Below are 116,963 nucleotides of genomic sequence, written 5' to 3' on the forward strand. Positions count from 1 at the left end.
AACTTCGCTACACATGCTCTTTACTATTGAGTTATACCCCTAGCCCAAGCCCACTTTTTAAAAATTTGTGTAAGAACAATAATGTTATGTATTCTTTTATACCTCAGTTCCTTTTGCCCAACACTGTTTATGAGATTCATCCATCTTATGTACAAGAAATTAGTTTGTTCATTTCCTCTTTTTTTTTCCAAGTGAAAGGAGTAGGATTTATTCAAGTATGAAGAACAGAAACAAAACTCTTGTTGGTGCAAAAGGGGGACCCCCACTAGGGCTTGATCATTTATTTGCACTGTAAGTCAAAACTGAAAGAGCTGAGATTCCACCCTACTTGGAAGCTAATAAGTAAGCCTGCCACAGTTTTTTAATTAATTTTTGCATTGTTCAAAATTGAACCCAGGTCCTCACACATGCTAGTCAAAGCACTCTACCACTGAACTGTAACTCCCAATCTATAATACATTTTGGCACACGAGTGCATGCACACAGATACACACACACTTAAAACCACAAAACCATTGGACATGGCGGTGTGCACCTGTCATTCCAGCAATTCAGGAAGCTGAGGAAGGAGGATCACAAGTTCAAGGCCAGCCTCGGCAACTTAGTAAGGCCATAAGAAACTTATGTTGACCTTGTTTCAAAATAAAAAATAAAAAGGGCTGGGGATGTGGTTTAGTGATAAAATGCATTTGGGTTCAATCTCAACTATGAAAACAAAAACGAAAAAAAAAAAAAAACAAGACCCATGGATCACAACAGACCATTTATTACTTGTACCAAAAATAAGCAACCAGAGCAACATAACATTCTGCATTGATATTTCATGCCCCATTTTGTATAGGGCTGGATGTTTCCTGCGGGTGCCCAATTGCACCACGGGAGAAGAACCTAAAATGAGGATACTTGAAGATGTTAAGAAGTTATTAACATACTTGTCTGAGCTCCTCTCCATACAACAGATTCCTCATTACACTGGAATGTGAGCAATCTCTTGGTTGGAGGTGAGGGTAGAATTTCTAGATTATCCTGAACTGTCTGAATCTTTCTGGAGTTATGTACTCTAGTTTCCCAGGCTACTGTTCAAACATGCCCTTTGCTCAGATCAGGACTACCACAGGAACTTGAGCAATCCATGAAGACCTGTCCCCCAACAATGTGAATATGCCACACTTTATCATCCACTCTTGGGTGGATGTGCATTTGAGTGATTTCTAGGTTGGGATGATTATGAATAAACCTGTTTATATAAGCATTCTGTTCTGTCTTTGGTTAACACTGGTTCGTGTTTCCTCTTTTTCTTCTTCTTCTTCTTCTTTTTTTTTTTTTGTGGTGCTGGGGATTAAACCCAGGGCCTTGTGCTTGCAAGGCAAGCACTCTACCAACTGAGCTATCTCCCCAGCCCTCTGTTTTTTATATTGGGGATTGAACCCAGAGCACTCTTTCCATCTCCATCTTCTCAGACTCTCTCTACCCATCTGTTCTCATTTTTCTTTTTACTTGTCTTCAACTTTTGACTCAATTTATCTCCATCTCCTTTCTATTTATCTTTTCTCTCTTTTGCTTGTTGTACCATTTTTTATCTCTCCTGGTATGATTCTGCATCTGTCTCTCCTTTGAGTTCTCTGTAAACTCTGGTGCCCCTATGTTGCCCAGTCTGGCCTTGAACTCCTGGGCTCAAGAGATCTTTCTCCCTAACTCTCTCCAGTATCTGGGATTACAGGTGCACACCATGGTGTTCGCCTCTCAGGATCTCTTCCTGATCAAGTGGATGGGGTGACCCTATCCCACTGTCAGGGCTTGGGCCCTTTTACTCTTCCCTGATTAAGTCCAGCTCCTTAGAACACCTTGCCCAGCCATTATTTTCCCTTCACCCCATGCAGACAGGTGGATGGCAAATCCAGGGGCTATAGGGAGTGTGAGAACCACCAACCAAGGAGACCAAAACAGAAGAATAGGGGAGGAGGTTTGAGTGACAAATCAAGGCAGATGGAGGCAGAGATGCGGCTGAGAGGAAGTGTGGAAGAAGACTGGGATAAGCTGAAGGAGAGCCACTGAAATCCTTGGTGGAAGTAATGTTAGTAAATAGAATTAAATTAGAGATGAAGGTCTAGTGGTAGAGCCAGCGATTAGCATGAGGCCCTGTGAGTTCCATTCCCAGCACAGTGGGGGCGGGGGGGTGGAGCTGAGAAAGAGGATGCAGGTAAAGCACCTGTCTCTTTGAGGACCCCAGTTACCCAGTTAGAAGGTAAGGGGGTGGAGGCCTGAGGCAGGTTGGCCTGACAGTTTGCTGTGGGTTCAGAGACTGAGTGCAACAGGCACCTCCATGTTGCCACCATGAGAACCACTGACACCTTCCTTGCTCTCCTGCATTTATCACTGCATATATTGTCCTCTCCCTACCTGTATTTCTGACCCTTACACAGCTTCCTGTTACTCCCCTGCCTCTATTCTTTCTTCCCCCCTTTTATTGGTACTGGGGATTAAACCCAGAGGTGCTTAACCACTGAGCCACATCCCCAGCCCTTTTTTAAAATTGTATTTTATTTAGAGACAGGGTCTCACTGAGTTGCTTAGGGCCTCACTAAATTGCTGAGGCTCACTCTAAATTCATGATCCTCCTGCCTCAGCCTCCTGAGCAGCTGGGATTATAGGCATGTATCACTCTCCCTCCTTTTTCATTCATCTCTTGAATATTTCTCTCTGCCTCCTTCTGTCTCTCCCTATGTGCATCTCTCTGTTTCTACTTCTCTTCATCTCTCTCCAACTGTTGTCTCTTTCTCTCCTTCTCTCCATCTCTCCTCTTCTCTCAGTCTTTGTAGTCCCTCCCTGAGTTTGACCCTATATTCTCTTAGGAAGCTGCCCTACAACTCTTTCCCTCCTTCCTTCTCATTTCAAGTTTATTAAAACTTTAGCAGTACAAATTACCCAGGTTGCAGATTATTTTATTTTAAATTTTATTTCCGAGCTTCAATTTCTAACCTCCATCCTTCACGTTTCAAATCTGGTATCAGCCTGCCCTATCCCAGCTAGAAGCTGGAGGAACCAAAGCAGGAAGGGGCCCTGAATGTTACTGGTGAGCAGTCAAGCCACCTATAGGGGCCCAGACCGCATGGGGTCCAGTCGCCCCCCAGTGGTGAACTTGAATGAATTCCCAGGCACAGGAGAGGAGGGCTGAGCGCCACAGCATTTGGAGGTGCCTTAAGAGGTGGGGCCTTAAAGTTGGACTAGGTAGAGTTCAGAGGCTACAGAGGATGGGGAACCTGTGGATAGTAAGGGGTCTGTGGGGCCTGGGTCTATTTAAAGGGGACCAGGGAGATAGTGTGGGGTTGTGTAGAGGTGGTAGGTTCTGCAGTTGCCTTAGAGGGCAGTATGGAAAGATGGGCAAGGGGTAAGGCCTGTGGACTCATGGAAGGGAAAGGCCTGGTAGAGGTAGTGGGCAAGATGAGGGCTAGCAGTCTAGAGCAAAAGGGTCACTAGAATAAATCCTGAGGCCTAGGAGTGCAGAAAGGGTCTAGAAGGTGCTGCTGCTCTAAGTGCCTGTGGTACCAAAGGTTAGGGGCCACACCCCTGCTATGATGCCTCCAGCCATGTTCCTGATGCAAGCTAAGCCCACCCTGCCCTACTTTTCTCAGGGTCCGTGGTGGGATGGTAGTGCACTGCCTGGCACTATCATTCAAGCAGGAGGCACAGTGGCCCTGTTACCTTTGCATCCCTAGGAACCAATATTGTACCAAGGAAAGAGCATTTCCATCAAGTTGCAATGCCTTGCAGATAGGAACAGGTTTTGTTTCCCATGATGTCATGGGTATTGGTACAGTCTGTGCAAAGGAAACCCTTGATTTCTCAGGAAGCTTTCGTGCCTCCCTGTGGCATCTGCACCCTAGAGGAGAGTGTCTGCCTCATCCACATAGGGTTTACACAGAAGTGACATCACCTGGGGGTGATGTCCATCCAGAAAAATCTCTTTCCCATACATCCCCTATCCCCAAAGGAAAATTAATTTCTAGTTATTTTATGGGTGCCAGTCATGGTGATGCACACCTGTAATCCCAGCTACTCTGGAGGCGGAGGTGGGCCGAGACAGTGATCTAAACAACTAACAACACTGCATGGTCTACTATGTAGAAAAGTGTCCCTGTGATAGAAGGGGACACTGACACAGGACACCTTCTTTGAAGAAACCAGGTCTCCCTGACATCAACTTCCATTCCAGGGCCACAGTGAGGCCACATTGGATGGGGATAATTTTTGCAAATGGAATGACTGGTATCTAGAAAGCAAGGACTTCTTGTAAGGTCAATTTCCCAGCCTTGGCCATGGGAGCTTGTGGAGGAGGGGTCAGGGTGGCAGTATGTATAGTGTACCGTGTCAACCACCCCCACCCCCAACAATCCTTGTGTTCATGCACTTCTTTCCAAATCTGTTCCTGTCTGCTTACTCATTGCTTGGCCCCCACACATCCTTATGCATGTACCCACTTCTTATCTTCATGCACTTCCCCCTTCCTGCTCATTCATCCCACAAATGTTTACTACAGCCCACTCATGGTGGGACTCTAAGTCCCAGGGCTTCTGAGTCCTGGGAAGGGCTCTGCCATTGTCTTGAGAAGGAGGTCCTGGGGATGGCTCAAGGAGTGCATAAACAGGCATTTTGAAACTGACTTTAAAATATTCATCATGGTGCCACACGAACGAGCTAGGGTGAAAACTTATTACATATGAATGTGAGGCGAGGGTGCCCTGAGAGAGAAAAAGGGACCCATCTGTCAGGTGATGGGACACCCCACCCCCACCCTGGGACAAGGGAGCAGAACAGAGGCCCTCTCTGGAGAGTCCCAGGGCTAACTGGAAGTCAGCCCTCCCTTAGAGGTAGATCACTGGTGAGAGAACCAAGGAGCAGCTCCCATGGTGGTGCTGTCAGGCGGTGGCTGCCTCAATGATGTTGCTGAGAGCTGGGAAAGCCTGTGGCTGGGGTATCCTCCTTAGGAGGTAGCTGGCTGGGGTCCTCTAGCAATGGGGGTACTAGGAAAGGGAGAATGATGTTAGGACAATTGGAGGAGCATTTTCTGCCTCTCTTCCTAACAATCATCCACTAGGTACTCACCATTGCGGAACTGTTGGGCAGTATAGTGAGTGAGGAGGATGCTAACACCCTCAATGAGGGCCAGTAGAACTCCCCCCATCATCGCTGAGCCCATCATTGCCAATGGGCCACCTGAGGGAGTGAAGAGAGAAAGAGGTGAGCGTAGGCAGAACAGTGCTGGAGGGGCCAGGGCTAGGGGCACTCACTGCGGGCAGCCAGCACAGCTCCAGTCACTGCACCACTGGTGATGGAGTTCCAGGGATCCTCCCTGCCTCGAATCTGCACCAGGCCACAGTCCACAGTTGAGAACAGGCACCCCCACACCGCGAAGCTACCTGTATGGTGACAGAAGCTTAATTAGTGTTCCTGGGAAATCCCAAGAACTCATATCTTCAGGTCTGGGGACTTCTAAGGCTTGAATGCTCTGGTCACAATTGGGAAGAAAGAGTCTGGAGGTGTAGTTCAGTTGAGGACTGCTTGCTTAGCATGCATGAGGCCCTGGCTTCCATCCCCTGCACTATAAAAAAAGAATGGGAAGAAAATCTCACGCAAAGGCAGATAGCAAACTCCCAAGGAATATTCTGTCTGTTCATATGCTTTGTAACTTCCATTTCAGGCTGTTGATAATTGTCATTCCCTTCACCTTTATATTAGGTGACAAATGTCACAAGCAGATTCATCTTTTATATGGTTTTTTTTTTTTTGTGGTGCTGGGGATCGAACCCAGAGTCTTGTGCTTGCAAGACAAACACTCTACCAACTGAGCTATCTTCCCAGCCTTTATATGGCTTTTAATAGGCAAATTTGATTATTTTTTTGGCACTGGGGAGTCACATCCCCAGCCCTTTTTATTTATTTATTTTTTAATTTTGAGACAGGATCTCACTAAGATGCTTAGGGCCTTGCTAAGTTTCTGAGGCTAGCCTTGAACTTGTAATCCTCCTGCCTCAGCCTCCCGAGTTGCTGGGATTACAGGCATGTGCCACCAGGCCCAGACCAATTTTAATAAGCACATACAGCTTGAATTCAGGCTTTGATTTTAGGGAGAAGGAAACAGATCAGAAAAGTTAGTTACTAACATAATATACAGGGGCTGGGGAGATAGCTCAGTTGATAGAGTGCTTGCCTTGCAAGTACAAGGTCCTGAGTTCAATCCCCGGCACCACAAAAAAAAAAAAAAAAAAAAAACATAATATACAGCAAGGTATGGTGGTGCACACCTGTAATCTCAGCAACTTGGGAGGTGGAAGCATGAGAGTCACCAGTTCAAGGTCAGCTTGAGCAACTTAGCAAGACCTTTTCTGAAAATAAAATTTTAAAAAATGAACTGGAGGCGGGTAAGGGAAGAATAGAGAAACTCTGGATTGTGTAGAGGGAAATGAAGGGAGGGGAGGGGGCGGGGGAAGGAAAGATGGTGGACTGAAACAGACATCATTACCCTATGTACATGTATGATTACAGCAATGGCGTGAATCTACATCGTGCACAACCATAGAAACAAAAAGTTGTACGCCATTTGTATACAATGAATCAAAAGGTAGTCTATACAAATAATAATAAATAAAATTTTAAAAAATGAGCTAGAGCTCATTAGATTTCGGTGGTGGAGAGCTTGTACAGCATGCATGAGGCCCTGGAGTCAATTCCTAGTACTATCACCTGGGTGGGGGGCAGAATGTCTATATAGGTTAAGCATCTCTAATCCAGAAATACAAAATGCTCCCAAATCCAAAACTTTTTGAGTATAGACATAACACCACAAGTGGAAAATTCCACATCTGCCATCATGTGATGGGTCACAGTAAAAAAATTAGCAAAAATTAGCTGGGTGTGGTGGCAAGCACCTAGGCTAGGGCAGGTGTATTGCTTGAGCCCAAGAATTTGAGACCAAGGCTGGGGTTGTGGCTCCATGGCAGAGCGCTTGCCTAGCATGTATGAGGCACTGTTCAATTCTTAGCACCACAGTTAAATAATGAAGTAAAGGTCCATCAACAACTAAAAAAAATACATGTTTAAAAAGAAAAGAATTTGAGACCAGCCTGGACAATACAGTGAGACCCTATCTTTTAGAGTGTGTGTGTGTGTGTACTGGGAATCAAACCCACGGCCCTGCACATGCTAGGCAAGCACTGTACCACTGAAATAGATTCCCCAGTCCCAAGACCCCATCTCTTAAAAAATAAGTCTATAGGGCTGGGGATATAGCTCAGTGGTAGAGTACTTGCTTAGAAGGCTCAAGGCCTTGGTTTGATCCTTAGCACTTCACAAAAAGAAAAAAATATATATATATAGTTATGGGTTGTATAAAGTTACCTTTGGGCGATGTGTATAAGGTAGTATGTAAAACACAAATGAATTTCCCATTTATATTTGGATTTATTCTTTTTTCTTGTGTGGTATTGGGGATTGAACCCAGGGCCTTCTGCATGGGAGGCAAGAACTCTACCAACTGAGCTATATCCCCAGCCCTGGGTCCATTCTTAAGATAGCTCATTAAGGGGCTAGGAATATAACTCTGTTGGGAGAGTTCTTGCCTTGCATGCAGAAGGCCCTGGGTTCAATCCCCAACGCCACAAAAGAAAAAAAAAAAGAAAGAAAAGATAGCTCATTAGGCATCTGCAAATATTCTGAAATCTGAAAATCTCTGAAATCTAAAATACTTCTTGTCTCAAGCATTTTGGATAAAGGATATTCAATCTGTAGTTAATATCTTTGAGGGTTTACTGTGTTTTAGGACCTATATGAGATACTGTTAGTTGACATAGGCAATTTTCAATTACTTAATATTATTTAAGGGTTTGCTTAGCATAGCAGCTAGCACTTAGTAAATACAATGTAAATCATGTAAATTGCAAAACAACTGATAAGATGGTTAATGTAATCATCACCATGATATAGATAAGGTTCAGAGAGGGCATGATACTAGCCCAATGCCATAAAAGAGAGAAGTGATGTGGGCTATATTTAAACTTCAGAATCCACATTCTTGCTCTTCCATGTTAAATTGTTAGGAAATGTCACTTCCATTGGAAGAACTCAGGTACAGTCTGAGCCAAAATCTGGACCTCCAACTTGCATCTATCCCCAAAGGATCAACTTCCTTCAACATGGACATGGTTATCTAAGACTCTCACCTCCAGTCTGGGGTGCCTGGATCCTCACAGCATTGATACTACTTCTTAACCGATGTCGAATTCCCTGGGAAAAGTAAAAGAGTGAGTCAGGGCAGGGTTGAGGCCACTGGCAGGATTTCTAGCCTTTAAGAAAAGAAAGGTGGGTTTGTGATGTAGCTCAGTGGTAGAGCACTTACCTAGCATTTCTGAGCCCCTGTGTTCAATCCTGAGTACCACAACAAACAAAAAACAGGGAAGGACACAGGTGACCTATTAGATGTGGAGAAGCAACCAAGGACAAGGGGTCTTGGGGGGCACTCCAGCATAGGTGGTCCCAGAGTTGGGTTGGTAAGTTCTAATTTATTCATTTGTTCACTCATTCATTCAAGAAATGGCTAATGAGCACCTATTGTGTACCAGGCACCACACTATATGCAGGGATATAGCAGTGAACAAGGTAGATTTGGTCCCTGTCCTCTCAGAGCTCACATTGTAGTGGGACAGACAGATCCTGAGCAAATAAATGAGACAGTGTCAGACAGTAACATGAACTTCAGAAGAAATAGGATGAAGAGATATGATAGTGGCTGAAGAGTCAAGAAAGGCCTCAGGATCCAAAAAACTCCACCAGAAAACTTTTTTTTTTTTTCCACCAGAAAACTTCTAAACCTAATAAATGAGTTCAGCAAAATAGCAGGATATAAAATCAACACACATAATTCTAAAGCATTTTTATTCAAAAGCGATGAAACATCTGAAAGGGAAATGAGGAAAACAACTCCATTCACAATAGCCTCAAAAAAAAAAAATTCTTGGGAATCAATCTAACCAAAGAGGTGAAAGATCTCTACAATGAAAACTACATAACATTAAAGAAAGGAATTGAAGAAGATCTTAGAAGATGGAAAGATCTCCCATGTTCTTGGACAGGGAGAATAAATACTGTCAAAATGGCCATACTTCCAAAGGTGCTATACAGATTTAATGCAATTCTAATTAAAATCCCAATGACATTTCTCATAGAAATAGAGAAAGCAATCATGAAACTCATCTGGAAGTACAAAAGACCCAGAACAGCCAAAGCAATCCTGGGCAGGAAGAGTGAGGCAGGAGGTAGCACAATACCAGACCTTCAACTCTACTATAGAGCAATAGTAACAAAATAGGTAGACCAATGGTACAGGATAGAAGACACGGAGACATAGCCACATAAGTATAGTTATCTCATACTAGACAAAGGTGACAAAGATAGCCTCTTCAACAAACGGTGCTGGGAAAACTGGAAACCCATATGCAGTAAAATGAAATTAAACCCCAATCTCTCACCCTGTACAAAACTCAACTCAAAATGGATCAAGGATCTAGGAATCAGACCTGAGACCCTTCACTAAATAGAAGAAAAAGTAGGCATGAATCTCCATCATGTTGGCTTAGGACCAGATTTCTTTAACAAGACTCCCATAGAACAAAAAATAAAAGCAAGAATCAATAAATGGGCTAGATTCAAACAAAAAAGATTTTCTCAGCAAAGGAAACAATCAATAATGTGAAAAGAGAGCCTACAGAGTGGGAGAAAATCTTTTCTGCACACACTTCAGACAGAGCACTAATCTCCAAAGTTTATAAAGAACTTAAAACACTTTACACCAAAAGTACAAAGAACCCAATCAATAAATGAATTAAGGAACTGGGCAGACCCTTCACAAAAGAAGATATACAGGTGATCAACAAGATTATGAAAAAGTGCTCATTATCCCTAGTAATTAGAGAAATGCAAATCAAAACTACACTAAGATTCCATCTCACCCCAATTAGAATGGCGATTATCAAGAACACAAGCAACAATAGGTGTTGGCGAGGATGTGGTGAAAAAGGAACACTCATACATTGCTGGTGGGGTTGCAAATTAGTGCAGCCACTCTGGAAAGCAGTGTGGAGATTCCTCAGAAAGCTTGGAATGGAAACACCATTTGACCCAGCTATCCCACTCCTTGGTCTATACCCAAAGGACTTAAAATCAGCATACTACAGAGATACAGCCACATCAATGTTAATAGCTGCTCAATTTACAATAGCTAGATTGTGGAACCAACCTAGATGCCCTTCAATAGATAAATGGATAAACAAACTGTGGTATATATACACAATGGAATATTACTCAACCATAAAGAAGAATAAAATTATGGCATTTGCTGGTAAATGGATGAAGTTGGAAAATATCATACTAAGTGAAATAGGCCAAGTCCAAAAAACCAAAAGTCAAATGTTTTCTCTGATAACTGGGTAAGGATACATAACAAGGAGGGGTGGCAGCACAGGGAAGAGAAGAATGAAGGAACTTTGAATGATGTAAAGGAAAATGGGGTGGGAGGGGGTGGGGAAAGGAAAGATAGTCGAATGAAACAGTATTACCCTATGTATAAGCACGATTACATGAATGGTATGAATCTACATCGTGTACAACCATAGAAATGAAAAATTATACCCCATTTATATACAATGAATCAAAATGCAGTCTGTAAAAATAAAAAAAAAAATTAAAAATTAAATTTAATTAAATTTTAAAAAAAAGAAAGGCCTTGGTAACAAGGGAGTGCATGTGGGGGAATGGGAGTGTAGCTCCGTGGGAGAGCACATGCTTAGCATGCTTTCAGGATACCCTGGGTTCCATGCCCAGAACCAAAAAAAGAAAAAAAAATAAGGAGGGGGGGCAGTCTTGCTATTATGCTGAGGATGAGAATAGTGGGCAAAGATCCAGGAAAGAGAGTTCCCAGAGTTGAGTGAAGAGACCTCAACTCTGTAAAAATTTCAGAAATCTTGGCAAATGAATGGCATTTAAAATCATGACATTTGATGAGATATTCTGGGCAGGTGAGAGAAAGAGACAAATTGATTATGTTAAATCAAAAGGATTTTCTTTTCCCAAAGACTTTAGAAGACTGAGGCAGAAGGATTCAAAGTTGGAGGCTAGCCCTGGCAACTTAGCAAAATCCTGTCTCAAAAGAAAAAGTAAAAAGGGCTGGGGATGCAGCTCAGTGGTACAGTGTCCCTGGGTTCAATCTTCAGTATTGGGGGAGAATAGGATTTTCAACTGTAAGCCTTTATTCTCTCTGCCAATTAAACTCCTGTCACTTATCTATGTCTAGGTTTCTAACCCAGAATCTGTCTTTATTTTATTTACTTTTTTTTTTAAGTGGTGCTGAGGCTCTAACCCAGTGCCTCACCCGTGCTAGGCAAGTGCTCTACCACTGACAGAATCTGTCTTTAGGTAAAATCTTTCTGGCTTTGCATACACATTTAGGATTTGGTGACTTTTTTTTTTTTCAGTGCTGGGGATCGAACCCAGGCTCAGGCATGCTAGTAGGTGCTTTACCACTGAGTAATACCCCAAACCCTAACTACTGTTTTGACAGTATACCATTTCCACAGAGCAGCTCCAGATGGGTGGAGGGAAGACAGGGGCCTGTGTGTGGTTCTTCCAAAACCCCAGGTCCAGAAGCCAAGCCTGGCACACAGTAGGTGAACAGGTGCCAGAATGAATAACTGCACATGGAATGGCTGCTCCCAGCAGTTTTCAGAGCAGCATTCTGTATAAGAATGTCTTCTGATCCCCAACACCACTGAAAGCCAGGACTCACAACAGGGGCATTGCGGAAGCCCTTGATAGCCTGGAAGACTCCACCTCCAATGATACCCATAGTGAAGGCTCCACCGCAATCATCCACAATTCGCCATGGGCTGCAAGCAAAAAGGGAAAGATGGGGTTTATGTGAGCTCCCCACTTTCAGGCCCCAGCACCTGGACTCTTTCCAACTGGGAGAAACCATACCACCAGAATGGGAAATTCAGGCATAGGAAAAAGCACTTCAGATAGCAACAAGACAATCAGGTTGGGTGGCACATGCCTGTAATCCGAGTTACTTGGGAGGCTAAAGATGATCTCAAATTCAAGGCCAGACTGGGCAATTTAGTAAGATCCTATCTCAAAATTAAAAAAAACAAAACAAAACAAAAACAAAAACAAAAAACTGGTATGGTGGTGCATGCCTGTAATCCCAGCAATTTGGAGGCGAGGCAGGAGGATCGCAAGTTCAAGGCAGCCTCAGCAACTTAGTGAGACCCAGTCTCAAAATAAAAAAAGGGCTGAAGATGTAGCTCAAGAGTAAAGTGCCCCTGGATTCAATCCCAAGTACCCCGCTTCAAAAAAAAGCAACAAGATAGTCTTATCACCTTTCTTTCCCCTCACAAGAGTGAGAAACCGGTCAAAAGGGGAAAATTATTACTCTAATCAGCCAACTGTTTTACCACTATCAAAGATCGAGTTGGGGGGCTGGGGAGATAGCTTAGTCGGTAGAGTGCTTGCCTTGTAAGCACAAGGCCCTGGGTTCGATCCCCAGCACCGCCCCCCCCCCAAAAAAAAAAAAAGATCGAGTTGGCACATTTCAATAAGGGTTATAGAAGTTTTAGCTAGGTGGGCACGGTGGTGCATGCCTGTAATTCCTGCCGTTCCGAAGGCTGAGGCAGAAGGGTCGCAAAATCGAGGTCAGCCAGGACAATTTAGCGTGACCCTGCCTCAAAAAAATAAAAAGGGCTGGGAAAGTGGCTCCAGTGCTAGAGCGCCCCTGAGTGCATTCCACAGTATCGCAAGCAAAACCCAGTGTTAACTAGTTACTACCGTTACGAAAGCAGGACTGGGTGGCACACCCTTTTCCGACGATCAGTCGGTCCAACCAAACGCTACTCCCTTTAAACCTAACACGGGGGAAAATCCAAAAACACCACGAGGAGGATCCTAGCGCCCCCGCCTTGCCCACAAATAGGCTCATCCACGCTCCGCCCCTATTTACGAAAGCGACCTGGGAAAAACCATGCTTCGTAACGCTAGGGGTTTCCACTCGACACCGCAACCCCCCTCCGCTGGAGTGGATTGGACCAGCGTGTCTCATTTCGTTAACAAGGAGTGACTAGGAGATATGAAGTCAGGGGAAATGTGGAGTAGTTGGTCCTGCACCACACCTTCTCAGGCACACAACTGTGTCCCCTCTTAACAGAGCCTGAGTGGGAGGAGCCAGGGGAGAGAGCGGAACGAGCTGAGTTTCTGAGAGTCTTCCGAGTTCGGTACGTGACACTGTGGGGCCTGTGTGTCTCCCGCCCGCCTCCCATGGCTGGCCTGGGCGCCACAATCACAGTCCCAGTGCCTTTTGTCGTACCAAGGCTCCTCCATGACGCCCGCGTCTGGCGGCGCAGTCCGGTGGGACACTAGTCTGGCCACGCCCCCAGTGTAAACGCACCTAGGCGCGCGAGCTTTTCATCTTGTCCAGGGAAACGATTGGGTCGTTTCGCTATTCGTCAAGCTAAAGGAGCACTTTAATTGGCTAGCTAGGTTTGCGTCATCAGTTCACTGCAGCCTTTGCGTCCCCCAGTTACCTCAACGCTCTGTGGAAGAAGACCTCATTTTGTGCTTTGAGGGGGAAAAAATAGAGTCGTGTGGTATTGGTAATCATAGTGGCAACGAAGGAGCCGTCGGCCGGTCTGACAACCTTCCCACTACCCGCAAGATTGTATTGGTAATGCTGGGGTGGGCACATATTTTTAGATTTGAAGGAGGTGTTGCATTCCGCTCCCCCATCCCAGCGTCTTAGTTCCTCCCACCCAGCGGCCTTTGAGGGAGAGTGGGTGAGCCCACTTTTGGGGCGCAGGGGTGCTGCACGTGGCACCCTCGGCAGTGGGCGGAGCCTGGGCCTGGAAGAGGAACTGGGTCTTGCAGCATCCGGTCTCGAGAGCAGGGTTGGTGAGAATTTTGGTGATACTGCCACTTCTCTCTCCCATTTCTTAGCTCGTAGGTTCCGTTTGTCCTGCCACTGGTGCAGTTAGGTAGGTGGGGATCGGAACAGTAGCACAGGCTGCGGGGAGGCTCTTGGTTATTAGATCCAGATTAGATTCTTCATTTGAGCTGGTTTTCAGTCTGTCTCTCCATCGCTAGGTCTGTCACCTGCCCACTATGCCGCTGCCTGTTGCACTACAGACCCGCTTGGCCAAGAGAGGGATCCTGAAACATCTGGAGCCTGGTGAGAAAGCTAAGAGTAGATGGGTCTATGATTTGCCAGTCTTGACAGTTACTTATGTTTATATTGGCACTTGGTAACTAGCAAGGGCCTACTGTGCACCAAGTAGTGGCGTGGCAGCCTATTGTTAACAGTACGATTTCCTAATGTGTGCTAGGCACTGTATGTGGGGAGGGTTGAACGTTAATTATTTAATCCTTAGCAATAGCGATATCAGATGCCATGTTCAATCTATGAATCCAGGTAGTTGCAATGATGTGCACCTTCACACCAAGCTATTCAGGAGACTGAGGCAGGGTGGGGGGAATTACTGTAGCTCAGAAGTTCTGGGCAGTCTGGGCAACAATCAGGAGACACAATTTCAAAAAATAATTAAAATAAATCCGTGAATCAATCCATAGAGTTTGACTACATAGTATCTAATAGGAAGGATAGTTGACATCTCCTGCAGTCTCCTATTGTCAAATATAGTGACAGGGTGATGTTTTGTTGTTTATCATAGCATGTGTCTCACAGGTCCTTTGGTGATTGACAAAATAGTGGTGACATATACTTTATTGCTAACCATATCAACAGCTGACGTATTTGGGAACTCCTAAGAACGTGGCATACACATCATAACTAACAGTCTAAAATGATAGTTAGGATCTATTATTTAGGCCTATTGTGTTGCTAGTTGCTAATTGTATCTTATGGTCAATGATATTAAAACCTGGCCTGTTTTAGGCTTTGGTGTGCCAGGCACTAAAAAATGCATCATACTATCTCCTTATTGATAACTGGCATCTATTACAAGACCACTGTGTGCCAGGCATAGAACTTGTGGTTAATAATATTAATGGTATTGTTTTTTGGTGGTGCTAGGGATTGAACCCAGGTTTCTTATTGTACTGGGCAAGTGCTTTACCACTAAGCTACACCCCCAACTCCATATCATTGGCTTTTCTTTTAAGCTTATTAAGTACCAGGCCCGCTGCTGATGTAGTAATACATCTTATTAGCAATATTGATGATTATATCTAACGTCTGTTTTCAGGCCTACTGTATGACAGGCATTATGCCATTGCTGGCATCTGCATTTCATTGTTAATTATATCCACAACTAAAATCTATAGGATCTACTGAGAGTCAGCTCTGAGGTAATAGTAGACACTTTTTATTCTACTGATATTAACTGCCATCTGTTGCAAGCTTACTAAGACCTCAGGAACTTAATAGATTCAGACCAATGTCTGGATAAGTCCCTTGCTATCCAAACTCTTACCACACAATATAGAGGACTGAGGAACCCTGTGCTTACCAAACATGCAAGCTGAATAGATTGGACATTATTTTTAGCTAACTTCCTTGCTGATCAATCTCACTTCATCTACATAGGTTGGGATAACAATGTCGCATAATATGTGAACTCAGGAACTGAATGGATGTGGATAAATTGTTTTCTTGGGGGTACTGGGGATTGAACCTAGGGCCTTGTATGTGCTAGACAAGTACTCTACCACTGAGCTACACCCCCAACATGATGTGGATAACTTTTATGAATTCTTATCAACTCCGAAAACAGATAGGTTTGGATAACACCATAAACTCATTGTCTAGACCCAGAAACAAAGATTTAGGTACATTTTCTGACAAATTCCCTAAAACAGATGGGTTTGAAATGCAAGAAGTACTTCATTTGCTTCCTGGCTCACACATACACCCAAATATGTCTTCCACATATGGTTTATGTGGATGTGAGTGTGCCTATCCAGGCCCTGACTGCAGGATGAGAACTCCCCTGTTCTTTACTGCCCTCCTCTTCCCCCTCTCCCTTCCTCCCCCTTGTTCTGCTAGAACCTGAGGAAGAGATCATTGCTGAGGACTATGATGATGATCCTGTGGACTATGAGGCCACCCGGTTGGAGGGCCTGCCACCGAGCTGGTACAAGGTGTTCGACCCTTCCTGGTGAGCCTGGGGACCTGGGGGGGAAGGGCAACTGACTTCTAAGTTTGCCCTTCCTGTATTGTCCCTAACCGTGGGGCATACAGGGGACTGGGGAAGAGATCTGGGGTCCTAACATGGGGCAGAGAGGCAGAGATTGGGGAAACGAGTTCTTACCAGTAGAAGACATCTATGCTGACACTCCTTCCCTCCCACTGCCCCACAGCGGGCTCCCTTACTACTGGAATGTGGACACAGACCTCGTGTCCTGGCTCTCCCCACATGACCCCAACTCCGTGGTTACCAAATCTGCCAAGAAGCTCAGGAGCAGTAATGCAGGTGAGTTGGCAGATCCAATGGTGCCTCAAGACTTGTAGTTCTGAGAGGGGCCAAGTAAATTATATTGGATCAAGGAGGGGCAGATGAGACCAAGCATGCCCAGCCCCAGGGTAGTGAAGTTGTTGAAGGCAGAGACTGCTGGGTCCTGGGATGGAAAAAAGTCACTTCAGGACTTTCATGTTTCCCTAGATGCTGAGGAGAAGTCGGATCGGAGCCATGAGAAGTCAGACAGGGGCCATGAGAAGTCGGACAGGGGCCATGAAAAGCTGGACCGGGGCCATGACAAGTCAGACCGGAATCATGACAAGTCTGACAGAGATCGAGAGCGTAGTAGCTATGACAAAGTAGACAGAGAGAGAGAGCGGGACAGGGAACGGGATCGGGACCGTGGGTATGACAAGGCAGACCGGGAAGAGGGCAAAGAACGACGCCACCATCGCCGGGAGGAACTGGCTCCCTACCCCAAGAGCAAGAAGGGTAAGCAAAGCAGGCTGGGACTTGGGTGAAACAATCAGGGTGCCAGGGCATACAATGTGAGGAAGTTCTCTCTCAGGCGGGTGCCTGAACCTGGTATCCAGGAGAAGGGTGCTGTGGTTCATTGCAGCTGCAGGCTCCATTCCTGGGATAGGGGGCTGTGTGATCAGGGACTCCTTTTGACTCAGTTGAAGAACTTGTCCTGCCACTTACTTCCCCAGTGGCAAGCCGAAAGGATGATGAGTTAGACCCCATGGACCCCAGCTCATATTCAGATGCACCCCGGTAAGTGACAACCTCTTGGGAGCCCTTCTCTTTCTTAATGACTCACTGCACCTGTGAATACCATCCTCCTCACACCTTCCTCACCTTCTTCCCCACTTCCTCAGTCTTGGCTGGTTGGGGGGTGACTGTTATACCCCTTTCCCACCCGCTGACCCTCTGTCACTTCCAGGGGCACATGGTCAACAGGACTTCCCAAGCGGAATGAGGCTAAAACGGGTGCTGATACGACAGCAGCGGGGCCCCTCTTCCAGCAGCGTCCTTACCCATCCCCAGGGGCTGTGCTCCGGGCCAATGCTGAGGCTTCCAGAACCAAGCAGCAGGACTAAACCTTTGTTCTCTTTGGAGTCCTGGCAGTTTTCTTTTCTTTTTGTGATATTGGATATCGAACCCAGGGCCTTGTACATTCTAGGCAAGCATTCTACCACTGAGCTATCCCCCCAGTCCCCCTGGTGTTTTTAATAAAAGCTTTACTGTGACTCGTGTTCATGAGACTTAAGTGCTTCCTCTTCGTACTCTTTTCAGGCTCCCCAACCCAAACTGGCAAGATCCAAAACACATTTTATTTGCAAACTCACCTAAGAAATAATACTGGGGTGGCAGGGGCTGATGGCTGAGGTGGGACATTAACAAAGGAAGCTTAGTCATGTCTGCTCTGCATGGGGGCAGAGGCAGTGTGGATAGGGAGTTCAGTGTCTACCTCACCCTACCCCTAATACTGATCAGAGTTTGGTCCCAGCTGGGCCAGGGCAAGAAGGGAGAACGACGCCAAGCCAACGTCTTCAATCCCGGCGGCTACGAACCCTTCACCTTGGTGAGCAACCTGTGGTGGGAATGGGGAGGAAAGAGAAACACAGAAAGCTGGGGTGGGCTGGCTGGCTGGCAGTTTTCCTGAGCAAGCGAGGGTGGTGGTAAGGCTGGTAGTCCTGGGGTTAGTAACAGTGCGTATGTGGAGAAAGGGCCCATTGGGTCAGAAAGCTACACATGGACTAAATAAATACAACGTCTTTATTTGGCATTGGGTATCCTGACATTTGTTCATTACAGTTCCTTAGAAAACAAACCAAAAAAATCAGACAAATTAATAAAATAAAGATCCAGTGGCCCTATTTACATATAGCAAAGACAGCCCAGGCATCTCCTGTGAGTGTGCGTGTGCACACGCACACGCACATACACGCACACCCACACGCACACACACACACACATACATCCCCTGGGATACAGTTAAGGGGTTAATAAGCTTTGGGGAGTGCAGGGAGTAGGTTTCACGACTCATCCATTCTAAGACACCCACCATGAAGGGTGCCTCATAATACAACCAATGGGGTAGCAAAAGTGAGATTGGCAGCTTTAATTTTCTTTTCTGTATGTCTCAGAAAATAACCCTGCATCTGGCAACTGCCAGTGTCTTAAGTTCAATGAGATTCAGTCAACTTCAAGGACCTCCCCTCCCCACTTCCCACACTCTGAATCATTAATGATCTGATTACACCACAAATCCCCAAATGACTAAATGGCCCCTACTGCACCCTCCCCCAGATACAAACTCTCACTTTATGCCTCTTTCTTGACCTGGGTGTTTGCAGCAGGCCCATCTTCAAGGGCCTCAGTGCCAGGGAAGCTGCCCCAAGGCCACGAAAGAGACCAAGCTAACATGACTCAGGGTGGTGGTAATGGAGGAGCGAAGGCCTCAAAGGATGGGAAACAGAACCCCACAGGTAGGCATTAGTCATTACTGAAGAGCTGCAGGACTTTTGTCCAGTCTGTCCTTACAAAACTGGAGGGATAGCTGGAAGGGACTGTCCCAGGCATGAGAGACAAGATAAATCCAGCCAACGGGTGGGCAGACAAGACAAAATGCCTTGAAAGACCATTCTCCCAACCTTGTCCCCAAAGAGGTTAGACTGGGGCAGAGGAAGCAGCTGTAAAAACCCCCTTGTTGCAGGGGGTGTCAGTCTACCAGGAAGGATTCATGTTGACACCCAGCCCTAGTCCCATACCCCTCCAGAAGTCTCAGTGTCCTAGTAGAGAAGACCATCTTCCAACCCTAGAGGAGCCAGGCCCTGGCGATGACTCAGGTCCTGCAGATGCCCGACAACCTCCACCCCGTCCCCCTCCCTGTTACCCCCCCCAACACCAGCCCTCACTTCACCAGCACTGACTTTGGCAGAAAGGGCTCCGTGATGAGGTCTCCTCGGTGGGAGGACAGCTGCGGTGGTGGTGGCTGCCCTGGAGGCTGCTGGTGAATGCAGGGCCCAGAGGCAGAGGCAGAGGCAGAAGTGGAAGCTATGGCTTTGACCGCACCTCGGGGAAGGCTGTAGAGGTAGACTGCACCAATGACGAGCCCAGCGCCAAGGGCAAATAATGGGTCCAAGTGGAAGCCAAAGAGGCGGATGGAGGCAACAGTGGACAGCACAATGGACAGGGAGGTGGCAAAGCCCTTGAGGATGTTGTCAGCATACTTGACAACAACAGCCACCAGCAGCCCGCCAAAGGCCTGATTAAGTACCACGCCCCAGACAGCAGGCGTGTACCCAAAGAAAAAGCCACGGCGGGCCACAGCAGTACCCTCAGCCCACCAGAGCCCTACCAGGCCCAATGCTGTGCCAAAGAGGCCCAGTTGCAGGTTGCGAAGCCATACGGACCCTGAGCTGCCTTTGAGGATCTTCTCAAAGTAGACACCTGCAAAGCCGGAGGAAAGACAGGAGGCCACAACAGCTGCTAGGCCTGCCCCTGGGTTCTGATCCAGTGGCCGTGGGCCACCCCCACCTGCTTGCTGTGCCTGGACAATGGCGACACCAGTGAAGAGGAGCAGCAGGGAGGCCCACTGCAGCCGGGAGAGGCTGCGATTCAGCATGAGCACGGAGAACAGTGCTGTGGTCAAGATCTTCAGTTGGTACGTCACCTGTGAGTGACATGTGGAAGGTACTGAGGGCTCATCCTGACTCCCAATAGGTGGTGGGGGGGGACAGCACCCACTGTGGCACAATGGAGGGACACTGGATGTCAGTGGATGAAAATAAAAATAGCAAAAAAGCTAGTCACTGGCCATTGGTTGAGTTGTGGTTCAAGGATACAAGGACCCTCCCAGCGTGCACAGAAGGGTGGCAGTGCCAGGAATTCCCAAGCCATATGTAAGTTCACATCCCAATCCTATATCCTGGCTGTATGACCAGGGACAAAGCACTTGCCCTGTCTAAACTCTGGCAATCTCATCTGTAAAATAAAGCTGAAGTATATAAACCACCTTGCATCAGGTAGGCTTTCTGATTAGGGAGATCTTGATACAAATGAGTCAACCACAACAAAAACAGCCAGCAAATATTTACATAGTACATTCCAGTTGCCAGTGTGGGTCTAAACACTATATGTAAATAAGTTCATTTAATCCTCATGAAACCACCATAGGAAGTGGGCATCATTGTAACCTCCAATTCCAAGGTGCATAAACAAAGAAACTCAGGCATAGAGATATTAGGTGACTTGTCCCCAAATCACAGAGCTGGAAAGTAGCAGAACTGAGATTTGAAACCAGGAAATTCAGTCCTAGAATCCAGGCTCTTAACTATTTAACACTGTTGCCCATGAATAGCCTCAAGCTTATCCATGACCAACCAACCAAGGGCTCTTTCCAGGTATTTGTTTCAATCATCCCAGCATCCCCATGTGCATCCCCATGAGCATCCCCTATTCCCAGTTCTCACAGATGAGGACACTGTGATTGAGGGAGTTCCAAATGATACAGCCCCTACTCTCAGCAGCTCATTCCTTTCCCTATCCTCTGTCCCCCAACCCAGCCAGTTCCCTTGGGGCCACACTGGGTTCAGGGCTCACCTGGAAAGTGGCAGCTGGTAAATTGGAGATGGCAACATACTGAAGGTTATTTTGCAATGTGTAGATGAGAGAGGGCACTGCAAGTTTTAGTGTGTCCACATACTGCACCAAGACAGCCTCGTGGAGGAAGAGAACCAGGTGTTTCACGTTACCTAGGTGGGAGAAGGAGAGTCCCTTTTAACAAAGGCTACCAAAGATAGGGATCCCCTAAAAGTGAGACCAGGCCTGGTTCCTGCCCTCTCCAGTCTGCCCAGTTCCCTGGGGGCTAAAATGAGTTCTGGGGCTTTTTTTTTTCAGTGCTAGAGACTGAATCCAGGTCCTTGTGCATGTTAACCATGTACTCTACTACTGAGCTACATCCCAAGCCCTTGTGCTCAGTTTCTCCCTATGGCACAACTATGTCTCCAGGAAGTGTTTTTGGTACTAAGTTTATTGGCTGCAAAAGGAGCTGGGTTGTAGTTCAGTAGCAAGACACCTGTCTAGCTGGCAGAGTCCCAAGTTTCTATCCCCAGCACTGCCAAAAAAGAAAAAGAAAAAAAAATGTGCCCAGAAGAATCATCCAAACAGAATATGGTGTTGCATGCTTCTAATCCCAGCTATTTAAAAGGCTTTGGCAGGAGGATCCCAAGTTCAAGGTCAGCCTTGTCAACTTAGCAAGACTCTGTCTCACAATAAAATAGAAAAAAGGTCTGAGGATGTAGGTAGAGTGCTTGCCTAGCATGTACAAGACTCTGTATCCAATATCCAGCACCACGCACACACAAAGTATCCATCACACTGTGTCTGATAATCACAGACCACACTTCATATATCTGAGAGCCCACCTCCCTGGCATAGAACCCCATTCAGGGTAAGCACTCAATACATGTTTGTACAATGAAAAAAAAATCATCATTAGCCAGGAACTTATGAAGTAGAAGTCCTGGAGTTTGGGTGGAAAGTCATATTCCAAACATAGGGGAAGTTTCAGAGTAGATATTTTATTTATTTTTGGTGCTGGAGATGGAACCCAGGCTCTCATGCATGCTACTACTGAGAAAAACTCTGGCCCAAGACTACATTTTTAGACTTATCCTATCCTAGCTCCTTAGTGGCCCATGAGCCACCTGTGAGCAGGAGCCAGCACTAGACACACCAAGGAGTTTCCCTGACCCATGGATGAGTGCAGTCTTGATTATTAAGCAGAAATCTGACCAGAACCTGCTCCAATGAACAACTGAGAATCATTTCCTATGCAACAACACAGACTTTGCAAAGCTCACCTCAATTTTTTCTTTCTTTTTTTTTTTTTTTTTCGGTACTGGGGATTAAACCCAGGGTCTCATACATCCTAGACAGGAGCTTGACCACTGATGTACATAGCAGTCTCCCTTTTTTATGTACTGGGGATAACCCAGGGACATTCCACCTCTAAGCTATATCCCCAGCCCCTTTTTATTTTTATTTATTTTTTGGTACTAGGGATTGAACCCAGGGGCACTTAATCACTGAGCCACATACCCAGGCCTTTTTACTTTTTGAAATAGGGTCTCACTAAGTTACTTAGGGCCTTGCTAAGTTGTTGAGGCTGGCCTCAAAATTGCAATCCTTCTGTCTAAGCCTCCCGAGTTGCTGGATTACAGGTGGGTAATATCACAGTAGCTCCAGTCACTTAAAAAAAAAGAAACTTTGAGACAGCATATTGCTAAATTGCCAAGGTTGGTCTCCAATGTGCTATCCTCCTGCCGCAGCTTTCCAAGTCACTGGATTACATGTGTGCATCACTGTACCAAGCCTCTGGTCCTTGTTTTTTGCTTTATTTTTAGACAGAGTCTCACAAAGTTGTCCAGGCTGGCCTAGGAATTGTGATCCTTCTGCCTAAACCTCCCAAACAGCTGGGATTACTGGTATGCAAACCCCAGTACTGCAAATAAAAAATAAAGATAACAAGGTATATATCATATATCATATCATAAATCCCAAAGAGTTAGAATTGCATGCTATAAGCAAATATAAATATGCACATTCATGTTACTATGGGCAACTGTGTGAATATTCACACCAAATGGGAAAAATAAAAAACACAATCTAGTAAGAGTTCCACATCAGGTCAGGCTAGTTTTTCTTTCTTTCTTCCTTTTTCTTTTTCTTTTTTTGCAGTGTTGGAATGGGATCCTACCCTCACCTACTCAGGAGGCTGAGGTAGAAGGATGGCTTGAGTCTACAGTTTTAGTAGATCAGGCTTGGAAACACAGCATAGAGACTCAGTCTCAAATAAAAGAAAAACAAATTATAATTGTGGATAAGAGCCAAAAGCCTGGTTGTGCATGCCTGTAATCCCAGCCATGCGGGAGGCTGAAGCAGAAAGATCCAAAGTTTGAGGCTAGCCTGGGCAACTTAGCAAGACCATCTCAATGTATTTTTTTAAAAAGAGCTGGGGAAAACATACCCCTGCCCCTGTGTTAAATCCCCAGCACTGGGGAAAAAAAGCTGAAGGCCTGAGATGCAGTCTTTAAATATCTGTCCCTTCCCATCTCAAATACCAGTCCTATGAGGGTATGGCTTTGAACTAGCATCCTCCTGCCTCAGTTTCCCAAGCCACTGGGATTATAGGCATGCACCACCATGTTTGGCATTTTGAAAACTTTTATGACACTTAGGAAATCATTATAAATTTGAATAGATTGAATATTTGAATATTAATTTATGATTTTTTTGTTTGGTACTGGTAATTGAACCCAGGCATGCTTAACCACTGAACCACATCCCTAGCCCTTTTTATTTTTTCTTTTGAGACAGGTTTTCACTAATTTGCTTAGGGTCTCACTAAGTTGCTGAGGCTGGTTTTGAACTTGCAATCCTCCTACCTCAGCCTCCCAAATTGCTGGGATTATGAGTGTGTGTCACTGTTCCTGACTCTTAATTATTTTTTGATGTATGATTTTTAGGTATGATTTATTTATTTATTTATTTATTTATTTATTTATTTATTTATTTATAGATGAGGTCTTGCTGTTTTGTGAAGGCTGGTCTCAAATTCCTGGACTCAAAAAATACTCCTGCCTCAACCTCCTGAGTAGCTGGTACTATAGGTATGTGCCACCAAATCTGACTGGTATTATCTTAAAAATATGTATCAAATAATTTATTCAAGATAATAAGAGGGAGTTGGAATGTAGCTCAGGGTTAGAGCACTTGCCTAGCATGTGAGAGACCCTGGGTTCAATCCACAGTACCACAAAAACAACAACAGCAAAAAGATAATAAGGATTTACTTTGAAATAATATAAGGAAAAGTACACAGACAGACATATAAACTAGACCAGTGAGTGGATAATCACTGATGCTGTTTCATGGCAAAGTGGCCATGAGTTGATAATTGTAAATCTGGGGGATGGATAATGAATATTTTATTATTCTCTCTGATTTTGTCTAAGTTTGGAATTCTCCATTATACAAAGTTAAAGCTAAATCAATAAATATGTGAGTCCCCTGCTCTCTTATGGGAAGACTATCTCATTTCTAGAACTCTAAGGTATTAGGGATGTAAAAGTATAGATGCAGTTACTCACAGCTGTGGGAGGGGAAGAATCTTAGGTGCACTTACATAATCCCCAGGCAGGTTCACAGACATGGGAATACTCACACAGCAAACCCTCCATATGAGCACACGCACATATGTGGGGAGTTCTTCCCAACAACCCCTCCCTGGCTCGTACCCCTCTTCTGTGCGAAGAGCAGCAGGAGACAGGTGAAACCTTTGAGCACTTCGGCCATGACCACAGCAGTTGTGGCAAAGAAGCGATCCCCAGGCAGTGTGCGGGCGTAGCGGATGCTGAGGATGAGGGATGCATTCTGGACCACCAGCACAGCTAGGGATATGTACTTGAGGCGCCGGTGAGCTGTGGGGAACGGAAGGGGCAGAGGGAAAGGAGGGGTCAGAAGCTGCTGGGGCATAGCCACACCACCACCCAACCCCTCTCCTTTCTCAAACAGGATTGTCTGAGCCACTGCAACTTCCTACCTCTGCTTGTTCACCCTGACCCAATGAGGGTCTGACCCCTACCTGCTTCCATTCCTTCAAGCACAGACAGGAGAGCTAAAAAGGGACAAGTGGGTCCATTGTCTCCAGCTCATATAGGGAATCCTTGCTGAGATATCAGGAAATGGCTAGGGCAGGCCCTAGACATCCACCCCATCTATCTCCCAGACAAAATACCAACTACATTCTCAACATTTATTGAGTGCTCACTGGGTGCCTATCACCAGGTTAAGAAATTTTACAGATTTCCTCAATGGACTCTTACGTCACCCTGATCTCTTAAGGAACTATGAAGATTCCCATTTTATGGATGAACAAATTGGGAATTTATATGAAATGATGATCCTGTTTAATGAGGGTCTGTCTCATTTAAAGAAAAATAGCACAAATACTGGGAATAGGACCATTGTTTAAAGTATGTTCACCCCCTAAGAAATGGTATTTCTCTCATCTTCCCCATTGTCCCAAGGACTGAACCTCATAAAATGAACAGTTACCCCACTAAGAATGGTCTGGTTCCCTCAACCATATAAGGAAATACTTCCCTATATTCCACATGGTCTGTCCTCCAACACTGCACACCCTCCTTCCCCAGCCAAAGAATAATTCCTTGTTCTACCCACACAATGAACTCTTTCTGCTACAAGGAAGGACCTGGCACCCTCAGAATGTTCTTTCTATGATCTATAAGGAAAGACCCTCCCACTTCAACATACTACCTCCATTAGGAAGGGAACTCCACAGAAAGGCCTTTTCCCCATATAATGAAGGGCAACATCGTCTTCAAAATGGACCCAATAGTCATAAGGAAGGACCTGCCCCACCCTAGCTGACAAATTTATAAGGTCCCTTTATAAGGAAGGAACCACCACCCTCAGAACAGTTTCTTCCTTCTTCAAGGAAGAACTCCCACACCGTCAGAATGGTCTCTTCCTTCCATAGGGATAGACCTACAAGCACTCAGAATGGTCTCCATGGTCTTATCCTCTCCAAAAGGAAATTCTTTCCACGTTGAGTGGTCTTTACCCTCCAAATGAGGAAGGACCCTCCCCACAACCACCTTCAGAATGGTATCTTTCCCGCCCCAATACACTCACAATGCTCGGTTCCGTTCTCCCTTCACACACTCACACACTCTCTCTCTCTCACACACACATGTCGATGCAAAAGTGATGTTCCCTGTCACTTCAGTGAGGAATCTTTCCGACCCTCAGTAATCCCGACCTCCGCCCTGCCGCCGACTGCTCGGCCGCTGGGTGTCTCACCCGCACTCGTGGTTCCAGGCTCCAAAGTCCCCGCGGAGACCGCCCCTGGTCCGGCCGCCGCGGTGGAACCACCAACCCCAACCGCTGCCATGTTGGCATCTGCCCGGCCCGTCCCCTCGGCAACAGCAGGCCACTTCCGTGTCAATCACTTCCGCTTCCGGGCCTCTGAAGTGAGGGTGGAGCCGAGTGCCTGCCTGGCCAAAGTGGTGGCTTTTCTCCGCCCCTTGTAAAGGCTGGCTGAGATGCTGACCGGGGAAATTTCCAAGTTCTTTGAGAAAGGGAGAACCAGGACAAGGGTGATTGTCTAAGGCCGTCATTACAGGTCCTCACTGGCCACACCTCTTACTAGACCTGCCCCAGTGTCTCCTCAGTCAGACCCTGATGCAGCTCTCCATACTACCCGCCCAGCCTTTCTCCTCGTCTCATTGGTTTAACCACACCTCGACCTCGGCTCTTTATTGGCGCTTTCTTCACATGGTACAACCCTTTCCGCATCAGAAACTGAGGTCCTCTCTAAGGAACTGAAGTTTCTCCCGACTCCTTCTCGTCGAGGACCCGCCCCCAGGGGTCTGGGAGGGCAGTGTGTGTGTGTGGGGGGACGTTCACTGACTTGTGTAGGACTAGCAAGGGAGAAGACAGGAGTGTTGATGGAATTGAGGGCAAACGTGTGTCACCTTAAGAAATGAGAGAATCTGAGGCGCTCAGGGGAAGCAGATGGGAAGCAGACCAGGGTACAGCTGAGGTCAAGGGAAACCAGGACAGAAGAAATTGGGGAAGACCAGTTGAAAATGTCATCACATCCTTGACGTTAGTAAAATACCAAGGAGAAAGTAAACATTCCATTCAGTGCTCAAACCTGATCCCACTAAAAGGGCTCTTAGGGGTTTCTTTTAGGAAAAGTACAAGTCTTTTTGCTTCTGAGTTGGCATCTTTGGTGATGTGTCCCCTCGATGTTTATAGCATTTCTAAGAATCCTTTTGTACACACTGGGCAGTACAAAAACTGAGAGAACCAACATTTTTGTGGTCCAGCTAATATAAACCCATAAAACAGCTCTATGACACAGAAGACTGAGGCTTACTGAGGTCATCTCCCTCTCAGCATTCATTAGATGCTCTACAAATAGCCAGTCAATTCTGATTCTATTACTTTTATTAAATAGTGGGTTTCCACACATGGCTTTTTAAATAATCCAGGCAGGGGAGAAGGGACAGGAGGGCACACTTTGTAGCTCCACTCCCTCCAATACACAAGTATTTACATTGTAGCAATTGGACAATCCTGGCTCAGGAGGAGGCAGCAAGAATCGCAAAAGTTGGAGAGGGGGGCCCCAGGAGAACAAACAGCAAGACTTATTTCCCCCAGCCCATCCCCCAAAAACCATCCATCCCATCCTAATCTCTGGTGGTGTCCGGTGGTGTCCATCTCCCATTCCTTCCCCAAGCTGTGGAAGTAAGGTTCTTCTCACCAGAATAAGAGCACTTGGGATAACAGAGTAGGGTCCCCTCACCAAAAAAAAAAAAAAAAGAAAAGAAAAGAAAAAAGAAAAAAGAAAAAAAAATAAAGAAGAAGAACAAATGAGCCCTGGGATAACAATAGGGCAATACCTTCCCCAGAATAAGCAATCCTGGGCTAAGGTTAGCAAGCAGCTTGATGAATCTGGGACCCTAGGCTAGGGGAAAGGGAAAGGGTCCTTTTGCTAAAGTAAGAGCTGCTGGGGTATTTTAAGGAAAGCACCCTTGCCCCAAGTGAGAGCATTTTAACTAAGTTTGTGTGGTGGTAGTAAGAGGTGCCAGTGTAGGGATTACGACTTGTCAGAACAAGAGTCCTGGGGCTCAGAGGGGAAATAAATTCAACCAAATAACCATCCTTAGCAAAACAAGAAACAAGGAATTCCCTCCTCCAGAATAAGGGACCACAGGCTCTAGGAGGAAGGCTCCTTCACAAAATTGGAATGGGGAGTGGGCAGACTTGGCTCGTCTTCTAGGCCCTGATCCCCAATCACAGACCTTAGTAATACTGGATTTTAACAACCTGTAAAACCAGGTCAACAGATGTCCATCTATCCCTGCGGCATAGCCATGGGATTCCAACCAGTGGGAGCCTGGCTAAGCCTAGGGAAGCGCAGACCAGGCTGGGGGGGCAGGCTTTCCTTTGGGGGGGCTGAGGGGTGCTTCCTCTGCTGGTATTTGCATCCAAGGGTCCAGCAGGATCTCCTCCAGTGAGGGTCGGGAAGAGGGTTTTGGGTCCAGGCACCGGCGGATTAGGGCACAGCAGTCTGTGGGTCAAGAAACACATGGGAGATTTGCAATTAGTAGGAGTACCTGGCAAGGATGGAATCTGCTGGGTTGGGGTCTATGAGGGCCTCACCTGGGGAAACATGGGCAGGAAAATGGAGCTCAGCCTCCAGAATCTCCTGGTCTCTCTCGAAGGGTATGTCCCCACACACCATGTCATAGAGAAGGATACCCAATGACCAAACAGTGGCTGGGAGGGCATGGTACTGGTGTCGAGAGATCCACTCCGGAGGGCTATACACCCTTGTACCTGCACACAAAGCAAAGAGTCACCGATGCTGCCCTTCCTCTATCCCCAGAACCCCTTTACTAGGTCAGTAGCTCTTTAAATATATTAGGGTTCCATCACCAAAAAAAAGCAGCTAAAACAGCAGAGCTCCCTTGACAATAAAAGCACTTTAAAGAGTAACAGTAGAGTATGGCATGTTGGTGCAAGCCCGTAATCCCAGCTACTAAGGAGGCTGAGGCAGGAGGATAGCAAGGCCAACCTGTGCAACTTAATGAGATGTTGGTGCAACATATAAACAGAAAGGGCTGGGGATGCAGCTCAGGTGTACAGCACCACTGGGTTCAATCCCCAGTACCACAAATGAAACAAAACCCCCCTTACCAAAAAATAAACTAAAATAACTCACAATAATAACAAAATTCCCTCACCAGATTAAAAGCCCTGGATGATTTTGGATCAATGTAAGATGGAGTTTTTATGAGATGGCCACGGATGAGAATCCTCAGTATTAAGAAATCAAGAACTTTATAAAGGTGCATTAGGTCGAGTGTTACAAGAAAACCCACTGGAGATCAAGGTGAGGAAGCCAGAAGCACAAAGTTCAAAAAAAAAAATCTGTGAGATTTAGAGAAGTCTTACCATCAAAATCAGTGTAGGGTTCATCATGAAGCAGGGCACCAGAACCAAAATCAATGAGTTTGGCACAGCCCCGGCGGAGGTCTATCAGGATGTTCTCATCCTTGATGTCACGATGGACAACTCCACGGGTATGGCAGTGCTGGACAGCTGCCACTACCTGACCAAAAAAGCAGCGACTTCGGTTTTCACCAAGTGGCCCCTTCTCTGTGATGTAGTCAAAGAGATCCTGGGCAGGCAGAGGCCTCTCAAGGACCAGCATGAAGCCCTCTGGTGTCTCGAACCAGTCAAGCAGGCGGATCACACCAGGGTGCCCACTGCCTTCACCCACCTTCCATAGCAGTGCCACTTCCAGTGGGCATGTGACCGAGTCTGACTGGGGGTGGAAAGGAGAGAAAGTATTTGTTAAACAGGGGAAACAGGCTAGTAGAAAGGAACCTAGCAGAAAATGGGCTCTGAATCTAAAACCCTAACTGGCATATAAGTATCCAATTTTCATTTTAGATAGTTTATAATGATTAATTGCAAGAGACCTGCCAAAGAATATATACTCCATATTATTGTGATAACTGTCACCAAGTACCTACAACCACTCAACCCTCCCAAGCCCTGTCAGGCTGTGACTGCCAGAAAGAGAGCCTTCCTGCCTGAGTGGGGCCCTCTACCGTCCATGCCATTGACTTGCACAACCGCAGACGTTTTCTCACGGAGATGCACATTCCCGCTACTGCGCAGGTGCACCCTCTCCTTCTGGGTCTCACGGCATGCGCAGGCGCAGTCTCCTGAAAGCCCGCCAGAGGGCGCTTTCGCCTCTACAGCTTGCACAGACCCGCCCTTATGTCCGTTGGAGCGCTAACGGCGGCAGGAGAGAAGCAGCCAGCATCACCATGGCAACCGGTGACCTCTGCCCTTCTTTCCCCTCCAGCATGCCCTGTGGGCAGCCCCCATAGCAGCTTTTAAAAGGAGGATGAAAAGAGAGTTGGAGGGGAGAATCTACAGCTCTGGGGAAATTGAGGCGAATCAGAACTGTATGTCACTCCAAGGTAGTAAACATGGGCTGGTGGAGCGTTCTCACGGTTACAGGGCCCAGGGAACACATATCCTCTAGAAAAAAAAAGGGGGGGGGGGCGATTTCATCGTTAGTGATGGAGTCAATTAAATCAAGAAAACCAAGGATACTTACCAAAGAAGACCAGCCCAGCACACGATTCCGAGGAATCACTTTGATGGCCACCTGAAGAAGTGGGCTGAGGTAAGGGGGCCAGCAGGTGACTCCCAAAGCAAACCTCCAACGACTCCTCAATCGGCCAACACCCCAGTATTTCTGTCCCCAGCCATACCATAGCCCATGAGCCAGGGTTAATACCATGCCCCACGAGGCCCCCCGCACCAAGTTCACCTCTCCCACCATTCCTAGCTCTGGGATCTCTCTTCTCAGAAATCAGGACCCCTCACAGCTTCCAAGGATTTCGTTGTACATTTTCTCCCTATTTTATATTTGTTTTCCGCACTGAAGACTGAACCCAATCATGCAAGCACTCTACCAAAAAGGTATAGCCAAGCCCTGAGGTGGAAATTTCTTGACTCCCAAGCCCTCAAATTTCCTTCCTACCTCCAGGGTACCAACTCTGCACCGGGGTTCTGGTCCTCGGGGCTTCACATCTACCTTCAAGATCCAAATCTGTCTAGGCCCCCATCTTCCCATACATGCACAAATTCTCTAGGTCCTGGGGTCTACTGTCTTCAAGTCGCACACTCCCCAGTCAAACTCCCTGGACCTCCTGAAATCTGCCCCCCCACATATCCACCTGGACCGCCACAGATGCGCACGCGCGCTCACACCCCCAGCAACCCGGATCCTGGTCTTCATGACCCTACTATACACATTGCAGGCTCCCTCTGGGTCAACTAACATCCTATACCCCAGGATCCTCGCCCCGCCAAATACACCTGACCCTCCCAAGACCCTCGTGGTAGATACCTGGAGTCGATCTGTGATGCGGTGTCCCGCGAAGACGGTGCCAAATCCCCCCTTCCCTAGAAGGGGGCCGAGTCGATACTCGGCCTCGAACGCTTCCCGATCCTTGCCTCCTACGCAGGCGGAGGCGAGGGAGTCAGGGTGGCGGCGTGCTAAGCTCACCCGTGATTCCCTCCCCCACGCATCGCCACCCACCATTCCAGCCCACCCCACAAGGACGAGGTAGGGGAGGCTGCGCTTACCTGGCGGCTGCGTGGGGGTCACAGGGGGCGCAGGGAGCCCCTGCAGAGGTTTGTTCAACATGGAGGAGGTGCTGCGCAGATTGAGTCCGCTGAATCCGCTAAGCCCGCAGGGCGTAGAAGCCCGGGGCAGCGGGGCCGGGGAGCCAGGGCTGGGGGGCGCCAGGGTGGAAGGCAGGGAAAGTGGTGGCTCAGAAGCGTCCGCAGACAGCGCAGCGTTAAGATTCGCCGCGCGCGCCAGCCCCAACGCTACTGAGCTGGGGCACGCGCCTCCCGGGAGAGTCGCCCTGCGCGACAGCTCCGCCCACCTGGCTTTGATCAATCCGGACGCGGCACCTGCTGTATCCCAGCCAATCGGAGCCAGTCCTTATTTGCATACCACCCTCAATGTTTCAAGTGCCCCCTTATGCAAATAAATGCCTGGTTCTTCCGTGGAGGCGGGGCTTGCATGCAAATGATGGGGGCGCACACGGAGAGGAAACCGGTTCTGGGAATCCCTTTGCAGCAACCGCGTTTGTTTTGGTTGTTGCGCGGGGTTGTTGTTGGTGGGGGTGTGTGTATGTGTGTACACTTAAAAAACTGCGCAGCCTCCTTTCCTAGGAAGCTGGTTTGCCGCCGCCGCAGCCTCGAGATTAGTACACAGATAACGCCAGACTGGCTTTTAAGAATCTGAGCCTGGGGCTAACCAGGATCCAGTCTTGAAGGGTGCTTCTCACCCAGGACCATTCCTCCAGGCGACCGTTGGCCCTTGCTTCGAAACAAATGAGGCCCCTAGAAGAATCTGTCCAGTTTCCAAGGACGGGGTAACACTTGACCACCGCTACGTTCTGGTGCCCAGAGGCGGCAAACTACCAGGTTTTTGCAGCCTTGAACCTAATCAGACCTGAAACTTAGCCATGGGCCCAGTCAGGAATCCTGCAATCTAGAATGGCAGGGAGTGGTTATTGGGGGGGGGGGGGGCTGTGCTTCCCAATGAGAGAGAGAGGAGCTAAAAGACCTGGGAAAAGGCTGCTGTAGAGAAAAGGTTAGACAGCCTTTGGCACAAATCTGTGAAAATGGTTAGAGAAGGCCTCACATACCCCAGGAAGACAGACATGCACTCCAAGGATACACAGAATCACCATGAGACATCAATAGTCACATTCGTGTGAAATTTGTCTTAGGCACACATGCAGACACATGTCAAAATAATGTCCAGAAATGAGTTACCAAAAGAGGCACTCCAAGAGACTCACATGGACCTACAATGCCATGTAATAACACAAATGTCCTGCCAGACACTAACAAAACCTGTCATATACTGGTACCTGGCACCATCAGACATCAAAGACTTTAAAGTCCCAGAAATGAGGGACCCAGAGTCTGTCACAAGAAGGTACACAGATGCTCCACACACACACATACTGTTCAAAGGGAGGCATGTGATCTGAGAGCCACATAATGTCACAAAAGCGAACATAGACTTGATCACAGATACATAGCATCAGACACCCAGTCTTGTCACTGAAACAAAGTATCCAGAAATAGCTACCTAGAATCTGTCATAGGAATATAAACGGACATCTACCCCAGACAGAAAGCACAGATGCACTGTTATAGACCCACGCAGACATGCATGTCTCTGATACAGACACAAACTGTCAGAGATAGAGTCCTACACAGTCACCATCTGATACACCTGGAAACAAGCCCTCATCACAACACACATTGGAAATACTGAGATACACGTGAAGACGTGGGACTTACAGTCACATAGGCAACACCCAAAAAGCAATTGCATGTACACTCCCTTATTGATCCAACAATACTAGGGGTTCACTATAAGCCTACCAGGTTTTGATGGGGGTGCACACACAGACACATAGACACACAGACAAGTCAAGCATCACAGTGCCTGCCTAGGAAGTTTACTTATAGTACAGTTATTGGGGATATTTGTAGACAGAAATGAGAATGTGAATGGGGTCATACAGGGTTTCTCAGAAGGTGATCCTTTGTCTTTAAAGACAAGTAAAGTTGGTGGCTGAGGACAAGGGAAAGGCAAATTGCAGGCAGAAGTCAAGGAAACTGGACAGAGTGGCAAGAAGTAGGCAGAGGCCAAGTGGTGCTGTAACTTCCACAATGGGATAATTAATGTGCACTAATATTTGTGCTCTCAGAATGTGCCAGGAACTGTGCACAGTAGTAAATATCGTTGACCATACACATTCTCTGTTGATGTTCACAATCCACGTGTGAGGTAGTAGATGCCAGTAGCCCTTGTAGATGGGACACCTGAAACTCTAGAGACCAAAGCTACACAGCTAGAAAACTCTGAGGTAGATTTCAAATCAACCCTCTTAACATACTCATACTTGATCACTGTATTCCATTCACCCACAGCCAGTCACTCAGTCAGCTATGCCATCACCTGCAGGGCCAGATACAAACAGGAATCCCATTATTTATTTACTTATTTATTTTTATGTGGTGCTGAGGATTGAACCCAGTGCCTCACACGTGCTAGGCAAGCACTCAACCACTGAGCTACAACCCAGGCCAGGAACCCCATTATTGAGACAGCAGAAAAGATGCTGTTTTGAGAAAACTTGGGGGCTTGGGGGCCAGTCAATCTTCTCTGCCTTGGCTTTACCTCCAGGAGGGGCAGGGACAGAGGCGTTAAGAGGATTGCAGAATAAGAACAAAAATGTATTTAGCCATTTTATCCCCCAGCTTCTAAAACCCAGTGGGAAAGGCTCCTCTGGTCACTTCCACCCAAACTCATGTTGTTAATGAAGTGTCAGTCGTGCATTTCCAAAGAATTTCCTCATCAGATTACCACAAGAAAGAGCAAACACTGATGGTGAGAGATGGGGGCAGGGTAGTTGGAATTCGGACAGGAAATTCAATCTCTGCTCTTCAGCTCACAGTCCCCTGCTCCCATCCCCCCAGCCCCCCAGGAAATAAGGCAAGCAGGGGCCAGGTCAGCAAACAAAGAGGGAGATTTTTTATGGTAACAAGCCCAGGAAGAGGCTTGTTTTTGAGACAGGGTCTCCCTATGTTGGTCAGACTGGCCTCGGGGGATCCTCCTGCTTCAGCTTCCTGGGTAGGTGAGACTAAGGGCCCATGCCTGGGCAGAAGGAAATTTTATAAGCAGCAAATCAAATGTGAAACCTGGGCTCTCAGACTGACCCTAGTGGAGGGCCAACTCAAGCCCTGTGCCATCACCACTTTTTCCCCGAGTCCCCACCACCCCCTTCCCCACACAGAACAGAGCCGCTCAGGGAAACTGACATTTGGTTTTATTGTGCCAAGGACATTACAGATGGCAGATCTTGTCAACACCTGCAGGGCACGGGTGCCCCATCTGCTGAGGCTGCTCCCACTCCCTACACTCAAATCCTGGGTGGTGGCCACAGATGCCCCCACCTCAAGATTCCAAAGAGACTAGTGGTGGTGGTGGAAGCAAAAGGAATGCAGCAAGGTCAGGGTCTCATTGTCCAAAGCCAGTCTGCCACCTGCCACCCCCCACCCCCACCCCCAGCCCTGTCTCATTCTAGATTTTCTGTCCACCTCCATGGAGCTGGAGACCAGAAGACAGTGGCAACCCACATTTTTTTGCCCCTTCCATGCCCCATGGCCAGTCTGCCTGCCCCCAAACCAGAGAGATGCCGTCTTCACAGAGCCAATGCTGTTGTCTACATCATTTTTGATTGGTTGATTTTATAAGATAAAAGTACATTTTAACAAAGAAAAAATTCGACATTGAAGGCTCAGACATTCTTGGGGTACTGGGAAATTTCCCACTTCTTCCTCCCACCTCCCTGGCATCACTGTGGGGGCAAGGATAACAATTTAATCTGATCTCAGAAGGAAAGAAGGGTGGCAGGCAGGAGACTTCTCTTGAGTCTCTCTCTCTCTTCTGGGGCTGCCTGGCTGCCAGGTCTGTTTTCTGTGTGCCTCTCGCCTACCTTCGGCACCCTTGCCCAAGTCCCCTGTGGAATGCAGGGATGGTGCTGTGCAGGGGGCAACAGGGCACATCAGCTGGTGGAGACAGGTGGTGGTGGCAGCAATGAGGAGCGCAGGGATGGGCCAGCCAGAGGGAAGTGGGGAGTAGGGAAGAGGGGAGGAGGGAAGAATGGAAGGAGGCAAGAGGGAAGAAAGCCAAAGAAGGTGGGGTGGCACCAGAGGGCAGGAGTGGGGAATTGGGAGATGGTATCCAGTCCCTGGGTCTCCATCAACTCTTGTCTGGGGGTGGGTCTCTGTGCACTTTGTTTTTCTTCATACTGTCTAGGTATTCCTGTTGGGACACTGCCAGCACCGATGCTAGGATCTCATCGTCATCCCAGTCATTCAGACCTGCTGGGCAAGAGGAAGAGGAAAGGATGATGGGGCACCTCAGCCAGCCTTCCCTCACCCTTGGTTGATCCTTGGCTCTGGAGAAATCCCACTCAGGTCCCTCTCACTCCCAGGCCTTGGCTATGATACAGAATGCTTCCCCCGGTCTGTGAAACTCTACTAGATCCCTTCTGAGGAAACCCTCCTGGACCTGAAAATCTCCCCTAGTGTCTTCTAACTTCTTCTTCCTCTTTTTTTTTTTTTAAATCAGGGATTGAACTCAGGGATGCTCAACCACTGAGCTACATCCCCAGCCCTTTTTATTTTTTATTTTGAGACAGGGTCTTGCTAAGTTGCTTAGGGCTTCACTAAGTTGCTGAGGCTGGCTTTGAACTTGCAATCCTCCTGCCTCGACCTCCCAAGCCCCTGGGGTTACAGGCCTGTGCCACCATGTCCAGCTTCTGACTTCTTTTCTTGAGAGGGTCAGCAATTCCAGAAACCCTCTCTTAGGACTTGCTGCTGCTTCCATTCTCTCCCCAACTCCCAACTGGCCCCTATTCCCAGAGAAGGCTTACCAAAGGCAGAAGGGGACATCTGCTGAATGAGGGCCCGGCACTCCAGAGCAGGGTAGAGGGACACGAGGGGGGAGGTGGCCCGGTCGGCCCCTGCTGAGAACTGACTGCTTGTACCTGGGGCAGATGGACAGTCTGAGGTAGGGCCCAAGACCCAGACAAGGCCTCCTGAACCTAGTGTACATTCTGTAGCAAGTCACTGACCTGGTGCACAGGGTGAAGGAGGTTTGGCAAGAGCTAAGACAGTGCCTGGGGAAGGGGGCTTGATGCCCAGCTCAGCATGCAGCTCAGGGTGCTCGGGTGAAGAGGCTGAACTCCGCTGCCGTGGGGACCGACTGGTCCATTCCTCTAGGCCACTGGAGGCTGCCGCTGTGGCCGAACTGCATGTGGCACTGGCTTTCCGGGGCTGCAGTGGGGAAGGAAAAAGCAGTGAGGACCAACACTTTCAAAGTCCATTCTGTGCCCAAGCATTCAGTACTCACTTACTTCCCCAGATCTTGGCTGGCACAATCATTCCACTCACAGTGGATCACAGGATATCTTACAGGATACAGGCTGAATCCTGAACCCCTGCTCTCTCATACCCTTGCAGTCAACTGACAGGAAATTCTATTCCCTCTCCTCTAAAACAGATCCTGAATCTAATCCCTTCTTGCCACATCCACTGCCAGCATTTCCACCAGTCACCTGGACTACTGCAGTAGATTATTCCTTGCTGGTTCCCTGCTTCCCCCTCTCCAGATTCCAGTTTTGCACTCGCCAGCAGTCAGGGGGAATCCTGTTATGCCCTAACTCAGATCCGCTCCCATTGTTACCCTCCCATTGTTCCTGCCTCATTCAAAGTAAAAGCTGAAGTCCTCAGCACAGTGCACAAGCCCCTATACAACTTAACCCCACCACCTCCCTGACTTTATCCTTCACTACATTCCATTCAGCTACACTGGCCTCCCTCTGGGCTGTCTAAATCACAACAGGTGTGCTAGCCCCCTGCCTTCTCCTGCATGTGTGCTCAGCAGACTAGCTCATCTTCTGCAAACTCTTGCTCAAATCTCAGCAGCTCTAAGCCCACCCTGACCACAGCGTTTAATATTGTGAAATCCCACCTATCCCCACTCAGCCCTACTCATCCCTTTTACCCTGGCTCTACATTTTTCATCAACTAATCTATGTTTATTAATTTAACTCCCAACTAATTTATTAAGATTATTTTGTTTCACTACAAACATGTGAGCATCACACCAACAGAGATCTTGGTCTGCTGGGTTCACCAACATATCCTCATTCACTGACAATAGTACCTCCTTGGCACAGACCTGCAATAAATATTTGTTCAACAAATTATTCAGGTCTTGCTGACATCTACCATCACTCTGAACTCCTTGTAATTCCTCAGATGACTGTCTGCCCTGCCTTCTCCCTGCCCTAACATTCAGCCATCTACCATGAAGACTAGAGCCCCCACCTCCACTGGTCTCAGTAAGGGTCACAGGCCACACCAATAGGGTCTTCTTCCTTAACAGATGGAATCACTGAAAGCAGAGCAGGCAGGATCTAATTTTGCATTCCTCAGCACAGAGCCTGGCACACAAGGGCATTCAACAAAATTTGTCTCTCTGCAGTTATCCATTACTCCTTCATGTTATCAGCAGTAATGGCTGTTTTCCCTCGCTCCTTAAGAGCTTCTTCTGCACAAGTGTTTAGAGTTAAGGCACAATGCCAAAACTAGGGCCCAAGACAAGTTACAGATGCCCCTGGATGTTGCTCTTCCTCACAGATGTCAAAACTGCTTAATTTTTTCTTGTCCATTTGGAGGCAAAGCATGTGAGTAATGGGTTCTTAGCCAGACCAGTGACAGAATTCACGACTCACCTGACTGGGGCCGCGAACCTGGCGGGCCTGTTTCTCCTGATCCCTCAGCCACTGCAGATAGGATTCCCGAGCCACCTGTTCCTCTATGGCCTCATTTGTTGCCTCCCAGTCTGTGGCCCGTTTCTTGTCTTCCAACATTTGCTGTTCAATCCATGATTCCTCTGATGTTTTTATGGCATTCTTCATCAGGGACTGCTCTGCAAACTGCCAAGCGCAAAGAAGTAGAGACATGGGGTGATACGCTGGCCACTAACCAGAACAGGTTCAGGGAAGTAGGCCCACAGGTCCCAGTAAAAAGAAGACAGGAAGAGAGGTACCCCTCGGCAGACTTATCAGAGAGTGGGAGAAAGCAGGCTTGGGTTAAGACCTGTTATTCCAAACACCTATGCTCAGAAGTCTTGGCCCCACCCTGAGACACCTCAATTGAGGTACTAATAAGTCTGGGGCTATAGGTGCCCTCCAGCCTAAGCCTTAACATAAAGTTTAAGTCCCATCCAATAAGGACTCTTTCACAAAGTCAAATCCTTCCTCATTTATGCCTAGATGGATCAAAAAGATGACCTGAGAAATGAGCTGTGTGAACACAGGGTGGAGGGAGTAGTCAAGCATGTAAGGGGCTAGGGAAGCCTTGTGATTGTGTGAGGGGATGAGGACAGTACTGGCATGGTATGGGTACTATGAGTGATAGGACACTGAATGAAGGGTGTTACAGGTCAAGCTAAGAGATATGATAATATTTTAAAAACTAATCTAAAATAACAGAGTATATTCCAGGGAACAACCATAAATATTGCTTCATGAAACATTATTTTAATGCACGTATACTTACCACACACAAAGTTATGTTTGCAAAGCAATGATATAAAATGTAATATTCTGTGGATAACAGTAGGGGAAATTTTATGCAAATCTGTTAGAACATGCCAATTAAAAAGTAGGCAACCTTAGCTACTCGAAAGGCTGAGGCAGAAAAATTGCAAGTCTAAGGCCAGCCTGGCCAGTCTGATACCCTACCTCAAAATAAAATATAAAAAAGACTGGGGATGTAGCTCAGACGTAGAGTGTTTTACCTAGCATGTGTGAGGCTCTGAGTTTAATCCTGAGCACTGCACCCCACCAAAAAAAGGGCAAGACAAACAAGGGCTTTGTGTGTAGCTCAGTGGTAGAATGTTTGCATAGCATGTGCAAGGCCCTGGATTAGATTCCCAGCACCACAAATAAAAACAATAAATAATTTAAAAAATAGGCAAACAATAGAAACAATTCAATGAAGACAATACATATGGCAAATAAATGTTGCAAAGAGCATCTTTACATACAGGGAATATAACTCAGAGGTAGAATGCTAAAAAAAAAGATGCTCAATATTCTCTGTCATTATGTAATTATAAATTAAAACAAACTACTGCTATACACCTCCCAGAATGGCTAAATTCCAAAATAATATAAGATCAATCTCTTGACACAACAGGAATTTTCATTCATTATGGTGGAGATGCAAAACTGTGCAGTCATTTTGGTAGATAGTTCTGGCAGTTTCTTGTAAATCAAAACATGCTCTTATAATCTAGCAATCTCACTCCTAGATATTTACACAACTGATCTAAAAACTTATGTCCACACAAAAACCTGCGCACAGCATTTTACTGCAGCTTTATTCATAATCATCAAAAGCTGGAAACAACCAAGACTGTCTTTCAATAGATGAATGATTAAAACAAACTGTCATGCCTCCATAAATGGAATAGTGATAAGAAAGAAACGACCTAACAAGCCATGAAAAAACATGGAGGAACCTTAATACATGCTGCTAACTGAAAGAAAGCAAGGTTTTTAAAATATTTTTTTGTTTTACATGAACACGATACCTTTATTTTATTTATTTATTTTTATGAGGTGCTGATGATCAAACCCAGTGCCTCACACATGCTAGGCAAGCGCTCCACCACTGTGCTACAACCCCAGCCCTAAATAAGCAGTTTTAAAAGGCTATGTATGTATGATTCCAGTTACATGACATTCTGAAATGGGCAATACCAGCCAATAAGCAGATCAATGGTTGCAGGAAGAGGAGGAAGGGAGAAGCAAACATGAGGAGCACAGGAAATTTTAAGGGTGGTAAAACTATTCTAAATGATCCTGTAATGGGGTGGATACATGATGTTGTTGTGCATTTGTCAAAACCCCTAGAAATTTACAAAACAAAGACTAAAGCTTAATGTATGCTGATTTAAAAAAAAGATCAATTAGGAGGTGGGGAAATGCAGAATGTGACAAAAGAATTCAAATGAATTACAAATGTATGCAAGGACCTGGGGAAGAGGTTGGAGGCCTAAGTCACTTTGGAAATGAATGGAATCTGTAAAACCAAAGACAAAAGGAACTGTGCATAACACTGTGCTCTATTCAAGTAGCAGATTAGTAAATGGTTGGAGAGGGGAGCCAGGTTTTCTCACCCTTGGAGTTAGAATTTACTGATGAACAATGGTAGAAGGCTAAAATGATACACATGTAAATATATGAGTGGGAGACACCAGTAAAAATTCATGTTTAAGCTTACTGTTCATTCAGATGATTACATACAGAAATTTATAGATTATATGTGTACATACCCAGATTAGTATACATACATATATCTCCCCTTGCTCCTTTAGCTGGCAGAGACTAAAAGCAAGGACAAGCTAGTACCAAAGAGCACATTCAGCACCTAGATTTTGGTTTCTTTTCTTTTCTTTTTTTAGATTTTGGTTTCTAATAGCATTTTCTAATAAGTTTCCAGGGCTCCTTGGAAACTTCTAGGATTACACAGGAAAATATAAAAGATGAACCTGAAATACTTCACAGCACCAAAAAGTAAGGAAGTGCTTTTTAAAAAATTTCAATAGGGGCTGGGGGATGTAGCTCTGTAGTAGAGCTCTTGCTTAGCATGCAAGGCCCTGGTTCCAACCCTAGCACCACACACACAAAAATTATGAAACAATTTGAGCAACAAGAAAAATGAAATTGAACTGGATTATAACTCTTAAGTGCATACTGATATAAACGGATTATTGAATAAATTAATAAATGAGAATAAACGATCTCCCAATCAAAAGAATTCCAAATAGTTTATATAGATACTCTGCCCCAAGGAAGACAGAAGGTAATCCTTATTCCTTAAATGTGACTTCCTTCTATACAATACAGTATGAAAAAGATGGGAAAGAGCAATTTTATAGTGTAGAAACCTGACAAACACTACTTCTGCCAGGTGATCAAGGGCAACATCCACAGTTATAGTCACATTCCTAGTATATGTCCTTGACATAACAAGAATGACATTTTACCTCTATGAGCTTCCTCCCAAAGACACGACTCCAGTCTAAATATAATAACATCATCAGAGAAATTCCAAAGGTGAAGCTTCTTACAATACACTGGACCTGTACTCCTTAAAACTGGCAAGGTCATCAAAACAAGGAAAGTGTGAGAAACTGTCACAAAGGAACTGAAGGAGACATAGTGACTTCAGTTAATAATAATGTATTAGTTCACACATTGTAACAAATGTGCCAGAGTCATCTGAGATGTTAATAAAAGAAAACCGCAGTGGGTGGGGTTAAATGCCAACTGTCCTCTTCAATTGTTCTGTAAATCTAAAACTGTTCTAAACACTTAAAATATTTTAAATAAATTTTGTAGTACTGGGGACTGAACTCAGGACCTCCTGCATGCTAGGCAAGTGCTCTACCTCTGCACTACATCCTCAGCTCAAAACACTCCAATTTTTAAAGAAAGAAAAAACAATGAGCAGTGAAACCATAAGTCATAGATCAATCTTTTTTTTTTTTTGCGGTACTGGGGATTGAACCCAGGGCCTGTGCTTGCAAGGCAAGCACTCTACTGACTGAGCTATCTCCCCAGCCCCATAGATCAATCTTAAATGCATAGTGTGAAGTGGAAAAAGGCAGTCTGAAAAAGCCTCATACCTACTGTATGATTCCAATTTTATGACAGCCTAGAAGAGGCAATACTTACAGGATTGATAAACAGATCAAAAACAAAAACAAGGAAATTCTGAGAAACTGTCATAGCCACAAGGAACCAAAGGGATATGACAACTAAATAAGTAAGGTGGTATGATGGATAGGATCCCAGAACAGAAAAAAGGTCATCAGAGGAAAACTGAGGTAATCAGAATAGTCTGATCTTTAATTAACAATACATCAATATGGGTCACTAATTATGACAAATGTACTATGCTAATATGCTAAGCATAGTGGGGCATATGAAAACTCTGTAATAGCCTTACGATGGTTATGTAAGTTTATTTAATAACTAAACAAAAAAAATCCCCTATACTGGAGGGTGTATTGATGTTAAGGTATTTCCTAAAATGAGGCAGGAGCACTTTGCTTGTAGGAAGTGAAACCTGAATAAAAGATCTCAAAATCCCCAGTTGATGACGATTGATGAGAGAAGGAAAGAATATGAATGAACATGAGTATCTATCAGCATGTGCTGAAAAGAATGTAAAGTGACCTTCTGACACCTACTAGGTCCCAGGCCCAATGGGAAGTGTTTTCTGTATATCAATCAGGCTTCTGCCATAGGAGCCAGTCAGTAAGTGGTGGGCCAGGACAACACTCCAAGTTTCCGTGACCCCTGCTATCTGTAACTTCTGAGCCAGTGTGAAAAATTCATGGGGACATCAAGCATGTCCTGGCTTACTGTTTCCAAACAGGAGTCCACATCCTAAAATGCCAGCCCTCAACAGGCATGTAAGATGGGTAAGCCAGCTCATGGGAGGGGCAAATGGAGACCACAGAATGAACCCTGAGAAATGTTGAGACCTCAGGAAAGAATCGAGAGAGGACAGGGCACTTTTGTGGGCTAGAGGCAGAACCAAGACTCCATATTCACAGCAATCCTGGGCACAGGGAACCACTTACCCCTGGTTTGAATGATGGCAGGCCCAGCCCTACACCAATGGTGGCCTTGTTAGGATTCACTACTGAATTATAGTGGATGTTCCGATGGTAGCTGACACGGATGGGTTCATCCTCATTTTGATGTATCCCATGGAATGTGTTGATAGGTTCTGCAGAGAAAGACAAAGAGGGAGCATCCACAGGGTGCCAGGTATGGCAGGTTCAGATGAGTCACCATTAGTCCCTCACCTACCCACTACAGAAGTACCTGTGCTGTACTGATACACCTCCACGGGACGGTTGTACATCTCCGCCATGGCCTGCATCTCAATGTGGTTGCCATGGCAGTTATTTTTCCGCTTCCGGTTGATATAGGTGGTAAAGTCTTCTGTGACGTAGTTGGAGAAGTAGTCGGCATTCTTCATCTGCAGAACAGATGCAAGGTGAATGTCTGCTTGCAGAGATCCTATTGCCCTGCCCCTACCCCCAAGACATCCCCATTGTCTCACCAGATAGTCCATGCAGTGCTTTCTTACAACTTCATGCATGTCCTGGTCTCCATATACCTGGTCAGCTGGTGGGGGGACAAAAGAAAGGCTGGGATCAGATCTGCCACTGGTGAAGAGTTCCAAGTCATAGAACATCTTTGGGGGAGGGCAGGCTGCAGGATGAGGGAAACTCCCTTTCCTACCCCAAGGCCTGTAGAATTCTTGCCCTTGGCTGGAATGGAATCATGGAAAAGGAGGCAGGCAGGGACAATCTTGAAGAACAAGAGAGTACAGGTAAGAGGGATACAACAAGTCTCTCGGGCCAATGATTGTTTTAAGACATGCCTGACTGCTCAAACAAATCAACAACATTCTAAGTCTAACCAGTGGCCTCAGGCACCATCCATTCCACACTCTCACCCACATGAGGACACTGAGGCTTAGGGTCAGTCTGTGACTTGCTCTAGGTCACAGAGACAGTCTGTGACAGTCAACTCTGGAATTCAGTTTTCCTCACTCCCAGTAGTGAGCAAGGCCATTGTAGGTTAAAAACAAATAGGTGGGGGGTGCAGCTTAGAGACAGACTGTGCTAATAAGCATAATGTCCCAGGTTCAAAAAAAAAAAGGACAAAGAGAGAAAATGAAAAAGAAAAGGGCTCTAAGCCCATCTCTTTCAGATACTAGTGAACTTAAAGGCAAGAGAGAGTCAAGTGACCTAGGTGTTCTTCTGAGATTCTGTATGCCTCACCTGTAAAATGTAAACAAGATGGATGATGACCTAGTAGGCCTCCCATGGGGATTAAATGAGACAATAGGTATAAAGTGACTAGCAGTGGGTTTGGGACAGAGAAGTTGCCCAGTGAATCAGGGACTCTTTACAGTGAGGCCTGAATGTGAGGTACTGTGAAGGTGACTGGAATGAATAAAATCCTCCCTCTGCCTCGTAGGAACACACAGCCTATTAAGAAATTTAAGACACACATGCACCTAAATTCAGATTAATTCAGGAAGGGCAGTTTGTGGCCCAAATGATCCAGGTGCCACAGAATTTGTTCAAACAAAGGGGAGAAGAAACCAGGTTCCTTCTGCCCAATTGAGGATCTTCACACATGCTATTCCCTCTCTTTAGGACACTCTTCCCATCCTCTTCAGCGACTACTTCTCAAACACCAATAAGTTCTTACATTTTCTTCTTCATTTTTTGTGGTGCAGGGCCATATGCACATGCTAGGTAAGCCCTTTAACATGGAGCTACACACCTGGCCCCCAACGTGTTCTTTAGCACAATCCCCCCACACACATGCAGGGCACCTCTATCACCACATTCTGAAAAAGAGTGAACAAGACTTCTGCCTAATCACAGTCCTGAAGGCAGAGGGTAGTTCACACTTAAGCCCACCCCCAGCCCTGTGCCAATAGAGCAAATGAAACCAGAAACAGTTTGCTGAGCACATAGTCTGGGTAGACAGGCAGGGAGTGCTCCTCCCTAGGAAATTAAAGTGGGCTTGAAGATTAGGTAAGCCTCATATTCACTGGCTGCCACAAAGAGGGAATTTCCCTTTGTTTCCCCAGAGGGGCCATTGCTCTGATGGGATCTCCCTGGGGCACAGGGTCAGGGCACAAAGGGAACACTGCAGAGCTCTTCCATGCCCAGCAGTCTACCTCTCTGAAGACCTGCCAGAAGAAATCCTTTGTTGCCCTCACAGGAGGGTTCTGTGTGATAAAGACACAAAGGATGCTTTGAGATAGAACCCGGCCCATGCCTGTCAAGTCCTCCAGGAGGTGAAGAGAACTGAGGAGTGGGAGCTATAAAGGCGGGAAGGGGTAGCCCCTTCACTGATGTAAACAAGGATGTGGCTTCTGTGGCCACACTCTCCCCGCCCCCCCAGTGGCACTTCCAGCAAGTCACATGTCCTGCACACAGGCTGGGGGCCCCCTGCTGCTGCCTTTCTTAGAAGCCAGGACCACAGAGCCCGCTGTGGCTGCCCTAGGTTGCTAGAGGAACTATTTCTGTAGGTTGAGCTTGGGGTGCCTGGAGACAGTGCTATCTGCAGCTGCAGTAAACAGGAACTGAAATGGGAGTGAAGAGTTACACAGGGGTCTACCACCAGGCTCAAGGAGATAGGCTGAGGTAATAGAGAACATGTAACTCCTATGGAAGGAACAACAATCACTTGCAGGCCTGGGAGCTCTGTCTGCCAGAGCTGGATGCCAGATGAAGGAAAATGGGTGACAGTGGGACAGGAAAGGGAGCTAGAGGAGAATCCCATGAGGGTCTCCCCCTTTCCCTGCCACTGATCCCTTTGCCTGGCAGAAAGGCCCTGACGCATCCTATGTGTGTGGTACTGGACAAGGCCTTTAGCCTCTCTGGGCTGAAATGTTATCATTCATACAGCAGAGACGGTAACTCTTCTTCTACCCACAAGGTGTTTTAAGGGGAAGGTCTGCCAAGTACCTGAGGCATGGGAGATGGTCAAGAAACAGGAGCTCTACTTGTCATGATGATAATGACTTCATAATATTGCTAGCCACCCACGAGTCAGCCAGAATGCTGCCGGAAATGCTTATTAAGCCCTTCCTCATTTCTCTTGCACTTCCTCCACCAGAGGAAAGCCCCAAATGTACAGCCCTCTTGCATGCAAGACTGATTCTCTTCCTTTACTGAATCCAAAGTTCTACAAGTCTACCTTCTGTATACTTCATTCAAAACAGAAACCAAGCCAAGCATGGTGGCACAAGCCTGTAATGACAGCGGCTCAGGAGGATGAGGTAGGGGGATCACAAGTTCAAAGCCAGCCTCAGCAACTCAGCGAGACCATAAGCAACTCAGTGAGGCCCTAAGCAACTCAGAAAGACCCTGTCTCTGAATAAAATATAAAAAAGGGCTGGGAATGTGGCTCAGTGGTTAAGCACCCCTGGCTTCAATCCCTGGTACTAAAAAAAAAAAAAAAAAAGAAAAAAGTCAAACAAAATACTTTAGAAACATGCAGTGAAAAAATAAGCTCAGTGGTAGAACACTTTGCCTAGCATGTGTGAAGCCCTGGACTCAATCCCCAACACCCCCACCCCGCAAAAAAAAGGAAGAAAAAAATTTAGTAACCAAATTCACATCAAACTAGTAATACAAGCTTCCCATAGAGACTCCTAAAGTATGGGCAAATTACAATACTTCCACACTTATCACAGCTTTGGGGAAGAACCCCTCCACACTGATTACAAGCTAATATCCTAATTTTGGAATCATTAATGTGGAAAAATGTGCATCTCTGAACCAAGGAAAGAAACAGCAACAGTGCCTGCCCAACAAAGGAGAGCAGGATTTCTTCAATGATAAAAGCAGGAAAAGCATCCATCTGTCACAAGGCGAGAAAACTGCAAACACTTAACATGGATTAGCTTTTCTGACTTTCCCAGCCCCGCCTCCATACTATGGAAAGCCCTCCTCCTCCCAGCAGGTTGGTCCATGGGGCTGGGGGCCAGGCTGGACTTCCCTGCAGGGGATCCAAGGTGGGGGAAGAGTGGCCCAATGGACCTGCAGGGGCAGGGGAATTCAGAGAGCTTGTTTTGATAGAAACTGAAACTCCTCCTCTTGCTGACGCTGCACTTGGCCATCTGCACCTGCTCTCCCCTCCCAGGGTCCAGCTGGAAGGGTCCCCCACCACCCCACCTCTGTTCCCATCCAAAACAGGGCTCAGAAATCCTCAGCACAATACAATTGGTTCCGCCGAAGACTTTTCACACTCCAACTCATTCGATCCTCGCCAAAAAAATCCTCCTTTACCCATGAGGGACAATGACACAGAAACATGGCACAGCTGGGCCAAGATTACACATTTGCAAGGGGCGGGTGAAGATGAGGCCAGGCTGTTAAGGGATAACTTCTGGCTCCAAGTGATATTACCACCCCCTACCCAAGCCAGTCAGTTGACTTCTTAGCCACTTTACTTTCAAGGGCCAGACCTGATGCTACCTCAATTTCCCCACCAGCAAAAGAAATCAGCTGGAACCAAGAAAGGTCTGGGAATGGGCAGAGATTACAGGTAGCAGAGGCTGTATCCTCCTCTAGGATCAGAGGTCTGTATTAATTTTACCCCCCGCCTTCACACACTTCTCTCCCTTCTCTGAGCATACAGCAGTATCAGGGTAGAAATATATTCGAATGCCCAAATACAGCCAGCAGGGCCTGCCAAAGGTAACCCCTGAGACTAAATACAAACACTATAAACCCCACAAGAACAGAAAACTATCACATGTAGCAAGTAGATGACCTTGCCACCAACCAGGGAAGACAGAAGGGTGGACACAATGTGAGGCTGTGCAAACACTCAGGAACTGCCACCCCCACTTCCTTCTCAGTCTTTGCAAGGGGTAGGTGGGAGAGGGAATGACTAATAGCTCTAACAGATTTGCCTCAACCTCTCACTCTTGCTGGCTGGGGGGAAGCCTCAGGTTCCTTAAAATGTAACCAATATTTGCCCAGACTTATATGGAGATGCAAGACACAAGACCTGGGATTACCTTTCTAAAGGGCTTTAAGTATATGGCCCTCCCATTTGCTTTAGAGGTGCCTGGGAATCGCCTACTCCCCAGGTTGCTGCCTGCCTGCCAGAAGAGCCTCAGCAAGTTCCGCTAAGGACAGAAAAGGAAGCTTGGTGTCTGCAGGGAACCTAAAAACAAACCACACAAACGTGGGTACACACAGCAGCAGTGGGAGACAGCTGCCTTGTCTGTTCCCCGCTGCCATTCGCTACAGTGAGAACCCTGGCCCGACAGTGGAAAAAATCAGCCAGGGAAAAGTTCCCACCAGCCTATCAAGCAGCTGTGATATAATCTGGGCTATAGCCCCTCTATCCCAATCAACACACCCTGGCAGGGGAAGACAGGAATTCAGCTACCACAGTAGCTGGGTTTCTGAGGAATCTGCTCCTCTGCTCAAAGATTCCCGTGGCAAAGATGAAAATATGAAAGGATACAGGACAGGAAAAGGTCAAAGGAAGCTGTTTACAGGAAGTGGTCCTTGGGAATCTTCTGTGGCCTGAATTCAACCTGAAACACTGATGATCTACCACTGGCTTTATCAACTAGATACAACAGGTTCTGGCTTTCTCTTGAGGTCTGTTTCCTCATTGATAATACAATCAAAAGTGATCTAAGAGATGGACACAGTGGCACACTCCTGTAACCCCAGTGGCTCAGGAGGCTGAGGCAGGAGGATTGCTAGTTCAAAGTCAGCCTCAGCAACTTAGCAAGGTGCTAAGCAACTCAGTGAGATCCTGTCTCTAAATAAAATACAAAAAACGGCAGAGGATGTGGCTCAGTGGTTAAGTGTCCCTGAGTTCAATCCCTGGAACCAAAAACAAAACAAAACAAAACAAAACAACAACAACAAAAAAACTGAACTCCTTCTAGTATTGATGGTCCATGTTCAAAGACCAAAATGGCCCAGAGGAGTGACCTGACTAATGTTTTTGGGACCCACTGTCATAATACACAGAGTCTAGGCTGCTCTTTACTGGCCCTCACAGACACATCTGTGTGGTCTCTACTTGGTTAGAGGCTAGCACCAGAGCCATGCCCAGAGACAGAGGTTTTTGCTGAGTCAAAGCCACATGGAAAAAGGGAGGGAGGGAGAGAGATGCAGACTCACGTTTCTAGGAGGAGGTTATCTGAGCATAGCAGGGGCAAGGTGCGCCACAGGATACATCTGAGACTCAGGCTCCCACTTCCACTCCACCCAAGCCTTTGCTGATGCTCATGAATACCCAGGAGGTATTGGTAGAGGTAGAAGAGAGCTTGGTGCAAGTGATGGGTACTGGCTCCCACAGGGTACACCCAGACCTCAGAGGCAAAACAGAAGGCAGAAAGCTACTTGCCTCAGGATTCCCATCTGTAGAGCGCTACATGCTCCTAGCTGGAAGAGCTAAAGTCGAGAAAGTCAAGGAACATAGCCCTTTGATGGCATATGCCTGTAGTCCCAGGTACTCAGGAGGCTGAGGCAGGAGGACTGCTTGAGCCCAGGAGTTTAAGATCACCTGGGTGGCATAGTGGGACTCATCTCACAAAGAACAGTCACTCAGTTGGATAACAACCAAGCTAAGAAGTTATGATTCCTAAGATCATAGAAAGAACGTGTCTTTTGGACACCTCTGGATTCCCATACCAGCTCTTCTACTAAGAATGCTTCCCCGGGGCTGGGAATATAGCTCAGTTGGTAGAGTGCCGGCCTCGCAAGCACAAGGCCCTGGGTTCAATCCCTAGCACCACGAAAAAGAAAAAAAAAAAAAAAGAATGCTTCCCCTTTTTTTGGCAGTGGTAGGGATCAAACCTAGGGCATTGTACACAGTAGGCAAGTATTCTACTGCTGCACCCCGAACCCTCCCAGTATTCCTTTACTGAACCTCAATCTTCTCACCTGTCTCATGGGATAATAATCCAAATTTTGAAGGTAAGCATAAAGCACCCAGCTGAATGCCTGATACACAATAGGGGTCAAGAAACAACACATGACCTACCCAACTCCAATTCTCAGTTATATACTCCTTCCAACTATTCAGTGCATGGCAGGAAGTCAGAGTCTGCTGTCCTTCACACTAGAGCCTAAGATGACTGCCATCTGTCCTTGCACGGGCTAAACTAAATCTGGGGGGGGGACAGAAGGCTTGGGGACAAAGTCCCCTTCCCAGGCACATGTATTGTGTACTTTGCACCAGGGAAACCTCTAAATGAGGCCTAGAGACCAGGGCCTACGTACTTCTGGGAGAGGCCCTGGGACTTGTGAGGTTTTACAGAGAAAAGCTGAGGGCAGCCCAGTCGGGGGAAATGTGTAGCTATAGTGCTGATAAGGAAAGGCCTTCAACCTGCTGTGGTCAGCTCTTCCTGTAAGCTCGGGCCCCTTACTGGAAGGCCCCAGTCGGGGGGAGGGTGTTTGGGGAGAATAGCTAGCTAGATAGATACATATGCAGGAACACTGTTTTGGGGAGGGGTTACTAGGGAGTGAATTCAAGAGCCCTCTACATCCCTCACCCTTTTTACTTTTTGAGACAGGGTTTCACTTAGTTGCTAAGGCTGGCCTTGAACTTGCTATCCTCTTGCCTTAGCCTCCCAAGCAGCTGAGATCATTGGCAGGCACCGCCACACCTGGACAAATATTGCTTTTGATAATGGGTTACTGCACATACTAGATCTTCACTAGCTCCAAGGACTACTTCATTACCCAAAACTCAGAAGTCCAACTCCACCAGCCACCCTGTTTCTTCTACACCCAGCCTGAGTTCCCTTCTAAGTTGCTGAGGCTGGCTTTGAACTTGTGATTCTCCTGCCTTGGCCTCCTGTGTTGCTGGGATTACAGATGTGCACCATGCCACCTAGCCGGCCAGAGTTCTTGACACAAGGCCTAGACCCTAACAGCCTACCATCTATTCTTTCTCTATCTTTTTTCCCCAAGATGCCCCCAAACCCGCAGATCTTTCTCTAGGAAACATCCTAGGGAAAACATGAACTTGGGCCAGAGGGATAGCAAGATTGGGATTTTCCTCAATCCAACAGAATATATTGCCTGAACTGCTTCTGCTTGGTATAGAGGGGAGGCAACCACTAACCCCACCTTTTCAAATATTTTGACTGTGAGGCACCACTGAGAACAGCATCTGGGCTTTATCAATGCTACTGTCCCATGAGGGTCTGCTATGTGTCAGGTACTAAAGAGATTTACCAAAGTAACACCATTAAACCATTACAACTGTGGGGTCTTTTAACCCCATTTTACAGCTAAGGAATGAGGCTCAGGAAAGAAGAGCTGCGTTCCCAAGGTCACACCCAAGAATCAGTGGCACAGTCAAGAGTGGTGCCTGATCCAGTCCAACCCACCAGTAGATACAGATGGTCCCCAGAGACTGAGAAAAATAGCATATACAGAAGGAACTCAAGGAGCCTTTAAAAATACCACCATTTCACAGATTGGGAAACAGAGGCTGAGGGCCAGAGAGATGTTATGAGTCAGGGCTAGAACTAGAACCCAGGGTTTCTAACTCCTATCAGGAGGTACTCCTTGGGAGATATCAGAGCCCCAAAGGGAGGAAAAGGTCACAATATTTCTGGTTTCCCCCTCATAGTGACATGGGGTCTCATGACTCCTTAATGGGTTCACACCCACAGCTAGAAGGGCCTCAAAGATTTAGCTCAGGCTAGCTGGCAGATGATATTAAATTATTAATTGTGTTAGGTACAATAATGGCATTTTGATTATGTTAATAGAGAAAGCCTATATCTGTCAGAGAAACATACAGAAATATTTACAAATAAAATGATCCGATGTCAGGGTTTGCTTTAAAAATACTCTTGTTTCAGGAGAGTGAGAAAGAGTGGTGAAGATGAAACAAGGCTAGCCATGTGTTGATGACTACTTTGAAGCTGGAAGATCTATACATAAGGATTCACTATTTTACTTTTGATTAAGTTAAATCTGTAAATATCTAGTTTGATACACACACACACACACACACACACACACACACACACACACACAGGAATGGAGACCCCAAACATATCAGAAATAGGGTCTGAGTGAAAACTCAGGTGTCCTATATCTCAGAGTGACAGCAACATGCTGTGGTTAAGAGTATGGGCCTCAGACCAATCTAATCCAGAATCCAAATTCTGGGTCTACCACATACTATACGTGTGACCCTGAGCAAGTTACTCAGATCTCTGAGCTACTTTTCTCATCTGACGAATAGAAACAATGATAGTTCCTATACTCACCTAGCTTGGGGGAGTATTAAAAGGGTTTCCTATAGTGTCAGCAGAGCTATCTGTCCCTAATCGATATTATTGTTCTTTATCACTGCTATCAATCACTGCTGTTATTATTACTCTCGCACCACCAGACTCTCTCATGACCCAGGGATAGAGGCAGGATACTAAAATGAAGCTGTGGCCTAGAGACCCTAATAAATTAGCCTACTCTGCCTCAGCCCTGTCTCGGTGTCTACTCCTGACAACTGGGACACAACTCAGGGGCAGCCCTAGGCCCTTTAAGGGCTGAGGCACAGACTCACCTACAGCCCGAAATAGACAGGCGCCGTCCTCCTTCATCTGCTTGATGATGAAGCCTTTCTTGTCCCGTAGGGCCTTTTCAAACCAGTGCTCCTGCTGGAGGGAAGAGGTGGGGGTCAGCAACAGGGAATTCCTGCACCACCTCCCGAGGGCCCTTCCCTCAAGCTCCAGAGGGGCCCAGATGACTGGCAGAGGGACACTGGGCAAGGTAAAAGTTCTTGGCCCTTCTTGGACACTCCATAGAGCAAGAGACCCTTTATTTCAGGGAATCAGTTGCTGGGTGAGAATAAGACTTGCTCCCAGAGAGGTCCCAGGTGCCCTGACAGCAGAAACCCCATCTGCCTTCTGACCCTTGCTGACCTTGTAGGCAGCCAGAAGCCCAGATCCAGTAAGTGCCTGGGTGGAGAATCTGACTCGACTTCAAGGATTTTCACCCAGGAGACATGTTGAAGAGGGAGTGACTGTCAAGAGCCTAGATCCTGAGCCCCACATATAGCTGGGTAATTCTAAGGTGTGTAAGGCAGAAAGCATGCAAAGTATGACCTTGTCTGTGATTGAACACATTTAAAAGATATACATACACACATGTTTACGCACATCTATACGTATGTACGTATACAGACATATGCACACAAAACTGGGAAGGCTAGACAACAAAATATTATCCCTAAGTGGTGGTATTACAGGTGATTTTCCTTCATCTTCCTTCTTTATAAAGGTATACAATCCCTTTTACATCCCTTTTACAATCCAAATTTCCATCAAGTCTTAGAGGGAAAAAAATCCGAAGTTTTTAATCAAACATATTTTGCATTATAACCTAACCAAAATTGATATGCACCCAGGTATCCCACTTGGGCGTGAACATTCCAACATTTCAATGCAAAAACATTCAGGCATTTGATCATGAGGTGCTATACCAGACACTGCTGGAGCATTACATAATACAAAGTACATACATGAGGCAACTTTTCTAAATTCTGAAATTTTTTCCAAGTTCCAAAGCACATCTGGTCCCAAAGGTTCAGGTTAAGTGAATCTGTACAAATGCATATTTTTGGTTTAAAAAAAAAACAAACCCACTGTGTACCCCTTAAAAGACATTTCCACTTCAAAACAAAACAAAGCAGAAACAGCAGACCTTTCCCAGGCCACTTGCGCCCTCTGCTGGCTTTCAGAAGCAGCCAGCCAGATGCACAAACAGGGCTGCAAATGATAGGATCCCAGGCTTGCCCCTTGGGGACTCTTCCCCAACCAGGACCTGAGCTAATGGTGATCAGACAGGGGTTCCACCTATCTTCAAGGCTATTTATCCCCAGCTTATGCAAGGGGTAGAACCCATTCCCCAGGAAAATCAGGAGAAAAGAATCTCTGGCAAAGTAGTAAGCATAAGGTTTGGAGGTCAAGAATTTTGGGTTCCAACCCCAGCTGTTACTCCCTTACTACCCAATTTCAGGTAGGCTGCCCGAAATCACCAAGCCTCAGTTTCCTATCAGTTGGGGGATATGTGGTCTTCCTGACAGAGCTACCAAGAAGCTCAGGGGAGCTTTAGTACCTGAAGAGGCTTTGTCAATTACATACCACATATTAGTGAGATGGTCGCCAACCAAAGAAGGGGAAAGAAAATGACACAGAGATGATGTTCAACTGAGAAGCCCACAGAAAGCCCTAAGTGAGTAGCTGGACAGAAGGGGTGAAGAGGGTCGAGGGAATACCTAGCGAATCCCACAATCAGGGCCACACCCCAAGAAGGTGAGGCTAGATTTCCAGATGACAAAGGCACCTGGAACCTGGAAGTCCTTAATGGGCTTCCATGGGCAGCACAAAGAATCCTGTTTATATACAACATTCTGGCGTCCAGGTACCCCTCCTGCCCTGGAGGCTATAGACTAGCACACTATAGCCATGTACCCCCAATCCATTCCTGCCCCACAGGGTCAGCCATCTCCAAGATCCACAGGAGCCTACCACAGTCAGGAGTGTCCAATAGGAAAGCTACAACTATAACTAAAGCTCCAGACCTGAAAGAAGTTCACAAACTGCTAGGGGAGGAGCAGAGAAAAAAATCAATGACCATATGGTATACACAGGACTGCAAAAGAGGTAAACAAGGGGTGTTGTGAAACAGAGGAAGAGACCTGACCCTGCCATTAAGGCTGGCATTTGAGCAAAGGATTAAGTCACCAATTAAGACACCAAGACCTCCAGAACCACTGGTTAAATGGGTGAGAATGAAGTCACTTCTACCATATAGTACAAGGGATGCCCAGGACCCAGCAATGAGTTCAGTAGAGCAAAGGCCCGAGTAAGACTAGGCAGGTAAGCAGCGAGAGCCAGAAAGAAATAACTCATATCAGTAGAGTGGCACCCCATGCCAGGTGCCAGATGCAAAGGATGACCTCATTTAGGTGTCTGGACCATAGCCCAAATGGTAGGAAGCATTATCCTCATTTTACAAAGAGAGAAAGGTGCTGGGGTTGGGACACCAGCAAAGTCTGGTGTAGAGGCAACATAGAAAACCCAATGAGCCACAGCAAAGACATACCTGACAGCCCATCCTGGTAAAATGCTGGTTTGTTCCTAAAAGTGAAGTAGGCCTGAGGAGAAGACCCCTTGTCTGGGTAGGATCTGGGTCCAATGCAGTCAGATTGGCATCTAGGCCTGGATCTAAAGACTGGACCACCAGTCATCCACTGTCCCTTCTCTCTTTCCCTTTAGGATGAAAATGTTGTTTGCAAAATGCTGCTGTGAGTAGGGGCTGGAAGATAGTCCAGCCATAGGCAAGTTTAAGCTACGTAATGCCCTGAGATGAGGTCAAGTCCAAGCCCTGAACTTTTCAAGTTCACCACTGAGCCTGTGGGGGAGTCCCTCAATAAAGGGCTGAACAAAGATCTCTGACAACAGGGTATCCTAGGAGCCAAGGGAAGACTCTGCAATCTACTGGTCTAAAGACCCAAGTGAAGCTGAAGCAGGATATGGAACCCAAATGACAGGTTCCAATCTAGCTCCACCAACTATTAACCATGCGATGAACTGCTCTGAACCACAGTTTTCCTATCTGTGAAATGGGGATAACAAGCCTTCCAACAATGAGGATAATAGGCAGACCCAAATATTAGAGAACTTTCATCAGAAAGAGACCACACTTCGCAAATTTCCTTTCTATCCCTCATCTGTACTAAGCTGAACAGTGGCCACCCAAAGATAGCAGATGCTAATCCCTGGAACCTGTAAATGTTTACCTTTTAATGAAAAACTTTGCAGACATGAATAAAGACCTTGAGATGGGGTGGTTACCTCGGATTACCAGGTGAGACTTAAATGCAATCACAGTGTCCTTAAAAGAGAAACAGAGGGAAATTTGATAGAAGGGGAAACCACACATACACAAAAGAGAAGGCAACATAAGGATAGACAGAAATTGGAGCAATACAGCCACAAATCAAGGAATGGTGGCAAACACTAGAAGCTGGAAAAGGACTAGATTTTTTCCCCCTAGAGCCTCTGGAGGAACCCTGGTCATACCAACACGTAGCTTTTGGTCTGGTGAAACAAATTTTTTACTTCTGGGCGCCAGAACTGTGAAAGAATACATATCTGCTGTTTTATAATACCCAGTTCATGATAATTTGCCACAGAAATAACAGAAAACTAATACAACCCCCCTTATAGCACTCCTTGGTGTCTTGAGTTCTAAAGCCACATGGCTGCAAACAACACAGTACAGCTTCCATTCTGCATGATTCACCTCCCAAGCATCTGCCCAGGAAAGGGGTTAGAATTAAGGAGATAGAGGCCTGGAATCACACTTCCCAGTAGGGGAAACTGCTGAAACAGCCTATGGATGAATGAACTGCCACTGGAGGGGAAAGAAGGCAGGAGAAGGTAAAAGCAGCAGTGGACAGATGTCTTCCCAGAGCCTATGGTCAAGAGACGTTTAGTATTCTGGGCTTTGCAGCTTTGTCCCAGCAACCCTTGTGCCAAGACCACCCCTCCCCCAAAACACCCAGGAACACTGGCTCAGTTCCATAAGCAAAATAGGCAACCCATCTAATGAGAAATACTGCTCTCTAAGGACCAATGTAAGTCCCCAAGGGCAGAAGAGAGAAAAGTAGACCCCATCTTCTTGCTGGGCTGCTGGGGAGGGATTACAAACCCAAATATACTACTATGGAGAAATAAAAAGGAATGAAGTACTGATACATGCTACACCATGGATGAGGCTTAAGCACGTTATAACTGAAAGAAGCCATGTCACAGAGGGCTGCATATATATGATTCCAATTGTATCCAAAACAGACAAATCAAGACAAAAAGTAAATTAGTGATTTTCAGGGGGTGCAAGGGGATGAGAAGATTGGGGAATAGTGGCTAAGGGGTTTCTTTCTGAAGTGATGAAAATGTCCTAAAATTGACTGTGGTAATGGAGCACAATTCTATGGCTATAGTAAAAGCCACTGAATTGTATAACTTAAATCAGTTAATTGTATTGTATGTGAATTACAGCTCAATAAAGTTATTAACCACCACAAAAACACCCAAGGGCCTATGGCACTGACCAGGGAGAAGGAAGCTGAACACCAGCTGAAATGCCATAGAAACCCCTGCTAAAAGTAACACATTCCCCAAAACCAAGGAATCCCACTTAAAATTTTCATGCAAGGTGTGAGGTATGAGGAGCAGGGGATTGAAAAATAGAATGCAACTTGCTTCAGAGCAAGTTCAGAGTAATGATCTCCCTGCTCACCATTACCCATTTCATGAACAGAGAACCAAGGTCCAGACAAGAGAAAGGCCCCCAAACCACACAAACTTAGTTTAGAAACAGTACTCAAATCCATGTTTCCTGGGAAGGGACCATCTTCTATTTCCTTACCTGCTAGCTACCCAGTCTCAGGAAATGCCAAGGAATCAGCAGGTTCCTAGATGGATACTTGGGGTGGACAAGTAAAACCCAGATGGTCTTGGGGCAAACATCCCATCCTAAGCAAAAGGAAGAACCAGCCAAGGTCCAAGGTAGGCAAAGTCAAAAACTTAACACTCAAAAATCGTAGGCAGGGCTGGGGTTGTAGCTCAATGGTAGAGCACTTGCCTAGCACATGTAAGGGACTGAGTTTGATCCTCAGCACCATAAAAAAATAAATAAATAAAATAAAGGTATTGGGTCCATCTACACTAAAAAATATATTTAAAAAACAAATTCTAGGCAGGGATGGATTTTTACAAAAACGGCAATTGAGGGGGGAATAGTTTGACTACAGCCATAAAGCAAAGCAGGTCAAGGTGTGCATGGTAGTGCATTTTTGTAATCCCAGCAACTCCAGAGGCTGAGGCAGAAGGATCTCAAGTTTGAAGCCAGCCTCAGTAACTCAGGAAGACTCTAGGAAACTTAAGGAGACCCTGTCTCAAAATAAAGGGGGGGGGGCTGGGGATGCTGCTCAGTAGTAAATCCCCTGCATAACCAGCAATAACCAGTATCAAAAATAAATCATACATACACACACACACACACAAAAAAAAAAAAAAAAAAAAAAAAAAACAAGTCAGCAGGAGATACTGGGGTTCAAACTCAAGTCTGCCCAGCTTTCAGCACATATTATTTCCTCACACAACTCTACCTTTCCATGCTATTCAACAGGTCCCCAATAAGCAATCCCACTGAGCTTATTCACTACAGCACAGCTGGCCACAAAATTTGCCACCCATTAAATGGAACCCTCATGTGGAACAGGCCACTTGTTCTGCCCACCAAGTTGGGATGGAAAAGAGAGGCAGGGAGGAGAGGAAAGTAGCCAAGTTCCTTCTCAGAAGACACTAACTATTAACTGGCACTTCCAGGTCAAGAGCTCTGGAATGAATTTCCTAAAATCTCAAGGCTAAGCAACACTTTGCCAGCACCTTATTTGACCAATGAGGAAACTCAGGCACAGAGAACACAGGCAGAACCTATTCTGGTTCATCCAATAAAACCCAACAGACCCAGAGGTAGCACCCAAACACCCTAATTACAGTACCAGGCCCAAATTCTTCCATCACTTCAGCATTCAGGCCCCCTTATCGAAGAGATCCGTGGTATCCCCAAGCTCAGGATGCTTACAAACCATCCTTTTCAGAGGGGAGACTCCCAGCAAGGCAGCCATGGCTGGGAAAGGACCACCTCCCCAGCAAATGGACCCCAGAGTGCCAGAAATAGTCCTAAAGGGAGCAGGGGTACATTCACAGAACTGGGACCGGATTTACTATCCAGACTCCCTCTCAACATTCCCCTCTGCCCAAAAGATCCAACTAGTCTCCAGGCTACAAACACTTGTGATAACAGTTTCAGACCAAATTGACGTGGCAGAAAGAATCTCCTCTCTTCTCATCCCCAAAAGGTCTCAAATTTGGCCAGGTGAGGCAGTGAGAAATCGAGTATCTTCTTCCTCCCTTTGTCTTGGCTGGAGGACAGAAAGCCTCTCCCTGTCATTGGGAAGGGGAGATATCAAGAGCCCACAGAGCTTTACTTCCATGTTCTCATGGGGACAAGTGTAAGGGTGGGATTGCAAGGGGGTGTAAGGAGGTGGCTTTTTGCATTACCATGGCAGCACAGTACCTTCTTCATCTCTGTCCCTGAAATAAGGGATGTATGGCTCCCTATTTCTGTGAGGGGAAAAGAGACTTTACCCCAACCAGGGAGAGAAGAAATGACTCCTGGTCCTGACCCCGTGAGTCCAGATGATTTATCCTGCCAGAAATAATGATGGGTGAGAAGGGAACAAGAACAGGGAGCTCAAGGCCAGGCCATGGCCCCTGTGAAGTACAGAGAAGATTTACCTGAGTAAAGGGGGAAGGGATATGGGAAAAGAATTTCCCAGGAGTGAGGATGCCCCATGCCCCTTCCCTATCTCTGGGAAGAAATGTGCTTATAGAGAGCAGTTCAGAACCTAGACTATTGCCCTGACCACTGAAGTAGAAAGTGAGTTCATCTGAATAGGGTCAAAATCTCTCCTAACGTCAGAGGGGAGGTCTTAGACTTTATTGTCCCAGGATCTAACAACCTTCCCAAAAATAAGGGGCTCAGGTTAAGGGGATCTATTGACCTGTAGGGCACCCAGGTCCTTCTGTCCAATGGGGTAAGTCTCCAACCACACTGAAGATGACCTCATGTCCTCTCCCTGGTGAAAAACAATCACCTGGTATGGTAGGAGAGCCTCATGACCAAGTGGGGGAGGGTCAAGCCTCAGTACCTAAGGCAAAAGATACCTTGTCCCTGAGGGGAATGGTTCAGGCCTCTGGGAAGAAGCTCAGACTTCTTGGAATTCCAATCTAACCACCTCCCTGAGGTGAGTGGGAACCAGGCCCAAGATCCCAAGGCAGGAAACCTTAAGCTCTTAACAGCCCCTACGACTGGACGATATATACATGTTGTCTAAGGTCAGTGAGTCAGTACCCTTAGGGAAGATTTAGGTCTTAGATCCTAAGGTGGCAACAGACCTGGGGGAGAGACACAGGTCCCTCTTTGTCTGGGCCTCTATACCCACGCCTCATAGGAAGGGTGTTAGGGCACAGTTCTGGTGAGGAGAGTTGTCCTGACCATAAGAAGTACCTCAAGTTCCCTCAGGAAGTTCAGACCTTACCTATGGAGACAAAACAGTCACTTGGTTATGTGTGGGTCTCCTATCTCTAAAGGAAACTTCAGGTGTCCTTGGCAGAGTGGGTAAAAGGCCCTTGAAGGCAGGTTTATATCTGTAGGGTGGCCTCAGATATCACTCCTGGGACCCTATGTGGCCCACGTCCTCAGAAGTGGTCTCAGACTGGAGTTCCCAAGACAGAGGTCCCTGACAAGCTCAGACCCCTGATACAGAAAAAAAGATGGGATGTTAAGTCCCCGAGGTGTGTTTCAGTCCTTATAATTGAGGCAGAAGGGTCTCACATCTTTGTGGGGCCCTCAGACCCCTGAGAACACTGAGACAATAGTTCCTCAGGGGGAAGGTCTCATAAAGAACTCATCTTGTAGCCAGATGTGGCACTGCACACCTTAATCCCAGGTACTCAAGAGACTGTGGCAGGAGGATCATAAGTTTGAGACCAGCCTCAGCAACTTAGTGAGACCATGTTTCAAAATAGAAAGTCAAATGGACTGGGCATGTAGCTTAGTGGTAGAGTGCCCCTAGATTCAATCCCCAGTACTGAAAAGAAAAAAAAAAAAACATGACTCCTCTTGCCTGGAATCTTGGCTGGGGCATGTCAGGCCTCTGAAGAAGCCGCAGATTCTTTAAAAACCCTCACCAGGAGGACCTTAGCCCCAGAATCCAAAGCTTTGAGTCTCACTCTCTTGAAGGCTCAGACCTGTGAGTGGTGGGAAACCAAGATCCCATCCCTTAGAAGAAGCTTAAGATTCTAGAGAAAGGTCTCAGACCACTGAGAGGAGAAAAAGATCCTTGTCACTCTAAAAAGAGATAAACCAATTAATCTCTGGGTACTGGTGTTGGTCCTTATCCCCAAGGAGAGAATAGATCTTGGATCTCAAGGGGGAGAAAAATCTGATCTCCCTGAGAGAAGTCTTACATATCTGGAGGAAACCTCAGGAAATACCTCTAAGGTGTGTGTGGGTGTGCAAGAAGCCCTTAATTCTAGAAAAGGGAGTGTAAGGTCCCTGAAAGTAGGCTGAAGAGGTCTCAGGTCCCCATTGTTAAGTGGTCCTGTCATACTACAAAGGAGATAAGAGAATTGTCCTCTATGTAGAACGTCACAGAATCTTGAAAGGCTCACCATTCCTTGGGGATGCCCAGACCTGCTATGAGGTCAGGACCTTATTTGAGTTCCCTTGAGAAGGAAATCTTATCTCTACCTCAGAGGAAAAAAAAGAGTTCTCAAACCACTGCACATAGACCTAAATCCCTTGAGAAGTCCTGAGCCCCTGACCCCTCCCTCAGAAAGGACCCCATCCTGCCTGTGACGCTTGGGGAATTTCCACCTACTGGTCTTACAGATGAGGTCCCAGAACCTTGGAATGACAACTACACACCCCTCCCCTTAATCTAGGGCGTCTAACTCAATTCCTAGGGCGGGGGAGAAGGGGAAGGAAAAGGACCTTTCACGTCTCTTCCGCCAGAGAAGATGGTCAGATCCCGGAAGAGGACCTAGGTCCCTTGGTTCCTTCACAGTTTGGGGGTCCGATATGACATATATGCCCACCCTCACCATCCAGTCCTTACCTGTTCGACGGTGGCAGGGTCCATGGCTTCGATGCGTGCAGCAGCTGCTTCATATTCGTCCTCACTGTTATAACCTGCGCCGACCTCTTCACGCTCTGGACTGCCCCCGCCAACCGCGCCAACCCCAGGAGCTTGACGCCGCCGCTTGCTGTGCCCAGGCCCAGAACAGCAGCTGCCCACGCCCACGGCACCGCCCACACCCACCACCACGCCCGCCGCGCCCACCCCCGTCGCTGCTGCACCCAGCGCGTCACCAGGACCACTGCCTGGACCACCTGGACCCCCGCAAGGAGGTGGTGAGGCCTGTTGTGGCCGAGGGCCCGCCACTGCGCCGGGCGGCACGGCCAGCGCCCAGCGGTGAAGAGCGCCCGGAGGCCCCGGTAGTGGGCCCTGAGGTGGTGGTGAAGCCCGGGGACGGGCTCCTACGACGCCCGAGTCACGGTCACGATCGCCGCCACCCACGCCGGTGCCGCCGCCGCCCACGCCCACACCCCCGCCGCGCCGCGGCGCCGGGGGCAGCGGCCCGGGCGGCGGCGGCTCGTTGGCGGGGTCGGCGTCGGGAGGCGGCGGCTTCTTTTTGGGGAGAATAGTCATGGCGGCACCGCCGAGTACCCCCCAGCAAACCCGGCGCGCGGCACGCCGGGAGAGAACCCGGATGAGGGGGCTCCTGTAGTGCGCGAAGCACGACGGGAACAGCGAGACCCGGATAAAGAGATCGCGGCACCGGTTCGAGAACCGTCGGCGGTGCGCAAGTCACGCCCGGAGAACCCGGATGTGAAGTCCCAGACGAAGGCACAGCGGCGAGTTTGTCCCAGCCTTCTCTCCAAGTCCAATGAGTTTACTGCTGCTTGTTCCGGCCTTCTGCTTCAAAGGAAACAGAACCAAAACAAGCACCTCTTCGCCCCGCCCCCTCGCAGGTTCTTGAACTACCGGGTGGGGCCCTGGGGTGCTGCGCACGCGCGCCAAAGCACAGCCACGCCCCTTGCTCGGAACTACGTGGGCAAAATCTCCGCCGCCGCCACAACAATTGCAGACACCAACCAATCGAAGGAGCTGCGTGGGTCCTCGATGACGCCTGCGGGCCAATCGGAAGCTAGCGCTTGCCCTCCCGTGCCCTCCGTCTCAAATTTCAAAGTCGGCACCCTTTTTCCCAGCCTTTCTCCTTGTTGGTCCGGGTCTGCTCTTCACTTCTCTCCGCGAGGCTCTGACGCGCAGGCATGGGTATTCTGAAAGGACAGCATAGTCTGTCCTGCGAACAAGAACGCCTCCCCTCCAGGCTTCCAACTTGAACGCAGTCGGCGAGACTGACTGGAAAATATCAACACTCCCAGAGCATAGCAATCCCTTGTAACGTCACTTCCAGTCCCACCCACCTGCGAGTCTTCTTCCGCAGAAGAGGCGGGCGTCACTTCACCCTGGCAACAAGATGAGCCCTGCGGTGATTCGTTAAGAGATGCCGTCACTCTCGTCAGACAGGCCAACCCTGGAACAGGAATGCACCGTGGGGACAGTGGTGTTTGTGAAACAGACGCCTTCTCTGGCATCTCCGCCCTCTCGCCCTCGCGTTGACCTCTCTGCCTCTGTGGTTAGTGCGCAGGCGCGGCACAACCCTCCCTCCCTCTCTCTTTTATGTTTTCCCTAAAATTGAGTGTGCTTAGGTCGAGTAAATGTTTATGAGCTAGCTCTGTCACCAGCCAGCGTCTTGCAGTGGGGCTTCAAAAATCCCTTCTATTGAGCGGCTAGAGCCCTACTGGCTAATCCTAGCTCTGTCCTTCCAGTCAGTGATATTTAGTAATTCATTTAACACCCACCCAATTCTAAATTTCTGCTTCTCCGTAAAATGACAGTAATTCCAATTTCCGGATCAGAGACTCGTGCATAAATGGTCTTGTGTTGTACCTTACGTATAGAAAGTGCTCAAAAAGTGCATGGTGGTACAGTGTGACGATCCCAGCCTTTTGGGGTCAGGAAGACCTTAGTTTCGGGCACAGATTGTCCATTATAAACTGTGTGACCTCGTGCAAATCATTGTCTCTTGAGATTACCCATCTGGAAAATGGGAAATGTCTGTCCAGACTACCTTAGGAAATAGTTATGGAGTTCAAATGAGCTCATAAACTAAGAAAGGCATCGTGAGAGGTGAGGGCTCCCTGCCATTCTTAAGAGCAAAGCCACACACCTGATTTAAAGGAAAACCATCGTAAACCTTTTCTGAGTACCACCTAACCTTCCTTCAGGTGCAGACCCCAACAGAAGTTCTTCCCAAAGAGGTGGCAGTAATAATTGAGCCCTAGTGGTGTTTTCTGCTTGTGAGACTTAATGGGAAGAGGGGACTCACATTCACTGGGACTGTTGTGTTTAGGGCTTTGTCCCAAATGCCTGTGCACATTACATTGAATCTTCTCATGGTCATTTCAATCCAGAACCACATATCCTACTCTCTACTACCCATCTAAAACTGAATTCATGCCAGGTGTGGTGGCACATTCCTGTAATTCCAGAGACTCAGGAGGATGAGGTGGAGGATCACAACTTCTAAGATTTAGCAAGACCCTTAGCAATTGAGACTCTGTCTCAAAGAATTAAAAATGGGCTGGTGATGAAGTTCTGTGGCAAAGTGACCCTGGCTGAATCCCCAGCACCACAAACAATAATAATAAAATTAAAATTAAAAGTGAACTCATAGCCAGGCATGGTGACACATGCCTGTAATCCCAACTACTCAAGAGGCTGAGGCAGGAGGATCCCAAGTTTGAGGCCAGCCGGGACAACTTAGCAAGATCCATCAAAAAAAAAAAAAAAAAAAAAAAAAGGAGGAAAGAGAGAAACAAGCCAGGCATGGTTGCACATGCCTGTAACCTTGATCACTTCCTCTTCTCCAACACTTACATGCTATTAATCCCCAAATACTGCCCATTCTACCTTCCAATTTCTGATGCTCCATTTCTGCTTCCATCACTCTGATCCAAGCCACCATTCCCTGCCACCACAAAAGCCTCCTCACTGTTCTTCATCAGAGAATTCTCTGTAATTCACCATCCACAGACAAAATGACCCTCTAAAACACAAACCTCATCATAACTTGCCTGTTTCTACACTTTCAGGAGTTTCCATCATCTTCTAAAATCTGTCTCCTAGCTTCCAAGGTCCTTTTGTGATCTGGCTTCTCTTCTCCCTCCTTCCTCCCCTCCCCAGCCAGACAACTATTTTCAATTCTCTGAAGGCCCCAAGTTCACTCTCTAACCTCCAGGTCATTGCACATGCTGTTCCCTCTGCTTATATGTCCAGCCTTTCATCTTTTGCCTGGCTAACTTCAACTTCTTCCTTGTTTGCTCCCCTGCTGTCTACATGTTTCTATAATGCTTTCATCTTAGTTCTATCACACTGTGTTGTAATTGCCTAACTGCCTTCCATGTTCAACTCTATACATCAGAGACAATGTCTATTCTGTCCATCTTTGTACCCTAGGGCTAGCACATGATGGGCAGTTAATCAATATTTGATGAATAAATGAATTGTCTCTATTTCACAGATTAGCAACCTAGCACAAGAGAAGGTTAAGTGATTCTCCCATCTAGGGATTGGAACACATTGACCTGAATATAAGGTCTGTCTTCTTGGTGCTCTGTGGAGCTCAGTCACACTACCCTAGTGCAGCCAGTAGCCCAGAAGAGTGTAGGAAATACCCATAAGGAAGGGAAATTTCCCAAACTGAGAGATGCTTTTTTAGGGTTAAATTTGATGTGGTTTGCTGTCAGGATACAAAGTCCACTGAAACTTTGTACTGATATGAATCTTGTTTTCCCCATCTGTGAATGAGGGAGCTGGAGCAGATGATGGCCAAGGGCAATGTCTTAGGACTCCATGGCCTGTTCCCACTGGTTGTAGATTTGACTCTTTAAACCACCCTCTCTCATTTCTTCTAGATCCTTATCACCAGCTGTCCACCTCCCACACCAGCCCTTCCACTTCTGCAAGGAAGTAAGATCAGAGTGTTTTCAACCACCCATTCCAACCCAGCCCCCAAACCCACAGAGTCGGGAAGTGCTCAGTCTTCATCTCTCCTCTCAGGTTTTATTGACTGATGGAAACTACATCTTTGTCAGCCGCCAGCTCCACAGGGACAGTGCTGGGGACAGGGAACCTGAGATGATGCCAGATTTCAGCCCAAGAGCAGAGTTCTGGAAGGTGACCCAAGAGGGAGAAGAGAGAATATGTGAAAAGGAGTTACCATGGAGAAGATGATTAAGAATCTCCTCCTGCCTCCAACACCTCCCAGAGTTCAGAACAACCCAGGTCTCAGCCCCTGATGGAACTCCTGCCCAAGAACATGGCATTGGTCCATGATCACCTAATGCAGCCCAGCTCTTGCTGGCTGCCAGGCTCTTATCTCAGCCAGACCAGACTCTAGCCCAACCCAGGAAGGAAGCAAACCAGAGAAGAGAGAAGGAGTAAGTAGTTAGAGGTGGCCCATCTGATCAGGGCAGATATAAATGCTGCAGCAAACTGGTCAGAGGCTTTGCATATTGTCACGGCAGCAGCTGCTATTGCTAGAGTTTGCTGGGGACCCAGCAGAGAACAGTGTGGCAGGGACCCATTTCCAGCAGCCAGGGAAGGATGCGGTGGTATTTGTGCTATCTGTATGTTGGGAGAGGCAGCCTGACCCCTCAACCACGGCCAGGGGTGACAGGTCACTGCTAAGGCCACAGCCCACAAAGCCCATAATTACATTCCAAGCTTCAGAATTGGGGAATTGTTGGGCCCGGTAGAGAGAAAACCTCTCTTAGAGGTCAGATCAGAAGTGATGGTACTCTTCTCTGAACCCCAAACCTCCACAGACCAGTCAGAGAGAAGACAGAATCTCAACTCTTTGTCAGGCCAGAGCTCAGATGTTAGACAGGAACTTTACCTACCTCCAAAGACCCAAGGGGAGGAGCATGCAGGAGACCAGCTGGAGGAGAGGGGCCATTCCCAGTGTGTATTGGGGCAAGGAGGCTAGGGGCCTGTGGAAGTCCAGTGCTACAGCTCCCACCAAGAAAACTGTCTGGGACAGGGGACGTTTCCCATCCCCAGGTGGACCATTCCATAAAACTCAATTGCATAGTTCTCAGAAGGGGGCAGAAGGGGTCCCCAGGCCTGTCCCTCTCTGCCTCCCCAAAATATGGCTTTGGAAAAGACTCCCCAAGAAAGAAGAGGGCCCTCTGCATGAGCAGGCCCATACTTCACAGGGAAGAGATCTTGACAGTCTCAGGGAGGAGGCAGGGGGTATCCACGCTGGAGTTCCTGAGGGTGCTGCTGGCCCTGCCGCCGCCACCACCACCACCAGGGGAGGAAGGTTGGCTCTCATCTGGTGTATTGGCAGGAGGGGTGGGGATACTGATAATGGCGGCCACAAAGTCCCGGCTGTCACAGTTCAGGTCAAGGCTGTCATGGGGCTTGGCATTGAGGCTTGAGCGGCTGCGGACAGGGATAGGGAAGATGGAAGGCTCTTAAAAAGTCATCTTGATACTTGTCATAGTAATTGTGGCACTTATTGAGCACCCACTGGCTCCCTGCTAAGTGTTCTCCTGCATCTATAATTGTGGTGGAGAGGCCCTGGATTCAGCTGGTTCTGGATTCAAGGTCTGATCCCACTTTTACCATACTGAACCTCTCAACTGTAGTACAGCATTATTAATATTCCCTACATTGAGGGGTTGTGGAGATTCAATGAGAATAAATGATACAAAGTTTTCAGAGCAGTGTTTCAGAGTAGTGCATGGATCATGATGAGCACATGAGTACAAACACACATGCACACACTTTTGGTATGTGGTGCAGGTTATTAAACCTAGGACCTTGTGCATGCTAAGCACACACTCTACCATTGAGCTATACTCCCAGTCCACATAAGTATTCTTATTCTTATGTCTAACAATGCCAAAGTCCTTGCAGGAGTCTACACTAGAATCTACATAATCACGTCTTCATCCCTTTCCAACTTGTCAGCCTGCCACTCTGCCCCTTATTCACTGCACCTACGGCAGCTTCCTTGCAGCATTCACATGGGCTGTTCACTCTGCTAGGAAGCTCTTCCTCTAGTTAGCTGCATGGCTTGCTCCCTCATCTCCTACAGGCCTTGACACAGTTGCCATCTTAGTAAAGCCTTCCTTGACCACACTACTGAAACTGCAACAGCTGGGTGTGGTGAAGAAAGCCTGTAATCCCAGTGGCTTGGGAGTCTGAGGCAAGAGGGTTGCAGGTTCGAAACCAGCCTTAGTAATTTAGTGAGGCTGTAAGCAACCTAGTGAGATCCTGTCTCAAAATTTAAAAATTTTAAAAAAGGGCTGGGGAATGTGGCTTAGTGGTCAAGTGCCCCTGGGTTCAATCCCCAACACCAAAACAAACAAACAAAGAGCCAGGCACAGTGGTACATGCCTGTAATCTCAGTGACTTGGGAGGCTGAGGCAAGAGGATCAAAGCCAGCCTCAGCAAAAGCGAGGTGCTAAGCAACTCAGTGAGACCCTATCTCTAAATTAAAATACAAAATAGGGCTAGAGATGTGGCTCAGAGGTCAGGTGCCCCTGAGTTCAATCCCCAGTTACCCCCACCCCCCCAAAAAGAAAAAACTGCATCAGACAGGGGTGTGTCTCAGTGGTAGAGCACTTGTCTAGAAGTGTGAGACCCTGGTTCAATCCCATTACTGAAGTTATAATAATAATAGCAATAACAACAACAATAATATACATTTATAAAAAACAAACTGCATTACTGCTACTCTGCCCTCTAACTGGCATCCCTGATTTATTTTTCCTCTTGATGTTTACATATTTGACACACTACATGATCTGTATATTTGTTAATGTCTCACAAAAGAATGTAAGTTCCCAAAGGGCAAATTTTTTTCATAGTGCTAGAGATGGAATCCAGGGCCTTCTGTATTCCAGGTAAATATTCTACCACTGTCACATCCTGAGCCCAGGACAAGGATTTCATTTTCTTTTTTCTTTTCTTTTTTTTTTTTTTTGGTCAGTGCTGGAGATTGAACCTGGGGATTTGAGCATGTTAGGCAAGCACTCTACCACTGAGCTATATCCCCAGTCACTTTTTTATTTTTCTTTGCTGCTGGGGACTGATCCCAGTAGTTTTACCAATGAGCTACAACCTTACTCCTTTTTTAATACTACCAGAGATTGACCCAGGGGCACTTAACCACTGAACAACATCCCCAGCCTTTTTTTTTTTTATATCTTCAAAGATAGGGTCTCACTAAGTTCCTTAGGACCTTGCTAAGTTGCTGAGGCTGGCTTTGAACTCCCAATCCTCCTTCCTCAGCCTCCCAAGTGGCTGGCAGGACAGGCATGTGCACGACCATGCCTGGTTGCTTAATAAATATTTCATAGAAGTAATGAAGAATGGAGGAGTTCCAAATAGATTAAGCCCAAGCTCCCCACATGGAGGAGTTTGAGTATGAGCCTGATTTGGTAGGCCTTAAGTAATGAAATCTCAAACCCACTGGCCCAAACTGCACCTCTCCAGCTGTGGTTAGGGGATGGGTGCTTACCTCTGAGGGACAGGGCTCCTCCGCAGCCCTGCCAGTGTATCCAGCTCCTGCATGCTGCCACGGCTAACCGAGGCAGTAGAGTTGGCAAGGCGGATGGCACGGCGCTTGGCCCTGCGGGGGCAGCAGGATGATAGCAGGCTGCCAGGCCCCACCGGCTGGGAGGACACAGAGGTGCTACGGCTGGTGCGACCACCCAAGGAGACAGCTCCCATGGCCTCACTAAATGTCAGTTCATCTGTGAACTCATGGCACTGTGGGCAGAAAGGAGGCAGGGTCACAGGGCACCCCATGGGAGCTAGTCCCAACCCCAGGTTATCGCTCAGGCTGTTCACTCCTTTCTGGAAATCATTCTCTTCCCTTCCCTTGCCCACCCTTCAATGCTCAGCCTCTCCCAGGAAGTCCTGTGTGATTTCCACAATTAGTAGTAAGCCTCCCATCTCAGGAAGGGACTGACTTGGTGGCAGAGGGACCCCCTCCCTCCTGCCATATCACCTCTCATTAGGTCTCACCGTTGTCTTCTCTAGACAATGTAGCAAATGGTGATGTTGCTGCTCAAAAGCAGAACGGTTCCTGATACACAGCGCCTGTCCGTCCCCACTGCTGCTGTCCTGGAGTGGGTGGAGCAAAGAGAGAAGGTCAGCACCTCCCTCCTCACATCAATTCTCACCTCCAAACCCAATCTGGGCCCCTACCCACCTCAAGGCCCCCGTTCTGCTTGTACTGTAGGAAGGCGTTGGTGGTTCCACTCTTTGCCAACCGGATCCTTGCCAAGCGCACCTTCTACAGAGAAAAAAGAAAACAAAGGACCAGGTGGGTGAGCCCAAGTGTAGCCTAGATTGGGGTGTGAAGAATAAGAGGTGCTCAGATTCAAGATGCAGTTACCTGCTGTGCTCTGCGCTTATCAGCACGTTGGTTCTGGTGGTAGATGCGGCTAAAGTTGGACACAATTACTGGCACAGGCAGGGCAATGACCAACACACCACTGAGTGAGCAGATGGACCCAAAAATCTTGCCAGCAATGGTGCTGGGCACCATGTCTCCGTAGCTGGGGGAAGGGTAGGTAGGCCAAAGTCAGGAAAAGTGCCCACCCACCTCTCTGTCCCCAACTCCATCCCATCCAACCCTGATTCTCTGTGACCCTGTCCAGGCACTTAGACTCTTTTAGCCTCAGTTTCTTGCTCTGCAAAATTTGGAGAATAACCTCTCTAGCCAACGGTGAGGGGGGTCAAATAAGACAGAGCTGGCCTTTAGTCTCTACCATCTGCTGCCCCCATCAGAGTTGTGCACTGGATAGCCAAGTTAGCTGGAAATCTAATAATATCAAGCACATGGGAGACCAAAGAAGTCACAGGCAATAAATGTAGCTCCCTGGGGACAGAGTCCCACTACCACAAGCCACCTGAGAAGCTTTGTTTCATCAAAGGAGCATTCTGTTGGTTTTGCCTGTCTTTCAATGTTCTCTAAGTAGGACCCCTTCTGATTTCCTCCAGGAGAAGCCTTGAAACTGAACTCCTACCAGAAAATGTAGGGAGGAACCTTGAAACTGCCCCTGCCTTCCTCCATGCCACCCGCCTCCCCAGGAGGTACAACAGACTCAACCTTACTGACTTGTTTCACAGAGGGGGAAAATGAAGCTCAGAGACATTCCATGGCAGACTTGCCCAGGATCACGCACAGCACATTTTTGTTCTAACCACGGGACCAACCAGATCTCTTCTACAGAAACTCGGCCTCTGCAGTCTTCAGTTTCTAGGCCTTTGCTCAGGCTGTGCCCTGGGATGACTTTTCCTTATTTCTGTGTTTTGACTCATTTTAAGCATTCAGGACTGTGCTCCAAAGCCTCTCCAACTTGGCCATTTCAGGTTCTGTGATGTGTCATCTCAGACTGTGTCTCAACTATGAGACACAGGCAGCCATCCACATTCACAATATTGGTGTGAGGACTAAATAGGATAAAAGGCATCAAAATACTCAGTGCCAATTCACTGTCAGGGCTCAATATTTTTTGTTGATCCAATCCCAAACCTTCAAACAGAATTAATTTCTACTCCTTAGAAACCCCAAATCAATTTTTCTGTACCTCTATTAAGACACTGAGCAAGGTCAATTCATTCAGTCATTCATCCAACCGATATAAGGCACCAACATTATATTTAATCCCACTGATGGAAACTTAAAGAAGGATCACAGCATCTGACTTAGACAATGCCTTTAAGAACCTCATGAGGGCCAGGAAGCGTGGTGCATGCCTGTAATCCCTGCCACTCAGGAAGCTGAGGCAGGAGGATGGCTAGTTCCAGGTGAGACTCAGCAGTTTAGCAAGGTTCTAAGCAACATGAGACCCTGTCTCAAAATAAAAAATAAAAAGGGCTGGGGATATAGTTCAGTAGCTAAGTACCCCCTGGGTTCAATCTTTGTACCAAAAAAAAAAAAAAAAGAGAGAACCTCATGAGGTCTGGGAGTAGTAGTGCATGTCTATAATTCCAGCAACTCAGGAGGCTGATGCTGGAGGATTGCAAGTTTGAGGATAGTTTCACTTCCTCTTAGGAATGGACTAGCAGTTAAAACAATAATAATAATGCTGAAAATACCTTTTGAGAAACATCAAGGAATCACAAAGCCACAGAGGTAATACTCTACATGTCAGACTATTCTAGAAGATTGGGGACACAGATCCTCAAAAAGGAAAAGAAGCCAAGCATGGTGGCACATTCCTGTAATCCCAGCTACTCAGGTGTCCAAGGTAGGAGGATCAGAAACTCAATGCCAGCATTGACAACTTAGATATCCTGTCACAAAAGAAAATATTTGTAAAAGGGTTGGGGTAGCCAGGCTCCATGGTGCACACATATATCCTAGTGGCTCCAGAGGCTGAAGTAGGAGGATCACAAGTTCAAAGCCAGCCTCAGCAAATTAGCAAGGCCCTAAGCAACTTAGGCCCTGTCTCAAAATACGATATAAAAAGGACTGGGGATGTGGCTCAGTGGTTAAGCACCCCTGAGTTCACTCTGTGGTAACAAAAAAAAAAGGTTAGGATGTAGTTCAGTGGTAGAGTGCTCGCCTAGCATATGTGAGGCCCTGGGCTGCATACCTGGCACCCCCACCAAAAAAGAAAAAAGGGTTGATAGGAAGCCCATATCTATGTATCCTGCGCCAGAAACATTCAAATAACATTTGCAACCATGATGTCATTGAATTATCTCTAAGTGATGAAGGGAATAATTATTTCCCACTTTGTAGAGGGAGAAACTGAGGTGCTTGAGAAAATGTCAACAGAAAGACAGCTAAGACAATCATTGAATACAAGTCTCCTGACCTGGAAAATCAAGGCTGGCCAGAGCTTGGATTTGAAGATTAAGTCCAACTCCCTCAGTTTTACAGATGGGCAAACTCAAGCTCAAAATGAGAGAAAGAGTAGTAGAGCATGTGCTTAGCATGTGTGAGGGCCCTGGGTTGGATCTCCAGCACAAAGAAAATAAAAAGAGAGATTATTCATCTACCCTTTCCAATTTTAGAGAAAAGGTGAGTGTAATTGTGCAGCTCCCAGCACAGGATCTGCACTCACCCAAGTGTGGTCATGGTGACAATGGTATACCAGAAGGCAGCAGGGATGCTCGTAAAGTTGGTCTTGCTGGTGCCCTTCTCAGCATAGAACATGACAGTGGCAAAGATGATGATGGCCATGGTGAGGGAAAAGAGGAGAAAGCCCAGCTCAGAGGCACAGCTCTTGAGTGTGTAGCCCAGAATCCGCAAGCCCTGGGAGTGCCTGGAGAACTTGAAAATTCGGAAAACACGGAACACACGCAGGGTGACAAACGCACCAGAGACATCATCATTCTTGGGCACAAAAAGCCCAATGTAGTACGGGAGGATGGCCACCACATCGATGAGGCTCATGACACTCCGCAGGAAGCGGCAACGGCTAGGGGCAGCAAAGAGCCTCAGGAGGTATTCTCCAGTGAATATGAGTACACAGGCCGTGTCCATGCAGAAAAAGGCCGTCGGAAAGCGGTCACCACAGGGCTGCTCCCTTGGTGGCCGCCTTGCAGGGCCACGACACGGGATGGTCTCCACCACGTTGGCGATGACTGACACTGCGATGAAAAAGCCAGTCACATAGTAGAAAACCAGCGCCGCAGTGCTCGTGTGCGGGTTCTCGAAGGCCCTCCAGAGCCGCTGCCGCAGTGAGCTGCCTGCCGGCAGGGCGGGCCCATCACCGGCCTGCTCAGCCTCCTCGTCCTCAGCGAGGCGCTCTGCATTCTCCTTCTTGCGGTCCCGGTACTCTTCAAGGCAGCAGTCGCCCACGAGCTCGGGGACCAGGCCGTAGAAGGCCAGCTCTTCGTCGAAGGCCTGGATGCACTCCTGGCGTGGGCAGTGTAGCCGACCAGTTCGGTAGAAGTTCAGCACGTGCCGGAACATGTCCGGGTCGCGATCAAAGAAGTACTCTCCAGAGTCCGCGTCATAGAAGAACTCCTTCTCAGAACTGCCCAGCAGGGTGTCTGGGTAGCGATCCAGTGTGTTCTTCCAGGTCTCGAAGCGTCGTCCGCTCACATTCACCACCAGAACCTCATCCCCTCGAGATGCCTTCACCCCTGGCGCTGGGGGCAGAGGCTGCTGGGCAAGGGGCAGCCAGCCCACAGCAGCCGCCCGAGCAAAGGGCAGCCACGTGGCCACTCCTGCGGCCATCCTGCGGCTCCCCAGGCCCACGGAGACTTAGGGGGTGTGGCGTTTAGGAGAATGTGGCTGTCTCCAGGATGGTTGGGACTTGGAGAGGCCCTGGGCCACCCGGACAAGGAAACTGGGGGTGTCTAGAGAGGCCAAGAGGAACCAGGAGGAGCTAGAGAGATGGGCAGGAGCTTGTGGGACATTTAGAGGGTCTAGAAGGGGCCCTGGTGGTGTCCTGAGGGACTGATAAGGGCTTGAGGAGGCCAGAGGGAACAAGAAGGATCCTCAGGTTTAAAGAGACTGAAATGATTCTAGAGAGGTCAGCATGTGCCTGAGAGATATCTGGGGGTGTTTAGAGGGGTGAAAAAACAAGTGGGGAGCTCTCAACATTCTCAAGAGTTCTCAGGGAAGTAAAAAAAGGTCTGGAACCCATTAGCCAGTTTGGAGAGGAAATTGGGGCATCCGGAGGGGTACAAATGGGACCAGAGGTCTTGAAAGAGGGAGTGTGCCTGGGGGCTGGTTCTAGAGGGTCTGAGAAAGGTGAGGAGGGTCGTCCACACCCTCAGGATTTCTGAGGTAAAGATAAGGGGGGTTAAGCAACCTCATGGATCTGAAAAGGGGGATGGTGCTTCTCAAGGGTGGCTGTAGAGCCAGGAGGTTGTAAAGAGGCTGAAAAGTGTCTTGGGAGTGCCTAGAGCTGCCAAGAATAGCCTGGGGGGTGTTGTCTACATTTTACAGGAGTTCTAGGGAAAGCAGAAGAGGTGAGGGCCCCCTAGTGGGGCTGGAAATGGAATAGGATAGCAAAAGGGGTAGTTATGGGACTGGATTATTTTGTAAGAGGATGGTAGGTATCTGGAGGGGCAGAGGAATCCTGGCTCACACTCTAAAGAGTTCTGGGAGAAGGGAAAAGGGGCCTGGGGAACCCCAAGGTGCAGGGATTCAATCGGACCGAAGTTGGGCACAACCCCTGAGAACCCAGGGAATCTCAAAAAAGACTAAAAGGAAGGGGTTTCCTTCAAAAATGGGTTGGAAAAAAGGGTGGGGTGTTGAAAGGGAGTTGGGTGTGTCTCCAGGGAGGGGGGGCTGCTGGACCTTGCAGGAGACAGGCAGGGGAGGCTGGGTCCCACCGATGGGGGCAGGTCTGGGGAAACCACACCCCGAGGGGCTGGCGGTGTGTGCTAGGCAGCAGCAGTAGCAGCAGCAGCAGCAGCAGCAGCAGCAGCGGCAGGAGGAGGAGGAGGAAGAAGAAGAAGAAAAGCAGCCACAGCCAGGCCTAGGAGGGAAGGCGGCACAGGCAGGGGAGGGGGTTGGGTCCCTGGAAGGAGGCTGTGGAAGGACAAGGTCCAGTGGGATCCCTGGGGACTGTCCCAGGATGGGCTAGGGTGTGGGGGCTGGACCAGGGAAGGACAAGGACAGTGCTTGGCGGCCCCCTCCCACTCCCCATAGGGCCGTCCTCACCTGTGTCCCCGCTGCAGCAGCAGCAACAGCGGTGGGGCTAGGGGTACCAAACACCGGAGCTGCTGGCCCCCTCTGCAGAGCTGCCCGAGTTCTCCTCCTCCTCCGGCTCTCTCCCCGCCCCTCTGAGCTTGCCGGGAGATGGAGAGGCAGGGAGGGGCCTCGTGGCTCCCAGAGCCCCCTCCCCTAGGGCAGCCTGAGAGGGACCCTGGGGAGACTCCGCCTCCTACAAAGCTGGTTGGGCCTCAGTCGCGTCATCTGGAAAATGGGGGTGGCAGGGAGCTTTGCCAGTTCTCCCCACCTCCTTCCTGGACTCCCCCCTCTTCCTGCCCAGTTCCTACCCCCTCTGCCCCCAGGGGCCCCCACCCCCACCCGCCTGAATCAGCAGCACTTAGCAGATCCGATCGATGGGGAGGCGTCTGTTAATGGCCCCAGAGCGGAGTGCCATGGGGAATGATGCAGCGCTGTGTCCCCTCCCTGCCCCCCAGGCTGTGGAAGGGCAGAAACTGGGGTGGGAGAGTTCTTGGCAGGGGGTGTCCCCCTCCCTCTACATGGACAAGCCTCCAAAGTCACCCCCTACGAGGAGTGTCACAGCCCCAACTCTAAACCTCCACCATGGGACTGGAGCATGCATCTCCCACTGTTTTGAGATATCAAATAAGGGATAAGGGGAGAGCAGACAGGGACAATTCAGGCCCCACCCCCCAATCCGGGGAGGTCCCACGCCAAGGGGGCAGGAGCCCTTATCTGTGCACATCCAGTGGCTGCAAATCACACCACATCCTCTAGAGGGCTCTGCTCCTGGGCAGCAGGAGCGCTGAGTATGGAGAGCCTTCTGGCAGGCATGGGTGGGTTCAAACTTCAACTTTGCCACATTTTCTGTGTTCTGGAGAACTGACTTTCATTGTTTCGTCTGTTGTCAGGATGGATTTATTCCCACTTGACAGTGTCATTTGGAGGAGCATTAATTGAAATGATGTGAAAGCACAGAACCTGCACACAGAGAATTCCTAATCTTAAGTAAATAAAGTTGTGTGGTGATGAGGGCTCGGTAACCTAGGAAGTCTAGCCTGATCCATTTACCAACCCATTGGATTCCTCCATTTGCTCACTTATCACATTCTTGATTTGTCCATCCTCCCATCTATGTAAGCAATTACTCTATTCACCCTTCCACCTGTCCATTTAGCCACTAATCCATCCACCACCCACTCACTCATCCTTCTGTATATTCACTCTAACCAACTAACCATTCACCAACCTATCCATTTGTATCAATATCATCTATCCGTCTATTCACCCATAGCTTCACCCATCCTTATGCACCATTTACCCTCCCCATTCATTAGCTTATCCATCCATACATTCCCTTATCTGTTCATCAGTTTATTCTCAACCTATTCTTAAATCCATCCATCCAGCTATATGCCTAATTTATCCACTCAACCATTTGTCCACACATCTATACATCATCTGTCCATTTATATATACACTTATCCATTCTCTAGCTATCCACTTACTGATTCACCTATCCATTTATTCATCCACCAATCCATCCATTCATTTCCCAACTTATCCAAAATTGATCCATGCAACCTTCCACTTATTTATCATCAGTCCATACAACCACTTAGCATCCTCCCATCTGTCCACTCATCTATACCCACAACTCCATACCCATCTACCCACATACATATCTGCAGATATTTATGCTCCACTTAGTTTGCGAAGTTGGTCAGGCGACAAGTGAGGTGAGGTTGGAGGAAGCAGTAAAGTTCCAGGCAGAGAACTCCCTCCCCATTCCAATAGTGACCTCCCCACCCCCAGAACATCCCTCTTCATTGGAAAAAAAAAATGAGACCAGACAGTCAGTGGGTGGGCCCGTCTGGCCAGATGGTATTTTGGCTGCACAGCCTTTATACACACACGCGCGCGTGCGCACACGCACACACACACACACACACACACACACACACACACACACACATTGCTAGAATGCTGAACACAGACCGCACCCCCACCCAACATCCCCAATCCCAAGTGCAGAGTAGTCAGGCTTCCAGACATAAATTAAAAAATAAAATAAAATAAAAAAGAGTTGGTCTCTGGGAGGGAGAGCTCATGCAGAGATGGAGGCAGAAGTCCCTGGGAGCCTGGGCCAGGATAAATCCTTACCCCTTCCCTGGGGAATCCCACTCCCTGGGGGCCTCTGCCCTGACCGGGTCATTAACACCAGCCATCAGGCCTCTAGCCCCTTTAATGTCCAGTCTCCCAAATTACTAGATTTTGGTACAAGCCCCCATTTCCCACCACAGCCCAAGGGAGCAGCATCCTGGGGGGTGACAAGGGGAGGGAGTGGGTGCAGCCTGCAGGTCTTTAGCTGGATTCTCCAGGCTCTAGGTCTGGGTCAGGTGACCCCACGCACTCCTTGCTGAGTCGCACAATTTCCTGGGACAGAACTTCCATGTCCTAAGAAACAAACAAGCAATCATGGGCCAGAGAAGTGGGTAGGGGCAGCTCCTTCATCAAACATTGGGTATCATCTGTGATTTCCTTCTCACCCCATTCATCAGTCCCAATGGTGTCTGGCATGGGATGGGAAGGTTCTTAGTGCTCACAGAGCGTCCAGCAGAAAGGTGGGCATGGAGAGAAGCTAAGGAGATGTGGTGGGTCACCTGCTGTGGCCCAGTGCTGCTGGAGGATACAACTGTCACCCTCACCACCATGTCTTCTACTAAATGTGAGCTTGCTTCTCCAAGGAAGGAGCTGGGTCTAACTCCTTCCTGAATCCCCCAGAGATGGGGGAATATTTTGGTGGGAGGGGTGGGCAAATGGACATGTAGGTAAACACATCAGGGATCTATGGGAGGCAAACGAGTGCACAAATGCATTGTAAGATGACATAGGGAGGACAACAGATAGGGAGGCAGGTCACTGGGTAGGTGGGCAAGGTAAGGCAATGGGTGACTGAGGAGAGGGGTAGGTCAGGAAATGGTTGGAAGACCTAGGGAAGATGAATAGATAGGTAAATAGTAGAGTAGGTATATGGACAGATGGATAAAAGGTTGGGTGTGTGTATGAATAGAGGGATGGATGGGTGGGTAGAAGAACAGAGAGAAGAGTCAGAGACTAATAAGCTGACCCAAGGATGAAAGATGAGGGCATGAAAGGGTGGTAGATATAGGGGAAGGAGGATGGCTGGGAGGACAAAGTCTGGGTAGGTGGCTAGAGGGACTGGCAGAAGACCTGGGGGCTCTGTGGCTAGGGAGACATGTGGCTGGATAGACAGATGGGAAGGCTGGTAGGCTACACTCGCCTTGTGCAAGTGCATATTCTTGGTAAGCTGCTCCTCCAGCATGTTCTGCAGCTTCTTGTTCATCTCCCGAAGGTTCTCGTCACCTGGCTTCACTAGGTCTCTCAGGACGCTGCCCAGCCCGCTGCGGTCTGTGTGGCCTGCTGCCACAGACACATCTGCAAGGGCCCAGGCTGAGCACTACCCCCTCGGCAGAGCCAGAGGAGAGATGGGCAGAGCCAGAGGAGAAAAGAGGGAAACAGAGCAGAGGAGAGGGGAGGGAGAGAAGCCATATTATGTAGGGGGCAGAGATTTTGACATGTGAAACCAAGTGCTGTCACTTACTAGTGATGTGACCCTGAAAAATGGGGATAATACCTAAATCATGGAGTTGGAAAGATGCATATGACTGCATGCAAGTTATAGAGTACTTGGTAAACCCTCACCACATGTCAGTAGGTATTGTTCTGCTAAGGAAAAATCAGGGAGAGAAGGTTTGAAAAAAGAAGCAAAAGAAAGAAAGGAAGAGAAAAGGGGATAGAAGGTGGGAGACAGGTAGAAGAGGAAAAGAGGGTGAGGAAGGAGGGAGAAGAAATCAGAACCTCGAAAGGAATAAAGGTACAGAGAATTAAAATTTATGGAGGTAGAATATAGCCAGTAAGAGAGAGTAAAGGAGGGGGTTCAGAAAAAGACACAAGGAGAAAACAGAAGGGAGATAGAGGAGGAAGCTGAGACTTGGGGAGAAGAAAGGAGACAGAAGGCCGGAAAAGCACATTAGAGGAATGGATAGTGAAGGAATGACAGGCACACAGAGAAGAGGAGGAGGAAAGATAAAAACAGCTTCCCTGCTCTCCCTCCCATGGGTTGTAATTTTGTTAATAGCTTCACTGAGTTCCAAGAAGAGAAAAGCCACAGCATAGAACAATGGAAAAGAAGGGTCAGGTAAAGGCTGGATGGGGTTGAGGACAGGGGAGGGGGCACTGACCGATCCGGCTGTCCATGACGTAGGTCTCAATGATGGCGCTTTTCCGGCAGAGGTCCTCTGCCATGGAGGCGCTGCTTACCTCCAGGTGCTTCACCTGCAAGATGGCCCAGCCCACCTCAGGCCCCTCAACTGCACATGAGGAGAGACCTGAGCAGACCCCCTCCTCACTGCCCAACCAAGAGCACTTCAGGTGGGGACAAGTAGGGAGACAGACAGCACCTTCTCCTCTAGCATCCATTTCTCCTGCTGTGTCTCTGCCAGCCGCTGAAAGAGCTCAGCCACTTCCTCATCCGACAGCTCTGCTGGGCGAGGGGGCTGGGCCTGAGGGCTACTGGATAAGGACTGCAAGAAAGAGGAGATAGAGACCAGCCCCAGGTTCGTCACTGCCCACCCCAGACACAAGTCAGGAACAGGAGTTGGATGGGAAAGTGTGGGCCCTGTGGCTCGGGCTGTTGGTCAGTCTTAGCACCTTCAGAGACTATGTGTTTCCTTTGGTCTAAAGGCAGGTAGAGAATAACTACCACATCAGGGCCTTATTGAGAGAATTATAGGAGATACATTAGCAAATGAGATCTAACTTTCAGGCAACAGGAGGAGGTGAGAGCTGAAAAAGCTAAATGACACCACTAATAAGCAAGTAAAAAAATCCAAAAGGTGGGACACTTCTAGCAAGTCAACTGGGCTGGTCTATTCCCAAGTTGATGTCAGAAAAAAGGGACCACACGAAGGCTGGACATGGTGGCACTGCCTATAATCCCAGTGACTTAAAAGACTGAGGAGGATCACAAGTTCAAGGCCAGCCTGAACAATTTAGCAAGGCCATGAGCAATGTATCAAGACTCTGTCTCAAAAAATAAAAAGGGCTAAGGATATATCCCAGTGCTCACTTTAGTGCCTCAGGTTCAATCCCTAGTACCAAAAATAAAAAATAAAAAAGAGAAAACAACCAGATGATGCAACATGTGCTCTGAAAGAGAATGCTGGTTTTCAGAAAAACAGCAACAAAGAACATTTTGGGGCCAACTAGAGAAATCTTATTAAGGGCAGAGTATTAGATGAGATGAAAATTTATCAAATTGAGAAGATAGAGATCAGGTGAACCAAAACAGATTACTCTTAATCCCATTTAGGATTAAAAAGGAAGGATCTGAAAGGGTATGACCTAAGATTTGTTGTTTAGATGGGGGTCTCACCATGTTGTTCAGGCTGATCTTGAATTCCTGGACTCAAATGATCTTGCCTTGACCTTCTGAGTAGCTGGAACTACAGTTGGGCAACACTGTGCCCAACTTGAACTAAGAATGTATAATAATGACCTTTGGATGGTGAAATCCTTGCTCACTTCATTTTTTTTGTTGTTTGTTTGTTTGTTTGTTTGTTTTATGGTACTAGAGATTGAACCCAGGGATACTTTACCATTGAGTTACATTCCTAGTCCCTTTTCATTTTTAGACAGGGTCTCACTAAGTTGCTGAGGCTGGCTTTGAACTTTCAATCCTCCTGCCTCAGCCTCTTGAGTATGTGGTATTACAGGAATGCACCACAACACCTGAAACACTTTTTAAAAAAATTCTACAATGTACACATACTATTTATGGAATGATAAAAAAATATTTCCAAATAAAAGTGGTTGGCAAGGAACTGACATAACAGGTAGCAATAATAATGAATAATAAGTGTAAGTTGGAAAAAGGGAACTCCTACATGGATTGATACAGTTACTACAAGCCATTTATTTTACGACTCCCAGAAAGGTGAAATTAGCTGACAAATGATGAAACAGAGGTTCAAAGAGAGAGAACGATTGACCTGTCCCCCATGTAACAATCTGAATCCAAGTTGATGACCTTGAGAAGAACTTGATAAGAAAATGCATGTGCCAGGGGATGGGGTCATAGCTCCAGTAGGAGAGCATGTCTGACACCCTGGGTTCAAACCCCAGCACCAAAAAAAGAAAAAAAAAATGTTCGTGCTAGACTCAGAGTAGATCACTGTAGGTCAGGGAAAAAATGGGGAGATGGCCCAATTCCAGATTTTGGGCAGGAAAAATGGGTTGTAGGCTCTTCCTTGTCCCTTACCCTCGCTGGAACAGCTGAGCTCTCCTTCTCCCGCAAGATCTCCCGGTAGCTGAAGGAGGAGATGCTACTGCTGTCTCCTGTCTGGGTTCGGCTTGGTGAGTTCATCTCAGAAAGAACCAGTTCCTCAAGGCCTGGAAAGTGGAGGGAAGAGAAACCTGAGCCCCAGTACCCCTGGGTCCCAGGGCACCAACTTGCAGAAAGAGGCAGAAATAGATTTGACAGAGATGGAAAGAGGCAAAGAGACACACTTGGGCATGGGAAAGGCAGAAGCAGACAGGACAGGGAAAGAGAGTAAAAAAAAAAAAAAGAAAAAGAGCTGTCTCAGTTGGCAAATACATACAACAAGAGAGAGCCAAGGTGAAAGAGACCAGGAGAAACATTGGCCTCAAGTGGCATTAGCACTTAGACTTGGGTTTGAAGAAAGGAAGACAGAGTACTAGAGAGGGCATAGGGCACACTCACACTCACAGAGAAAACCCCAGAGGGACAGGAAGCCAGAGCAAATAATGGAGATGATCACAGACCCTGGCAAAAGACATGGAGCAAAGAAAAATGATGGTGAAACTGGGCATGGTGGTATGCACCTAAAACCCCAGTGTCTCAGGAGACTAAGGCAGGACGTTTGCAAGTTTGAGGCCAGCATCAACAATTTAGCAAGACCCTCAAAATTTAGTGAAACACTGTGTCAAAATAAAAAATAAAAAGGACTGGCAATGTAGCCCTGGGGTAAAAAGCACCCCTGGGTTTAATCCCCAGTGCCGAAAAAAACAAAGGAAAATGATGTCTCCATAGCCATGCACCTAGATTTCAGTTCCATTTAATGGACAAGGTGAATGTATGGTATGTAATTCTAATCTGTTATGTGCCTCTTAGTTTGTAACAAAACAGAAACAGAAACAGAATGCCTCTGTTATAAAGAGGTACTTCAGAAAACTGAGTGGCCTCATAGAGAAACTGATTTGAAATGAGATAACATCAGTTTTGCCATGTCATTTGAAACATGGGCACTGTTTGTGCCACTGCTCTTGTGGCTGCTTCTCAGTGTCAGGAAGGGGTTAACAGCACACACCAAGGGATCTCCAGCAAGGGTGGGGTGCTACTGAGGTTCCATGTGTACCCTGAGTGGGAAAACAAGAGAGCAAGTTTTCTCTGAGGCTGTGATCTACATACAAGTTGCAACAGAGCCATCACTGCATGTTACTTATTTCAATGTATTAATAGGCTACCCCCATCTAAAAAAGGCAGAAACAACGCCAATTTTTTATGTCTGTCTTTTGCCTTACATGGCAGAAATAACAAGGATTGGATCTGGTTGTATAATGAAAACAGTACAGTGTTGCTGCCTGCATGAATGTCTGTCTCCCTAGCTCCACTGGGAGTTTCTAGAGGGAAGCAAATCAGGGGGCTTTTTTCCAGGAACCCTGGACTCGATCATGGGAATTTATAGAAGAAAAGAATGGATATAACAGATTTAAAAACACTGAGTGAGGTGTAGGATTGTGTATGTGGGGGTAGTGGAGAGGCAGAGAGAGAGAGAGAGAGAAATAGAAGAGAGACAGAACAGGTAAGAAACAGAGTTCAAGAGGGACAGAACAAGCCAGAGAGCAGAAACAATGGAGGTGCAAGGCCCTGGGGCCCATATTTCCAGGCCCTGGCTGCCCTGCACCATATCCTTCTCTTCCTGTCCTGGTGCCTCACCAGAGCGGCTCTTGCTATTGGTGAGGATATCCTGCAGTCGCTCCTGCAGCTTGTCGGCCCGTTTTCGCTCCAGGTGCAACTGTCGCTTGAGGTCCTTGAGCTGTGCAGGGACAGGAGGAAGATGAGGGTGAGGGCCAGGGGGCCCATAGGGAAGGGAAGGGGGTGCATGCCAGGAAGGGGCTGTATTAGGGCACCTCCCCATCTTACCGCAGCACTGCCCTTCTTCTCCAGGATTCGCTGCCCATCTACTGTATCCTTCACCTCCTGAAGGGTAAAGGCAGCATGGCTGATGGATGCCAGAACTACTGCCTGCAGCATGTCCCCTCTCTACCCTATGCTGTATAACTGAGACCCAGGGGTGTGTCTGGGGCCACAGAGGGACCACTGACCTGCTTCAGGTTGCTAATGGTCTTCAGGTGGCCATCTCGCTCCTCCTGGGCCTGCTGGAGCTGATCACGCAGACCCTGAAGCTCCTCCTCCTTGCCCTGCAAAGCAGAGAGTAGCTCAGGCTAGAGCTTGGGAAGCCTCTGTCCTCCCTTGAGGGCCCTTCAGTACCCGGAGAAAGGAACACCATCAAAGGAGAGGCACCTTCAGCTCAGCAGTATGCTGCTCCTGGCACTGCTTTAGGGCTTCCTCTTGCTCCTGCTGCTGCTGCTGCAAGGATTCCTACGAGACAAGTCCCAGGTCTGGTCACAGCCCCCCCCAGAAGTCTTCATGCCCAGTTTGAGGGTATACTGAAGTGGGTCCCTTCAGGTATGTAGAAAAGAACTTCTTGCAGGCAAACACCACATGCCCTTAGGCAAAAGTGTCACATTTATGTCTGTGCCATTCATATAACTCGATTTGCATTTACATTTTCTTTTATTTAACAACACATAACATAACACTTACTATATGCCAGGAATATTCAAAGGGTTTTACATATATTAACTCATCTTCCCTAATCCTTCCATATTCCCTAGACAGTAGGCATTATTTTTATTATATTGGTGCTGCAAATTGAACCCAAGGCCTCGGGCACACTAAACAAACACTCTACCCCTGAACTATATCCCCAGACCCTATTGTCATCCCTTTTTTTACCAAATATGAGAACAGGTCACAGAGAAGGCAGATGACTTTCCCAAGGTCACACAGCTAGGAAGTGATCCAGCCAGAATACAAACCCAGACAAACAACTGGCTCTGGTCTGTGCTCTTCCCTGCTACTTGACATTTCCTCTTTTATATTGTCCTGAGTTTTCCAGAAAATGGCAATTAAGGCTCTTGTTCAAATCAAATCAGTGTATTACAACAATTTCCTGACAGAAGTAGAGTTCCAAGAGGAGAAGGTGCCTTTTCAAATCTGCACAAAGGCGGGGTGGGCTCTGCACACCTAATGTTTTGCCCTATCTGTTGGCCATTCCCTGGTCCACTCCAGAAGGCCACTGTTGAGCCATCAGGACTGGGGCTGCACACACAAGTCCAGGATATCTCAGAAAGTTCCAGGGCCTGACCACTTTTGGTTCCCTGGTTTGGCCTGGGTTCCCCATAAGCAGCCTCCATGCTTCACTGGTCACCACCAACTCACCTCAGCTTCCTTCAAGCGCCGTTCAAACCAGCCCTTGGCTCCATCCATGGAGTGTACCTGAGCCTGAAGTTCTTCCACTGTCTGCTGGAGATTCTCCAGTTCCCGTGTTCGGGCCTGGAAGGGGCATCAGGGACAAGATGGGCTGAGGAGTGGGCACCTCACACATGCCATTTATTGATCCATCAACAACACTGTAAACCCCAGGTTTTGGAGGAGGAAGGGCATGGTAATTTACCCACCCACCTTCTCCTCCCGGATCTGCCCACGGAGCTCCTCCTCCTGCCGCTTTTTGTCCTCATGCAGCTCTCGGAGCTCACGTTCGTAGCGGGCACGCACCCCCAGCACCTCCTTTTCATGCCGTAGTCGGACTGCTCCCAGCTCTTCCTTGTGCTGAGACTTCTCCTGCAGTGTCTCCATTGCTAGTTCATCCAGCATCGCCTTCCGCTTCTCAGCACTCTGGGGATCAGAAGGGTGGGCCAGGAGGATGGCAGTCAACCTCCTCCCCCAATACTGGAAAAGGATTGCCACCCTGTCCCCATGGCCAAGGCACTAGCCAGACACCCCCCTCCCAGTCCAATCAATTTGGCTGAGTCACTCCCATCCTCAGAAAATGGGTCATTTGGGGCTGGAGTTGTTGCTCAGTGGCAGAGTGCTTGCCTAGTATATGTGAGGCACTGGGTTCGACTCTCGGCAGCACATATAAATAAATAAATAAATAAAATAAAAGTACAACAACAACTGAAAAATATTTTAAAAAAGAAAATGGGTCATTTTCTTCCCCTTTCCATTCCCATGGATTTGACCATATCACCACTCTCCATCCCCTTGGACTGAGCCAGTTCCCCCACCTCTCCCCATGGTGTCCTACCTTCCTAGCCTCCTGGAGTTCCTGGATCAACTGCTCCTTCTCCTGTCCTATTTCTTGAAGTTGTTCCAGAAGGCGACTATTGGCCCGTAATGACTCCTATTACAGGAACAAAGGGGATAAGTTTGAAGAACTAGTAGTTGCTGGTTACCTGGGATGCTTCTGGTAGACCATTTCCCTTTCCATTGGTAAAGTGAGTGTTATAATCTCAACCTCTACACAGCTAGTTGTTCCCCAATATTCATTCTCCCCTATATCCCTAGCAACAGAATTTGTAGTTGAGTACGTGATGGTCTAGCAAGCATTTCCCCTCTTCCTTCAAACTTAGGTGTAGCCGTGTGATTTTTTTTCTTGTTTCTTTTATGAGACAGGGTTGTGCCATTGCCCAAGCTGACCCCAAACTCCTGGGCTCAAGGGGTCCTCCTGCCTCAGCCTCCTGAGTAACTAGGACTACAGACTTGTGCCACTACACTCAACTCACATGATTACTTTTTAATGTATGGAACTGGTTGATGTAACCTAGGTTATGCTTTTTTTTTGGTACTAGAGATTGAGATCAGAGCCTGGCACATACTAGACAAGCACTGAGCTATATCCCCAGCCCTTTTTATCTTATTTTAAGACAGGGTCTCACTAAGTTGTTCTGGCTGGCCTCGACTTTGGGATCCTCCTGCCTAATCCTCTCAAGTAGTTGCTATTAGAAGTGTGCACCACCACACCTGGTAGGTTGTACGCTTAAAGGAAAGGTACATACTATTCCTTGCCCTATTTCCTTCTTCCTTCAAAATGGAATGCAAAGGCTGGGCTTGTGTCTTAGTGGTAGAGTGCTTGCCTAGCACTTGTGAAGCACTGGGCTCAATCCTCAGCATCATATAAAAATAAATAAATAAATAGAAAAAGGAATCATGTCTATCTACAACTAAAATATATTTTTAGAAAAGATGGAATGCAAATATGATGGTGGAGGAGCGTAAGCAACCACCCCAAATGCCAAGATAGAAGTCTTCTGTTGAAGGGGCAGAATAGCAATAGAAAATAGATCCTGGGTCACTGGTGATTACAGAACCATTATTCGTCCTTAAATACCCTACTTGGAGTTTTACATGAAAGAGATCTAAACACCCTTATTTAATCTATCATTATTGTAGTTTCTAGTTGAGTATTCCTAATGCAAAAATCCAAAATCCCAAATGTTTTAAAGTCTGAAACTTTTTAAGTGTCAACATGAAACCAGAGAGGAAAATTCCACACCTGACCTCTTGTGACAGATCACAATCAAAACAGGTGCAAGCCAGGCACAGTGGTACACACCTGTAATCCAAGTTACTCAGAAGGCTGAGGCAGGAGGATTGCAAGTTCAAGGCCAGACTAGATAATATAGCAAGATCTGTCTCTCCCAAGGGAAAAAAATACAGGTATATTAAAATATTATATAAAACTACCTCCAGGCTATGTGTATAAGGTATATATAAAACAAACGCATTTTGTGGTTAGACTTGGGTCCTATTCCCAATACATCTCAGTAAGTATATGCAAATATTCTAAAATGCAAAAAATCAGAAATGTGAAACATTTCTAATCCCAAATATGTTGGATAAAGGACACACAACCTATAGTATGGAATCAGAATATATATCCTAATGAAGTGAAGAGGTTTAGTTTCAGAGAAGCAAAATGATTTGTGCCAGGACATACAGGGAACCAGTCTGGGATCTAGATCCCCCTGACTACACAGTCTTCCCACTGCACCTCATGGGGACTCCACTGAGCCAGGACTAGGGAACTACAAGACAGGCTAGGGTCAGAAGTATCACCTGGAGCTGGGAGTTGAGGTCATCTTTCTGTCCCATGAGATCCTCATACTCAGTCTGCCGCTGCTGTAACTCAGCTGCCAGCCCAGTGGTCTGTTCCCGGAGCATATTCAGTTCTTGTGTCTTTGCTGTTTGGATCTGCAGAAAGTAGTGGTGATGGGAAATGGAGTGAAGAAGCCCCAGGATCCAGGCATGAGCGTGGGCCTCTCAGTTCCAGGGGGACAGGGAGAAAGGTGTGAAAAAGAGAGAATGAGAGAGAAAATTTCAAACAGAAAAACAGTGAGGATAATGGATAAATGTGGTATATTCATGCAATGGAGTAATAAAGAACAAACCCAAGCACTGGGTTGTAGCTCAGTGGTAGAGCACTTGCCTTGCAAGTGTGAGGCATTGGGTTCGATCCTCAGCACCACATAAAAATAAATTAAAAAATAAAGACATTGTGTCCATCTACAAACAAAAAAAGTATTAAAAAAGAACAAACCCAAGCTATATTTGGATAAACCTCATGGATACAAAGGTGCCAGAAAAAAGCCAGAGACAAAGGAGCATTGATTCCATTTATATGAAATAAAAAGCAAATGAAGTGAATCTATGTTGCTAAAGGTCAGAATAATGGTTATTTCTGAGGAAGTATTGACTGGAAGGAGTAAAGTACCTTTGAGGGTACGGAAAATACACTATATTTTGATCTGGGAGGTGGCTACATGTAGATAGAAAAATATGAAGATTGATGGATAGAGAGAGGGAATTCACTGAGTTACACACTTTAAGATCATTACATTTCATGCACTTTAATGGAGAGAAACTAGAATGCCAGAGAAGCAGGGATGAATGGCCAGAGAGAAGAGGGCTAGAGCCAGCAGAAAAGAAAAACAAATAGGCACCTTAAAACAGCATGGTATCCAAACCACCCTGCTTGGGTGTGGACCAGAAAGGAGAGAGATGGGGGAATGAGGAGGGATCCATGAGGGCTCTCAGGTGTCCTGTACCTGCTCCAGGGCAGCCAGACTAGTCCTCAAGGCATTGTTCTCAGCCAATAGCCCTTCCACTTGTTCCTGCGCATCTGCACTCTGGATAGAAACCTGGCCCCACCCCCACAACAGGTGAGAGTGGGTCCAGAACAGGGAGGCAGGACCTACCCACAGCCAGGAAAGAAAAGAGACAAAAAGACAGAGAGACAGAGAAACAGACACACAGACCAGGACTAGGAGAAGCAAGAGCCCTGGGGACCTGCCTGTCTGTTTAGTACCCACTTAGGCTGCCACCTCCCCCAACCTCAGATTCACGAGTCCACCCAGTACAACATACCTGATCTTGTAGGGCCCTCAAAGCTGCTGCATGCTCCAGGCGCTCTCCCTGCCGCTGATCTCTTAACTCTGCCAAGCTCTGTGGGTACCAGGAGGTCAGGGGAGCCCATTCCAGACCTCAGTCTCCCCTGAGGTACGTATAACCATATAGACTCCCTTTTGAGTAACCAACAGTATGTCCTCAGCACCTATGAGTTTTGGACTACCCATCAAGGATGTCAGGTTCACCAAAATCCAGGTCACTACCTGAAGTGGCCTTAGACACATTTGCACCCTCTACACCATCTTGCAATCATCTCAGACACACCTAAGTTCCTGGTCCTAGCTCCTGGGGGGCTCAAACTCCCTTAGCCCCCATCCATAAGACACCTTACACTAACTCAGATTCCAGCTTGGGAGCCCCAGATTCTCAGCATACATGCAACCCCCATAGATTGCACATGTGCTCAACATCTATGGACTATGGCTTTACCCAGACTCCAGGTTCTGACCACTAGGATTTTCAGAAACACTCAAACCCCCATGTCTCAAGTTCCCAAGGTCTCAGATTCACACAAACTCCTAGTCCCAGACCCTAGAGGTCTCAAGCTTATACAATCTCCCTAGTTTCCAGCTCCTGGAGAAGTCTCAGACTGACACCTGCCATCTATTACTCTGGTCCCCAGTCTCTGAGGATCTTCAGATCTAGACCACCACCAGCTCCTGGGGGTCTCAGCTTTACTTGGACTCCTGTTACAATCCACATATTCCCAGTTTCTAGGGGCCTTAGTACCATCAACCACCACATTCCCTTCTCCAATGGACTTATAACTTACCCCTTCTAGAAGAAAGCCTAGAGGCTTTAAAGTCACCCAGCCCTTGACCATCAAGAGCCTCAGACCCACCTAGACTTTTACACCAGCCCCTGAAGGTCTCTGACTGACCAGCTTTTTGTTCACTGCCCCCAGGGGTCTCAGGATCACCTAGTCCATGCAATCCCACTTCCTAAACATCTCAGACCAAAACTAACCTCCAGTCCCTGAGAGTCTCAAATGTACTACACCTCTAGCACCAACGGCCCTACCCTTGAAAATCTTGAATCTACTCAGTCCCCATGCCCTTGGTCTCTGGAAATCTCAAATTTACTGACTCCCCTGCTCTTAAGTGTCTCAACATCACCCAGTCTCCAGGAAGTTCAGACACACAATTCCTGGTCCCAAACCCCAGTGGGAGTTTCAGATTGATATGAACACAATCCCCCAAGTCCTCAGCCCTAGGACCTCTGATCCATACAGACTCTTATTCCAAATCTCATAGTTCTTGGGGCTCCTGAGCTCCTGGGGAAGGCCTAGATCCATCCAATCTCTGAATTTCCAACATGGGAAATTGAAGACTGCCCAGCCAGCTCCATGGGTCATAGACCTCCCCAAACAGGATCCCCACCCCAAGGAGTCTTGGGACTTGGCCTCCTCACTTGATTGGCAGCCTCAAGTTCCTGCTGCAGTTTCTGGGTGCGAGCCAACTGAGCCTTTAGATCAGCTTCCTTCCGCTGTTGTAATTCCTCAATCTTATTCCTAGGGGTGACAGGGATAGGGCACACTGGATGACTCAAGGTTCAGTCTCTTGGCTCTACCCTTGTGATCTTCAGGTAATTCTGCATGGCATAGTCCCTATTTGTCTACCAGTGGTCCCAACCCTGGCAGTTACCTGCTGTCATTAAATAGTGTCTCCTTCTCTGTCTGCAGACGGCAAAAGCTGGACACAGAAAGACAGAGATGGGTCTGTTCTACAAGTCAATGCCTCTTTAGGCCCCCCAAAACATAGAAAAAAGAAGTATACCTTTCTTGTTTCTTTTTTAGTTTCTCAGAGAGCTAGATGGGAGGGATAAAGGGGAGTAGACAAGTGATAACAATGAGAGTAATATTAATAAAAGACAAAAATTAACTTAATATTCACACATTTCTCACTGCATTCTTTCTGGAAGCCATGATTTACTTGTATTATCCTGTGGAATCCTCAAAATAGCCCTGAGAAGTGAGTACTACCAGTCTTACAAACTGGGAAACTCAGTCTTAGAAGGGATAAGTAATTTAGTTGCCTGGTTGGTCAGCAGCAAAAAGCATTATCTCCATTTAGTTCCCTTGGTCTCCAAAGGTCAGCACTTATGCCCCCTAAATAGTGGCCAATAGCCACATCATAGAATGGCTAGTCTGGGAGGCCTATAAATCAGGATCCTAATTGGTTATCTTATCACTGGGCCTCCAGGTTCTAAAATAAGAATTAGGAGTCTGTAAATGCTTGGATAAATGAATGAATGGGCAAAGTTGGAAGGAGACAAAAGTGATGGGACCTGACATGCCCAAGATAGAATGGGACCACATTAGCCCATTACATATTGAAAGCAACTCTGAAACATAAGTGTGAGTCTCTCCACTTCCCCCATGATGAAACTGAGGCTCTGAGGGAGGCACAATGGCCCTTTATGCTATGCCAGGAAAAAGCTGGGCAGCCCCACCTTAGCAAGTTCTTCCTGCAGCCTGGATGTTTCAGCCTGCTTTGAGCTCTGCAAGGAAAGATGAGGGATGAGCTTGTTGTTAGTAAGGACAGGGGAAGGCCTCTGCTTTGCCTTGTCCTCCTGCCTCCCTCACCCCTTCCATTCTGCCCACGAGATGATGATGTCACAGACATCTCCGTGGGACCATAGGCAGAGCCAGGGCATCGGCCTGCCTCCTGACATCCCAGCCCCAATAGACCCAGGTTTACCTCCAAGCCTTGCAGCTGTTCCCAGAGCAATCTCTTTTCCTCTTTCTCCATTTCCCATTTCAGCTCCACCTCTGCCAATGGCATGGGGGCCATGGCAGTGGGGGTGAGGCCCCCGGGGGGGTCCCCTTGGCCTTCACTGACAGCTGAGGTCTTCACGGCCTCTTTCCCATAGCGCTCCTGCAGGGCTAGTGGGTTGAATGAGAACATGATGGATGAGGTAGTCTCTGAAGTTCTCTGCCATGCTTCAAATAGAGGGAAAAGCAGCCTCCAACCCTTCAGGTCACAGAAATCCTGCTCCAAATGCTCACAAGCCCCATCCATGCCTTTCACAAATCTTTCAAGACCTACCAACCTCTGAGATCCTGTCTGCCATGCTCCAATCCTTACTTATAGCTAAATCCTTCCTATAACCTCATAATTCCCACCCACATTCCAGCAAGTCTCCCTCCTGATCGTGGAACTAGCACCCACCAACAAACAAGTCCCAGCTGTTCACCAAGGGTCCACATATCAGGACTTTCTCACAATATACCAAACTGTCAGCTTTTATCCTAGACCCCACCTATGATCTGAGCTCCTTCATTCGCTTTCTCCACTTAATAAATATATTCTTTTCAACATTCATGCTGCTGCTCTCTAACATTTGCTAGGGACCAGGCCCTGAACTAAATGCAGAATGATACCACCTCTTTCTACTATCATCTTCCAGGTAGCAGCCATCACTGTGTACACTGTATAGATGATGACCCTTTGGCTCAGATAGGTGAACTGGCCTGTCCAAAGCCACGCACTGGTTCAAAGCAAAGTCAAGCCTAGCCCTGAAACCCTTCTCCTTCCCCCGAGAGGCAGGCATCCTTCTATGCTCCACTCAGGCTCTGAGGTCCCTATATCCCCAGGAGAGCTGCTACATACCTGCCACATTCTTCTGCAAGGCTGTATTCTCTGCCTGCAGTCTCAGCAGCTCCCCATCCACATGGGGTCCAGCTTGGACAGCCCCTGTTCCAGCAGCCCCCTCCTTCAGTTGCTGGTTCTCCCGTTCCAACTGCTCCATCTGACTGCAGAGCTGACCAGGGGAAGAGGGAGGAAGCAGAAGCAGCAAATCAGAACACTATTCACTGAAACATATATAGCACTTGACCATGCAGTTTATAATTCGTTTAATTCCCATAAAGACCTTATTACATAAGTGCTCTCACACTTTACAGATAAGGACACTAAGGCACAGAGATATTAAAAATCTTCATATTCACACATCTGTTAAGTGGCAGAATCAAAAAGGGTGAGAATAGTGAGAACAATTTCCCCTTTGCCTCTTCCCAGCATATCAGATAAACTCCAAGACTTCAGATTCCTCTGGAAATTGTCAGTACCATGGATAGTCCCAATGCCATGCCTTCTATGGACAGTTCTGTGTCCTGGGTATTATACCCAGGGATAGTTCCTTCTCAGTCCAGGTACCACAGACAATTTTAAGAGCATTTCCAGGGCCAGCACTGCCTACAGCTCCTGCCTTGCCAACTCCTGGCCTTGGAGAGGTAAACAATACAAATAAAACTAAGCCAGTCCCCTGTTAACTTCCCAACTAACAAACAGTTCTCATAGAAGTTCCAAGACGATCCCTTATCCCCATTTCCAGAGTATAACATTGAGGCCCAGGGAGAATTTTTAATTTTATTGACTGTGATATTTTCTACCCCAAACATTATTTCTTTCACCTAGTTCTTCACATGACTGGCTCCTGTGCATCCTTTATTATTCTGCTCATATGTCTCCTTTAACCTAGTATTCCATGGGCTAGGGATATAGCTCAGTGGTAGAGCACTTGCATAGCCTTGAGGCCCTGAGCTCCATCCCTAGTACCGAAAAGAAAAAAAAAATTGATGTCCCTCAACACAGAAATTCTACTATTCTATCAGAGAACTGCATCCAATTCTTTATTATCTGGTGTTAATTACAATTAAATTTTATTTTTTAATAGTCACAAGCACAGATTCTGAAACCAGACTGCTTGGATATGAATTTCTACTTTGCCATTTACTAACCAGGTGATCCTAGGACAAATTACTTTATCCCCCTGGGGCTCAGTTTTCCTCATCTGTTAAATAGGGATCCTAAAAATATCTCATAGGCTATTGCAAGAATGAAATGAATAAACAATGTAGAGCACTTCAAATAGGAACTGATACATAGGGGATGCAATATAAATGTCAGTTATTACTACTAATTTTATTTGCTTACTATGTTATGTCTTTCTCCTAATCCCATCCCCAGAATGTAAGTTATGCAAAAGTGCAGACCCTTCTGTGCTGCTCACAAGGTATTTCCAGAACACACAGAACATAGCAAGCACTCTATAACTGTTGAAGAAACAATTGAACTGAAATATATTGGCAAAAAAGGGGTGGATATAGGCTTCAACCCAATGCTTCCCTGTGAGCACTTCCAGTGCCTGGGAGGAGTAGGAAGGTGACTATGAAGTAAGTCTCTACACCTGGTCCTGTACCCAGCCCCGGGTAGTGCAGGGAAACATGAGCTGGATTGATGGAAAAATGCCTGCTCTGCCCCACCCGCTTAGAACCAAGATACCACAGAGGCAGAAAGCTGTGTAAGGCTGTGAGACCAGTGGTTATGTGAGCATCAGGGGTATGGAACTAGGGGAGGGAGCACCAGAAGGTAATGTTTAAATGAGTCATGAGGCAAGACCTGCAGATCAAAAACAACCTATGAGGAATGAACCAATTAAAAAAACTTGAAGTGAGAAACCAGAGAGAAGACTGTGAAAATATAGCAGGTGAGAGGTAGTAAGGGCAGAGGCAGGTCAGGGCCACGGGATGGATATAAAACTTTTTTTTTCAGTACTGGTGATTGAACCCAGGATCTCATATATGCTAAGCAGGTGCTTTACCACTGAGCCATATCCCCAGTCATCTATTTTATGGTTTCTGTATGTGATACTAGAAATCAAACCAAGGGCCTCATGCTTGCTAGATAAGCGTTTTGTCACTAAGCTATATCCCAACCCCTGGATATAAAACTTAAAAAGTTAACAAAGAGGACTAGGGTCATAGCTCAGTGGTGGAGCACTTGCCTAGCATGCATGAGGCCCTGGGTTCAATTCTCAGCACCACATAGAAATAAATCAAATAAAGGTCCATTGATGACTAAAAAATATTTTTTTAAAAGTCAACGAAGAGCTGGTGATGTAGCTCAATGGTATAGAGCATGTGTTTAGCATGCATGAGTCCCTAGGTTCAACCTCTAGGATTGCCGAAAAAAATAAAAAAATATTTTAGAGAACTAGGGATGTAGCTACCTGCTTGGCATTTGCAAAGCCCTGAGTTCAATCCCCAACACTGCCAAAATAAAATGTATTTTAGAGCAAGACTGAATCAATAGAAGGATAATATCATCAGCTAACATTTCCATAGCTGATATTACATCCAAAGCTCTGTTGTAAGTGGCTTATGTACATTACCCATTTAATCCTCACAGAGCACTGCAAGACAGATGCTGTTATCAGTATCATTTCCATTTTAAATATTTGGGACCAAAGAAAAAGTAGGATGAGTGACTTTCTTGAGGTTACAGTTAGCAAAGATTTTAATCTAGGCCTATCTGGGAGAGGTGGCTCCCAGACTACAATATCACCAGCTGGGGAAGCTGAGGTAGGAGGATCACAAGGTTGAGGTCAGCCTTGGCAACCCAGCAAGACCCTGTCTCAAAGTTTTAAAGAACAATAAAATAGTGCTGGGGATGTAGCTCAGTGGTAAAGTATCTCTGGGTTCAATCCTCAGTGCTGAGAAAATAAAAAGATTTTAATCTGGGTCTTCTGCTTCTAGACTCCATGTTTGGAATAACTGCTTGCTGAACTGCCGCTCCTGGCACTGTACTTTGCTTAAAGGTTGCTTTTTGCTTTATTTTTTAAGGTATTAAGCAGTATTTTATCAGGTGAAACCTTATAAATACCATTCTTACTGCCAAGGGACTTTTGTCCTGAAAACACCCTAAAAACTTACAAAGTGATTAGCCATGGACACAGTAGATAAGAAAACAAAAGACAAAATCTCCAACTGCTCAGTAGTTTCAGAAGCAGCCAGGACACTAAAATCAGTGAGGAAATAGAATTAACTGATCCAGGATGAATTATCTGGAAGAAGTAGAAGCCCAGGCTCATGTCAGATGAAGGGAAGGAAGACAAAAAGGAAGCACTTCAAATATCTTTTCAACCTGTATTAAGCATAATAATTTTACCTAAAGTCCCAACACCCTGATGTTTCAGAGCATCAGCCCCAAATTTATGGAGATTTGATGTTCAAAGAAAAGGAGCGCCTTGGCCAGGAACCAGCTGACCTCAGGGCTTGAAGTCATCTGATCCCACCACAGTAAATGGCCCCATCTGTCAAATTACTACCCCCCCAGCATTCCAGGACCTTTTTCAGCACCACGGACAGTGATCCAGGGTCAGACCCTGTCCAACCACCAGCTGCTGTCAGGTTTCAGCCTAGGTGGTCCCTACACACACTTATGCACACAAAAACACACACACCATTCCTGTTCCCTCCTCATTTATCCCGGGCACCAGCACCTTGCTGAACTCGGCCATAAGAGTGCTGTTCTGCAAACGGAAGTCCTCCTCCTGGCTGTGCAGCTTTGCCTGCAGCATCTCATTTTCACTCAGCAGTACCTCGACTTCCTGCAGTGGCAGATATAGACCAGGACTCCAACAAAGGCAGAAAAAATGAGATATGGCAAAGAAAGAGACAGAAGGAGAAGATGACATGGGGGAAGAGCATAGAGTATGAAGAAAGGTGATACAGGGAGGGATAAAATAAGAGAGAGATGGAGAGAGAGACATAGGAAAATAGAAAGAAGGGAAAACAGGGAGGGAGAGACAGACAAATAAGGGGGAGTAAAAGAAAATAAAGGGAAAGGTAATGACAGGAAAGGAGAGAAGGATTAGGAGAGAGAAAAAGAAAAGAAAGGAACAGGGAGAAATCACCAGGGAAAGAACAGAGGGGAGAGAGAAGCAAGGGGGTCAGGGTAAGAAATGAGTCAGGATGAGATAAAGGAATGAGGGTAAAAAGAAATACAAAGGAACAGGGGAAAGAGAAACAAGGAGTCAGAGAGAAATAAACAAAAAACATTAAAGAGACATGATGACAGAGATGGGAACAGGTTGGGAAAAAACAAAGAGAGGGTTGAGGAGAGAAACAAGTCAAGAGAGAGGGAAACAGGAAGACAGAACCAGGACAGACAGACTCAGAATAAAGAGAAAAATGAAGAAAGAGAAACGTAGGCAGAGTACAAGATAAACACAGGAAAACAAAGACAGACACAGAAATACATGGCAGTGAGGAAGTAGTAGATGCAAGGACACACACAGAAAAAGGCAGGCCAGCATAAAGAGATCCCAGCACACAGAAATATCCCCATTTAGACAAAGTCTTCCAGACACATTCACCATGAGCCCCCTTACCTGAGCTTTCTTGCTTTTGCTCAGTGCCTAAAGGGAGGAGTGGGAAGAGAGCTTAAGTGAACAGCGATGAATTTATCCTACCCTCAGTAGGGTATGGAGACTACTGTGACAAGTGTTAAGGGAGAACAATGATGACATGGGTCGTAGGGTGATATTTTCTTCAACCTCAGAACTTTCCTGACAAATTGAAGCCCACAGGAATAACAGAATGAATGAGTAAATAAGAGACTGAATGACGGAGAATACTGCCTTGGTGTTACAGCACACAGGAATCTTCCTTTTCTCTATGTCCTTGAGGTTGAGGTGTGTCTTATTATTTAACCCTTTACAGGTTGGATCTCCAGGCTCAGAAATTGTGGCTTCATTGCTATAGTGTCCAAACATATCTATGTTGATCCTTCCCACGGAACATGGAAAGTGCTGTTCCCCTGCTCAGCAGTCAAGGGCATTGTCAGGTTTGGAGAATTAGCACCCTAGAAAAGAGAAGCCCAGCCTCCCAACAGCGAGATTTTCTGCAATCTGTATTAGTTCATCCAACAAATATTTATCCAGCATGTACTACGTATATATTGTAAACATGGGGACAGAGCAGTGAAGAAGACAAAGGAGAATGTTGAATGTCTTAAGGAGCCATAATAAGTTATATTCTATCTCATCCTGAAAGGATTTAAGAGGTGGGTTGGGTCTTATTTTACCAACAGGACCAGTACAGGGATGGGAGGCAGGAACACAAGGCAGGATGTGGTTAGAAGTAGGGAGGCAGATTGAAGGCAGATTAGATTAGACTATTCAATCAAAAGGTAGTGACTGAGTAAGTAACTGAAATTAGAATGAATTGAGTTAATTAAATTAATCAATAAACTAAGCAGGAATAGGTAAAATTAGCCAACTAAAGAGACTTCCTTGAGAATTATTTAAATGACTATGTGAAAACAGCATATAATATTAGAGCTAGTTCACTGTAGGTGCTCATTGGCAACATGAATGAGTCAGACAGATAAAGGGTAGCAGATAGTGGGTGGCTGGGTGGGTGGAGAAAGGTACCTTTTGAGCTTTACTGAACTCCTTATCCAGGTAGGCAACCTTCTGTCGAAGACTGGCAAGTTCTGGTGTGGGAAAAGTAGGGAATTGCAGCCTTAGGCAGCGGAAAGGAGCTGAAGGCCTTCCTGCAAGGCGTCTAAGGTAAAAACGTCAGCCTCTGGCCCCAAAATTCACCCCCATCTAATGAGACCCTCTTGGCTCACCAACACCATTCTTGCGTAGTTCATCTGAAAGCTGATAGTTGTTTGTACGGAGTTCCAGGAGCTGAGCCTTTGGGGAAAACAGAAGGGAAAAGACTTAGTTAGGAAAAGTGTTCCCACCCCTACCACAAGGGAACCATGCTCCTAAACCACATGGACTGGACTGACACCATCCATGTGCTTCCTCAGTCACTCCTTATGACTTAAGCATACTGCATCTTAAAGTAAGTTGCCAGGCCCTAAGCCCAGCTCCACTTATAAACCTAGCCACTCTCACCCCTCCATCTCTACTCCTCCAATCCATTCTGCACTGTGGCCATCAGTGAGTTTTGACTCAGTCAGGCTACTGTTCATGTGCATGAACATAAGTCTTCACACACACAGAATAAAGTTCCACTTCCTCATCTCGGCTAACTCCTTCACACACTGAACATTACCTTACCAGACCTGGAGGCCCCTGAGGGCAAGGGACAAGAGCTTGCCTTCCCACTTCTTTCCCAAGAGGTTCTGGTATTTTCCTCCCCATCCTTCACTGAATCAAGGGGATTCCCAGGATCCTCCAACTACAGTTTCTCAAAACATTTCCAGGACCCCTTCGAAAATTAAGGGAAAGGGCTGGGCATGATGATGCATGCCTGTACCCCCAATGACTCAGGAGGTAGATGCAAGAGGACCACAAGTTCAAAGCCATTATTAGTGAGGTACTAAGCAACGTAGCAAGACCCAGTCTCAAAATTAAAAAAAAAATAGAAAGGGTTGGGGATGTGGCTCAGCAGTTAAGCTCCCTTAGGTTTGATCCCCAGGACCAAAAAAAGAAAAAAAGGAAAGGGCCAGGTGCAGTGGCACAAGCCTGTTATACCAGTGAATCAGGAGGCTGAGGCAGGAAGATCACAAGTTTGAAGCCAGCCTCAGCAATTTAGTGAAACCAGCAGCAATTTAGTAAGACCCTGTCTCAAAGCAAACAAATAAATAAATAAAAACTACTGGGAATATAGCTCAGTGTAAAGCCTTCCTGGGTTCAACTCCCATTACCCAAAAGGGGAAAAAAAGAAATAAAATAACTAAGAGAAAGTGAAATTTAGGCCATTCCAAACAGCACACTCCTATCTACAAGCCCTGTATGTCTCTGAGGCTGGTTCTTCCCAGACACACCCACTATCCCCCCACCCTCTAGGACCTTTTTCCTCCCTCACAACACACCAATATCTGCATCTCTTCCCCTGATAGTCTGCTCAAAGTCAGAGGGTTTGGCTTCTATAAAACTCTTCCTGCCCCTGTCCTCACCAGGATCCAGTATGTCTCTCCAAGTCCTGATAGAACTGGTACACTCCTTTCCACTCCCTTAGATTCCCTCCTCAACAGAGCCAAACGATTTCCTCTCATTCACTGCCCAGTGGGATCAATCTTCCTCACTCAAGGATCCCCCATCCCCACAAGATCTCCCCAGTCATGGTCCATTGGGATGACTCTACACACTTCAAGTTCTCTCAAATGCAAAGCCTTGGGTGGGCCAGTTGGATTACTCACTTAGATTCCCTTGCAAATGTTAGGGTAGTCTTTCCAATTAATAGTACAATGATCTTGCCATTACATTCCCAGTGTCCCTCACTTAGGAACTACCGTTTTCCCTCATTCAAGAATCAAAAGAATTACTTGTCCTCACTCTGAGTTCTTGCCCTTTACCCACAGGATTCTACTCAGGATTTTCTCCTTTCAGAGACTCCCTCAGCAAGGAACTCTCTAGAGAAGAGCCCACTCCTGATGCAATGTTATGGCCTTTCATCCCTTCTCAGAGTCCCCACCCTAAAAGAATCAAGTAATCAGAGTACCAATTCAGGGTACCTCCAGAAAGTCCATTGGTCCTTTCTCCATACAGTTCAAGGTATCACTCTTTTACATCTTCTGGTCCTCTCCCCCCCTAGAGATTGATGGTATTGCCCATTCAGGTCCTACTTTACCCCAGGTCTAACGGGATCACCCCTAATAATCCAATGGTACCCCCCCCCGAGGATCCCTGACCACCAAAGGCACAGTATCTCCAGGAACACACCTAGGATCTTTCCCCAATCCCCTAGCATAGTTTTATCTCCCACAAACTTTCCACCTCCCACAGGCTAATGGTACTGCCCTCTCAAGGGCTCCCCGCACCGTGACGTAAACGGCCCAACGCCCGCTTCCTTCCTCTCCAGACAAAATGGTTTCGCCCTCAGGATCTCCTCCTTTCAAAGCCCCAAATTATCATCACCCACCAATGGTATCCCACACACACAGGAACAAAGATCTCGTCCCCGCAGTTCTGAGTGAGGTATCGCCTACTAAAGGACGCTCTCCCCTGCCCACAAGGCTAACAGAATCCAGTCTTCAGAGCCCAAATATCTCAGAATCCAAGAGTCTCGCCGATCACAGCCTCAGTTTCCCTTCTCCAGGTCAATTCCTTAGACTCAATGTCGGTACCAGCCAACTCCTTTTCAGAGCCAGCGGCACGACCTCTCTCTACCCCGCCTCCCATCGCCTAGCCGGGTGGTCTTTCCCACAGCGAGCGGCACCTGCATCCGCTGAAACTCCTCCTCAGACAGAGCTTGCGCCATGTTCCTCCCCCCCACCCCCCCTTCAGCTTTCTGCGCAGACGCAGCTCGTGCCCCCTGTCAGTATTAAGTTTGGGCCAAACCAATGGTCAGAAATAGTGGGGTAGAAACCGAATTCAGAAGTTCAGCGTTTGGAAGACGGAGAAAAGATAACAAAACTGACAGGTCAGATGGGTTTTAGTTTAATGTTTTACTAGATTTCAAATCATCCTATCTGACTTTTAAACTTTTTTAGATTACCAATTGTTGCGAGACATTATGGCATCCCTGTCTCATGAGTGGACTCTTCGGTAGGGAAGTGTTTGCCGACAGAAAATAACGCTTCCTCGCTATTCCTTTAATAAGAATGGTTGACTTAATAACCATAGAAATGAAAGCGGAAGCTTTCCTCTGTTCTGGTTCCCGCCTCCTTCCAATGACCCTAGAGGGGAATCCCGCCTCTCGTGAAGCCCCTTTTTTCGAAGATTTGACAGTGATTTTATTAACATGTTAATATAACATGTTACAACATGTTAGGTAAAGGACCTAGTCACCAATAAATTAAAAATACCTGAGAGGAAAGAATGGCAGTGAATGGGAGGGAGGGGAGCTCCATTAAAACAACAAAAACAAAAGCAAGGGCTAGGGGTGTAGCCCAATGGTAGAGCCCTGGGTTCTCTTCCTGGCACCTGGAAGGGTGGAGGAGGGGACCTGAATGCTGAAACATTCAAATAAATACTAAAATGCCAGGGCTCTTTTTTTCTTTCATTTAATGAACTTTATTGAGATATACTATTTATCCCACTATATAAAAACAGCCACACTAGTAATCCCAGGGGCGACAAAAGATGAGTCAGGAGGATCACAAGTTCAAAGTCAGCCTCAGCAATTTAGCGAGGGTCCTGAGGAATTTAGCGAGATCCTGTCTCACTATTCTGTCTCAGAAAAAAGGAAGAAAGAAAAAGGGCTGGGGATATGCCTCAGTGGTTGATCGCCTCTGGGTTCAAGCCCTGGTACAAAAAAAAAAAAAAAAAAAAAAAAGGAAAAGAAAAGAAAAACAGGGGATCTTTACACTGAGCAAAGTCTCCAACCCTTTATATTTTTATTTTTACTTTTGGGTACCAGGGATTGAACTCAGGTTCACTCAACCACTGAGTCACATCCCCATCCCTATTTTGTATTTTTTTAGAGACAGGGTCTCACTGAGTTGCTTAGCACCTCGCTTTTTAGCTGAGGCTACTGCTGAACTCGTGATCCTGAGCCGCTGGAATTACAGGCGGGCGTCACCGTGCTGGCCCCTTTTTATTTTCATTTTGAGGAAGGATCGTGCTAAATTGTTGAAGCTTGACTTTGCCTCAGTCCCCCAGTTGCTAGAATTACAAAAGGATGCCACTGCATCTTCTTTTATTGATGAGTAGAATTCCATAGTATGGATTTACCACATTTTGCTTATCCATTCCCTTAGTGTAGTTTTGATTTGTGTTTCTCTTAGTATGAGTGAAACTAGGCATCTTTTAGTATGTTTAAGGACTATTTTAATATGCATGTATATGGGTGTGTTTCTGCAGATATAACCAAAAGAACCTCTGCAAGCTTGACAAGTTCCCTACCACTAAACTACATCCCCAATCCTGAACATGTTTTTTTTTTTTTTTTTTTTTTTTGGTGTGTGTGTGTGTGTGTGTGTGTGTGTGTGTGTGTCAGGGAATGAATCCAGAGGCACTTAACCACTGAGGTGGATCTCAGCCCTTTTAATTATTTATTTATTTATTTGTGTATTTATTTGATACAGGATCCAGTTGAGTTGCTTAGGGCCTCGCTAAATTGTTGAGGCTTGCTTTGAACTTGCAATCCTCCTGCCTCAGCCTCCTTAATCACTGGGATTTCAGGTATGTGCCACCATGCCTGGTGTTAAGTGCATTTTGAAATTAAAAAAAAATTAGTTCTTTTGCCCATTTATTGATCAGGATGTCAATTATCCAGAATACAAGTAATAATAAATGTTGGCAAGGATGCAGGGAAAAGGGTACACTCATACATTGTTGGTAGGACTGCAAATTGGTGCAACCACTCTGGAAAGCAGTATGGAGATTCCTCAGAAAACCTGGAATGGAACCACCGATTGACCCTGTTATCCCACTCCTTGACCCTGTTATCCCACTCCTTGGCATATACCCAAAGGACTTAAAAACAGCATACTATACTGACATGGCCACCCGAATGTTTATAGCAGCTCAAATCACAATAGCTAAACTATGGGACCAACCTAGATGCCCATCAACAGATGAATGGATAAAGAAATTTTGGTATATATACACAATGGAATATTACCCAGCCATAAAGAAGAATGACTTTATGATATTCACCAGTAAATGTGTGGATCTGGAGACTATCATACTAAGTGAAATAAGTCAATCTCAAAAAATCAAAGGTCGAATGTTTTCTCTAATATGTGAATGGTAACTCATAATAAGGCCTGTGGGGGGAGTAGAAGTTCATTGGATTGGAAAAAGGGGAATGAAGGGAAGGGAGAGGATAGGAAAAGGAATGACAGTGGAATTAACCTGAAAAAATGTTCCTATGTACATAAATGAATGCATAACAGTGAATCTCACTATCATGTACATCCACAAGACTGGGATCCTAATTAGAATAAGATATATTCCTTGCTTGTATAAATATATCAAAATAGATCCTACTGTCATGTATAACTAAAAGGATCAATAAAAAATAAAATATTGGAAGAGAAAATAGTTTTCCTCACATAAGCATTTTTCACATTTCTTTTTGGGTTAATTCCTAAGTATTTTATTTCGTTTGTTGCTATTACTTTCTTTTTTCCTTGTGGTTCTGGGGATCAAACCAGGAACCTCACACATGCTAGGCAAGCACTCTACCACTGAGCTTCATCCCCACCCACTCCTTGCCATTGTAAATGAAGTTTTCCCTGTCATCATATCCTCAAACTGATTAGTGTTTGTATGTATGAAGTCCTTTGATTTATCTGTTATTTTCATATCCTTCCAATTTACTGAATACTTTGATTGTTAGAGTTATTTTACCATTGATTCTCTAGGGTTTGTCAAATACAATATCATATGGTTTAGCTGGGTGAGGTGGCTCATGCCTGTAATATCAGCAATTTGAGAGGCTGAGGCAGGAGGATCAAGAGTTCAAAGCCAGCCTTAGCGTATTAGTGAGGCACATAGTAACTCAGCAAGACCCTGTCTCTAAATAAAATATAAAAAAGGGGGCTGGGGAGATAGCTCAGCTGGTAGAGTGCTTGCCTGGCAAGCACAAGGCCCTGAGTTCAATCCCCAGTACCGCAAAAAAATATATAAATAAAAAAGGACTGGGGATGTGGCTCAGTGGTTAAGCACCCCTGGGTTCAATCCCTAGTACCAAAAAAAAAATCATATGATCTGAAAAGAGAGCTATGTTTATTTCTCTTTTTCTAATCAATCAGACTGCTTCTAACTGACTTCCCTTATCTAATTACTATTTTTCTGTTACCAGCTACCAGGGCCCCATGAAGAGAAGGCTGATTCCAAGGCTGGGACAGGGAAAGTACAAGATTAGTCTGGAGCATCTTATTTTACAACCCAATGAACTAATTTGAATTAAAAGAAAATAATCTACCAATCCAAATTGATCTAAATAAGTAAGTGGAGTAGAAGTGAAAACTTCCTTAGAAAACAATTGTAGGGGCTGGAGATGTAGCTCAGTTGGTTGAGTGCTTGCCTTGAAAGTATAAGGCCCTGGGTTCAATCTCCAGCACCACCCAAAAAAAATTGGAAATAATTAATGTGGGAGAAATGATGGAATCAGAAAAATCTCCATTTGGCAATTGTTGCTGTAATAACTGCTTCAAGCAAATGTCATCAAGGGGTACTAAAACTAATGGGTATGAGTGTAAGGAGGAATACTATATTTACTTAGTGTTAAAGAATTGCCCTGCCTGGCATGGTAGCCCACACTTGTAATCCCAGCAACTCAAGAGGATGAGACAGGAGGATTGCAAGTTTGATGCCAGCCTCAGCAACTTAGAGAGAACCTGTCTCACAATAAAAAATTTAAAAAGGGCTGGGGATGTGGCTGATTGGTTAAGCATCCCTGGATTCAATCAGTCAATCTATCAATAAAAATAAATAAATAACTAAAAAGAGCTTGGGATGTTGATTGATGGTTAAGCACCCCTGGTTTCAGTCCCTGGTACAAAAAACAAGAGTAATAACCTTAAAATTACTTCTTTTTTTCCTCTTTTTTCCTTTGGTACTGAGGATTAAACCCAGGGGTGCTTCACAACTGAGCTATATCCCCTGATCTTTTTTTTTACTTTCTATTTTGAGATAGGGTCTCGCTAAATTGCTTAGGGCCTCCCTAAATTGCTAAGGCTGGCCTCAGACCTGCAATCTTTCTGCTTCAGCCTCCCAAGTAAATTACTTCTTAATTATACTGAGGGAAAAAGTAACTATACAATGGAGAAACCTGGTGAACACCACCATAACCAAGTGACCATTTGCATCATCCATGTGGGGACAGACTGGTGGTATGGACCTGCTGATGTAATGTACTGAGAAGGACACAACATCATTTCTGGGGTATTTCTACCATAAATTTATAACCTGAATAGGCTCATGAGAAAATATCAGGCAAACCCCAATTAAAGAATTTCTCAAAAACATCAAAGTCATGAAAAACTGAATAAGTGATCCAGATTAAAGAAGACCAAAGATCATGACAACTACAATACAACACTTAATTTTGGATTGAAGCCTGTACAATAAATTTGTTTAAAGTTATGATACAAGGTCGGGCATGGTGGCACATACCTGTAATCCCAGTGGTTCAGGAGGCTAAGGCAGGAGAATTGCAAATTCAAAGTCAGCTATGGTGACAGTGAGGTCCTAAACAACTTAGTGAGACCCTGTCTCTAGATAAAATATAAAAAAGGGTTGGGGAGGGGCTGGGGTTATAAAGTGCTTGGCTAGCAGGTGTGGGGCACTGGGTTTGATCCTCAGCACCACATAAAAATAAATAAAGATATCGTATACATCTACACCTAAAAAATAAATAAAGGTATAGAAAATACAATAACATTATAAAAAAAGGTTCTGGGAATGTAACTAAGTAGTTAAGTATCCCTGGGTTCAATCCCCGGTACCAATAATAATAATAATAATAATAATAATAATAATAATAATAAAAAGTAAACCTGTAATCCCAGCAACTTGGGAAATGGAAGCAGGAAGATGGCAAGTTCGAGTCCAGCCTCAGCAATTTAGTGAGATCCTGTCGCAAAATTTTTAAAAGTGGGACTGAAGATGTAGCTCAGTGGTGGTGTGCCCCTGAGTTCAATCTCCCCCAACATACAACACACACACACACACACACACACAGTTTTCTATAAAGGAGTTCAGTAGGGCAAATGGACAAATTTGAATCACGTCTAAAAAAAATAGGGCATAGGATTATATCAGTTTTAAGTTTCCTGATGTTGACACTGACATTGTGGTTTTACAAGACAATGTTTTTCTGTTGTATGTCCTCATAAAGAAAAACTAAGGGGCTGAGGTTGTGGCTCAGTGGTAGAGTGCTTGCCTAGCATGTGTGAGGCACTGGGTTCGATTCTCAGCACCACAAATAAATAAATGAATAAAATAAAGATCCATCAACAACTAAATATATAAATAAATATATAAATTTTAAAAAAGAAAAGAAAAACTAAGACTGGTGCTTGCTTCGGCAGCACATATACTAAAATTGAAATGATACAGAGAAGATTAGCATGGCCCCTGTGCAAGGATGACATGCAAATTTGTGAAGTGTTCCATATTTTTAAAAAACTAAGACTGATGCCCTTAAATGATCTACTTGTAATGTTGGCCCTTGACTATTATCTGATAACTGGCTGGTAAACAGTTCCCTACACTGATAAAATATTTTTTACTAATGAAACTAGCTGGGCCTGGGGTGTAGATCAATGCTGGAGTGCTTACCTAGTAAGCACCAGGCCCTCAGTTCCACCCACAGCACTGCAAAAAAAAAAAAAAAAAGAATGGCTCACCATGACTAAACTGTTTGGAGAAACAATGTGGTTTATACTAAACACCTGCATTCCTTCAGAGTCTGGAATTTTGCTATGTGCTGGATAGAGGGCACCCACAGACCAGCCTCCACCAAAAACCTTGGGCACTGAGTCTCTAATGAGTTTACCTGGTAGACAACACCTCACAACTCTTGTCATGCTCAATGCTGGAGGAATTGAGTTTTATGTGGCTCCACTGGGAGAGGACTCTATGAAGCTTTGCCTGGTTTCCTCTAGACTTTGGGTCGTGTCCCTTTCTCCTTTGCTGAAGGAGTTATAGAGCAGAAAAAAGCCTGTACCTGGATTTGTCAGATATGACCTATTTTTTGTTTTTGTTTTTTTTGTGTGTGTATTTGTGTGTGTGTGTGTGTGTGTGTGTGTGTGTGTGTGTGTGTGATCTTAGCCACCAAACAGGAGGATTGTAGTGGTGACTTGCAACAAAATTACAAACAGAAAAAGAGACAATGCAAGAGGAAGGAAAGGTGGTAAAATGTTAACACTGGAGCATTTGGATGAAGAAGTATAACAGTATTATTATTTTGCAACATTTTTACTAGTCTAACATTATTTCAGAATGAAGTTGTTCATCATATTCCCTTTATCCTTTTTTTAAAACATTGTCATACATATAGATAACAAAAGTTACCATTTTAATCATCTTATGTGTACAATTCAGGAACATTAAGTACATTCACAATATTGTGTAACTATCACCACTATCTATTTCCAGAACTTTGTCATCATCCCAAACAGAAACTCTGTACCCATTAAGCAATAACTCCTCATTCTCCCCCACCACCCAGTCCTGGTAACCTCTATTCTACTTTTTTTCTCTATGTATTTGCCTATTCTAAATACTGGTAGAAGTGGAATTAAACAATGTTTGTCTTGTGTCCAACTTATTTCACTTAACATAATATTTTCAAGATTTGTCATGAGTTGGCTTTCTGTCTCCAAGGGATAAGCTGGGTAATCATAAGGCTCACCTTGTTTCTTTTTATCCTCTCTCAGGGATCACTTTGCTTCATTGTCTGAGGTCCAGTATCTTGAGATTTGTTGTTTCATATATTTGTATTTCTACTTATTTCAGCCAGGAGGGCAAATCTGGTCCCCATTATTCCATCTTGGTTGGAAATAGAAATCTCCTTATTGCTTCATATTATCAACTATTGATCACAGGATATTAAAACTTCTGACAATGATTATGGATTTGACTAGTTCTCCCCTTATTTTTGTTGGGATTTGTGTCATGTCTTTTTGTTTGTTCATTGTTTTGCTTTGAGTACTAGGGATTGAACAGGAGCACTTTACCACTGAATTACATCTCCTGCCCTTTTTATTTTTTATTTTGAAGCAGGATCTTGCCCAGGCTGAATTTTAACTTTTATCCTGCTGCTTCAGCCTCCTGAGTCACTAGGATCATGGGCATGCCACCACACAGGACTGTCATGTAATTTAAAATCCTATTATTAGATGTCTTAAAGTTGTATGTGTGATGTTGTCTTCCTGATGAAGGACATTATGAAATGTCCCTCTCCACGTCTCTCCAGAGAAAGACTCCTAGGTTTTTTTTTTGTTGTTGTTGTTGTTTTGTTTTTTTGTTTTTTTGATACAGAGGATTGAACCCGGGGGTGCTTAAACATTGAGTCACATCCCCAGCCCTTTTTATATTTTATTTAGAGACATGGTCTCGCTGAGTTGCGTAGGGCCTCACTAGTTGCTGAGACTGGCTTTGAACTCAGAATTCTTCTACCTCAGCCTCCGAGCCACTGGGATTATAGGCGTGTGCCATTTCAGCTTTCTTAAATTTAGTGTTGGCATCATATATATTTTCTATGCTCTAATTGGGCAGGGTGTATGGGGATAGAATTCAAGGCTTTATATATGCTAAGCATGTGCTCTACTGCTGAACCACACCCACAGCCATTATGTTTTAACTTTTTTTTAATTGTAATTGAACACAATATCTTTATTTATTTTTGTATTTATTTTTAGTGGTGCTGAGGATTGAACCAAGTGCCTCATGCATGCTAGTCAAGTACTCTACCACTGAGTCACAATCACAGCCCCCATGTTTTAACTTTTTAACTGTCATTATTTTATTGTTTCTCTTGTAGGCATAGAATAGGATCCAGTGCCATCCCAAGACATCCTGAACAGGATACAGAAGGAAAACTATATATTTTTTATATTTTTTATAAATTTTGCCAGTGTTGGGGATTGAATTTAGGGCCTTGTGCATGCTTTTTTTTTTTTTTTTTTTTTTTTTTTTTTGGGTGCTGGGGATCGAACCCAGGGCCTTGTGCTTGCAAGGCAAGCACTCTACCGACTGAGCTATCTCCCAGCCCCTTGTGCATGCTTTTTAATGTAATTTTTAAAAGTTAGTTTTTTTCAAGGTGGACACAGAGGTGGACACCTGTAATCCCAGTGACTCAGGAGGTTGAAGCAGGAGAATCACAAGTTGGAGGTCTGCTGTAGCAACTTAGTGAGATCCTGTCTCAAAATAAAAAATAAAAAGGATTAAGGATATAGCTCAAGGGCAAAGTGCCCCTGGGTTCAATCCCCTGTACCAAAGGAAAAAATTTCTAGAACTTTAAAGTCATTGAAAAATATTTACTAATTCAGAATTATGAATATTAAACACACATTATTTTAAGTTTAAATATTTTATTTATACCAAGAACAGAATCTAATTTTGCTGTTCTTACTTTACTGGAGGAGAGTAACTTGTAATATTTTCAAAATATATTTCTTTGCTTATCTCATTTTCAGTTGAGAGAATTGCCATGTTTGGCAGTCTTTCTCAACCAAGTGACAATCTGAAATAATTTTAAAACTAACTTCAGTTTACTGAAACTTATTTTGTGGGACAACACTATGATTGGTATTATTAAAACATTCTTGGGGCTGGGGACACAGCTCAGTGGTAGTGCACTTACTTAGCATTGCAGGAGGCCCTGGGCTTGAGCAGGCCCTTGGCTGGGGAGCACCAATGAATAAATAAGATGTTCTCAAAACCACTTCCAAATACAGATAAGAATGTACTACACAAAATTTATAAATTAGTTTAATAAAAAGATCCAAGCATGGTACTGAATTTATATTACAAACATCAATATTATTTGCTGTTTAAAACTATTTTAGGGGCTCTGTTGTAGCTCAGTGGTAGAGCACTTGCCTAGCACATGTGAGGCACTGGGTTCAATCCTCACCACGACATAAAAATAAAAATAAGATATTAAAAGACACAAAATCCAAAATCTTAATACACTTCAGTTAATTTTTTATATAAGCATTTTAAATGTGAAATTAGGGATGAATATGTCAGTGGCAGAGCACTTGCACAGCATGTGAGAGGTCCTGAATTGGATCCCCAGTACCACACACACACACACATACACACATGGTTAAATTAGTGTCTATAATCTTAATTTATCCTGGATATGCAGTCTTCCCAAAATAATTGATATTCTCAATCAGTAGTTTGTGTGTTCCCACTGTCTTTACTGTTTTTTTCATTCATTTAAATACTTCAGATGTATAGTCATATCTTGTGCTTAAGATGAATACTGTAAGCAAAGGAATAGGCTTTTTTGTGTGTGTGTGTGTGGTGCTGGGGAATTGAACCCAAGGCCTTGTGCATGCAAGTCAAGCACTCTACTAACTGAGTTACAGTCCCAGCCCAGGTATAGGACTTTTCTTAAGCACAGAGCTTTATATATATAATCATGATGTATGTATGTATGTATGTATTTTCAGTATTGGGGATTGAACCCAGGGATGCTGTACCACTGAGCTACATCCTTAGCCCCAGCCCATTTTTATTTTGAGACAGGCTGCCTTGAACTTGCTATCTCCTTGCCTCAGCCTCCTGGCAGGCTAGTCATGATTTTTCTTTTAGCAGAGCCTTATTAACTTTTCCCACTTGGTTCAAAATATACCCCATACATGGGGGCTGGGGATATAGCTCAGTTGGTAAAGTGCTTGCCTTACAAGCACAAGGCCCTGGGTTTGATCCCCAGCACCAAAAACAAAACAAAAAAAAGATATACCCCATACAGGTAAGTCACATAAATCTTTTCCGTGCTAGAGATAGAACTCAGAGATTTGTACATGTTAAGCAAACACTCTACCACTGAACTCCATCCCCAGCCCTAACAATTTTTAATTTATTTGCACCAGGATGCTTTTGATTACAGCATAATGAAGTGTCATTTGGTATTATATCTTTGAATTTTTTTTTTGGTTGTTGATGGGCCTTTATTTTATTCATTTATTTATATGCGGTGCTGAGGATTGAACCCAGTGCCTCGCACATGCTAGGCAAGTGCTGTTAACACTAAGCCACAGCCACAGCCCCTATCTTTGAATATTTGATAACCATCTTTAATTACCTTGATTGTATTTGATCTTGTGTGTGTGTGTGTGTGTGTGTGTGTGTAAGTGATGGGAATTAAACCCAGGGCCTTGCACATGCTAGGCAAGTGCTCTATCACAGAGCTATACTCTACCACAGTGCTAAATGTCCAGACCCTGTATTCAATCTTGATTCCCACTGGATATCTTTATGTTTTTTGTTTTGTTTTTCACTACTGGGCATTGAACCCAGGAGTGCTGTATCACTGAGCTACACCCTCAGCACTTTTCATTTTATTTAATTTGAGACAGAATCTCATTAAGTCACTAAGGCTTATCTCAAAATTGTGATCCTGCAGTGTGTAGTGGCACACGCTCGTAATCCCAGCGGCTCAGGAAGCTGAGACAGGAGGATCATAAGTTCAAAGCTAGCCCCAGAAATTTAGCTGAGGTCCTAAGCAACTTAACAAGACACTGTCTCAAAATAAAAAGTAAAAAGGACAGGGAATGTGGCTCAGTTGTTAAGTGCCCCTGGGTTCAATCCCCAGTAGAAAAAAAATTGTGATCCTCCTGCCTCAGCCTACTAAATTGCTGGGACTCCAGGTGTACACCATTGTGTGTGTGTGTGTGTGTGTGTGTGTGTGTGTTTATGGGTGAAATAACACACCTTGTAATCCCAGCAACTGGGGAGGCTGAGGCAGGAGGATTGCAAATTAAGGTCAGCCTGGGCAAATTAGTGAGACCCTGTCTCAAAATATACATATATGTACACACACACACACACACACACACACACACACACACACATTTTGTACTTGGAATTGAACAGGCCCTTACACATGCTAGGCAAGTGCTCTACTACTAAGCTATATCGCCAACCCTTTTTATTTATTTATTTTAATTTTGAGACAGGATCTCACTAAATTTCCCAGGTTGGTCTTAAATTTGTAATCCTTCTGCCTCAGCTTCTGAGTAGCTGGTGTATGTTTTTAATGTAGTAGAGTTGATATAAGAATATCCTATCTGCTCACTGAATTCACCAAAATACATATATCCTTTGTATGGTACTAAAAAAGGTTATCATATTTAAATTCACAGGGGTAGTAGTATTTTGCATCTTATATTAAAATGATGATACTTGTGCAGTGACACTAACCTGTAATAATAGAGACTTGAGGACTAAGGCAGACAGATTGGGAGTTCAAGACTAGCCTTGGCAAATAAGTGAGACCCTGTCTCAAAATTAAAAAAAAATAAAAAATAAAAAAGGCTAGGTATGTAGCTTAGTGGTAAAGCACTCCTGTATTCACTCACTAAAGCCACACACAAAAAAATGATGATGAGTTGAATAAGGCAAAAATTTAGCCTAATCCTCTTGTTGTGAAATAATGGTTTGTATATTCCTACCATATATGCTCCATTATTATATTCCCAGCCATACCAGTTTTTAAGTCAATATCATCTTTTTCCCATTTATTAACAGCTTCATAAACAAACCATACCCAGGTTTTTCTTTGGTTCAATAAAAACAATAAATCTGGGACTGGGATTGTAACTCAGTGGTAGAGCACTTGCCTAGCACATGTGAGGTACTGGGTTTGATCCACAGCGTTGCATAAAAATAAATAAATAAATAAATAAATAAATAAATAAATAAATAAATAAATGTATTGTGTGTATCCACTACAACTTAAAAATTATCAGTTTAAAAAAAAAGACAAAAAATCTGTTGTTCTGACATTAGTCCTTAGGTAATTTGTTGTTGTTGTTGGCATTGGGGACTGAACATGCGGTGCTTTACCACTGAGGTACGTCCCCAGACCTTTTTGACCTTTTATTTGGAAGTGGGGTCCAAGTTACTTTGGGCCTCCCTATATTGCTGAGGCTAACTTCCAACTTGCAATCCTACTGCCTCAGCCTCCCGGGACACTGGGATTACAGGTGTGCTGATATTATTCCTAATGTGAATATATCTAATGATCTGACACATTTATTCATGATGGGATACACATATTGTATAATCAAAGAGTACAAAAAGAGCTGGGTGAAGTCATACACCTTGTAATCCCAGCAACTGGGGAGGCCAAGGCAGGAGGATTGCAAATTAAGGTCAGCCTGGGCAAATTAGTGAAACCCTGACTCAAAATAAAATGAAATAATCTGGGAATGTAACTCACTGGTAGAGTGTCCCTGGGTTCAATTACCAAGAATTGCATGAAATGAAAAAAATAAAATAAAAAGTAGGGAAAGATTTTGTGTCTTTTACTGCAAAAGGTATTTTAGCTTTTACATGATTTTCCAGTAGCAGTTAAAATTCAATTTTATATTTATTAGACAAATAAAATAAACCTTAAGAGAATGATAGTTTTGTATGATTAAATATACTATTATATTGATTTACGAGTTCAACTACATTTATAGGCTGGGGATGTGGCTCAGTGATAGAGCACTTTCCTAGCATGTGAAAGGTCCTGGGTTCAATTCCCACAACCTTAAACAAAAGTTCAACTATGTTTAGAAACATTTCCAAAATGGGACTTGCAATAGTTTCTTATGATCTTTTAAGAGATAAATTGATTTTCTGCATAAAACATAACATGTAAAATTACTCAGAGAATATTTCACCATATTTAATTTTATTGCCTTCTATAGAAATTATCTACTATACAATTAATTCAAATACTTTTAAAAACACTTTCATTTTGAAAAGCATCATGATGAAAATGAAATTAAGTAGAAAACACTTGATTCTATTGCGTTACTGATAAAAATGACACATCTAAAACAAAGGCAAAGATCATTTTGTTTTTAGTTTGTTTTTGGTGCTGGGGATAGAACCTAGGACTCCTACATACAAGTCAAACCTTTACCCCTGAAGTATATATACTCCAAACCTGACAAGGATCCTTGAGAATAAACAAGCCAGTCAAGATGAATCATCTCAGAAAAAAATTCATATATATATATATATTTTTTTTTCTTTTTTTTTTCTTTTTTTTTTAAGAAACCAGTCTTCGGAAAATCTTATGTCATCATATTAAATGTAAGGAACAAGGCTGCAGCAATTTCTCCCCTGATTCTGCCCCCTCCCCAGACACCATATTGTAATGTACATTGTTAACTTGTCAGTCATTGGTCCAATAAGCCCGCGGGCTTTCACTATTTAAGGGTAATTCCCCTGCTATTTGCTCTCTTTTCTCTCTCTCACTTTCAGTCTCACTCACTCTTTCACTCTCTCCATCTTCCTTTCTCTTTTACCCTTAAGGGCAGACACTGTTTGTTTGCTAATAAAGTTTCTTGCGTGAGTTCCCGCGTCTGGAGTGGTTTCTGGGTGCTTTCACTAAATAGATTCTGTACAGTATTCATCTTGTCCTTGGTCCGGTTCGTGTTATTTAAAAATTATTTTTCTTTTTGTCAGAAATTGGCAGTATACCCGGGCATGATGGCGAACGCTGGTAATCCTAGCAACTCAGGAGGCTGAAGCAGGAGGATCAAGAGTTCAAAGCCAGCCTCAGCAACTTAATGAGGCCCTAAGCAACTCAGGGAGACCCTGTCTCTAGATAAAATATCAAAAAGGGCTGGGGATGTGGCTCAGTGGTTAAGTGCCCCTGGGTTCAATCACAGTAACAAAGGATTAAAAAAAAAAAAAGAAAGAGAAAGAAAGAAATTGTCAGTCTAAGGGGTGGGGCGTAGCTCAGTGGTAGTGCACTTGCATAGTATGCACAAGGCTCTGGATTCCATCCCCAACACCTCAAAAAAATCCATAATTACAAACAGTAGGAATTTATGTAATGGGTTTCTAGACAAATTTGGTTATAGATAATAGTGAAAAATGTTTTCTTAGAAAATAATTTAATAAAAGTTAACTATAACTGTTTTAAGTGAATAAAGTGTAAGTATTTCCTGGGAATGCTTTATTTTAAATTAAAAAGTATGTTTTACAGCAAAGCTGGGTGCAGTGGCTCACGCCTGTAATCCCAGGGGTTTGGGAAGCTGAAGTAAGTTCAAAGCCAGCCTTAGCAATTTAGTGAGGCCCTGTCTCTAAATGAAATGCAAAAAAGGGCTGGGGATGTGGCTCAGTGGTTAAGCATATCTGGGTTCAACCCCAGTACCAGAAAAAAACATTTTTTTACAGCAAATGTTTGCTGGGGGTGTTGTGGTAAGAGCATGTATTTAGCGTGTAGAGGACCTTGAGCTTGATCCTCAGCAACACACACACACACACACACACACACACACACACACGCACAAACATATCTGATCAAATTTTATTTGTTAAAAATCAAATATATTAGTAACATGTTTTTGTTGGTGGTGGTACCGAGGATTAAACCCAGGGGTGCTTAACCACTGAGCTGCATCCCCAGCCCTTTTTTGTAGTTTTTAGAGACAGGGTCTCACTGAGTTGTTTGGGGCCTCACTAAGTTACTGAGCTTGGCTTTGTACTCATGGTCCTCCTGCCTCAACCTCCAGAGCCACTGGGATTACAGGTGTGTGCCACCATGCCCGGTCAAATCCTTTCCTTTAATTGCAGCATTTATTCCATTTATGTTTTATGGAATTATTTGTATGGTCAGATTAAACTGTTATCACATTGTTATGTGTTTTCTATTTGTCCCTTTTGGTCTTTGATCCTCTGTCCCTCCTTTCTTATTTTCTGTTTGTTTTTTTGTGTATGTTTTGTTTTTGTACTGGGAACTGAACACAGGATGGACAAACATTTTATCTCTAAGCTATATCCTACTTTCTTTTTTTTTTTTTTTGCAGTGCTGGAGATTGAATCTAGGGTCTAGTACACTCTAGGCAAGTGCTCTACCACTGAACAACACTACCAGCCTCTTTTATACCTTCATTTGAGTTAATCAAATGTATTTTAATATTCAAAATTTATTTTTCTATTGACTTTTAGTGGTACCTGTTCTAATTATTTTATTTTTCTTTCTTTTTCAGGAAAAAGGACACTCAAAATTTATTACATAGCACCGGGCATGGTGATGCATGCCTGTAACCCCAGTGGCTTGGGAGGCTGAGGCAGGA

The 116,963-nt window shown here is 45.9% G+C and overlaps 7 protein-coding genes and 2 non-coding genes across 23 annotated transcripts; 2 read left to right on the forward strand and 7 right to left on the reverse strand.

Moving 5' to 3' along the window:
• Window positions 1–2,723: 2,723 nt before the first annotated feature.
• Timm17b (translocase of inner mitochondrial membrane 17B) lies at window positions 2,724–13,441 on the reverse strand. Of its 3 annotated transcripts, XM_047537079.1 has the most exons (7): window positions 13,406–13,441; window positions 11,834–11,933; window positions 11,614–11,700; window positions 8,217–8,280; window positions 5,289–5,417; window positions 5,104–5,214; window positions 2,724–5,021 (listed from the first exon to the last, which is right to left on the reverse strand). In XM_047537079.1, the coding sequence occupies exons 1-7, from the start codon at window positions 13,417–13,419 to the stop codon at window positions 4,933–4,935; spliced, it is 594 nt and encodes a 197-aa protein (XP_047393035.1). In that variant the 5' UTR covers window positions 13,420–13,441; the 3' UTR covers window positions 2,724–4,932. The 3 variants fall into 3 exon arrangements, with proteins under 3 accessions (XP_047393035.1, XP_047393036.1, XP_047393037.1); XM_047537080.1 differs by lacking the exon at window positions 11,614–11,700; XM_047537081.1 differs by lacking the exons at window positions 11,614–11,700; window positions 13,406–13,441 and adding an exon at window positions 12,871–12,988.
• On the forward strand, window positions 13,175–17,773 carry Pqbp1 (polyglutamine binding protein 1). Of its 4 annotated transcripts, none has more exons than XM_047537076.1 (7): window positions 13,175–13,313; window positions 14,179–14,263; window positions 16,097–16,208; window positions 16,411–16,523; window positions 16,713–17,000; window positions 17,219–17,282; window positions 17,452–17,773. In XM_047537076.1, exons 2-7 carry the CDS (start codon window positions 14,197–14,199, stop codon window positions 17,606–17,608), a joined length of 801 nt encoding a protein of 266 aa, XP_047393032.1. In that variant the 5' UTR covers window positions 13,175–13,313; window positions 14,179–14,196; the 3' UTR covers window positions 17,609–17,773. The 4 variants fall into 4 exon arrangements, with proteins under 4 accessions (XP_047393032.1, XP_047393033.1, XP_047393034.1 ...); XM_047537077.1 differs by lacking the exon at window positions 13,175–13,313 and adding an exon at window positions 13,594–13,762; XM_047537078.1 differs by lacking the exon at window positions 13,175–13,313 and adding an exon at window positions 13,932–13,982.
• Trnaa-agc (transfer RNA alanine (anticodon AGC)) lies at window positions 15,705–15,776 on the reverse strand. Its single transcript has one exon. It is a non-coding gene; the product is annotated as a tRNA-Ala (tRNA).
• Window positions 17,774–17,823: 50 nt separating the features above from the next.
• Window positions 17,824–26,521, reverse strand: Slc35a2 (solute carrier family 35 member A2). Its single transcript, XM_047535840.1, has 5 exons — window positions 26,403–26,521; window positions 24,815–24,997; window positions 21,117–21,268; window positions 19,445–20,187; window positions 17,824–18,102 (listed from the first exon to the last, which is right to left on the reverse strand). Exons 1-5 carry the CDS (start codon window positions 26,491–26,493, stop codon window positions 18,075–18,077), a joined length of 1,197 nt encoding a protein of 398 aa, XP_047391796.1. The 5' UTR covers window positions 26,494–26,521; the 3' UTR covers window positions 17,824–18,074.
• Window positions 26,522–27,520: 999 nt separating this feature from the next.
• Window positions 27,521–32,064, reverse strand: Pim2 (Pim-2 proto-oncogene, serine/threonine kinase). Its single transcript, XM_047536029.1, has 6 exons — window positions 31,785–32,064; window positions 31,546–31,655; window positions 30,748–30,798; window positions 29,568–29,940; window positions 28,773–28,949; window positions 27,521–28,680 (listed from the first exon to the last, which is right to left on the reverse strand). Exons 1-6 carry the CDS (start codon window positions 31,843–31,845, stop codon window positions 28,517–28,519), a joined length of 936 nt encoding a protein of 311 aa, XP_047391985.1. The 5' UTR covers window positions 31,846–32,064; the 3' UTR covers window positions 27,521–28,516.
• A 2,978-nt stretch (window positions 32,065–35,042) lies between these two features.
• On the reverse strand, window positions 35,043–63,487 carry Otud5 (OTU deubiquitinase 5). 5 transcript variants are annotated; one of them, XM_047535650.1, is made up of 9 exons: window positions 62,189–63,487; window positions 52,994–53,084; window positions 43,959–44,023; window positions 43,703–43,874; window positions 43,471–43,619; window positions 38,540–38,743; window positions 36,875–37,076; window positions 36,674–36,787; window positions 35,043–36,122 (listed from the first exon to the last, which is right to left on the reverse strand). In XM_047535650.1, the coding sequence occupies exons 1-9, from the start codon at window positions 62,780–62,782 to the stop codon at window positions 35,998–36,000; spliced, it is 1,716 nt and encodes a 571-aa protein (XP_047391606.1). In that variant the 5' UTR covers window positions 62,783–63,487; the 3' UTR covers window positions 35,043–35,997. The 5 variants fall into 5 exon arrangements, with proteins under 5 accessions (XP_047391606.1, XP_047391604.1, XP_047391605.1 ...); XM_047535648.1 differs by having other exon boundaries at window positions 52,994–53,087; window positions 62,189–63,482; XM_047535649.1 differs by having other exon boundaries at window positions 35,043–36,119; window positions 52,994–53,087; window positions 62,189–63,480.
• An 89-nt stretch (window positions 63,488–63,576) lies between these two features.
• Kcnd1 (potassium voltage-gated channel subfamily D member 1) lies at window positions 63,577–76,144 on the reverse strand. Of its 5 annotated transcripts, none has more exons than XM_047535647.1 (7): window positions 73,297–75,843; window positions 70,614–70,776; window positions 70,428–70,511; window positions 70,241–70,339; window positions 69,732–69,982; window positions 67,410–67,645; window positions 63,577–63,671 (listed from the first exon to the last, which is right to left on the reverse strand). In XM_047535647.1, exons 1-6 carry the CDS (start codon window positions 74,415–74,417, stop codon window positions 67,411–67,413), a joined length of 1,953 nt encoding a protein of 650 aa, XP_047391603.1. In that variant the 5' UTR covers window positions 74,418–75,843; the 3' UTR covers window positions 63,577–63,671; window position 67,410. The 5 variants fall into 5 exon arrangements, with proteins under 5 accessions (XP_047391603.1, XP_047391602.1, XP_047391600.1 ...); XM_047535646.1 differs by lacking the exon at window positions 63,577–63,671 and adding an exon at window positions 65,933–66,369; XM_047535644.1 differs by lacking the exon at window positions 63,577–63,671 and adding an exon at window positions 75,855–76,144 and having other exon boundaries at window positions 65,938–67,645; window positions 73,297–74,539.
• A 1,558-nt stretch (window positions 76,145–77,702) lies between these two features.
• Gripap1 (GRIP1 associated protein 1) lies at window positions 77,703–101,512 on the reverse strand. 2 transcript variants are annotated; one of them, XM_047536589.1, is made up of 26 exons: window positions 101,465–101,512; window positions 98,922–98,988; window positions 98,722–98,783; window positions 97,678–97,704; window positions 96,787–96,894; window positions 93,114–93,264; window positions 92,202–92,386; window positions 91,954–92,001; window positions 91,278–91,309; window positions 91,146–91,193; window positions 90,913–91,012; window positions 89,461–89,538; window positions 89,142–89,234; window positions 88,153–88,287; window positions 86,342–86,437; window positions 85,717–85,929; window positions 85,474–85,587; window positions 84,493–84,570; window positions 84,294–84,389; window positions 84,112–84,168; window positions 83,905–84,004; window positions 82,207–82,337; window positions 80,348–80,470; window positions 80,129–80,222; window positions 79,168–79,322; window positions 77,703–78,320 (listed from the first exon to the last, which is right to left on the reverse strand). In XM_047536589.1, the coding sequence occupies exons 1-26, from the start codon at window positions 101,504–101,506 to the stop codon at window positions 78,228–78,230; spliced, it is 2,526 nt and encodes an 841-aa protein (XP_047392545.1). In that variant the 5' UTR covers window positions 101,507–101,512; the 3' UTR covers window positions 77,703–78,227. The 2 variants fall into 2 exon arrangements, with proteins under 2 accessions (XP_047392545.1, XP_047392546.1); XM_047536590.1 differs by lacking the exon at window positions 89,142–89,234.
• Window positions 101,513–107,215: 5,703 nt separating this feature from the next.
• On the forward strand, window positions 107,216–107,322 carry LOC124972779 (U6 spliceosomal RNA). Its single transcript, XR_007106554.1, has one exon. It is a non-coding gene; the product is annotated as a U6 spliceosomal RNA (small nuclear RNA).
• Window positions 107,323–116,963: the final 9,641 nt, after the last annotated feature.

This window comes from Sciurus carolinensis, chromosome X (genome assembly GCF_902686445.1).
Source record: "Sciurus carolinensis chromosome X, mSciCar1.2, whole genome shotgun sequence".
NCBI classification, from domain to species: domain Eukaryota; kingdom Metazoa; phylum Chordata; class Mammalia; order Rodentia; family Sciuridae; genus Sciurus; species Sciurus carolinensis.

What these genes read in the sequence shown, in the direction of transcription:
- Timm17b (XM_047537079.1), bottom strand. An exon ending in GGAGCTGCTCTGTGGAAATG is followed by an intron (nt 8,281 to 11,613) that starts GTATACTGTCAA and finishes TACTTTTCCCAG; the next exon opens with GGAATTCGACATCGGTTAAG. An exon ending in AGCTGTGCTGGCTGCCCGCA is followed by an intron (nt 5,215 to 5,288) that starts GTGAGTGCCCCT and finishes TCACTCCCTCAG; the next exon opens with GTGGCCCATTGGCAATGATG.
- Pqbp1 (XM_047537076.1), top strand. Translation starts at nt 14,197, where the DNA reads ATGCCGCTGCCTGTTGCACTACAGACCCGCTTGGCCAAGAGAGGGATC. An exon ending in GCTCAGGAGCAGTAATGCAG is followed by an intron (nt 16,524 to 16,712) that starts GTGAGTTGGCAG and finishes ATGTTTCCCTAG; the next exon opens with ATGCTGAGGAGAAGTCGGAT. An exon ending in TCATATTCAGATGCACCCCG is followed by an intron (nt 17,283 to 17,451) that starts GTAAGTGACAAC and finishes TGTCACTTCCAG; the next exon opens with GGGCACATGGTCAACAGGAC.
- Slc35a2 (XM_047535840.1), bottom strand. Translation starts at nt 26,493, where the DNA reads ATGGCAGCGGTTGGGGTTGGTGGTTCCACCGCGGCGGCCGGACCAGGG. An exon ending in GCTCTTCGCACAGAAGAGGG is followed by an intron (nt 21,269 to 24,814) that starts GTACGAGCCAGG and finishes TCTCCCACCTAG; the next exon opens with GTAACGTGAAACACCTGGTT. An exon ending in ACGGAGCCCTTTCTGCCAAA is followed by an intron (nt 18,103 to 19,444) that starts GTCAGTGCTGGT and finishes TTCCCACCACAG; the next exon opens with GTTGCTCACCAAGGTGAAGG.
- Pim2 (XM_047536029.1), bottom strand. Translation starts at nt 31,845, where the DNA reads ATGTTGAACAAACCTCTGCAGGGGCTCCCTGCGCCCCCTGTGACCCCC. An exon ending in GCATCACAGATCGACTCCAG is followed by an intron (nt 30,799 to 31,545) that starts GTATCTACCACG and finishes CCACTTCTTCAG; the next exon opens with GTGGCCATCAAAGTGATTCC. An exon ending in TCCTGCCCATGTTTCCCCAG is followed by an intron (nt 28,681 to 28,772) that starts GTGAGGCCCTCA and finishes CTTGACCCACAG; the next exon opens with ACTGCTGTGCCCTAATCCGC.
- Otud5 (XM_047535648.1), bottom strand. Translation starts at nt 62,782, where the DNA reads ATGACTATTCTCCCCAAAAAGAAGCCGCCGCCTCCCGACGCCGACCCC. An exon ending in AGCACTGCATGGACTATCTG is followed by an intron (nt 43,875 to 43,958) that starts GTGAGACAATGG and finishes TCTGTTCTGCAG; the next exon opens with ATGAAGAATGCCGACTACTT. An exon ending in TGCCATCATTCAAACCAGGG is followed by an intron (nt 38,744 to 43,470) that starts GTAAGTGGTTCC and finishes TGCGCTTGGCAG; the next exon opens with TTTGCAGAGCAGTCCCTGAT.
- Kcnd1 (XM_047535647.1), bottom strand. Translation starts at nt 74,417, where the DNA reads ATGGCCGCAGGAGTGGCCACGTGGCTGCCCTTTGCTCGGGCGGCTGCT. An exon ending in GTCACCATGACCACACTTGG is followed by an intron (nt 70,777 to 73,296) that starts GTGAGTGCAGAT and finishes CCCTTCCCCCAG; the next exon opens with CTACGGAGACATGGTGCCCA. An exon ending in ATAAGCGCAGAGCACAGCAG is followed by an intron (nt 70,512 to 70,613) that starts GTAACTGCATCT and finishes TTTTCTCTGTAG; the next exon opens with AAGGTGCGCTTGGCAAGGAT.
- Gripap1 (XM_047536589.1), bottom strand. Translation starts at nt 101,506, where the DNA reads ATGGCGCAAGCTCTGTCTGAGGAGGAGTTTCAGCGGATGCAG. An exon ending in GCTCAGCTGTTCCAGCGAGG is followed by an intron (nt 80,471 to 82,206) that starts GTAAGGGACAAG and finishes TCTTTCTTGCAG; the next exon opens with TCCTTATCCAGTAGCCCTCA. An exon ending in CGTCATGGACAGCCGGATCG is followed by an intron (nt 79,323 to 80,128) that starts GTCAGTGCCCCC and finishes GGGCCCTTGCAG; the next exon opens with ATGTGTCTGTGGCAGCAGGC.